Source organism: Peromyscus eremicus, chromosome X (genome assembly GCF_949786415.1).
Source record: "Peromyscus eremicus chromosome X, PerEre_H2_v1, whole genome shotgun sequence".
NCBI lineage: Eukaryota > Metazoa > Chordata > Mammalia > Rodentia > Cricetidae > Peromyscus > Peromyscus eremicus.
Window position 1 is genome coordinate 51,304,519 of NC_081439.1, and position 144,179 is coordinate 51,448,697.

General features: G+C 37.8%; 1 protein-coding gene across 1 annotated transcript; it reads left to right on the top strand.

Moving 5' to 3' along the window:
• The first annotated feature begins 4,607 nt into the window (after positions 1–4,607).
• Heph (hephaestin) lies at positions 4,608–82,224 on the top strand. The gene is made up of 22 exons (XM_059251121.1): positions 4,608–4,830; positions 7,671–7,871; positions 10,738–10,938; positions 12,929–13,173; positions 16,016–16,228; positions 16,827–17,009; positions 18,246–18,500; positions 20,592–20,760; positions 28,744–28,880; positions 30,292–30,423; positions 39,998–40,209; positions 41,164–41,314; positions 44,208–44,420; positions 56,620–56,833; positions 58,278–58,417; positions 59,176–59,307; positions 67,824–67,930; positions 68,848–69,073; positions 71,463–71,602; positions 72,482–72,644; positions 78,798–78,842; positions 81,302–82,224. Exons 3-22 carry the CDS (start codon positions 10,772–10,774, stop codon positions 81,532–81,534), a joined length of 3,477 nt encoding a protein of 1,158 aa, XP_059107104.1. The 5' UTR covers positions 4,608–4,830; positions 7,671–7,871; positions 10,738–10,771; the 3' UTR covers positions 81,535–82,224.
• Positions 82,225–144,179: the final 61,955 nt, after the last annotated feature.

The following is a 144,179-nucleotide window of genomic DNA, read 5'->3' on the forward strand; positions in this document are numbered from 1 at the left end:
CTGTCTGCCTCTGCCTCCAAAGTGCTGGGATTAAATGCATGCACCATCACCACCTGGCTTTGTTTTTGCTTGAAGAAAATATCCCTTACTTACCCCATCCTTATGTCCTTACTTTGCAACTTGGCTGATAACAGGCCATCTGGTTTTGGTATACTTTTCAAAAACAATTCTAACCTTGTCCCTTATTCCTAGGGCCTAAATCTACTTTGATGTAGCCCAGCTAATCATGGAAGTGTGTCCAGGTTTCAAGTAACTTAGTTTTAAAAACCTTTTTTTTCTTGCTAGAGTAATGTAAAATTAAAATGGGGAAGATATTTAATATTTAATGCTAAGCTTTAAAAAGAAACCTGTTATCATTGATGTGGACCTTGATACAAAGACTAGGATGATAATAAAAGAAAGTACAGACGATGCTTGGAGATATATATATATATATATATATATATATATATATATATATATCTCCTTGACATCAATTCAAAATGCACTAAAGACTTTAATGTAACACTTGAAACATTGAAACACCTAGAGGAAAACATGAGTTAAAAAAAGCTTATGCATACAAAATGAAATAATCACCAGAGTGAGGAGGCAGCCTACCAAACAGAAAAAAAGCCTTTGCTACCAATACATTAGAGAAAGGATTAGTACCTAGAATACATATAAAGAACTACTTAAATTTAAGATAAAAATACAATCAATAAATTTGGTAATGAGCCAAACAAACAGTTCTCAAAAGAAGTGTAAATGGCAAATAAATTTTTGAAAAAAGGTTTCAGCATCCTCAACTATTAGAAAACTGAGAATTAAAACTCTTTTGAGATTCCACCTGACCCCATCCAGATAGCTAACATCAAATTATTGGTTTTTCTCCACAAACTGATGGTAAGTCCCCCTAGCTGAAAACAACACCTATGCAATTCATTGAATATGGAGAAGTCAAGTTGATGCATAACTAGAACCTTCACCTCTGCTGACTTGTGCTCACAGCACTGGAAAGTAATGTGCATGCTACCAAAGGAGAGAGATAAAAACCAATCCAGCTAAAAACTCTTTGATCTACAAAGGTGACTTCCCCTGCAAAATGTGCTGGTGCAATAGTATCACAAAACTTGTGGGAATAATGAACCACTATCTGATTGGATTTAAGACCCATTCCATCAAATGACACTGCCTGTGTGGCCAAAAATCTTAGACTAGATATGTCAGGGACCTAGGAGAAAAAAAATCTCTCAACCTTTTCTTTCAGCAATACACTTGGGTTCAGAGAAGGAGTGAACCAATTCCATCTCCAAAGCCAGCTTGGTATATTTGGGAATTTGGGTGTAGCTTCTCATACAACTTCCTGCTGGATGAGGACACTGTATCTTATGGGGACTCAAAGAAAATTTTAGGATTATGGAGTAGTCTGTGAGGGTATATTGACTGAGCCAGTTGCCTTGAAACCATTCTGGATGTTGGATCATCTGGGCCATGGTGTCAATGGAGACCTTTCAGGGAGTCTTGGCTGGTCAAACCTGATGTATCTTAATCTGGAACAAATCCGTAGCCTCTTGCTTTCTGTGGAAACAAAAGCAGATCCTCCTTTTTAAAGCAACATATACTAGATCCAAATTTTGAGGTCAAGATACCTTTAAAATATACATATTGGTTTAACTCATCTGCCTTTACAATCAAATGTCTCTCTGCAGTTAAAAATATCAAAGACAACACAGTCCAGATTCTCTGTGTAATATCCATCTTTATGTAGCTTATTTTTTATACTACCTTTACTGTCTCTATAAAGACTTTATTCTAAAAACTATTTCTTTATATAACTGCGTATATTTCTTTTTTTCTCTTTCAAGCCTACGTACACTTTTTACACACATTGTAAACTATTCCATCTGAATCTGTCTTATTGTGAGCCTATTGTTTTAAACTGCAGCAGCTAGTACTGAAGAAGTCTTAGCTTTTCAACATGGTGGAGATAATTTACTGACAGTGCTGGGAGCCATGCTGTCCACTGACTCTGGGAGGCAGTGGGTCTATGCTTCTATTAAAGCAGTGTATAGCCCAGAAACCTCTTTTTTCTTTTTCTTCTTTCTTTCTTTCTTTTTCTTTTTTTTTTTAACTAGCAAAGGCTAAATCCACCATGCAGCATAATGCATGGCTTGGAATCTGTCACATTGCATGCAGGTCAAACCTGCACACCATGAACCTGCCATAGAGTACCTCAAGCCTGCATGTTGTGGCATCTGACTGCTGGCATGAGACACAACTAGGAAGCTGTTTTAGCTCCATTTTAGAATTTTTTTTTAAAAGATTTCTCAGGTTTTAGGTGGAAATTCTTGCCCAACATTCTAATGCCATTTGTAGTTGAAATTTTCCTGTGTCCACACAGCTCCTGCGTCCTTGTCTTTCCGCAGCCACTCAGACCCAAATAAACACACACAGGCTAAAATTATTTAAAACTGCTTGGCCATTAGCTGAGGCCTACCACTAATTAGCTCTTACACTTAAACTCAGCCCATTTCTGTTAATCTAGATGTTGCCACGTGTTTTGTGGCTTTACCTGTGTGCCTGTTACATGCTGCTCCCTGGATGGTGGGCTGGCATCTCTCTCCACCAGTCTTCCACTTCCCAGAATTCTCCTCTCTCCTTGTCCCATCTATACTTCCTGCCTGGCTACTGACCAATCAGCACTTTATTTATCAATCAGTCATCCACAGCATTTTACTATGTGCCAATCACCATGTTCACATATATAATTTTATTTCACTCCTTATAATAGTCCTACAAAACACTATTTCACAAAGGGTAAAACTTACATTTGGAAAGATTAAAATACTTTTCCAAGTTTGCATTATCTGGAAACGGCACAACTGTGATTTCAGTCAAGGACACTAGACACAAATTCCATACTCCTTGCAATGTAGTTCAAATGTTTGTGTTCATATATCAAAAAAAAGAAAGAAAAGAAAAGAAAAGAAAGAAGAAAATGATAAAGTTCTATAGCTCTTTTCTGTTGCTTTTGTTTTATAATTTTTTACCGTTAAAATGTAGATAGATCATATGAGATATATTTTGAAAAGTTGTAGCACATAGAAACTATCTACTCTAGAAAAATAAAATATATACTAAGTAACACTTTACTTTAAAGCTTGCCAACCTATGGTCTACAGGCAGCTGCTTAAAAATATGTTTCAAATGACTCCCAAGAGAAAGCACCAGAGACATGCAGAATTTGTGTGAGAGGTGTTCACCACTTAGACTCTCAGTGAAATCTGTGACTTAAGAATACAAGCCCGGAAATCTTGCCTCACTTGCTTGTAGTCTTTACTGTGTTGACTCAAGAGCATCTATAATGACCCGCTTCTTGTGTTTCATGAGTCAGAGCACAGCCCTTATCCCTCCCCCTCCCTTCCCTGTCATAAATGCCTTAGAGCCTGGACTTGGATCCCAGGTTAATGGGTTTGGTCCCCACCTTCCCCCTCTAGCTTCAAGGTCCACATGTATGTCAGGCAGGTAATCCTACGTGCTGCTTATAAACTAATCCAGCTGCTGTTGACCACTGCGTGTTTCTGAGGTAGCTGAGTCTGGTGGCTCCTCCCTTTTCTTTACTCAGAACTTCCACTTCCTTTGTCCTAGGCTGCAATTTGTAGGGCAGCTCCTCAGTAGCTGAGTAGCCTTAAAACCTCTAGGTGTTTATGATTCAGACTTTGCCCTACCAGCTCAGTGGGACTTTCAGTCTTATGACAGTCCTCTTTCGTGGCTCCTACTCCAAGTGCTTCTGGTTCGGGGAAAGGAAGCATATACAGTCCGAGTGAAGAAGACACTCTGCTCCCAGGGGAGATCTCCTCATCACAAAGTAAGGACACCAGGGTGTAGACTGCTGTCTTACCTATACCCTTCCTGGGTCTGGGGAGTCTGGTGGGTAGAAATAGCCCCTCCCAACAAGACATGGGGTATTCAGCTACATCTTCATGATTCCCTTTTCACTCATTCTTTCTTTACATTTCTTTCTCAACTACTCTAATTACTTAGAATGCACCTTCATAGAATGATCGATTTGTGATTTTATGGAGATAAATGGGTTCATATCTACTTAAAGGCTCTTATCATACAAACGGAAAGGGGCCCAGTGAAGCAAGGGCCTAGGTCAAATTCACTCAGCTAATTATTGCCAAAGCCAGAAGAGCTGGGACGTAGGTTCTATTTAGTCCAATGACTTTTCACTGCCTTTTCTTTGCAGAAGGGACAGAAACGATGTTTGGCTAAAAAATAAAAAATCCAGACTACAGTTTAATTTTTAAGAGATCATTGTGGTATTACTATTGTCACCATCTTTATCAGCCTTTCTACTGAGTTATACCCCTTGTCTTCCTATTTCTTAACCCAGGCAGTTGGAATCTGCCTGCGGGCTTTGGCTGGCCACACTGAAGATGCATTTTGATCCCAGCCCAGCAAAGCCAACTAGCAAGCTATATAACAGCCCACCTCCTTGTAATTCCTCCGGAGATCCTCACCAGGATTTGGAAAACACCCGGATGTTGTCAAAGAACCACCCCGGGTTTTGTACCAAACCGGCGGGAACAGGACATTCCAGTAGTTTAGTTTGTGGAAAAGAGGGCACCCAGCACTGTCCCCTCCCCCTATCACTCACCCCAGTAATCCTCGCCAGACAGGAGCCCTAGATTTAATTCATGGGAAGAGCTTTGTAACCGTGTTTACTAAGTAAACAGGGCTGGCAGGCTCAGGCTGGGGTCTGCAGTTCAGCACTGATGGGCCGCTGACATGAATTTGGAAGGAAGGGAGGAAGAAAGGAAGGAAGGGTTTTCCCTAACAAAGGTAAGCTTCTTTCTCTTTTGAAACAACCTCACTTGCCTTCCTAGGCAGAATGCTTATTCAGTTGGCTTTAGAAGAGTCCAGGGCCACTGGGAAAGAAAGTAGGTGGACTGCGAGTTGGAGGAAGTTTGGTTAGGTGCACAGAGAAGTAACAGGAGACAATAGACTGCTTTCCTTTTGTTCCAGAATCTCACTGCTTCCACTGTTTCTGGGACAATCTTGAAGTCATCGAGAATAATTCATTTTGCTGTCTAAACAGCCTGCTCATTTTCTGTCTTTCAGGTTGGGAAGTTTTATTGAGATCATGGAACTGTAAATTTCATGAATAGGAGGTCACAACCCTTAAAAACAACTATGCAGGCTTTCATATTTTTTCAGACAAGATAGGCACAGATAGAGTCAGTAAATGATACTTGAGACACACTAAAATGTGAATTATTTTAAGAATCATTTAAAGAGTGCTTAGTGTTTAATGACCAAAATTTATTAAGCATGGATTCGAATTCTGGCCTTGCTGGTAACTGGCTGCATGATTTTGAGCCAAGCATTTCACCACTGTGGTCCCAGTTTTCTAATTATCTCACAACCACACACATGTAAAAATGGTTTCTAAGGGTTTTGTAGACATGTAAGTATATAGTTTATTCAGCTTCTCATTACTGAGTATCCGCTATACTATTTGTATATAGTATACAAACAAACTACTTGTATATTGCCTCAGATATTCATCATTTATATCAGTCTCAAAACAGTCCTGTGAAAACAGCTGAAATAATCAGAATCCCCATTTGGAGGATGAGAAAGCAGAGGCTCACAGAAGTGAAAATAATTGACTGAATGATAACTCACACAGGCAGGAGATGGAATTTGAATGAGGGTCATTAACGTCACTATTTTTTCTATCAACAGAGTGACGAAACGTTAAGAAAGCAGGGAGCTAAAAGGCGAATCTTGACAAGCCAGTCTTAGGAAGGCTGCTGAGAGGCTGGAGGTCCAAATTCCTGTTCAGTTTAGTGATTTTTTTAAATCTAGGATGAGCTTTTTTAAACCTAGTCTAGTTAACTAAGACAAGACTAAAGGAAGAGAAAAAGGCATTATCACATTAAAGGAGCAGCTTGCAAATTCTAGGGAAAACCTTGATGCAAATTGCTGTGGTTGATAAGGTCTAGGCCTAGGGACCATAGTAACTGAAAGGAAGGAGAGGCTTGACTGTCTACGCAGGTTGAAACAAGATTTTGGTGTACATTAATTAAATTATACTGAATTCCAAGTAGCCCAGAAAGCACCCTTAGCTCTTCTTCACTCTGAATGGCTCTTACTTTTTTACTTCTTAAAGAGACTTCCTCTGTGCTTTTACCTAACACTTATGCTCACCTTACTGCTCTCATTTCTTGTTTTTCTTTTTCCACACTGGTTTGGCTTTTCTCTGCAGGCCCAACAGCAAGAAACATGTCATAGCCCTAAGGAAAAGTTTACATGGGGATTTCGTGTCTTTCATCTCTTTCAGTCTTCATAAGAAACCATTGAGGGGCCCAAGGTAAAGCTTTGCACTATTTAAGGAACAAGGAGCTTAGACTCAGTGTCATATAATGAATAAACAGTGAATATGGAAGTGGATTCTCGCTCTCTCTCGTTTTATTGCTGCTTGGATACTTTCCACATTTATCATGAAATGTCCAAGTGGTTCTAAAGGAAGTTTATGGGTTCTTCCTTTCCTCTGCTCTTAAAGTGTATGATAAAAACCAAAGTAAACAACATAAATGACAACAGCAATGACAAATTCAGTCTCAAGGCAGAAGGCTAGGAAGTCAGTAATTTAAAGGAAGAAAAACTAGTACTTACAAGATGCTTGATAAGTTCCAGATTCGGTATACGTTATCTTATTTCAACACAAAACAGATTGTACTCACAACTAAGTTTATCTGGTGCTAAGTTCTGGTTCCATATATATTGGGAGACACACATACACACAGGGACAGAGAGACAGAGACAGCAGGTTAACCTGGAACTTACCATATAGCCCAGATTGGCTTTTGAGCTCTTGATCTTCTTGCCTCACCCTTCACCTCCACGAGTACTAGAATTATAGGTGTGTATAACCATAACTGGCCCAAGGTCTAGTTCCCATTAAATCAAGTTTCTTCCAAGAAGAGAATGTCAGCTTGGAACGTGTACATTTTATGCCACTGTAAGAGTGCTTCTATACATTGAATGTGTTACTGATGTGTACAATGCATACATGTCTGTCATTATCCATAAAATTGTAAGCTTTGGGCTAGGAGTACTTTCCTTGCTTGTGCAGTGACTTGGATTTGATTCCCAGAACCAGAAAGAAAAAAAGAATCAAACAAAACCAAAACAGGTAAAGCTATGTGATAGTGGGTAGTTTTATGTTCAAATCTACTTCTTCAGTTTTAATAATAATATCCACTATTACTTTCTCATAACTAGCTTGTGTACATAAGCACTTATTTGTGCTTTATATAGGTATAGATTGTTGTTTATGTAATCTTCACAACGCTATGAGGCAGCGAATAGTATTAAAGATGTAGACTCTGGTGGATCCAGGCTTTGTCCAAAGCCTCTGTGCTGCTAACAAGGAAAGCAATCCATATCTTACAGAACTATGAGAAATAAGTTTGCAGATATGAAAAGTATATTGTAAAGTAAATATTGCTAGGTTCTATATTATCTATACTTTGGGATTTTAGTTACCATTTTCAAACTTTGAATGCGTATTCGTTCTATGCTAATGGTCTGTATTAAGTCTCCCCAGACATTTCCAAGATTATCCTGTGAGACTGCAGTCATGGAACTCTTACTTGGAACTGTTTTCTTTCTAGGTAAATAAGCTGAAGGAACAGCCTGCCTTGATGGTATCTCCTTGAGAAGGAAGTTTGAACGAGGTCCAGATTACATTCAGACATCCATTGAACAAAGGCTATTCCTTCCAGGTTGAGGGTCCTAAGGAATGGCTAACTGTGTTTCCATGCATAGTATTGTATGTAGGTACATGTGACAGTACCTGTGTTTCATCAGCAAATGTGAGTATTGGCATCATGTGAGAGAAATGAGTCTGAGAACTTTTTCAATCCCACATTTTTCATACTTATGCACATGTGTATTCTATTAGATTTAACGTTTCCTCAACTTCTACAGTGGTAAGTACTGTATGGTTCAGCTCTGTATGTTTCACTGTTTTATAGATGAGAAACTGGGGCTCATTAAGGTAAAGAGACTGAAGTCACTATTCAAACTAGTACTAGAAGCTAGACTGGAGCGAACAGGCGGGAGTACGCATGCCTATTCTCCTTCCACTTTAGCAGTAGCTGCTATGGCCTGCCTGCTAGGCCCTCTGACCACGTCTGACCGTAGATACACAGGCACCTGTATTGTTCGACATCCACTCTCACGGATTTTATAGTCCAGTGTGGTCTATAAACGAAGGCAATTTCTTAGGAAACAGCAAGGATACATTAGCAAGCTAGCTAGGAGAGTGAAGACAAAGCTTGCAGAAGGAACTGGCTTCTGTGTTGTAATCACTGATGTTACTAGGGTTCTTTTAGGTAAATTTTCTGATTTTATTCTTCCAAGGCTGATAATAAATCCACTTTACATATGAATAAGCAAGATCTTAGCTGTTAAATAATAATCAGGATATATAATCAATCAGTGGGACATCCAGGTTTCTGCAAGAAGTCCTCCCAGCCAAACAGGCCTGCTTTACATCTAGGGCTTTCTGCTAGACATAATTTGGAGATGGTGATTAATACTCACACAGTTGCTGTATGTTGAAAGGCCTGAGAGTTCATTTAAAAAAGTCTTTAAGTTTGATTTTAATCAGAGTACCTATCTGGGCCTACCTAGGGTGAATATGTGAGTGCTTCCTATCCACATGTGAATCTGTCCATCTCTTTTAGTTTTTTATGCTACTAGGCTTGAATTAATTAGGCGATTCATTAATTTTACAGTGTTCCTTCTCTGTATGTAGCCCAGGCTGGGCTTGAACATGTGATCCTCCTGCCTCAAACTCCTGAGTGCTGAAATTAGTCATGCATCACCACACCCAGTAGAGAGTGAGTTTCTAGTTTGGGGTAATAGTCACTATTACTTATGCTTTGAGTTGAATATTTGATGAAACTGTTTAAGGCACTGAACATGGTGTTTTGTGTTTAGTCATATCTCAGTGAAACATAGTTATTATCATTATTATGATTATCTCCTTGTATGATTATCTCTCCGTTTCTAAAGTAAACATAGCCACATGCAATTGCATATTTTAGAATGAATGCAGTTTTTCTAGACACAGCTGTGGCTGTGAGTATATGCATGTTTTCAGTGTGTATATGAGTGAGTGTGCAAGTATGTTTGTGCCAGCATCATAGGTGCTGGCGTCATATTTCCTGGAATTAAATCCTAACTCTAACATTTGTTAACTAAGATGGCCTTTAGCAAATTACCTTACATCTCGGTTCTTCAATTCCTCCACTATACCATGGGAAATAATGACATCTACTTCATAGGGTGGTTGTCAGGCTTAAAGTATTTATGTTAGATGGTTAGAATGAGCACACAATAGACACAATAGATACCTATTTATTACTATTGTTGTTATTGTGAAGGTGATGGTGTCTCTAGTTGACAATATGGCTGTATGTGGATGTAAATATGTGCATCTGTGCTTTTAAGTAAAATCATGTGTGCAAATGTTAATGTGTGTTTATGTTTCTGGTTTTGATCCACATATGGTATGACTAAGTGCCTCCCTCCCAGGTTCAAGAATTCTAAACTAGCTTAAAACACTGAAATAAGAGGCTAGAAGGCTGAGTATCGCAGTGAATCAGGCTGGAACCTGTGTAATGAATTTATGTACAGCATTGGGAACCAGCTGAGAAGCTAAGATGTTCAAACTACTTCCTTCACATACTTTCATTTATTTTTGTTCTGTCTTTTTACCATTTTAAAGCCAAAATGAAATATATGCAAAATGTCTATAAATCCTCTATTGCTCAGAATATTTTCAGAAGCCAACCACATCCATATAAATCGAATACAGATAAAGAAATAGAACATGACTCTTCCCTTCCCAGTCACCAATCTTAGCTTCAAGGGTGAACATTATCTTTATTTTTTATAGTGGTTGTGATGGCACTCAGGGACTAACGTACAGTGTGCAAATGTAAACAACTATCCTTACTTCCAGTCGCACAGATTCAGTTTCCATAATTTGCCCTTTACCTGGGAGAATCATACAGTATGTATGCTTTTGTGTTTTGTTTCTTTCCTTAGAGTTGCATCTGCCATAGTTTTGTGCATAGTCGTAGCTTGTTCATTATTACTGCCATTCTGAATTCCAATGTGTAAGTAAAATGCAATTTATTCAACCATCTTAATATTGATTGGCATTTTGGCAGTTCTCATTTTGGGTCTATGACTATTCCAGTAAATGTCTTTTGATGACTTTTCATGTGTTTCTAAATATAATTTATTGATTATGGGAAGTAGCAGCTATGAGTCATTTCTGCTTAAGGGAAAACAGGCAAAGGAAGAATTACTGACTTGATTAAGGTACCAAGTCAGCCAGTATAGCCTAATCATGATTCTGGTGACTGGTTCCTGATTTGAGGGTCAGAGTACATTCTTTCTTCCACACTGCTGAAAGAACAGAATTCAGGTTTCTCTTCTGAAGGAAGTGGTACAGGTGAATTTTTAACTTTGTTCTCTAACAACCTGTGTATAGAGGCCACTGAATATTTGTTGGACTGAAAGGAATCTAGTGAGATTAAAAAAAAACCTGGGTGAATTGGGTTTTGTTTTTTCAGCCATCTCATCTGTTTCTTGCTTCTACAGTTTTCCAGTTACATGCAAAATTTCTTTGTTTTCTTTTATATATTTTTTTCATGCCAACAGATTCCATTCCTGGGTTCTCAAAGTATTGTGGGCCATGAAGACAGGCCATTTCCTCTGGGCTTTACTGTTCATGCACTCCTTGTGGCTTCTGCCAACTGATGGAGCCATTCGAAACTACTACCTGGGCATCCAGGATGTGCAGTGGAACTATGCTCCAAAAGGAAGAAATGTCATCACAAACCAGTCTCTGAACAATGACATGTAGGTTTAATCTCATGTATTATTAGAGGTAGAGATAAAAGAGGTTATTCTCAGGTCAAGCAGTAGTCTTTTGAGGGTACTTTCTCAGAGTACCATAGCAGCCAGCTTCCAATCTCTTTCCAAACTCTTTCCAACAAGTTTCCTGGAAAGTAAGTTGTTTTAGAACCCAACATCCCATCCCAAGTTTGCTTTTCTGCAATGAAGCACTTCAGCATTTTTAGATTCCTAAAGATAAGTCCATATTCCTTTGCATCTAAGATGGGATTCATAATGCCCATCTAGCAACAGCTATTTGGTTTGTTTTTGTTAAATGTAATGGATGCAGCATTTGTAAGACATGTGTAGTGGAACTATGCTATTGTAGTTTGGTGGAAATACCTGAATTCCAGATTCGTGAAAAAGTCTTATAAGCAAGGACATGACAGTAACAGATACTCCTAGACAAGAGCTCTAAGGGAGATGCTATACTAGACATCTACAAATACACCATTCACTTCCCAAAAGATCCTTAGGAAGTATGAATATTATCAATACTGTGGTATGAGGATAGAACCTAGGATCTTGTACATGATAAACATGAACTCTACCACTGAGAAACATGTAACTATAGGTAGTCTTGATTTTATAGATGATAAAACAGGCTCATGAAAGTTAAGTGACTCATCCAAATCCTATTACCAATAAATGGAGGAGCTGGGATTTGAATCTCTGTCAAATAGATGTGTGTACTTGATTTTGTTTTTACCATTGTACCCCTCACATGATTAAACTTTCCTTTCTTTTTTCCTTATCTCTTCTTTTTTTACTCATCTGTATCCTCTGATTCTCTGTCCCCTCTCCTCTCCCTTTCCCCTTTCTCTTTCTCTTTTTTGTTTCCTAAGACAAGATCTTACTTGTACTCTGCCACAGGCTATTCTGGAACTCACTATGCAACTCTTGCTATGTTTGAACGCATGACAATGTTCATGCTGCAACCTCCCAAACAATGGGAAGGTTTAACTTTTCTTGATGTTAGATACTGGTTGGTGCTTCACCAAAAGTTAAAGAAAATGGATGATTGTATTGAAGCATCTTTTGCAATGGTGGTTCATTTTGTCTCTCCAAAGCTCAGAGTTTTCCATCTTGAAGTACTAACAACTCTGTTTTTCTCTTTCTGTTTTTGTAGTGCTGGCATCCATCCTAGGACCTCATATATTGTAGGCAAGTGTTCTACAACTGAGATGCATGGCCAGCGTAAGCTGTTTTTTGACACAAACCATTCATCCAACTTTGGAGTCAGAATTCTTATATTGAAATTGCTCTTGAAAGAGTAACAGTTAACCACTCACCTTAATAATTTGAAGTAATAGCATTGAGTTTTTGCAATTTTCCAGGTCCTAAAAATTCCTAAAATTTTCATTTACTTTTTGTTTCTTATATTTGCAAGAATCAAATCCAAGGCATTATGCATGCTAACCATGTGTTTTAAGACCCCAGACATATAATACATTTTTTGTCACCATAACAACTTTGAAAGTCAGATCCTGCAATAATCTTCATTTGGAAGATGGTGAAAGTATCTACATAGAAGTTAAAGCAGCTTGTTGAATGCTCCAAAGATTTCAAAATCAGCAGCTGCTAGTTAATCCAAGAGGTCTGGCTCCAAAGCCTGTGGTCAGAACCACTATGATCTTCTGCTCTCTCTGTATAGCAGCACGATGTTAAGGGTTACATGAATGAGGAGTTATCATTTAAAAAGAGTCACTATACAGCTGGTTATCTCCTTTACATTGTACATTTGTTTGCACCATGTAAAAGTGACTCTTTGTATGTTAAATGTTGGTCAAATTTCAGCAATTTGATATGACTCAGCTTTCTACTTCACATCGTATGTTCACAAGTGCAATACAATTCCTCTTTTCTTTTGTCAGCATTCTCTAGGAAAGAAACTTCCAGTTCCAGTTGTTTGAAGATGGTAGAAAAGTTGTAATTCTGTCTTGCATTTTCTCAGAGTGGCTTCCAGCTTCCTAAAGTCTGGCAAAAACAGGATAGGGAGTAGTTACAAGAAGACTGTCTATAAGGAATACAGTGATGGAACATACACTGACGAAGTAGTCAAGCCTGCCTGGCTGGGGTTCCTAGGACCACTGGTCCAGGCTGAGGTGGGGGATGTCATCCTTATCCACCTGAAGAATTTTGCAAGTCGGCCTTATACTATTCACCCTCATGGAGTTTTCTATGAGAAGGACTCAGAAGGTAAAGCAGCCTACCTTTCCTTTCTTCCATTTCTCCAAAGTATCACTTTTCCTTTATTGCCATCTGAGAAAGAGTTTGGATCAAGAGTTACCCCTCTCTCTGTTTTCTTGGCCTTTTGAACAGAATGTTGGTATGTGGCTGAGGATGGTTTAGAACTCATGAGTCTCGTTCCTAAGCCTCCTGAGTGCTTGGATGTTATCATGCCCAGTCCAAAATAGGTATTTTTCTTATTTACTGATTTGCCACAGCAAAACTTTACTTAGAGTAAACATGGTTGTGTACCAATACATACATTGTGTAACTTGGGCAAGACATTGCACTTCCCTGGGCTTCAGATTCTATATGAGGAATATGAACACACAGTCCCTTTTTTATGACAAGGAACTATTTGAATTCCATTTCTACTGAGTATGTGAATATGCTTTTGAGAGAGAAGTTCTGTAAAAGTCATGGAGTGCTGTTCTGATTCCAGATTCTTCCAGAACATCTCTCTCTTTTTAAAAGAATATATTCATTTTATTTTTTAGCATCTTCTAACATTCGAGGCACAATGGCCTAAAACAGATATTAAGTTAGTGAGGAAGTTGAAGTGGGAAGTCAGTAGCTCTAATTGGGAATGAGAATACAGAGAAAAGGAATTCTTTTATGCTGTTTATAGGGAGGTAAATTAATATAGCCATCAGGTACCAATGTTCCTAAAATTAGAACTATGTTACTGCCCAGAAATCCCATTACTAAGTATATATCCAAAGGAAATGATATCAGCATGTTGAAGAGACATATACTCCCATGATTACTGTAGAGCTATTCACAATAGCCAGATTATATAATCATCCTAAATGTCCATCTACAGATGAATGGACAAAGAAAATAGTATATAGGACTGAGGATATGGAGGCTAGATTTGCAAGGCCTTGGGTTGCATCCCCATATCTGAAAAAATTATATATGAATATTGTATATGAGTATATGAATATGACAATTACACATGCATGCACACACACATATTTGAATGTTATTCACCCTTAGAGAGGAAATACATATTTTGTTTTATTACAACATGGAGTAACCTGGAAGAACACTACGTTGAGTGAACTGAAAAGCTACAGAAAGATAAATACTGTATGATTTCATTATGTATGGAATCTAAAATAGTTATTATCATAGAAGTTGAGAATAAAATAGCAGTCACCAGAGGCTGGGGCAAAGAAAGGATAAGAGTGGGGACAGATTACTCAAAGTTCAATGTCACAAATAGGAGGAATAAGTTTTGGTGTTCTATGGCCTGGTAGGGTAGGATGCATGTAATAATAACACTTTGTAAATCATAAGGTAGTAAATAGTACTATGGTGATACATGCCTATGATTTCAGCAGGAGGAAAGTAAATTCCAAGCTACCTTGGGATGTCTGGTGAAACCCTGTGTCAAACAATCAAACAACCCCTTTCACCAAATCAATATTGTTAGAAGAGAGTTTTTTTAATGTACAGAAATAAAATGACTCAGTTTTATTTTCTGTGTTTTCTCTACAATGAGAAAGTAAGCCCACTGGTCATTAAATTGACTTTAAGCTAAAATGGGATTATTTGCTCTTTGCATTTCAAAGTAAGTGCTTGAAACCAAAGACTTCTCTTACCCTCAGGCTGACTCTCCTTATATAATCCAGGCTAGTATTTTAACTGGAGATCCTCCATCTCCTGAGTGTTAAGAGAACTGTACTGCAATGGGAGCTTGGAAGGAAGTTCTGCTTTTTTCCGTGCTTTCATACCATTTAAACTAAACATGACTTTTTCTGAATATAGCTCTTCCCAAGTGATTTCTATTTATCTCAGAACTCTTAATTATTTTTCCACTTAATTTTAATGCTTAAAAAAGTACATTATCAAGTTCACATCACCTCACCTAGCCCCTCTCCTACAATGTCTTCCCTATCCTTGTGCCACTATTCCTTCCTCCCAACTTCATGCACTCTTTTTCTTAAAGGACTCAGTACTCCACTTAGCCATGCCAGTTTGTGCTTGGGTGGAGGACCATTAACTGGAGCATGAGTAGCTGCTCTGGGGCCACATCCCAAAGAAAATGGACTCTCCTCTCCCGGCAGCCATCATTTGCCATTATCTCTTCAAATAAAAGGGAAACTTCATGATTCACTCCCCTACCTGCGCTGGGATTTTGCTTGATCTTTTGCAGGTCCTGTGCATTCAGTTCCTGCCACTATGAGTTTATGTGTGCAACTGCCCTCTTATACCCAGAAAACATCTCTCAAACCAAAAAAAGCTAAGAAGCTTTTTTTTTGTAGTAGATAGCTGTTAATACTGAGACCCACAACTGATCAGTATGCAGAGAATTAGGAACTGAAGAGTTCTCTGCCCTAATTGGGATATCAATATTGTGTCCTTTTTCCCAGGGCTCAGGAATGAGTAGGGAAGAGGGTGTAGAAAGATTTTAAGATCCAGAAGTAGTGTGTGACTTATAGTAGCTTCTCTCTCTTGCCTGTTGATGTGAAGACTGAGGTGAGGAACACTCTAGTACTGAATCTTGGACTTGAGTATCCCACATTTTTTATATTTTCCAACTTAATTTATTATGATTGTATATTTGTATATGATGTGTGTATTGGGGGAGTGTGTGGCTGTCACAGTACACATGCTGAGAACAACTTTGTGGAGTTTGTTTATTCCTCTTGGCTTTACATGGATTCCTGGGATTGAACTCAGGTCACCAGGCTTGCTCATTAACTACCTGCTGAGTGATCTCACTGACTAATGCCTTCTTTTTGATTTTATATCTGCTATAATCTTACGCACCCTGGTATCGGACTTGCACATTTTTATTTTGTAGGCTCACTATACCCAGATGGTTCTTCTGGGTACCTGAAAGCTGATGATTCTGTTCCCCCCGGAGGCAGCCATGTCTACAACTGGACTATTCCAGAAGGCCATGCACCCACTAGTGCAGACCCAGCATGCCTCACCTGGATTTACCATTCTCATGTAGATGCTCCACGAGATATTGCAACTGGTCTCATTGGCCCCCTTATCACCTGTAAAAGAGGTACTTACCCAGACAACCAGCCATAAGATGCAATTTGGAACATCTATGGGAAGCAGTGAGGTAGTTAAATCGAGATCGTATTGAGTAGAAACTGAATGGTACCCATTTATTCGCCTGCTAAACTCTTTCCATTGTTGTGTCTATTTCATTACCTTTAAAAAATACTCACCAAATAACCCCACTACTTTTCTGTTATTTCCCATTTCACTTTTAAAATGCCAATTAGTGGTGATGGCAGACAACTTACATTTGAAAAAGGTAATTGATAGTCAGATGGAAAATGCAGGCATCAGGATTCAACTGCTTGATTTGGAGTGGGTTATTCTCAAGGAGTAGTCAGGTCTGAAGACCAAGGGATTGTAGGAATTGGCTGAGGTCTAAGCACTAAGCATTAAGGACGATGGGAGGATTATTCTAGGGCCTGTGTTTTCCTCCTTTATGTCACAGGTTCATCTGGCAAGCTTGAAAATGAAAAGTAGCATCAGAAACATTGTCTGTTGTTGACAGCCTGATAAAATCCTCTCCCCTCTTTTCCTATTTTTTCTTATGAGAACCCCTTGTAGCTTATTATTAAGGATAATCTTTTATGCTTGCCCAGGGACCCTGGATGATAACTCTCCACCTCAGAGGAAGGATGTGGACCATAATTTCTTCCTCCTCTTCAGTGTGATAGATGAGAACCTTAGCTGGCACCTGGATGACAACATTGCTACTTACTGCTCAGACCCCGCCTCAGTGGACAAAGAAGATGAAGAATTTCAAGACAGCAACAGGATGCATGGTGAGCTAGGAGGGAGTGGCTGCATTGTGACAATGGAGACGCTTATGTAGACTTTCCACTAGGCCTAGTATTTATTGGGTTCATCCATATCTGTTGTCCTTTTAATACTCACAAAGACCAAGAGTAGGTGGAAAGACCATGGGTATGTGGATTTTCTTTTGTCTTTGAAAATATTAAGTATCATAACATTATGAATCAAAAAATGGTACAACTCAAATCTTACCTCTGATCTCTCTAGTTATGCAGGCTGTACCCTTGCCATTAAGACTATCTTTCTCATAGTGTAGAATAGACAGGATTATTGATTCTGAATCATATATGATATACTTAGTCACCTGAATGAGTTGCCCACTGAAATAAGTAATTAATATTGCCTTGGTTTTAAAAGTGTGCAAGATAGCATAATTATCTACTTTGTCGAGAAAAATGACTACTTTCAAGATACCTTCCTCATATTCTACTTTTTGCTTATATCTATTTTTTAATTAGGGGAGAACACGAATGTGGTTCCCCACAAATTATGCAGTTGAGTGTCTCATATTTAGGGAAATCATAGGGGTCAGCATGTCTGGAGTTCAATGGTTAATTGGTTAATGTCTATACAGGAAATGTTTATATTGATTAAATTAAAGATAAATAAAAGTACAGAGTCCCAAGTCATGAACAGAGAAATGATTTTAGGAATAGAATTATCCTGACTTTGTTTTTTTAGTGGAGTCAATTATTTGCTACTTTGGGTTATAGGGATATACTCAAAACCATAAAGGAGATGAAATCTTAGTGGAAAGATGTAAAGGATGGATTAGGTAGTTTAAATTTATCTTGAATTTTATAAGAATAGATTACAGTGGCCATGATAGTCAGGCAATGTAACAATCATACTGTGGAAATTTCAGAAGGAAACTGGCCAGAAAGGAAAGAATGACTTGGAAAAAACTCATAGAACTTCCTCAGATCACTGGATTTGGAATAGTGATTTTATTACTTAATAGATCTGTGGTCTTACATAGAAGTAACTTCACTTCTGTATGTCTTCGTTTTCTCAATTTTTTTGATTGAGACTAATGGTATTTGCCTATTTTAATTATTTGTAAAATTTAAATGAAATAAGGCATATGTTCAGTGTAGTGTGCTCTTTAAAACTTCATTTGAATGCTATCTGCTCTTTTTATCAGATGGTAAAAGGCTTTTCCCATTTATCTGTCTTTTCCTAATTTCTGAAATTTTCTTCTGCAGCAATCAATGGGTTTGTCTTTGGGAACTTACCTGAGCTGAGCATGTGTGCACAGAAGCATGTAGCCTGGCACTTGTTTGGCATGGGCAATGAAATAGACGTCCACACAGTTTTCTTCCATGGACAGATGTTGACAACCCGTGGACACCGCACTGATGTTGCTCACATTTTTCCAGCCACCTTTGTTACTGCTGAGATGGTACCTCAGAAATCTGGAACCTGGTTAATTAGCTGTGAAGTGAATAGCCACTTGAAAAGTAAGTTCTAATATTTTTCACTTTTGGAATATGTGAAGGAAAGTGTAGTTAATGGTCAGTAGGAAGTGAGGCTTCTAGCTTGGAGCCATCTCAAGGCTTCTTGATGTAAGTAACTAGAATGAAGTCAGATTCCTTGACTCTGCCATTAATGTGCTGGGTAAATTTAGAAGTAATATTTTGGCTTAATCTTCCTGTCTCAGTTAGGGTTTTATTGCCGTGAAGAAACATCATGACCACAGCAAATCTTATAAAGGAAAACATTTAACTGGGGCCTGGCTTACCGTGTAGAGGTTTAGTCCATAATTGTCATGGTGGGAAACATGGTGGCATGCAGGCAGACATGGTGCTGGAGAGGTAGCTGAGAATTCTGCATCTGTATCTGCAGGAAGCAACAGTCACACTAGACCTGGATTGAGTATTTGAGACCCCCCCAAAAACCCACCCCCTAGTGACACACTTCCTCCAACAAAGCCACACCTAGTCCAACAAGGCCACACCTCCTAATAGTGCCACTTCTTATGGACCTATGGGGTCCATTTGTATTGAAACTACCACATTCCACTCCCTGGCCCCCCATAGGCTTATAGCCATATCATAATGCAAAATGCATTTAGTATAACTTCAAAAGTCCCCGTAGTCTATTAACAGTTTTCACCCTGGGAAAGTCCAAAGTTCAAAGTCTCTTCTGAGCCTCATGGCAATCTCTTAATTGTAATCCCCTATAAAATCAAAATAAAAAGCAGATCATATACTTCTAACATATAGTGGCACAGGATATACATTGCCATTCTAAAAGGGAGGGAAGGGAGCATAGTGAGGAAATACTGGACCAAAGCAAGCCCAAAACCAGCTTGGCAAACTGCTGCGTTCTGGGACTGGAACAAGGACCCCTTGTTCAATTACATCTTTACCAGGTTTCTGTTTTGCCAAAATATCACAAGAGTGTTATCTCAACCACATACTAATATTCTTCTCCTCCAGTACCTCTTGAGCCAGGCCCCCACAGTTCAAATCACCCTCAGTACCACTGTCCACCATGTTCCTATTAGGACAGCCCATTAAGCCCCACTTAAAGAGTTCAACTGCTTTTCTAATTCAAATTCTGCATCTTCATGTCTGATGTAGAAGTGCTCTTCAGATCTCCAACTCCTTTCAGCTTTGTTGACTGCAACACACTTCTTTCTCTTGGGCTGGTTCCACTCCCTGTTGGCAGCTCGCTCCTTGGCAGGTATCCCTTGGCTCTGGCATCTCCAACATCTTGAGGTCTCCAAGGCAATCCAGGCTTCACCTTCACATCTTCACGCAATGGCCTCTCTAGGCCTCCATGCACATGTATCAGGACACACCTGATACGTGCCTGGCCTCAGTGGCTTTCCTTAGTCATGGAGGGAGAGTCCATAACCCCTTTCTTCTGTCCTTGACTCTAAAGCCAGAACCATGTGGCCAAATCTGCCATGTTCTTCTGCTTTCTGGGACTGGAACATGGACCCCTTGTTCAATTACATCTTCACCAGGTTTCTGTTTTGCCAAAAAATCACAAGAACAGTCTCTCAGCCTCATACTAATATTCTTCTCCTCCAATACCTCTTGAGCCAGGCCTCCACAGTTCATATCACCCTCTGAACCACTGTCCTCCGTGTTCCTCTTAGGATAGTCCATTTAGGCCCACTTAAAGAGTTCAACTCCTTTTCTAATCCAAAGTCCCAATGTCCACATTCCTCCAAACACCCTGAGGCATACTTCCTTATGCTCTTCATTTACAAAAGATGTGTGTTCAGACTGAGGCCTTCCTAAGGTCTTATAGTTAGTGATGCATAGTTGGCTTAAACTTGGGTCTCCTGACTTGAGTCTTTATGATGTTGCTGCAACATAGATCCTTTGCAGAGGCAAGGATGAAGATGTGGTAAATGCATCAGTGATTGCCTGGACTCACTCTTTCTCCTAGCCAGACTGTTGAGTCAGGAAAAGTGGCTTATTTGGAGATAGAGGTAAAGAAATTAGAAGAGGATGGGAGGAGACAAAATAAGGAAGAATATATCCTCTGAGTAGGAATCTTAGCAGTAGAAAGGGAAAGATGTGTATTTTTTCCAGGTGGCATGCAGGCCCTCTACAAGGTCGACTCTTGCTCCATGGACGCCCCTGTGGACCAACTCACAGGCAAAGTTCGTCAATACTTCATTGAGGCCCATGAGATTCAGTGGGACTATGGCCCATTAGGGCATGATGGGAGAACCGGGAAGAGTTTGAGACAGCCAGGAAGGTAAGAGACAGAGGGTTCCTGTATCTACTCCTACCCAAACACCTGTTATTCTCCTCCTTGAAATCTCTCTTTACTTGGAGGGTCACAATCTTGCCTAGACAGAATTGCTATTATTATCCAATTTCTGGTGGTTCTCTTGTTCGCAGTATGTAGCAAGCCTTTTGCAAGGTTACATCATATACTCAATGTTCCAAATAGAAATTGAGGTCGTTACTCCTGAATACGTGGCCATGTTTAGAAGGGAAAGCCCAGGTGGGACCAGTTCCTCATCAATCGAAATGACTTTTCTTTATTTTTATCAATTATTTGCCTCCTTGCTTTTTTTCTTTCTTATCCTATTCTGAAGAAAACACCTGAGAATGGGTATTTAACAAAAAGCACCCTGAGAAATAGATGGAAAAGAAGGGACTGCTTGTGGTGAGTCCACGTCCATCCTTTTGTAGGAACTTCTCCAGTTTCCTTTCCTTTTTATAGGAGCCACATTTACAAAAGTTAGAGCAGAAGGTTAGTTCCTTACTCAGTTGCTAGGCCTTAAGTTTCCAACCTATTGGGTCATTGACAATGTGAGTTTTTTCACAGAGGTGGCACTTGGTAGATGACTAGGGCAAACCCTGGGGAAGATACTTGCATACCAATCTTTCAGTAAGCAATGGAATGAATATAGAGAAACCTTAAAAGTTGACACTGGCCTTCTGGAGTGCCATCTAAAAGCCCTATCTAGGCTTACCTACTGAGTAGGTTTTTATGTTAGAGGGAAGGATTTTTTATTTTCTTTTAATAACAAGGGGTCTAACTATGTTTCTCTGGCTGGCTCAAGTGATCATCCTGCTTCAGGTTCTGGACTAGCTAGGACTACATGCATCTGAGGACTGAAAGCATACATTAATGTGCCCATCTAAAGATATTCTTGATAAATGAGAATAAAAGATGGGAATCACCTGAGGATAATTTAGATTAGAAATAAGGGGGTATTGAACAGATTGGGCTGGGTTGACTGGAGGGTGAAATACAGCAGCTGGCTTAGGATTCAGTCACTCTACCTGCATAGAAATCACTGACAGGCAAGAAGTTTTCAAATGCTGGTATCTAGCATCTTTTGGTGTTTTGATTTCAGTGTTTGACAGCAGCAAGTGATGGCAGCAGGCAGACAAAAGCAGCAGAAGCATCAACCTCTTATATTGCAATCCTTCTGCTGGCTTTAACAGTGGGGCACTTAGTTGCCCGAGAGTGTATGGATTCCTGGCTTTTGGCAATAGCTCATTTTATGATTCTTAGTCTGGAATCTTAAGCCCTTGACTCTGAAGATTTAGAAGCTCTTTGGAACTCTATTAGTAACCAGGGACTATGGGTTCTTTCTTCTGCCTTCTTTCAGCCTGCTCTCTAAGTCTTTCTACTTTCACTCCCTGTCTTCTTTCTGAACTGGCTCCTTTCAAACCATTTATTTACTTCTCCAGCTGTCATTGTTCTCTGCAAAAATTTGGGCTCTCAATCTCTATATGCTGGGGTGATAGTGCATCTGGAGTACCTGCTAGCTTGGGAGTCAGTGTTGTTCAGAAACTGGACATGGGGCATGATAGGGATCATTTAGGCATAGGGTATCTCCTCTTACTGAAAGCAGAATCCTTGCTGATGTATAGGATCCCATGTGGAATTATCCAATATTCTGCTGCTATTATGTTGGCACTGCTGGGTGGATTCAGGGCTTTGGGCACTGCCACTGTGCAGGTGTGAAGCCTCCACATATATCATTTCTTCAGCTATCAAATGGCATTTGCCAGTGCTCTATACCGGGAAGCCTGGCCCTGGGCTCCCAAACTAGGCACTGGTTACAAGCAGGTCTGTTTGGAGTTCCACCTAGAAATATGGCACTAACTTCTGAGACTGCCTTCAAGGCTGCCAGTTCTTCAGCTGTCAAGCTGCTACAATGAAAGCAGCAACAGTTTATATTTGGAAGCCTGGGGCTCAGAAATGCATGCTGGACTGGTCAGCAGGAACCCAGTATCAGGGATCACAAGCAACATTTGAAGTAAATGTGGTGCTGGGCAGTGCTGGGTTTGTACAGTGCCCATGAGTGGCACTGGATGGTGTTGTATTCAAGCAATACCTGTGTAGATTCTTCAGCTGTCAATCACCGATCTGATACTAAGTTATTGTCGAAGGCAGGAATTTGTTCAACTACCAAACAACCAGGCAGTGCATGGGTTAGCCTATGGTATCAGTGTTTATCTCAAGGAATAACAAACTTGTTAGTTTAGAATACTACCACTACCAGCTCTTTACATGACCACTTCAGACTATACAAAAAAAAGGTAAAAAGACCACGTGAGAGAAATGTTTCCTGGAGCCAATATTGCAGTATAGGAGAGGAAGCACAGTATAGTGTCTTCTAGCTAACTTTTGGAGTAAGCCTAGGCTGCCTGATTCTATAGTTTGGGAAGGGGTATGTGTGAACAAGTCATAGTAATTTGATTTGTCAATCATAACCATTCATTTTTCAACAACCCCAGTCAATTAGGCTGTGTTTTAGATCAGTCACAATACTGTGTACCCCCGTCCCCCAATGGAAAGGATTCCCTGCTTGAGTAAGGTAGAAATGGTTTATCAAGACTTCTGATTGCAAAAAGTCTGGCGTGAACTATTTCAGACAGTCTTGGCTAGAACTGTACCTCTAGGAGCCAAAACAATCAATCAGTTGTAATCTTTGTATCTCAAGGCATCCACAGTTGGTGCTGCTACAAGTATAGTCTGGCTGCCTGTTAGACTGATACTCCTTTTTCCCGCAGCAGCTCAGGCAGCAAGACATTTAATAGTTGCTAATTAGAAAGTCAGATTGGCTCATTCCTAATGTTTTTGCTTGTTTATTGGAAAATGAATATCAGAAGGGATCACAGTATAAATTTATAGAACTTATTGTCAGTAATAGCAGTGACCTTTATTTGATATTTTGCTTTTTAATTTTTCCTTTCAGGTATATATACTATATATTAGGTATGTCATTCCCACCTTGTTCTTCCCTAACCTCCCACTTCTCACTCCTTCCCTCTCCTATCAGTATCATTCATTTCTGTGAACAGAAATTCCCTTTTTTTTCTCATTCATCTTTTCTGTCATATATACATGCATGATTATAAGTGACTATAAAATCTAGGAAACACAGAGGATGGAAAACATACAATATTTGTCTTTCTGAAACTAGCTTAATTTGATTAATATGATTATTTCTAGTGGTATCCATTTTTCTGCAATTAAATGTAACTTCATTCTGTATTATGGCTGTAAAAATTCCATTGTGTGCACATACTATATTTTCCTTATCCATTTCTGTGTTGTTGGGCACATAAGTAGGTTTCATAGCTTAGCTGTTGTGCATAATGCTTCAGTAAACACTGATGAACAAGTATCTCTGTGATATGTTGATTTGTAGTCCTTTGTGTAAATACCTAGCCATGGTACACCTGCGTTACGTGATAGATCTATTTCAAGATGATGTTCTCTCTCTCTCTCTCTCTCTCTTTCTCTCTCTCTTTCTTTGAGAACCTTCCATACTGATTTCCATAGTGGCTTGACTGGTTTACATTCCAACCTACAGTGTATAAAAGTTTCCTTGTGTCTACACCTGAGTCAACATTTACTGTTGTTTCTTGTCTTGATGATTAATATTCTATCAGAGGTAAGGTGGAAACACAGTGTAGTTTTGAATTGTATTTCTGAGATGACTGGTGAGGAAGGACATATTTTTATATGTGTTTATTGGCTGTTTGTATTCATCTTTTGAGAACTGTCTGTTCAGGGGCTGGGTAGATGGCTCAGTTGGGAATAGCCTTTGCTTTGCAAGCATGAGGACTTGAGTTTGAATCTCTAGGACCTTCATGAAAAGTTGGACATAGCTACTCATGCTTATAAACGCCAACAATGGGGAGCAGAGAGAGGTGGATCCCAAAAGCCATCCAGCCTAATGAATGGGCAAGCGAGATCCTATCACAAGGCAGTAAGGTGAGAGAGCAAGAGAGGAAGACACTGGACTTTTCATGTACATACATGGGCATATGCACTTACATACATATATGCATGTATCATATGCACATACAACACAACACATACAAAAGAGTTTTTTTAAAGAACTTGTCTATTGATTGTATTTGCTCACTTATTTGATTGGTTGCTTGACTTTTTAACATTTTGTGGGTGTTTTGGATATATATATATATATATATATATATATATATATATATATATATATCCTCTGTCAAACATCATCTAACAAAGACTTTCTCCAATCATGCAGGGTTTATTTTCACTTGGTTATCTGTTTCTGTTGTTGTACAAATTTTTTCCTTTAATTTCATGTGTTTCCATTTCTCAGTGTCAGCCTTATATTCTAAATGACTGCAGTCCTCAGAAAGCCATTATCTGTGGCTATGCAGTTTTATTATTTTCCTTTCTTTACCCTCTAGCAGTTAAGATCTTTGATCCATTTGGAGTTGATTTTTGTGCAGGGTGAGAAATAGAAATCTAATTTCAATCTTCTACATGTGGACATCCAATTTTACTAGCACTATTTGTTGAAAAGTCTGTCTCTTCTCCAACATGTATTTTTGACATCTTTGTAAAAATTCAGGGCACTGTAACTGAGTGGGTGGGCTTATATGTGAATCTTTGACTCTGTTTCATTTATCTACATGTCAGTATTTGTTACAGTACCGTTCTGTTTCTGTTTTTGTTGTTGCTGTTGTTTTTTTCTTTTTACTTTTTGAGATTATAGTGTAATTACATTATTTCCCCTTCCATTTCCTTCCTCTAAATCCTCCCACAAACCTGTCCTTGCTCTTTCAAATTCATACTTTTTTTTAATTATTGTTAGTACTATAGGTTTGTAATGTAACTTGAATCAGTTATGATGAAAGCCTATAGTAGTATTTTTTGAGTGTTCAGCATTGCTTTGTTGATATGGGATCTTTCATGCTTCCAAATGAATTTTAAGTTTTTTTCCTGTTTCTGTGCAGGGTGACAAAATTTTGATGGACATTGCATTGAATCTATAGCTCGCCTTTGGTAGCATAACCACTTTCACAATATTAATTCTTTATGTTCATGAGCATATGATTTCTTTCCATCTTCTGGAGTCTGTTTAATTTCTTTCTTGAGTGTTTAAAAGTTTGCATTGTAGAGGTTATTTGCTTCCTTGGTTACATTTATTCCAAAGTAATTTTGGAGGCAATTTTGAATGGGATAGCTTTCTTGATTTCTTTCTCAGTATGTTTACTGTTGGTGCATAGGTAGACTACTGATTTTTATGTGTTCATTTGCATATGTTGAAGCATCCCTGGAATAAAGTCAAGTTGATCATGGTAATGACATATTTGATGTATTCTTGAATTTCATTTGTCAGTATTAAGAAATATGGCATCTATGCTTATCAATGAGATTGCTCTATACTATATATTTTTATTTTTGTGTGTTCGTGCCTTTATCTGGTTTTGGTATTAGAGAAATGCAGATTTTGCACACAGAATTTGATAGTGTTTCATTCTTTAGATAGCAGGGGTTTTTTAAAAAACAAACAAACAAACAAACAGATTTCAAGATTGCTGAACATCTGCCTAGGGAGAGTGTTCCATATGGAGAATGGTCCATTGTAGCTGTGCATTTGGTTTTGAATGAGTGGCTTTTGTTAAGCATACAACAACTAGGAATAAAAGAATAAAATGAACAAGCAGAAGAGAGATGTTGGAGCATAAGATCAGCCATGTATATCATCCAACAGAAACTGCCTGGGCAGACCCTGGGAACCAAAACAGTCAACTGGAGCCTCTGACCAGTAAAGAGGGTTCTAGGTAAAATGTCTTCTCCTTAGTGAGACTTCTAATTAGTTGTTCCTAGTTTTCATATCATGTTATATTTTTATATCATAGGCTAAGCAATTGCTTTTGCTTTGGGAAGGTACTTTTATTATTTGTCTTCTAGCTATGTTCAAGGACACAACGTTTTGACTCTAACAATTTACCCTTCTTCTATTCACAAGGGCATGGTATTTTTACTCTTGTCGTGTTTGGCTCTTCTCATTTAACTTTCTCACATGGCCTGTCCCTGAACAAGTGGTCTTGGAAGATACTTTAAGACAAACAGGCTTGTCTTAATGGGGAGGGGCAAACTCCACCTCCAGAGCCAGTTTCTCCGTGAGCTTGAAGAACATGTGGCAATTTACTAATAATATGTATATTATAGAGAGACAGTCCCTTCATTTGTCTAGAGAAACTTGGGGTATATGTGGGATAAAGATGATCTTGTGATGGCAGGATGTATGAGGCACAGAGAAGTTCTTGGGGGTGTCTGATGCTGAGGAGGCTAGATTCTGCTGCTCCTTCCACCCGTCTGCCTAGGACTTGTAGATTATGTTAGTGAAGGTTTATTTTGTTTTTGTTTTTGTTTGTTTGTTTTTAGCATCCAGGATCTAAAGACATTTTGACCACAAAGTTAGGTGTCCAGAGGCACACGTTTCAGTGATAATAGGGTGACATTTTCAGAGACTTTATTCATGACAAGATAAGGACACCAGGGGTTCTTTGCTAGCTGTTCAGGGAGAAGCAGATAAGAAACTTTTGGTCCTCTTAGGAAGAAAAGATCTAATGAGCTAGTGAATGATCACTTTTAAAATGCCAAGAAACACAGACACATGACTATGGAGCAAGTAGTCATGATCCCTAGAGAGACCAGTAAATGGACATTAATTGTTGTGGGTGGCTATTGCCTTGGGGAAGCACCAGAGAGAGTCTACCTGTGTGGAAGGAGAAAGGAACCAGTGTTCTAGTCAAGATGTTCATGCACTGCTGAAGCTCTGAAATAAAATCCACTCATCATGTAAAAATGGTGGTCTCAGAAGTTTCTAAAGGGATAGAAATTACCAGAACCCATCCAATGCCCAGTTTCTGGAGACTATCCAGAAAGGAGGTGTCAGCAGAACTCAGGAAACTTCTTCATAGTAGGCAATTGAAGTTGGACACAGAAGACTGTTGGTACAGGACTTTGGGAAGCCCAAGATAATCTTCAGAGCTTCCACTGGTGTGCCTCAGAAACTGGGTAGCAGCATATCATCTCATATAGCTCAGGCCTGAATATCAGCCATCCAGTGAAGCAAACAAAAAATGAGGGCATAATGAACTCTTTGAAACTAATCAGTGAGTCCGAGTTTACCATGAATATCCAATTTTGGCTAGCTGATTGTGGGAGGCGGGTGTGGAAATTTAACAACATCCATAGGAACAGCAACACCCAAATCTTCATTGTAGATTGCTGGCCATCCATGTTGCCTTCTACTTTGTTCCCATGACTGCCTTCTCAAAAAAAAAAAAAGGGGACTTTGAATGAAACCAACATATCCAATGTAGTCATCATGCAGCAATGCAGCAGTTAACATAATCTCTCTGCCCACTGTCTCCCCCCAAGCCCTGCTGTGTTCCTCACAGGCAGTAGCTATGCCTCATGAAGATCACAATCCTGTACCCTGTGTACAGCTAGTATTTAAATGTCCTATGCTCTCAGTAGCTCTGGGTTCTTAGACTTTGGACATTTACTTTCTCTTTTGTTGTATTTCTTGGGTTTATGTGATGATCAATGGACTCCAAAGGAAAAAAAATGAAAAGAAAAAAGATAAAGGAAAGTAAAAGAACAGATAAAGACTGTGTAACTCTGGAGGACTGAACCAGTCTCAGTATATAGAACTTAGAAGCAATAATAGTTCACCTTTCTATAAAGAATAACTCCAATTATTAAAATATGCTGTAGTACATTCTCTGAAAATAAGATCTTTATCTTTGGAAATGTTCGAGCAGAAGCTGTATACCACTTAGTAGTGCTGTCACCAGAGAAGGTGTCTTCATTGTTATGAATTAATCTAGGTGGTTCATAAAGATCTAGATGTTTGTGCACTTAGTACCTATTTGATACTACATGAATTCATATAACATTTACCCTCTTACATGTTAGTGGCCCAGATAAGTACTTCCAGAAGAGCTCTACCCGAATTGGAGGTACTTACTGGAAAGTTCGATATGAAGCTTTCCAAGATGAGACCTTCCAGGAAAGGGTACATCAAGAGGAAGAAACACATCTGGGAATACTGGGTGAGGAAACTTTAACTCTTAAAATTCATGAACTAGAGACAAATGAAGTGAGGAGGACTTATAACTTGAGCCTGGTACTGACACAAGTGAAGATTGTGTAAAAGCCTCTCCCAAGCTGAGTCCCAAGAAATGAGTGTTCGTAATTGGTGTCCCAGATCTGAGTGTGTTTAACAATCAATATGTTTTAAGCATAGTCAAATAGAGCCTTAGGTTATTTTTGTTTATGATAAATGTTCAAGATGGAAATGGAAATTATATACCATTTCTCAAACTTTCACTAATAAAATATTTTGGTAATACCCTCTATTACCACTATGGTACTGATTCCATTCTGTGAATTGCCTCTGTCAAGATGTTCTTGAGGAACTATTTAAAGACAGTAAGACCATCCAGAATTTTGATAGTGTAGAGCCAGAAGCATACTCCCACTATATATAGACATGTTCATTATTATTAAGGATAAAGAACTAGGCTTGCTATATGATCTTGGAGACTATACCTAAAAGGTCTTAAACACAATATAGGAAGGTTAGATACGGTTTAATCACTATGAAATAGATCAATTGGTAGAAAACTTTGGAAATAGTATAATACTCCAGGGATATTTGTGTGCAGTTGATTCTGGATTAAAAAGGAACAATATATTGGTTGGACAGGGAAATGTAAGGAGAAAGTATCATTCCTAGAAAAGAGAAGTATTAGTATATGTGATGGAGTTGTTGTTGGCCATTGTTCTGTATGTATACACAGTTGTTCAGTTATGAAGACCATGTGGAAATTGAGGTAGGAAACCAAGCTAGAAAGTCTAACCTTGGAGTAGAGTCAGTATAAACAGTCAGGCTATTGTCTTGGTAGCCTTGATAGTGACCCAAGTCAGGTTGAAAGGGACAATGAGTGGCAAAGCACACGCAAGTCCAAAAGTTTTGCCTAGACTACCTATTTCCAGGCCTCTATTCTCTTTGCTTATAATTTGATTAAAATTTTGGTGGGCTCAGATCTTAGATGGAACTTACTAGGAAATATGACTATGGCAGAACAGAGAATAAATTCAGGATTAATGGAATTGGATCTGAATGTAGTGTAGAAGACAGAGATGACCTTAGTTTCTGGCTCTGTAATTGCTATTTGAATTTTTATAGGTCAACGCTTCTTCCCTGAAGTTATTTCATCTGTAAAATGGAGGTAATAACCCCTCCTATTATACCTTAGATTAATATGTGAGAATCACAAGAGATAATGGATTTAATAGTGCTTTTTATTATTATAAATAGCATGATGCTTAAAACAGATTATTTTAAAGGGAAGCATTCTCTATCTTGTGTATATTCCACTACATTTTCTCTCCTTACCCTTTTGTTTCCATTCTCCATCTTTGTTTTCATTCTCATGGTCTCTGTTTTCCACTTTCCAGGACCAGTGATAAGGGCTGAAGTGGGTGACACCATCCAGGTGGTCTTCTACAACCGTGCCTCCAAGCCATTCAGCATGCAGCCCCATGGTGTCTTTTATGAGAAAGACTACGAGGGCACTGTGTACAATGATGGTGAGCTGGAAGGATTTCCGACAATGTAGGCTGCAGGTGTCTCTAGGAGAGAAATAAAAGAAGCATTGGGAAAAAGAGCCAAGTTTGTGGTCATATGAATGAATGAATGATAGGACAGTGAAGCAGAGCCCAACTCATTAATAATAGAAAACTTTTTTAAAAAGTATTTTTAGAAATGATCTCTGAAAATATAGTCCTGTAAAAAGTATTTTTAGAAGGCACAGGTATAGCTTAATGATAAAGTTTATATTCTGCATGGGCAAAGTCTAGAGTTCTATTTTCAGCAACAAAATAAAAATACACTTATGTATATTCTTAATATAAAGTGTACACATCATGAATGTTTGAAAAATGTAAATATATAAAATTGTAAAACAACCATCACTCATAGGCAAACTATCATGTGCATTTTCATATGCCATTTAATATTTTTCTGTAATTATAATATATATTTAAGAAATGAGATGATATAATTTGAACAGTTTTTCATTTTGCTAGTGTCTATATTACACTGTGTCTGTCTACAATCATAATGTAACATTTTAGTTACCATGTAACACTCTGACTTGGATTTTCCATAGTTTGTTTACTTTAGTTTCTATTGCTCAGGCATATAAATTTTTTAGTAGTTTTAAATATTGCTAGTATTTAAATAGTAACATATAAATGTGTATATCTTAGCTTCATTTTTTTGGGGGGATATATCACATAATAGAATCCTATAAGTGAGATTACTCTGTAATTTCTTATTTTCTCTGATGATATTTTCATATGCTCATTCTAAGATAAACATGTAGAAAGCACTGAATACATAAATGTCAAAGTTGTAAACAAATACAAAAGAACTTCCCATAAGGCATTCAGATCTTGTTCTTTTATGAATCAATATTGTGAATAAGGGGGCACAGTTATCAGGTAACAACCAAGTGCAACCTGCAAACTTCTCCTCGTCCATGATATAAAAATAGCTTGAAGAAATATTCCAAATTCAGATATGAGGGCACACATGTAATACCAGCACTTTGGAGGCTATCAGGATGTTTACAAGTTTGAAGTCATCCTGGTGCTATAAAACAAGACCCTCTCTCAAAAAAGCATGACAAGTTTGGTGTGATGGCTCTTGTCTATGATCATAGCCATTGGGAAATAGAAGAGGATTGCCAGGAAGGATGAAGCCACCCTGGGTTACTACTCAGTTTTAGCCCAGCATGTGCTGCCTAGTAAAATTCTGTCATAAGAAAATTAAAAAAAAAAAATGAAACAAAGCACAAACTTTGGAAATAACTTAAGAAGTTTTCACCTAGATTAGTAGTTGAATGATACTGGGAAATTTCTTAGCTGTGATAATACTGTTCTGATAACACAGAAAAAAATCTTTAAGATTTACTTTTTCTCATTTTTATTAGTTCTCTGAGAGTTTCATACAATGCATTTTGATCATATGCACCCCATCCACCCATTACTCCCAGATCCATCCCCACTTCCCTACCAACCCAACTTAGTATCTTAACAACAACAACAACAACAACAACAAACCAACTCCAATTTGTGCTGCTCATATACTCTTGCATGTGTGGCCTTCACTGGAATGTCTTCAATGAATTAAGGGCTGCAGACTTTAACAAAACAGACTCTCCCTTCCCAAGCAGCCAATAGATCCTTAGCTAGGTATAGGACTTTGTATTTAACTCCATTCTCCAAGATGGACTTTTGTCTGGCTTGAGACTGTGCAGGTCTTATACGCGCTCTCTCGGTTGCTGTGAGTTGGCTTGTACAGCTACGCTGCTGTGTTCAGAAAACAGTTTACTTCTAGCCATCCTCTACATCTGCCTCTTAGGCTATTTCTGCTCCCTTTCTGTGATTATTTCTGGGCCTCGGATATAAATGTTCTGTTTAGGGCTGAGGAATATCCACTCTCTTTTTCTCTATACCTTGGCCAGTTGCGAGTTCCAGTGTTAATCACTATCTACTGCAAAAGGAAATTTCTCTGATGAGGGTTGAGAGATGCACTAATCTCTTCACAGACAAATACCTCAGTCATTAGGAGTGAGTTTCATATTATGTCAATTTAGTAGAATAATAGTACTCCCTTAGGGCCTATCACTTGTCTATACACAGGATCTTGGCCCCAATAATACTTCTAGGTATGGCTTTCAACTTGTGGGGCAGGCATTAAATCCAATCACAAAGTGGTTGGCTACTCCCATAACACTAATGTGCAAGTGGTATGTCTTGCCAGGCTAGCCATTGTTGTAGCTCATAGGGTTCACAGCTAGGTAAGGTTGGTTCCTTTTCTCTTCTTCTGGCATTCTTATCACCATCTAACATTATGACAGCTAACCAGTACGTCTGAAGTTCCCAGGTGTATCAGCTTGATTTCTCCATGTTCTATGACTCAAGTGTGTGGTGCCTTCAGCAACAGAGCTTTGCTATCCAGTTGTGGAGGGTAACCAAAAGCATTGGCAAAAGCCTTTAATATATAGGCGTCAATGGGAATTGACTTATCAACTGCTCGAAAATAGCCCATTTCTGTCATTAGACTTATTTGTTGGCCTGAGGCATCTAGTAGGGACATGCTACACTGCTATGGAGTAACTCCATTTAAATTCTTGGTTGATGGTGCATGAGTGTATTTTAGGAAACCTTTATAGTACTAGGTTTGTCATATGACTTTTTCAAAATGTCTTAAGTGTTAGTTACATCTTTCTATTCTCTCCTCTGTGCTGCTGTGTCCTTTTCTTTCCCATTTAACCCTTTAATATTACTGTATTCTCTTTCCCCTCCCTTGAAACCTGCTCACTCCCAAGGTGCCTTGTTGAATTCCTGACCTCTATGGGAATTCCAAATGAAACATACATATCCAAAGAGTCAAAGCCAACATCCACAAATGGCAGAAAACATTGTTTTTCTCTGTGGGCCTGGGTTACCTCATTCGGAAGTGTTACTTATCACTTTGTCCATTTACATGAACATTTCGTTTCTTTTTTTTTCTAAACAGCTGTAATATTACATTGTGTGAATATAGCACTTTTTGTTATCCATTCATCAGTTGTTGGACATCTAGGATGTTGCCATCTTCTAGCTATTGTGGATAGAACAGCAATGAACATGGATGTGCAGGTATTTTTATGGTAGGATAGGAATCCTTTGGGGATATGCCCAAGTGTGGTATAACTGGATAATGTGGTAGATTTCTTTATTTTTGAAGAACATCTACACTGATTTCCATAGTGGCTGTACCAGTTTGCACTCCCACCAGCAATGAATAAGTGTTCCCCCTTCTCTTTTTCCTTACCAGCATGTGCTGCCATTTGTTTTATTGATCTTGGTTATTCTGGTTGGGATAAGAAGAAATCTCAAGTAGTTTTAATTTGCATTTCCCTGATGACTAAGGATATTGAACCTTTTAAAGTGCTTTTCTCAGCTATTTGGGTTTCATTGTTTGAGAACTGCTTAGTTCTGTACCCATTTTTAACTGGGCTATTTCTATTGATGATCAGATTTTTCTTTTTGTATGTATTCTCTGCATGAACCTTCTATCAGATAAATACTTGGTAAAGATCGTTTCCCATTCTGTAGGCTGAAAGTTTGCCAGAATGATGGCGTTATTTGCTGTACAGAGGCTTTTCAGTTTCATGAGGTCCTATTTATTAATTTTTGGTCTTAGTGCCTGTGCCATCGGTGTCCTGTTCACAAAGTTCTTTCTTTTGCCAATGAATTCAAGGCTATTTGCCACGTTCTCTTCCGTCAGATTCAGGTCATCTCTTCTTATGTTGGGGTCCTTGATCCATTTGGAGTAGAGTGTTGTACAGGGTGAGAAATAAGGATCTAGTTTCATTCTACATATAACTATCTGGTTTGACTATCACCACTTGCTAAAGATGCTGTCTTTTCTCCAATGTTTATTGATGACCACTTTGTCAAAAGTCAGATGAATGCCAGAGTGTGGGCTCATCTGTAGCTCCTCAATTCTATTCCGTTGAACAATGTGTCTCTTTTATTGTCAGGATTGTGATTTTTTATTACTATAGATCTCTAACACAATTTGGAGTCTGGGTTAGTGATATGTCATCTAACTGTTCTTTCATTGTTTTGGATTGTGTTTGTGTATCTGGATTGTGTATCATAGGCCATTTGTGTTTCTATATGAAATTTAAAATTGTTTTGCAATTTCTGTGAAGAATTGCATTGGAATTTTGATGGGAATTTCACTGAATCTGTAAATTGCATTTGGTAAAATAACCCTTTTCACAGTATTAATGCTGTCAGTCCATAAATGTGGGAGGTCTTTCCATCTTCTGGTATCTTATTCAGTGTCTTATTTCTGTGTCTTAAAATTTGCATTGCACAAGTCTTTCAAATCCTTTGTTAGATTTAGTGCAAGATATTTTACTTATTTTTTTTTTAGGCATTTGTGAAATAAATTATTTCCCTGATTTCTTTTTTGGTATGTTTTCCCTCTATACAAAGGCTACTGGTTTTTGTCTGCTCGTTTTCTAGTCTGCTACTTTGTTAAATGTGTTCAGGTATGGGAGATTTCTTGCAGAGTATTTAAATATTCCAGGCCATATGTATATATAAATTCAGGCATTTGTCAGATTTTTTCCAACTTGGTGGAATATAGATTTTTATAGCACATTCTCATGATTCTCTGAATTTCCTTGGGGTCTAATGTCTCTCTCTGCATTGGTATTTTTCTTAATTTGAACTCTTAGTTTCTTTTGGTTAACTTGACCAAAGGTTTATTAATGTTTTCAAATAACCAGTCCTTTTCTTCATTGATTCATTGTACTGAATTGTTCATTTCCATTTTGTTAATTCAGCCCTTACTTTGATAACTCTTCCCATCTAGTTTTTGGGAGGGTGGTGTTTGCTCTTCTTTTTCATGGCCTTTAGTTGCATCATTAGTGCATTTATTTGAAATCCCATACTTTTTTTATGTACTCATTTAGTGATAAACATTCCTCTTAGGACTCCCTTCTTTGTGTCCCATAGCTTTTTGAAATGTTGTCTTTTCATTTTCCTTCTATTTTTAATAAGTTTTTTAAAGTTTATTTTTAATTTTTATGTGTATGAGTGTTTTACCTGTATGTATGCATGTACACCATGTGCATGCCTGGTACACGTGGAAGCCAGAACTGGAGTAATGGGAACTGGGGCTATGGGCACTTGTGAGCTGCCATGTGGGTTCTAGGAAGCAAACCCAGGTCCTCTGAGGAGCAGCAAGTACACATAACCTCTGAGCCATTTCTTCAAACCTAGGAATTTTTAAAATTTCCTTAATGAATTAACTTTGTCCTTGACCCAATTATTATTCAGTTGTGTGTTGTTTAGTTTCCATGAGTTTTTATACTTTCTGTTATTTCTCTGGCTGTTGAAATCTAGTTCTACTTTATTGTAGTCAGGTAGAATGCAGGATGTGCATTTTAAAGATATTTGCCAAGTCTTGCTTTGAGTACTAGTATGCGGTCTATTCTGGGGAACATTCCATAGGCTGCCAAGAGGAGTATGTATTTACTGGTTGTAGTATTAAGGCAACTCCATGTAGTTAAAAGGGAGTTTTATTTTGTGGGTTAAGTTACAAGTGAAGGGATAAGTTATATGGTCCAGGAAAGGTGTAGCGCAGTTCAGTGGTGTTCTCTGGAGAACTCTGCTCGGTCTACCTCCAGCATCCAGGATCCAGGAACCAAGAGAGTCAGCACGTCCGGATCTCGGGTCTTAAGGGATCCTGTCTCACTCTGCCTTGTAGGTGTGACAGTTACCGAAGCCTCAATGGGGGTAGTACTTCCAGGTGAAAGCTGGAACAGCTACCCACTACATGTATTCTTTGATGTTTGAGTGGAACGTTCTGTGGATTTCTGTTAGGTCCATTTGACTTTTTTCTTTTTTATGTAATTTAGTTCCAGCATATCTCTGTTTAGTTACTTCTGGATGACATATCTATTGGTGAGAGTCAGATATTGATGTCAACCACTGCCACTATGTGTCACCATGTGGTAAACCCATGGTTTTAGTTTTAATAGTGATTCATTTATGAAATCAGGTACCCATGTGTTTGGTGTGTTTATGTTCATAATTGTAATTACCCATTGGTAGCGTTTTTCTTTAAGGAGCATGAAATATCCTCCATAAGTCTCTGACTAGTTTTGTCTGATATTAGAGTAACTACACCTGCTTGTTGTTCAGTTTCATTTGCTTGGAATGCCATTTTTAAACTCCCTTATCTTAAGGAGGTATCTGTCTTTCATGGTGAGGTGTATTTCTTGAAGGCAACAAAAGTATGAATCCTCTATTCTAATATAATCTGTTAGTCTGTGTCTTTTTATTAGAGAATCAAGATCAATAATTTTCAGTTATTATTGAGTGATGTGTCTTAATCCTTGTCATTTTGTTGATTTGTTATTTTCTTAGAGCTCTTTTCGTTACCTGCCCTGGCATTGCTTACTTGTTTCTTATGACCTCTTGGTTGTGTGTATTCTTCTCTTCAAGTTGAAATATTTCTTCTAGTATCCTCTGAAGATCTTGCTTTCTGGTCATAAATTCCTTTAGTCTATTTTTACCATGGAAATTTTTGTTTCTTCTTTAATTTTAATAGTTTTTATGAGTGTAATAGTCTGTGTTGACAATTGTGACCTCTCAGGACTTGGAGTCATCTTTCTAGGCCTTTCTGGCTTTAAAGGCTTTTGTTAAATACTAATAGCCCTGCCTTTAAATGTGACTTGACTTTTCTCTCTTGAATCTTTCAATACTGTTTCTTTATCCTCTATTTTTTTTAATGCTTTAACTATAATATGTCTATTCTTGTCTGCTTGTTGCTCTTTAGGCCTTTTGTGCCTGGATGGGCATCTCTTTCTCTTGGTTGGGAAGCTTTCTTCTATGATTTTACTAAAGATATTTTGTATGCCTTCACTGTGGTATTCTTCTCCTTCTTCTCTGCCTGTATTTGAAGGCTCTGTTTTTTTTCATGGTGTCTCAAAGCTCTTACATGTTCCATTCATCTGTATTAAATTTTTTCATTGACTTTTCCTAAATGATCCAATTCTTCTACTTTGTTTGCTATGTCCGAATCTCTGTTTTTGGCATGATGCATTTTGTTGGTGAGACTTTCCACTAACACTTCTAATTGGCCTTTTGAGATTTTCATTTCCAGCATCTTTTCAGTTTGGGGTTCCTTTAAAACTTTAAACTCAATTTTCATGTTTTGGATTGACTTACTTATTTCAGGCACCCCTTTGATTTTGTTTTCTTTGAGTTGTTTGCCATTGTGATAATCATTCTTTTGAATTCTTTGTCTGGAAGTACCTTCATTTATTTTCAACAGGAGATATTGCTATGGGATTTATGTTTGGAGATAGAATGTTATTTTGCTTTTTTGTGTCTTGTTATTATCTCTGCATTAGGATTTGCACATCTGGGGTTACTTTGTTGGTTGATTTTTTTCTTTAATTTTTTGTTCAACTCACTTTTCTTTTAGCAGAGGTTCTTACAATGTTCTAGACAGGGCTAATTCATTGGTATCTTGATTTCTTCTCTTTAACCGGTATTTGGGAATACAGCCTCTATCTAGGTTTGGTTAAGGAGTCTTGAGCAAGTTTCCCTTGGCAGTGTAGATTGGTCCTGGGTTTAAAGGCCTTAAAGGGCAACTAGAGGGTCCTAGTCAGGCAGCTGGCAGGGCTCTGGCACTCTGGGTCATATGTGATAACTTGAGGCTTTCTCCTGGGTATTGAGCTGGAATCTGGTGAATGCCAGGGGAAGGGATACATACAGGCTGAGGAGAGGTAGCTGGTCCTGGTCATCAGCCTTAAGTGGAGGGAGGCAGGAAGGGAGAGCAGTGGTAGCTACTTGGGTCCATAGTATATGAGGTGGCTACAGGGGCACTGATAGTAAGTTCACTTTTATTATTTTTAGTTATACATATATGTGTTTATGTATGTGCACATGAATTCAGATGCCCTCAGAGGCTAGAGGTGTCCAGTTTCCCTGGAGCTGGAGTGAGTTGTGAGCCACTTGAAGTGTGTGTTTGGAACTGAACTCAGGTTTCTTGCAAGAGCAATACATGCTCTTAACTGCTGAGCCATCTGTCCAGTCCTATCATAGGAGATTCTTACTGATCTGTTTTTAATAATGAGGTTATGGTGGTATAAATTTTATTTGTAAATGACTCAACAAAAGAAAACAAACAAGTAAAAACCTGTGTGATACATATAGATGTACAATATGCACAAATGGAGACTTATCCTCTTACGGTAGCTGAGGATAAAACTTAGGACTTCACAAGTGCTAAGCAAATGTTCTACCACTGAGCTATACCTCTCAATAGATGTAAACGCATTAAAGATGATAAAATTTTATAAATAGACATTGAGTCTAGATGATAGGATCATAATTGTGCAATTTTTAAAATTTATTTTGTTTTTTGTCGCAAAAGTGAGTTTTATAATGATATGTTCACATGTATGCAATATGTTTTTACCATATTCACCTTATGACACTTTTTCTGCCACAACTCCTCCCTCTCTCTTATCAACTAGCTCCCTCTTCTTATTTTACATAATTGTACCATTCTTTAATGTTTTCTAGCTATAAAAATTTAAGGAATTAGAAATGATGAGTGAATAAGAAATGATAAGTTCATAACATTCCAAATTTTATCCTTTTTGCTTCAAACCATGCTACCAATGTCCTTTTGTATGGTATTTATAGGATCTTAATGATTATTTCTTCATGATCTGTTTTTTTTTTTTATTTTTATGTTTTGGTTTTTCGAGACAGGGTTTCTCTGTGTAGTTTTGCACTTTTCCTGGAACTTGAATGTAAAATTAGTTTGTCATAGGATATGCACTTTGAACTCTTTATCACCTACTTCCATTTTGTTCTCTGGACAGATTTGTAGTCTGATTAACTTGTAGTTGCATCAACAGTACTTGAAGGTCTATTTCTTTACAACCTCACCTGCACTAAGACAATCTTTTTACTATTTTGTCAAAATGAAAGTCTATTAAGCAACATCAATGCAACTCACTGCTGTTTTGATTTGCATTTATTTGATTGCTTTATTTTAACATTATTTATACGTATTATACATCTTAATTTTTTTCTATGCAGGAAGGATTTTAAGACTTTTGCATTTTACCAATATTATTTTCAAAATGAGTTATTTCTGTCTACATTTAAACTCTCTTTATAGGTAAGGGAAAGAACCATTTTCACTGCACTGATTAAAATTGATAAAGTGTTTGCCAATTTGATAGATCCAAAATTATTTAGGTACTTTCATTTATACTTCTTTGATAACTAATATGCTGGAAATTAAAATAAAAATACAGTTCTGTTCATTGCTTGATCATGTTATTCACCCATAGAAACGATTGCAGTCTTAGTTCAGTGGTAGAACTCTTGGCTCGCAGGAAAAAGGCTGTGCATGTGCTCTCAAGCACTGCAATATCCATTACTGGGTGTTGCTGCCATCACTGTTGCCTTAACATGTCTTTGTAGTTTATCTTTTTTTATACTCTTTGGAGCTGATGATCCTTACTCTAGCCAATGTGAATAATGGCTTCATGTTTCCCTGCAGGTACATCTCACCCTGGCTTGGTAGCCAAGCCCTTTGAGAAAGTAACATACAACTGGATGGTTCCACCTCATGCTGGACCCACTGCTCAGGATCCTGCCTGTCTAACCTGGATGTACTTCTCTGCTGCAGATCCCATAAGAGATACAAATTCTGGCCTGGTGGGCCCTCTGCTGGTTTGCAAGGCTGGTGCCTTGGGTGCAGATGGCAAGCAGGTATTACTGGGGAGTCTGGGTAGCAAGACTGGTTGGAGAGAAATAATGCTGAATTTCTGGGTATGTGTCAAGAATGGGGCTGGATCCTGGAGGTAAGGGAATAGAAAAAAAGAAAAACCAAGCAATTTTATCAGACATTAGTAGTTATTGACCTCCTGTTCTTATGTATATTATTGTTTTATATGCAAACACACATCATTCTTAGCTTTTGATTCTTATTTTTTTCCATGTCCCCGAATCATTATTCCCCTTCCCACCTCAGTGGCCCATAAAATTGTTCATAATCCATAAACCTGCTTTAATACCTGTTTGCCATTTTTTTTCATGTAGCCCATCATTTTTGTGTGACTTTGGTCAAGTTACTTAAAATCTCTTTAACTTGACTTCTTCATCTGTAACGTAAGGGTTAACAAAGGAAGTTATCTTTGACTTCTTTGAAGAGTCATATGATTAATATGCATAAAGCGCTTACTACGGTGTCTGGTATTTAGTAAGCACCCAGTAAACATTCGCTTTAAAACCAATAAATCATGTTAATGCTTTTCTATTTTTCAAAATTTTCTAATTTTCCTCCGTAGACCTTCTCTGCTTTCTTAGCTACTTTCCCCTCAATCTTCTTCCCAGGTGACTTCAGGCTATCTCTGGTCACATACTGTGCAATGGTTCCTTAATCCACACCGTATGCTTCTTCCCTGTTTCCTTTCATACATTACTCGCCTCTAGTCTTGTTCCTTTACTCTGATTTTATCTCCTCGACAATTTTAAGTTTTCCTGAGGAAAACCTCCCTAGCAACAACTGCAGCTCTGAGCATGAAATATGGGCCTGGCTCTGAATCTGAGAATGGAAATGAGAAAGAATCAGGAATCCTTGGGTCGACAACTACACAATATTCAACTGCTGAAACCATTGCCATTCATTCCTCCTTCTGTTTTTTCCCCCCACTGGGACCACAGAAAGGAATGGATAAAGAATTTTTTCTCCTCTTCACTGTGTTTGATGAGAACAAGAGCTGGTACAGCAGTGCCAATCAAGCAGCTGGTATGTTGGATATCCGAATGCTCTCAGAGGATGTTGAGGCCTTCCAGGACTCCAATCAAATGCATGGTATGGAGAATAGTTTTGCCTTTGACTATAACTTTGGGGTCTCAAGGAAAATGTAACTCTAACCATACTCATAGCCAATTCCTAAAAATGGTCATCTCATTGATAATCTTTATACAAGGACAAGTTAGGTTGAGGAAAACAACATAAATAACAGTTTTTCTGTTTTAAAATGTATTATTATTATTATTATTATTATTATTACTATTATTATTATTATTACTATTATTATTATTACTAGTACTATTCTTCTTCATCCCTGTCTCCTTGTGTGTGAGTGTGTGTGTGTAGGTATACATAGAGACTAGAAGAGGCTGTCTGATCCCATTGAGCTGGAGGTGGTTGTAAGCCACTAGATGTGGGTGCTGGGAGCTGAACTCAGGTCCCCTGAAGAGCAGCAAGAGCTCATAGCCACTGAGCCATGTCACCACCCTACCACAACAGCTGTTCTTACACTGATGTCTTGTGCCATGACCTGTATTACACAGTATGGGAGGCATTGGAAGATGAAAACTGTGTACATGTGATGTTCTATAGGGTATAACAGATTAAGCTGAGGTGACGTTCTTTAATTCTTTTTCTTCGTAGTTCTGGTAATAGAATCCAGGTAACAGGCAAGTGCTCTGCCACTGGGTACATCTGCAGCTTCCATCCAGTCTTGTCTCCTACCCTCCCCATATCCCATATATTATCAAAGTGTGGCTATTTTTCTTTCCACAATCATCGCTTCTACTTATTTCATTTTTTCCATCGTCATGCTCTTTAGTTGAAATATACATTTTTACATATTTGCCTTCAGCCTTTGGAAATTCTGCCCAGTTTCTAAGATTCTGCTCAAAAGCTACCTCACCAATATTTGCACTTCTTATCACTCAAGTTCAGGCTAGTAATTCTCTTTTCTATGTATCATTGCACTTTAGTATTTTTTTATTTTAATTTTTTTATTCATTTTACATACCAACCACAGATTCCCTTCTCATCCCTCCTCCTGCTCCCCCTAGCCTCTTCTTCTGATCCATTCTCCATCCTCTCCTCCAAAGGGGTAAAGCCTCCCATGGGGGGACAGCAAAGCCTGGTACATTCAGTTGAGGCAGGACCAATCCCCTCGCCACTGCATCAAGGCTGAGCAAGCTGTCCAACCATAGGTAATGGGCTCCAGAAAGCCAGCTCACGCACCAGGGATAGATACTGATCACACTGCCAGGGCCTCCTCAAACAGACCAGGCTACAAAGTAGTTTAGTAATTTTAAAAGCATATGCTCCATATATTATTTAACATTGTAATTATTTGTTACATGGTTCTTCACTTCTTCTAGAGTATGATGGTTATCTCTGTATCTTCTACATTTTATTTAATTACTAGGCAATCATAAAGTAAGCGTTAATTGAATTACTGAACTACCAAATCAATGGTACGTGGATGAAAGAATGAGGGAAAACAGTCCCAGATTTCAATGAGGGTCCAGCAATTTTCAATGAGATGTGAATAACACCCATGAAAATAATTATAGAACAATCCAGGCAGACTACTAAATGTGTGGAGGAATCTTTTAATTTCAAATGAGAATTATATTAATAAAGAACAATAAATTTAGATGATTCATTGAAGAAGGGACTACTTGAGTGGGGGCTGAAGACTGAATAGAGTTACAATCAAGACATTATAGGCAGGGGAGGTAGAACTGGGGATTAGCAATGTTCTCATCAGAATCCCAGGGGATTGGTTAAATAAGTCCTGGAATTAGATTCCAGTGTAGATGGGAACACAGGAGGGTTTCTCTATATTTGGGGGCAAGTAGACAGCAAGAGGACATAAAAATGAATGTATTGTCTTTTGCATGCTTCTTGTTTTCCTTTCCAAGGTAGTCCATTATTATGGGAAAAGTAAGACCCTCTCATGAGTCATATCATTCCACTTTGAATTTATTGAAGTCTTAATAGGCAGTCATAAAGAAACAGAAAAAGGAGATGCTTAGTATAGAAAAATTTTGGACACTCTGGAATAAGTTATATTACAGAAATTTTCCTCAAGAGGGAGGGGGAGAGACAGGCAGACAGAAAGACAGAGGGAGAGGGATATATACATACTTCATAAAGGGCAATATTATTTAAGCTAGGACATGATGGATGAGTAGATTAGTAGATTACATAGAGACAAGAACTGAAGTCTATTCTAAGGCTGAGAGGAAAGCGTGTAAAAACTCAACATACACACTGTGAGGAGACTAGATTTAATACTTTGAAGATGTAGAGATGAATAGATATGCTAGGACAGTTGGGGATATGGGTGTGTAAATACTTCAGGGAGGAATATCTGGAAAGAGGTTTTTGCACAAGAGTTCTAGGTGAGCAAATATCCTTGGTATTACCAGTGAAGGTAAAGAAGAGGACTTAGCTTGACAACTTAAAACTTTGTAAAACACACTTATAGAGGGGGGGTGTAGAATTAGAATGGTGAGGAGAAAGAGCAATCCAAGATATTCCAAGAAAATTAGCAAGAGTAGAATGGAAGAAAATTGGAGACCAGGGGTAAACAGGAGACTTTAAGGTGTGTGTGTGTGTGTGTGTGTGTGTGTGTGTGTGTGTGTGTGTGTGTGTGTGTGTGTCTTTGGGTATATGCATGCAGGAGTTGAAGGTTGAAGTAGTAGAAAATAGTTCATTGTATCCAGAGTGTGGTGAAGGAGGAGAAAGAGGTGAGACCAAAAAAGCTAATTTGTGGTCTCATACAAAAGACTTCTCTGAGTAGAACCCGACTAGCATAACAGAAAGCAGGGAGTTTAGGATGATCTAGAATTTAAAGCTATGGGAAATCATAGTACAGGGCTGACTTGCTACTGACCATGACTTGAGTAGTCTGATCTCATCTCCCGATTTTGTTTGTGTTTTTGTTTTTCAGCTATTAATGGGTTTCTGTTCTCTAACCTGCCCAGGCTGGACATGTGCAAGGGTGATATGGTGGCCTGGCACCTGCTTGGCCTGGGCACAGAGACTGACGTACATGGGGTCACGTTCGAGGGCAACACTGTACAGCTTCAGGGCATGAGGAAAGGCGCGGCCATGCTCTTTCCTCACACCTTTATGATGGCTGTCATGCAGCCTGACAATCCTGGTAAGTACTTCAGCAGGCGGAGGACTCATAAGCTTTGTCAATTAGGGGGTCAAGAGTGAGAAGTGATAACATGGGAGGAGGGAGTGCTGGTGAAAAGAAGGAGGTGTGTTCAGGGGGCTTAGGGGATTTTCAAAAGACTTTTATCTCTTCAATGTATTGTCCACGTTCTGAATATTTGATATTGTCTTCATTTGCAGAGTGAGTAGAAGGCTGAGAAAGCTCTGTTCTGGAGCAAAAGGAGGGAAATTCAGGCACTGCTCAGCTTCTGGGCAGTGCTGATATGACAGAGAGGACACTTGGCCACATAGATCTTTGGCCAAAGAGAGACAGATTATAATACAATCCTTATATTCGGGAGGTCAATGGAATGCACCTGTGGTTTCAACTCTGCTATTCTGTGACACTTTCTGCATGCTCTCCTATTTGGGGTGTGTGTGTGTGTGTGTGTGTGTGTGTGTGTGTGTGTGTGTGTGTGTTTAATTAAATGTATTTGTAATGAAAACAAAAGACTAGAGAAAGCTATGTTTTGTTCAACTATGTGCCATAGTTATAACTGAGATTTGAGGAGCACTTGGGCTGTCACAAGGAGCAGAAGTGTAAACAGAGTGAAACAAAGTCATGTTCGGGTATGAGAAGGAGGGACCAGAAATGTGAAGATCTGGAATAGAGTCTCTGGTTTGCTGCTACCTACAAGCATGGCATGAACAATCTACTTCACTTGACTTCATTTGACATCAGAAATTAAACCTTTTACCAACTTGCTAAGCACTTTGTTCTAATCACTTCCCTTATCCATACAGAATCAGTTTTCCCTCCTTCCTTCCTTCCTTCCTTCCTTCCTTTCTTCCTTTCTTTCTCACTTCCTTCTTCCTCATTTCGTTTCTTCTCCACACTTCCTCTCTTCTCTCTCCCCTTTTCTCAACAGTAATTTCCCTCTCCTTCCTTAGTGAAGAACTTTTACTCAAATGTTTTTCCGGTTTTCTCAGACTCCATTCGTCTCAAGCTTTTTGTAATGCACCCACATTTTCTTCAGTCCCTAGGGTGTATTCTCCTTCTAGCCAGTAGGTGGCAAAAGCGTTGGTAAGAAAGTGTATGTATCATTGCAGTCTCTACTAAACTTTTATTTTTATTTTTTTAACTTTTATTTTAATTGTGTAAATTCTAGTTTTATTTGGAACATAATGCCTTAAAAAGAGCAATTCTTTGTAACAGTTTAAATAATTTCTTCATGGATGTGAACTTTACAAGCACAACACAACGCTATTTTCTTCAGATGTCATATTACTTCCCATCTATTATCCACATCCGTTAATAGAGTGGAGAGAAACAAGAGGAGCATGCACTTTCAGTGCATGGGGGTAGAAAAGCTCAGAATAAGAAGGATCATATTCTTGAGCTTTCATCCCAAAGCCAAACTCCAAATTTAATCTCCTTTCTGAAAAACCAGCTGGGATCCCCAGCACTATCTATACACTTTGCTAGGATTCACTCTAACTTTAAATGAATGGTTTTTGTTTGCTGTCATTATTGACCAAAAAGGGTAGCTGTAAAACATTCTGGCCAAACACAGTGATATGTCTTTATAGTCCTCATAACTTCAGTGGCTAAGACAGGAGGATCACTTAAGCTCAGGATTTGGGGACCAGCCTGGGCCACAGGATGAGATCCTATCTCAAAATATAATGTAAAAAACAAAACAAAACAAAAAAAGGTGGTGAGAAGTCTGGAGGGAAATATAATGGTAGGTTTTCAAATGTAAAAGCTTAAAATGTCACTATTGGTTAAGATTCATGAATTTTGTTACCAAAGAAAATAAAAGTCTTTTTTTTTTCCTCCTTTCTTTACATGGTCATATTTTTAAAATTTCTTTGTCAAAGAAGTGTCAAGTCATGTAATATTGGAATCGGTAAGGTTCTTTTTAAATCACTTATTTTGCTAATAGATGCAAAGAACACTTACCTGAAAGGGAAAAATGACTTTCTCAGATTAGAATTACCGACTGTAAGTTTTTAGATTTTTCTCTGGTTCATCCTCCATCAAATTCTACTAATTCTCACTCCTGGATGATATTTTGAACCTGAACTTTCCATTTGTCCCCTGGACACTTGCTCTTAAGAAGGAGAGAGACCATTGTGAATAGTTCTCCAAAATCAAAGTAATATAATGATGAATCTAGATCAGAATCTGGCTTTAGAATTCTGTGGAGACTAGTGTTGACGGGCAGTAATGAATATACAGTTGTGCTTGTTCAACTTTGTAGATGATTTATGCACCTCACTGGAGCCAGGCACAGTGGCACATGTCTTGTCTTCAGTGCAAGTACCTTAGAAGGCTAAGTTAGGAAAATCAATGACCTGAGCCAGAGAATTTGACAACACCCTGAGCAATATAACAAGACTCTCTCATAAAACTCCATGTTGGAGATTCAGCATCTTATGTCTTTAATACTTAGGTTTGAAAAAACAAACAAACAAAAACCAAGCAACAAAATCAGATATTAAAGAATAAGCAAAATGTTTAAAGAATCCATATGTGGGCCTATTGGTGATTGTTATCATCATCATTTTTTCTTTGCTCTAATATTTTTCATTTATGTATTCATTTTAATAGGCTTATATTACCTTTAATTGAAAATACCATTTTGTATTTAAAAATAGCACCCTGAATAGTGTGCCTCAGCTAGTCAAACTGAAATGCTGAGAGTAGATCTTTAATACCAGGGAAGGTGTCAGATAAAAGGTTAAAGCCTGAATATATTATGTTCCTTTAAACTCATGCTAGTTATTCAATAGCATAGATAATATTTTTTTACCACCCAGACTCTGATTAGGGTTTCTTTCCTATGTTTTTTTTTTCTTTGTCTGTGGAGCTCTTTCTTTGTTCATTATTTCCATCTTTCCTTCTTTTTCCTATTTCCTTTGTGTGGTCGGTTTGAAGACATTAATAGTAAACTCTGAGTCACCAATAATTTGTCGGTGTTGCATTAAGGGGAAAAAAATCAAAGCATTTCCTCTTGGCGTCATTTAAGAACAAGCCCAGATTAGATTTCTCACCCTCCCTGTGTCTTCTGTCCTCTGTCTTTCTGTTGTATGTGTGTGAATCCGTGCCTGCTTGAATGTTGTCCTGTGAATCTGCTCCTGCCTCTGTGTCTGTCTGTCCCTAACAAAGGGCTTTGTTCTGTGTTTATTGAACAGCACAGAAAGTATCACATGGGGAAGGAATGAGGATCCTTCCCAAAAATCTTTAATAGAATTTTACAAGGAATTAAGTCACTGACTCCAACTGACCCAGCCAATAAACAATAGTAAACAACTATTGTTTATCAAGCAATATCTGAATGCTGTGTTCAACATTTATTGTAGATATTCCTTTTATAAGAATGCGTTCAACCTCTATTTTTGCTCTATTCAGCCAATGATTATTAGGACACATGCATTACTGTATGTCAGGGACATGTAAGAGTATATAATTTAAGATGGATTAATTTAGGTTGTAAAAGCTGATTACATGGCAAATCCAAGTCGAGTAAGGTTGATTGTTACATTGTTCTCTTAAAGATAGGCTAAATAAATAGGATAAGTACACAGTAGGCTAGAAGTCTTAAGTCAAGTCACTTCAAGGCGTATTATTAACTCTGGCTATGCTGTCTAGCAAAAGTGCCAGGCTCTTAGAATCTAAGAGATATTTTTATCAGGTTGCATCACCACAGTTCCTCCATTTTTGTTTTATTAAAGAAGTAACACATCGGTGGAGGGTGTCACTAATGAAGAGCTGGTCCAGGTATGGTGTACTGTAGAGGCAGCCTAAATCAGCATCACTTTGTTCTGGGTGGTCCTTTTAAAAAGTAGAAAAGGCATGCTAGGACTTCAAAAACGAGGCAGACAAACAGAGTGGTTCTTCCTGTAAAAGACGACATCTTAAGATTTAATCCTAAAAAACAATTAGAGGGGTTGAGCGAGTTAGTATAAAACATCATTTCAAGATGTTTATTTTGAAGATAGGAATTTACAGTTGCTTTAGTTTGGATGGTCTGAGTTAATCATACTTGTAGCTCTAACTGTGGCAGCTCGGACAGCTGCAATAATCATTCCAATGAATCTTGTTCAAGGGAATAATTAAGTTGTTCTGAAGCAGATCCTCCATGTCATGGGCAAGCCAGATGAACTGGAATCCAGGCATGCATGGGCTTGCTTTAGAGCTAAAGCCAGGAGATAAAGTAGCATTGTAATGAGAGTGACTTTGGGAAAGGGTGAGAATTAGAAATGACATGCTACTTATATGTGGGTGAAAGTCAGGCAAGTGTCCTTCTTTTGTTACCAGGTTGTTGTCTCCTGATTCCAGTTCGTGGTGTGACTTTCACAGTCCTTTTGTAACCCAGAGAAGGCCTGTAGGAGAAAGCACAAGATGTGAACCCTCAGCCTCAAGTTATAAAGGGAATAGTACCCAAACAGGAGTTAGGTCCTAGAGAATTCATATAAAATCATGGGTTTGGATAAAACTCCTTGCTTTTTGTGACATTAATTTTTATAGGTGTCAGGGGAAAGACTGAGAAAAACAATTTTGAAAATTGAAAGTGTAAGTTCCTTTGACAAGTTGCTACTGTGCAGTCAGTTCCCTCCATTTTTTGTTTATGTATTTGTCTTTTGAGTAAGAAATACGCTTGTTCCATTATGGCTTGTCCTTGGGGTTATAGGGCATTCCTTATAACCATGAGAGACATGACCATTTCAAAGTTGACAATAAGATAAAATTTTAGATCATCAGAAGGACCATTGTCCATTTTGAACTCTTTTGAGATCCTTATAACAGAGAAACAGTCAGCAAATTTCTGCAGTTGATTAGTGTCTGAGCTGTAGCCAAAAAGAAATCTGTCTATGAAAATTTTACATTGTTTTTGTAAAGCTTTTGCAGCCAGTACTTACAACTTATGAAAATTCCATTGATCTAAGTAGAGGTTTAATATCAGTGAATAAACATAGAAGTTTTAATCTCATATGTACCATCTATAAGTTGTCTTTCACATACTTTAAATCATCTACTCAGACACTTGCAACTTGCTTAAACCATTCCTTTCCATATTGAAGCATCTAACCATTTTAGCCTTTTTTAAAACTAAAACTCCTTTGTCTTTACACCCATTTATCCTTTTAGTTTTTATGTACTGCCTTTCCTTTTTAATACTAAGAGATATGGGTGCTTGATTACTGAGAGTAGTCGTTGGAAAGGCCAATCTTTTCATTATTAGGCTGTGTAAAGTAGTAAAAGCAATCTTTAAGTCAGTAACAACAGCGTGGTAGTGTTGAGTATGCTTTCCCATTGAAACCTGTTTGTGAGTTTACTTCTCTCAGTAGGAAGCCCACTGGCTCTAGGAAAAGGCAAAGCCTGCTTTTCACATTTGAAACACTTAAAGAGGCCTAGTCAGAATTTGTATTTTCACAAGTCAATGAAAGAAATAAGCTGCCCGCAATCTCTTTATTATTTCCAGCAAAGTCCATAAAGTTCTCTGTGGGTTTTTTGTCTGGTAGCGGCACAAGACCCTGAGTGTGTCTTAAGGTCAGGGATTTGATTTGTTTATTTACTTACTTACTTCAGGCCCTTGCTGCAGAGTCTGTGAGCCTGTTGGGAGTCCCTACTGATTTCTTTATTAAGCAATTGAGGACCGGAGACTGTGCCTCAGTTTAGAAAGTTTTCTTATTTTAGAGACTTGGGTAATTAGACTTTCTTTTCAAGCTCTCAAATATGTATCATCGGCCAGAAACATGGCCATCCTTTGTCGGCAAAAACAGGACAAAGCCAGAGTGTTTTCAAGGTGAAAGCAGACGTTTTAGCTATGGATGAACTGGCCAGGCAGCCTCAGGGGAAGAACCGGCAGAGACTTGCTTGCTGCTCTAGCAGCAGGTGGCGGGGCTGCTAAATTGTCTGATTAGGATCGGGCCTGGGACAACGGCCCCAAAGGAATTGTACATGCATGATGTGCTCGGTGAAACTTTACCGGCTTGTTTTAATGATGTCTTAGAGCTGATTTTTTTTAAAGTAAATTTGTTAACTGTTGTGCATGGGTATGAGATAGAGAAATCAAGAAATTCTCCATAGTGAGAGCAGAAAGGCAAATTGGTGTGCTTAAGAGAAAGCCACCTTTTGTGGTGGAAGTTGAAATAGAATTAAACAGGACTTGACAAAGAACAAGAAGAAGGAAATAAAAGATGTAGTGCTGGAGCAGCACTTTCAGGTCACGGACCACTGACACCTAAGAGCTTCTTCTGACCTGAGAAGTCCAGATTTCCCTTTACTTTGGGACCCCTATTCCCCACAGCAAACACATGAAGTGGGAGCTTTTGGGAGACTCACAGACTGCTGTTACTTTTGGCAACTGAGACATCCAAAATTCAAACCCCAACATATTGTGCATCGCCAACAAGGGATCTTCCCCATACACTCGTAAATTCAGGCTATCCTGCTTTCACACTGGGTGCTCCAAAATGGTACACTAACTCATTAAGGGTATCTCACACAGAACACCAAAATGTGTGGATTAAACACATTAAAGATTCCTTATACAGAGCACCAAAATGCGGAGAGTTTGAAAGTATTAATAATAAACTGAGTCACGAATAATGCATCAGTATTACATTAGGAACATAAAAGCATATCCCGTTGGTATCATTTACACAAAAGCTGTTATCATGTAACCAAGAACAAGCACAGGTTTGATTTCTCTACTTCACTCTCGCTTTGTCTTGTGTCTTCTGCTCACGTGTTGTATTAGTCTGAATTTCTCATTTTCCTTTCATCTCTCATTCCTTTGTACTGTTTTGTTCTCTCTCTTTGATGTCCTGTTTTTCTTATTTGTCTCTTTTTCTTGTTTACATCTCATCTTGCACTTTGTTTTTCCTTATCTTTTTACCTTTATTTACATTTTATTTTATTCCTTATATTACCAATTTCCTTCCAATCTTGCCTCTTTTCTTCATAATTTTGCTCTAAGTTATCTTATTATTTTATTGAAAATAGATTGTTTTCTCATATAATATATTCTGATTACAGTGTTCCCTCCCTCTATTCCTCCCAGTTCAGCTATGTTGCAGTTCCCAGGACATTCTGTGGTAGGGTACCTGGGCTCTAGTGCAGCCATATTGTCCTGGCTGTTATTGATTATGTTTTTACGCTGGCTTCTAGGCATCTGGGTCTGGGATGATTCTAATTCTAGGTGCTGATATCTGGTCCTGTGTTTGTTGGGTGGGTGTTTTGTTTCTTGGTTTCTGTTGCCCTCTGTGGTTCTTAGGAGGATGTGGTGGCTGTGTATTGCCTGGTAGAAAATTCTTTTGGGATCCTGCTAGGTGTGGCTCCTGGGGGTTCTGGGGAAAATATTTCTAGTTATTGGGAGCTGACACTTAGGAATGGGTTAGAAGGATGGGGATCTGAAGGGGGTTTACAAGAGGAAGGAAAGCAAGGTTTTCCACAAGGATCTACTTAAATCTTCTGGGAATGACAGAGAGTGAGGCTACAACAGGTGCTCTGCTACAGAGCTGGACATGAGACCAGCATATTGGATTTGGAGGAGAGCAGGGAGCAGTACAGATCTCCAGTTACCCCACCTGCTTCCTGGCTGGAATTTTGCTCTAGTTTTTCTTTGCATTCTTCCTATCCATTTTCTTTGCTTCTTTCTATTTCCTGAGGTTTTCTTTTCTTCACTTCTTTTTTCTTTAGTGAGTTTTGAAATACTGTATCTATTCTGTCTGTCTCTCTGTCTTTCTCTGTCTCTGTATCTCTCTTTCTTTCTTTCTTTCTTTCTTTCTTTCTTTCTTTCTTTCTTTCCTTTCTCTCTCTCTCTCTCTCTCTCTCTCTCTCTCTCTCTCTCTCTCTCTCTCTCTCTCTCTCTCTCTCTCTGTACACTCATGTATGCCTGTGGAGGTTAGAAGACAATTTGTGGGAGTTGATTCTTCCCTTGAACCATGTGTATCTTGGCAATCCAGCTCAGATCATGGACTTGGCAAGTGAGCTCTATCACCAGCCTATCTTTACTTACTGTTTATCTTTATTTTTGTTCCATTTGCATTCTTCCTACTTTCCTTCCATTTGTCTTCTTCCATTCTATAGATTCTCTCCCCTTTGTCTTTTTCCTCTTTTTAACACCCCCATTCCTTATTTTGTATTTTCTATTAAGCTTTTTCAGTTAATATCTGTTTTCTTCCACTTCCTGCCTTATGTGCTGGGGATGTGAAGATGAATCAGGTAGTTTAAAGATAGTTGGGAAAGGGGTTAAGTATGTAGACATTACCAAGTTCATGACGACATAATCAGCCAAGAATTTTGGCACGGAGGGAACTGTGACAAAGTTTTTCTGACTTACATAGTGAAGGTTTCCTAGGAAAGCAGACATTCTGACTGAAGTTTTATACCTGTAGTCTCTGACTTGCCTGTTAAGGACGAGTAGCTATTGATGTACAATGAAATGAGACAGAGGTGAAAAGATCACTGTAGACATCAAGAAGCAAAACCTTGATTAGAGAATGTTGGCTCCAATGATTTGTTTCCTTACTTGACATGGTATGATAAAAGGTGTTTATAAATGTGGTGATATTTTAGTTGCAACAATAAGTTAAGATTGTGATACTCAATACTAAGAACCTGGAACAGAAGAGTGTTGGAAAAGAAGTGGCTTGAAAGGTAGGACTGATAAGAGTTGTGCAACATCTTATAACGCTTCCAGAATGCCTTCTACTTGTTTTCATAGTATCAAGTGGTTATCAGACTTTTTTTTTAAATGCTAGTTTCTGACCCATAGTGTAACAATTGTTTTTCAATTTTTTAATTGAATTAATTAATTTATGGGGATCTGCATGCCACAGAACTTGCATGGAGGTAAGATGACAACTTGTGGAGTTGGTTTTCTCCTTCTGTCATGTGAGGTCCGAAAGCAAACTCAGGTTGTCAGCCTTGACAGCAAGTGCCAAGACCTCCTAAGCCACCTTATTGGCCTGGCTTTTGGGCAGTGTGCATAAATCATTCCATTTGCTGATACATTTAGTCATTAAACCCCTATTAATTGAATACTTTTTACTGTTAATATTGTGATAGTGGAGTAATTAAGATGCATAACAATCTTTTTGTGTATGTGAACTTTTGTGTTTTGAGACATGATCTTGCTATACAGCTGTATTGAAATTTGCTATGTTTCCCAGACTGGTTTTGAACTTATGATTGATTATATACATAAATAAATTGAGATACTAATACAGGTTAGAAAACAAAAGGCAGTGATATGATAAAATCATGATGATGTTATTTTAATTAAAGAAATGTGTCCAAGAGAAATACTCTCTGAAAAAATATGACACATAAGCTGAACCCTAAATGGTATGAAAAGGAACAATGTAAGGATTTATGAGCAGAGAGTGCTAAGTGATTGTAAATACTCTAAAATGAGAACAATCATAGCTTGTTCAAGCATCAGTAAAAGTCAGTATGGCTAAGCATGGTGATGCATGCATGTATTCCCAGAACTGTGGAGATGGAGACAGAAAGATGACAAATTTGAGCCCAGCTTCTGTTACATAGTAAGTTCAAGGCCAGCCTTGGCTATATAAGGTGACTCTATCTAAAAAGATAGAGATAGAGAGAGAAAGCAAGCATTGAAGTGTGGTAAGCTAAGGGATGTTTTACATGATATAAAGTTATAGAGTCTCTCTTCTGTGTCATGTAATCTATACATGAGTCTTCTGAGGTTTCTGTGTGTCACTCTATGTTTTCCATTTCCAGTTATTATTTCTGTTTGGGTTTCCTTTAATTATTCCATTTTGTTAAGTTCCACTACCATTTCTTGTATTGCTTTCATTATTTCCTTCAACTCTTCCCCCCCGATAGGCTTCATTAAATGATTCACTCATATCCTCTTTAATGTCCTTGAACATATTCATAATTGCTATTTTGAAATCCTTGACTTGTGCTTCAGCTATATTCTATTCTGTGGTGCCTTCTGCAGTAAGGTAGCTGCATTCTTCTGGAGGCATATTTTCCTGGCTGTTCCCCTTGCAATTTTTTTTTCTGAGACACAGTTTTCCTGTGTAGCCCTGGCTGTCCTGGAACTCAATCTGTAGACCAGGCTGGCCTTGAACTCAGAGATCCGCCTACCTCTGCCTCCCAAGTGCTGGGATTAAAGGCATCTGCCTCCTGAGTGCTGGGATAGAGGCATGCCCCATCAGCGCCCAGCCTCATGTTGCAATTTTGCACTGGGATTGAGACATCTAGAATTATGATGTTTGAGATGATTCTTGGAGTGAATATCTGGTCTTCTCTCTGATAGGTGGGTGTTTTAGTCTGTGGTTGCTGTTGCCCTGTCTGTGTCCTAGACAAGTGGGCTGTGGGATCACTGGAAAAGAGGGCTTCTGTGGGTCAGTGGGTGATACAAATGAATAGAGATAGACTAGAAGGGAAGACTGAGAGGGCTGGTGTGAAAGGGCTAAGCTGAGTTTGCACCAAGAGGTCAAGCTCTGTAAGAATGGAGTGACAGAGTGATTTTTAAGGAAGAGGTGATAGGATTTACTGATGGAATAGATACAGAGAACGATGGAAATAGAAGTCTTCAGAAGTAGATATGGAAAGAAATGAGAAGACCTTTTCTTTCAAGTTGTCTATCAAATAATGTAAGGCACTAATTTTAAATACAGAACATTTAAGTCTTTTACCATGCCATTTAAGTACAGAACACACAATAATGGAAAGGCCAAGAGTATAGTGTCAATTAGGGCCCAAACCATCAGGGAGGGGTTTCTAAAGGAGATAAACTGAATTGAGTCTTGGAAAAGGAGTGGGCTCGCATAGAGTGTGAGACTCGGAAGAACAGAAATTTTAGAAAGGAATAACAGCATGAGTGAAAAAATGCAAGATAGGAATGAGATATGCAAGAAAGCAGTCAGAAACAGATTTAGTTGACAAAACAACTGAGTGTACAAAATTGGGCTGGATCAATAGTTTAGGGACAGTTCATAAGCGGCTTTGCAATTGATGAAATATTTGTAGTGGTAGGCCAGGCAGTAGGCAGCAAGGTAAGGGGACAATGAAAATAATAAATCTAAGATAGTTAGCTCCATTTGATTAGCATAATCTGAGCTAAAATCTGTGATACAGAAACCTGTGACTAGAGACAAGTCCATGTAGCTCTACATCACAGATATCCAAGATATATATCTGAACATTTCATGGTATGAAACCTAAGATGGCACCTTCAAAAGACCTATCATGTAAGCTGGGCATGGTGGCGCACACCTTTGATCCCAGCACTTGGGAGGCAGAGGCAGGTGGATCTCTGTGAGTTCGAGGCCAGCCTGGTTTACAAAGTGAGTTCCAGGAAGCCTGTCTCAAAAAAAAAAAAAAAAAAGGAAGAAAAAGAAAAAGATCTATCATGTAAGCATTTATATGGTCAGACAGTTTCTTTCAAATGTCTATTTGAATCCATATGGTTTGTTTGTTTGTTGTTGTTAGTAGGTTTTTAGGTTTGGGGAGTATTTCACAGGAAAAAAAAGAGGTCAATATTTCTATCAAATAATTACTGAGCTGTATTTCTTACTGTTTAATTATAATTTCACATACTGAACACTTATTAGACATAGTGATATATTGTATTTCTTCCTGGATTAATTACTATTGGCCATGTATTTGTATATGATATGTGCAGGTGAGTGTGGTTGTGTGTATGGTATGATACACATAGGAAAATCAGAGTACAACTTTTAGAAGTGGGTTTTCTACTTCCACTGTGGGTTCAAGGATTAAGCTCAGATTACCAGACTCCTGGGGCAAATATCTTGTCTTACCAGCCATATAATGTTTATTTGTAAAACAGCCAAATGAAGTAAGAAAAATGATTCTCAATTTACTGAAGGGATAACTGAAACATACAGAGAATTGGAAACCCATACAAGCTTAGATAGCTAATAAGTAACAAATAGGGTCACCCACTATCTAAGAACAGAGGAGTTCCTTATTCTTTTGGAAAACTTTAATTTTTAACCCAGTGGCTTTGGAACTGGATCTCTTCTGTGCTCATTAGTCTCAACAAACTTGTAATTCACTTTAATGTATAGAAGAGCTTTTCCTTAGACTGTCTTTCCTCTGAAGTCTAACTAGGAGAAGGGAAGAAATCCCCACATGCTTCTAATGGGTGTTCTCACTCTGATTTTGCTCTCTGATTATCTTTTAGGGACATTCGAAATCTATTGCCAAGCAGGCAGCCACAGAGAAGCAGGGATGAGGGCAATTTACAATGTCTCCCAGTGTTCTGGTCGTCAAGACAGCCCACGTCAACACTACCAAGCTTCTAGAGTCTATTACATCATGGCAGAGGAGTTGGAATGGGATTATTGCCCTGATAGAAGCTGGGAACTGGAATGGCATAACACATCTGAGAAGGACAGGTAAGGCTGCAGTAAAGGAGAGACCACAGCTTCAGCAAGTCATTTCACAGGTGAAGAGGCTGAAACTAAAAGTAGGAAGGCATGGTTATAGCCACCTAATATGATGCCAAAAGAAATGAGACTAGAGTGGAAGGATGCTGAAGTCCAACCCTTGTTTCTTCTATATTCATTAGCTACTGAGTGGAAGAAAAAGACCTTCTACATTCTTGCCCTCTTAGCCTTGCTTCCCTTCTAATTAGCTGAATCTTACCTACAGTGGGATTTAAAGTTCATAGGGGTTTACTCAAGCAATGAAATGCCTCAAGATCCTTTACTGAGGTACAGACCAAGCTTGGAAACAGAAAAAGTCCAAAAGAGAGTAGTTCAAATGGGCTACAATTTTATCTGTTATTTACATATGAACAGTCCAGGTCTGGCAGGTGAACTATGCTGCCCGAATCTCCTACTTTCATCTCTGGGACCAAGATGCTTATTTTAGTTGTGACTATCCCTAGCTTTCAAGTTAGGGTAAGCAACATTGCCTGTAAGGATAGACCTGTAAGTTGTATATATCATTTTTTTCTCCTGTTCTGTTTCCTAAGCTTATTCATATGGCTACAATGTAACGTCTGTGTGAACAGCCATGTGTCCCAATAAAACCTAGGTGGTTCCATTACTAAAAAGAGGGAGGAGAGAATACAAATTGAGCTACAAAGTATTTGTAGTTTTCTGTAGTTTGTGGTGCTTTCACTGTTCTTTGTCAGTTCTTGACCTTTATAAGTTTAGGTTGAAGTTTGTAAGTTTAGGGTGAAGTTTTCGTGTGGACTTTCTGTGGGAGTTAGGAAATGGGGCTTTTTTTCTGTCAGCCTTGATTTCATCTATCTTGCATAGCTGAAAAAACATTACTAGAGAAGAAGACAGGGTAGGAACAGTGGACTTAACTCTCAGTCCTGTCACCCCTTCTGGGTGACAGTGTCTCTGTACACAATCCTGTCAATTCTGGGCTAGTGATTGTACCTCTGAGACTCACCTATTTGGAATGTTCACTGTTAAAATGAGTGATAAACACTGTCAACTGTTAAGTGTCCTATAATGAGAAAGCTGCAAGATCCTGTATCTTCCCACTTTTGATCTCCAACAGCAACTATGGATGCTCAGCTGACACTTGGTGCCTTCTACTTTTGTTAAAATAATTCCAAATCTAAGACTCTATTAAGGCTGGAACCACAGGCTTTTGATTCTCAGCTCAGTTAATCATACTGCAAATATCTATCTGGATGATGGAAAATAACAAACGTTGCTTCAGAAACCTACTCTTTTCAATCATGATAATACAATTTGACATTATAATGGATAATCTACATTTTTTCATATTTGACATGAGAATAGTTCTAAATTAATTTCCCCATAACTGAGAATAAAGGTTGAAGGTCAGGTGCTAATAACAGTTTTTGAATTCTTCTAGTTATGGTCATGTTTTCCTGAGCAACAAGGATGGGCTCCTGGGTTCCAAATATAAGAAAGCTGTGTTCAGGGAATACACTGATGGTACTTTCACCACTCCTCAGCCAAGGTCTGGACCAGAGGAGCACTTGGGAATCCTGGGTAAGAGAATTCTACTTACATCCTGGCATCTAGAAGGATGGGTTGCTTCTAGGACAGCTACATCGTATCAGGGAGGCTTTCCCATCCCTCATTCTCAGCTTTTCTGTGTGGAATATTAAAAGTATGGCCCTATTTTATAATGTGGCTGTGAAAATAAGCACTGAAGGGAATGATATAAACATGAAATCTGCTGTAACATGAACCAAAATGTTCCGATTTTCTATACCTTTGAGACATGGGTCCTCTAAAGGTAGTAGATTTTAAAAGATTCCAGAGGCAGGAGAGTTTAGGAACTCCAGCAAGTAAAAACAAAAATGATACACAGAGCCACAATTCTCCCATACCTCAGTTTTATCAAGGCTATATGCTGGTTTTGTACGAAGGGTTTCTTTATTCTCATCCTAGACCAGACAGGACCCACTGGCCTCTGAAGAGAGTACAGCAATTCTCTGTGCTGTGTATGGCAAGATTTTAGTCCTTACTATCAAGGTTTCTGCAAAACACAGAATCTCTGGAGCTTTTGGTTATTTTGTAGAGAAAAACAGGATGAGGAAAGTGGGGATAATAGGAAGAATATTTCTGTTTTGGGGGTACCCTCATGCTGCAATGCCAATATTAGGACTTCTGAATCTGAAAATGATGCTAGTCTTGGGAAGGTTAATTCTCAGTTCCATGGATCTTGCAGTTATGCCTTGTTCTTTAATGTCTCCCACGTACTCCCCTACTAATGAAACTTGTACTTCTTTTGTATGTATCAGGTCCACTTATCAGAGGAGAGGTTGGTGATATCTTAACTGTGGTATTCAAGAACAATGCCAGTCGACCATATTCTGTACATGCCCACGGAGTTCTAGAATCTAGTACTGGCTGGCCACAGGCTGCTGAGCCTGGTGAGTTGGAACACTTAAGTGACGGGACAAAGGCTTTTCAGTCCTTCTACTTTAGTTTTCTGGTTTGTTGCTTTAAACACCTTACATTCTTAGTCTGGGAGTGTAGCTCAATGAAAGCTAGAGGGAATTAACTGGTCAATGGGAGTTCTAAGGCAGGTTTTTCCTTTGTATTTCAAGAAGTCCCTGTATTTCAGTTAAAAATACCTTGTGTACAACACGGTTTACTTTGTAACTTTCCAAGTTCCTTACAGTGTAAGTTAGGTTGTTTATGTGTACTAATATGTAACTTTTGATTACTATAAGGACATACCAGAGACAGTCTACTTCATAAATAAGAGGGGTTTATTTGGCTCACAATTCTACAAGTAGAGGGTCTGAGAACCTCATTCAGCAATGACCTTGAATTTTGAGACAGTGCAAACCATCACATGATGAGACAGAAAATGTACGTGTGTATGCCTGTCTAGTCTCCTCATAAAACCAGAAGATTCTTTTTCCAGTGTTCTACCCTAGTAACTTCCCCAGAGTAGCTGGATCAAATCTGTACCATTTTACTACTTTACAATATGAAGTCAGTTTCAACACATGAAGTGTTAGGTGATAGTCAAACCATACCTGAACCATCCCTTTATCTTTCTTCCAGCTTAATGTTGGTTCTATAGCTATAAATGTATATATAACATCTCATCAGTTTTGGTATTTTTTCATTCATTTTAGGGTATTCTCTAGTTGTCTTTATAAGTTTTTCCTTTTAAAATTTATTTTTCATTATTTTTTCAATTTCTTATTGTATGCATACATTACATATGGCACAGTATTTTGTAAAGACAATTTCGTGTAAGTATATAATGTACATTGAGCTCATTTTCCCCCATATTCCCTCCCTTACTCTCCTCGTTCTTATCCTTCCCTTTACTTACACTTTCAGGTCATACACATGATTTTTGTATCTCTATACAAATCTAAGAATGATATATGGATGAAAAATGATAAATATTTGCATTTCTGGCTTTATTTGATTAATATGATTCTCTCCAGTTTTATGCATTTTCCTGCAAATGGTATAACCTTGTTCTTCTTTATGGCAGACAAGGATTCTTTGTTTATGTAAACCACATTTTCCTTGTCCTACCCTCTGTTGGACACACAGGTCACTTCTATAACTTAGCTACTGAGAATAAATCTGTAATAAAATATTTATATGCAAGGATGTTTGTGATGTGTTTACTTGGAATTGTTTCCGTAAATACCCAGGAGAGTTTTTCTTGAAGACCCCCCATGCTGATTTCCATAATAACTAGAATAGTTTACTTTTTAACCAGAAGTGCGTAAGGGTTCTTTCTTTTTCTGTTTTCTTCTCTTTTCTTTTTCTTTCTTTTCTTTTCTTTTTTTTTTTTTTTAAGACAGGGTTTCTCTGTGTAACAGCCCTAGCTATCCTGGAACTGGCTCTGTAGACCAGTCTGGCCTCGAACTCACAGAGATCCTCCTGTCTCTGCATCACAGGTGCTGGGGTTAAAGGTGTGTGCCACCACTGCCTGATTCTTTGGTTCTTTTTATGTTTTCTTAATGACTGCTTTTGAGACTGGGATGAGACAGAATCTCACTGTAGTTTTAATTTGTAGTTCTTTGATGACTAGTGAGTTTGAACAGTTTCTATTTGTTTATTAGCTATTTATACTTCATTTGTTGAGAACTGTTCATTAATTCATTTATTAATTGAATTGTTTGATTTCTTGTGGTCTAGTTCTTTTTTAGTTCTTTTTGTATTCTAGACATTAGTCTTGTCAGATATCCAACTCATAGAGATTTTCTTTCATTCTATACCCTGTCATTTTACTCTTTTAACTGTTTCCTTTCCGTGCAATGCTTGGGAATTTCATGAGGTCTTATTTGCCAATTATTGGTATTATTTACTGAGCAAATGTAATCTAATTTTAGAAAGTCCTTTCATACACCTATGCCTTTAGATGTTTTTCATACTATTCCAATTAACAATTTCAGCAGTTGAGGCTTAGATTTTAGGTTAATTTGAGGTTGGTTTTTGTACTGAGTGAGACATGACAGGGCTATAATTTTGTTCTTCTACATGTGACTGTCCAGTTCTACTAGCAACATTTTTTGAAGAGCCTTTTCTAAAATGCATATTTTTGAAATTATTTTCAGGTATCTGATGGCTCTTGATACATTGGCTTATATCTGGGTTCTCTATTCTGCTGATTTGTGTTTCTGCTTAATGCCAGCTCTATGATATTTTCTAACTCTCCCTGGGCAGTTTAACACGGAACCAAGGATTATTCTTTTTGCTCAGGATTGCTTTGGCTATTCAAGGCATTTATTGTTGGTATTTTGTGTGTGTGCTTCCACATGAATTTTAAGATTATTTATTAGTTTTGTGAGGAACAGCATTGGAATTATATGGGGATTGCATTTTATCTCTAGATTGCCTTGAGTACTGTAACCATTTTCACAATATTTATTTTTCCAGTCCATAACTGTGGGAGGCATTTTCATTTCATAGTAACTTGCTTTAATTCTTCCTTTAGTGTTATAAAGTTTTTAATATAGAGGTTTTTTACTTCTTTGGTTAGATGCATCCCAAGGTATTATTTCTGATTTTTTTTTTTTTTTGAGAGAGTCTCACTATGTAACCGTGGCTGGCCTGGAACTTGCACGTAAACCAAGTTGGCTTCAAACTCTCTACTTCTGCTTCTCTAGTGCTGGGAGGCAGGCATCGTTCTGAGGAACCAGTAGCTGAGAGCTTACAACCTTATCTGCAAGTTGGAGATATATATATATTTCCAGAGAGAGAGAGAGAGAGAGAGAGAGAGAGAGAGAGAGAGAGAGAGAGAGAGAGAGAGAGAGAGAGCTAACTGGGTACAGCAAAGGCTTTTAAAACCTTAAAGCCAGTTCCCGGTGACTTGCCTCCTCCAACAAGGCCACACCTTCTAATCTTCCCAAACAGTTCCACCAACTGGGGACCAAGTATTCAAATATATGAGTCTATGGAGCCCATTCTCATTCGCATTCAAACCACCACATCAAACACCCAATTCCTGAGGTCTTAGAAACTGTTTCCTTTTGAGCTACCCTGTCTTTTTTTCCGGGCAAAATGTATTTTGGGAGGATTGTACTTCTTGCTCACCTCTCCAGCCTGTGGGCCATGGGTTAGACCAGCTCCACTCCAGAGCTGCTGCTGTCCTTGGTGGTCATCCCATAGCACTGTTATCTCCAAAATTTTGGAGTCTCCACTGCAACTGAGGATGAATCTTTACCAGTGGCCTCTCACGTCCTCTCTTCAGGGACTCCCATCCTTGCCACATATTGCCAGCCCTCAGTTGTTCTCCATTACCTTTTCAGGTCTTCAAAAACAGTATCACCTGACTCTTGCACATTACCAATTTTGGCTGCCGGCATGAGATACAGCCTTGGCCACCCTGGACCATAGATAGCTTCTGTGTTTTGATCCTGAGGAAATACTCCCAGATGATTTCTCCTAAATGACGCTAGTCTCATCGTAACCATAGCTTATTTCTCAGCCCCGGGGAATCAGCGTCATTTGTCTCAGGTTTTACTTTAGTAGTGCTAGTCTCTCGTTAACCACATAGGATTTTTCAACTCCAGCTGACCAGAATCAAGGATTCGTAATACAAAACATCACACAAAGAGCCCTGCTAGAGTCTTTGTTTCCTTCTGAAACTGCACAGGCCAGTCTTTCATCATCTGAGTCTCTTTCAGCATTTTTATCTTTCTAGCTCCCGAAAGCCCATTAGGCTTTAAGCACTTAATGGCTTTCCTAGATCGGGTTTGAAAGTCCTTCCACAATCCTCAGTATGATCAGGTCTGTCAGAGCAAATCCTCATGAAAAAACAGTATGATCAGGTCTGTCAGAGCAATACCTCATGAACCTGATACCAATTTCTGTTTTAGGTTTCTATGGCTTTAATAAAGACCACGACCAAATAAACTTGAGGAGTAAAGGGTTTGTTTCAGTTTACAGTTCCACATCACATTGTATCATCAAAGGAAGTCAGGGCAGGAACTCAAGGCAGGAACCTGGATGCAGGAACTGAAGTAGAGACCATGGAGGGGTGCTGCTTACTGTCAGAGCTTGCTCAGCCTATTTTCTTACAGAACCCAGGACCACCTGCCCAAGGGTGGTACAACCCACAGTGAGCTGGGCCCTCCCTCATTAATCATTAAGAAAATGCCATACACACTTGCCTATATCTGATGGAAGCAGTTTCTAAACTGATATTCTTCTTCCCAAATAACTCTAACTGGTATCAAGTTGACAAAAACAACCAACCAACCAGGGCACTCTACCTTCAGGTCATTTTCTTTTTATGTGTGGCTCTACACCTAAAGTTCTCCTTTTTATAAGGATACTGGGTAATATTGGAGGCCTGCCCTACTAACCTCATTTAAAACTGTTTTCCTCTTGTTTCTAATTTGACCATGTTTCTAAATGAGGTCAGAGTCTGAGCTAATAGGGGTTAAGACTTCAATATATAATATTTTGGAAGGGACACATTTGGACCAGCAAGAGATAGAGGGTTAAGTAGTGAAAATGAAATGAAGAAATTGAGATAGTAAATGTTGGCGGAACTGCAAAATACTTAACTGTAGAGGAAGCCAGATTAAGTTGAGAGAAACAGCAACTTGGGGGAAACGACAGAAGCAAGGAGAGAACCGAGCACAGTCTATATGGGAAGAGGGCTGAGCAGAGGAGAAGTTACAGAGCCAGGTGGGAGGATGAGCTAAATGTGGAAATCCACAAGAAGAAATGGCATTGAGAACTCCCGTCAAAGTAGTAATCTTAAGTCAGAAAAAGAGAACGTCCTCACCAGAGACTGGAGTGACTGCTGGATTTAATCCACATGTGGTACTAGAGTTGGCAGTGGCAGTATAAGAGATGAGAGCCTTCAGCGTGCTATGTGAAGGGTAATTTTGACTCTCACTTTAGTTGAACTGAAGCGTTGGTAGAGATTTGTGAAATACCCCTCTGAGGGTGTCTGTGATGGCGTTTCCAGAAAAATTAAGGCAGGAAGACCTATTCTGTATGTAGATAGCGACATCCTATATACTGCCCTTCTGAGTAAGGAGCCAAATGTATAGGCATTACCTCACTCTACTTCCTGAATACTAACTATATTGGGAGCTGCTTGCTCTACTGTTCCCTGCTAATCACGATGTACTGAAACCATGACTCAAGATAAATCTTTCTATCTTTCTTAAAGTTGTTTATATTAGATATTTTGTCACAAGGACAAGAAAAGTTACTAATCTAGATGGTAAGAGCAGAATTCTGGAGTCCTCTGTGTGGCATTTGGAAAGCTATTTTAACATCTATCTGTGACCTTCACTTCATATCTACAAAGGTTTCTTTTTGAAAATTCAGGATTTCAATGTGTAGTAAGTGCTATACAAGTATTTGGTAATGCCATTATTATTATGATTATGTAAAGTCCAAGTGAAAATGAGTCTTGGGGAGTGAGGTACAAAACAGGCGAGACTTGAAGAATGTGGTAAAAATTTGGAGTCACCAAGGAGAACAGGATAGGGGGCTACAAATTTAAACAGCACTTGGGACATAACTGAGAGTGTGAATACATTTTTAAAAACTACAATACTCAGGGTCAAGCAGCTTTCATCAGCTCAGTTTAGCATCTACTGGTCTAATACCAGAGGAGATGGGTTCCAAGATGATATATAGTTCAGTAGTTTACAGCTTTAGTGAACATGAGAATTACTTGAAGTTATTAAATCATATGTGACCAGTGATATAATATTGCACTTACTTAGTGATGGTGGAGTCAAACCCATGTCCTTGTGCATGTTAGGAAAAATTCTACCACTACGCTACAAAAAAGATCATTGTGATATCTGATTTTGGTTTTCATTTTCCTGATAGCTGATGATGATGAAAATCTTTTATGTTCTTATTTATATTTTTATATCATCTTTAGCAAATTGTCTGTTCAAAAGTTTGCTCATTTTAATTGGGCAGGTTTTTTGTTTCGTTAAATTCTAAGAGTTCTTTATTGTTTTATCAAAAAAAATCAGTGAGCAAATGATTAAATAAATATTTTCCCAAAAAGTATTTAAAAATACTAGTAAATGCCAGAGAAAATTCTCAACATCATTAGACATGAGAGAACAACATATCAGAATTTCATTAGAATACCCTATTTCCTTCACTAAAGCAAAATTAAGAAAAAAGATAACTAGTTCTTATGAGAATATTAAGAAAGTAGAATCTACATAGTGATGTTTGATGATTCCACTGGTTTGCAAATCAGCTTGCCAATTCTTCAATTGTTAAAAATTGGCATTACTCTACAATTCAATAATTTCATCCTAAGTTATACATCAAAGATTAATGAAAACATAACTTCATACAAAAACCTGTATGATAATTGATAGTGGCACTTTTATGGTTTTGTGAATTAAACCAAGGGTCTCACGCATGCTAGGAAAGTACTTTACCACTCAGCTACAACTGTAGTCCTTAATGTCAGTGTTATTCATATTACACTCAAAGTAGAAATACCCAAATATCTATTAACTGTCCATAAAATGCCATATACTTTGGCAATAAAAAAGCAACTGTATATATGGCAGCATGTGTAGACCATGAAAATATTATAACGATGAAATAGTCTAGTAAGAGAAGGACAATAAAACATATGATTCAATTTGTATGTTCAGGATGAGATAGAAAACAAATTTGTGGTTGCATTGGAGTGGTGAGTAGATTATAGGGTGACAAGAGTATAGTGATTTGTTGATATGAATTGTTATAAAATAGATCATTGTAGTAGCTATAAAACTATGTGAAAGTATATTTTTTGGGGGGTACAATATTTAATTTCTTGTTTATTTTAATTAATTGAATATATTTATGGGCTATATGTGATAATTCTATATATGCATATAAGTACACAATGATCAAACTGGGGTAGTTAGATATGAGTGAATTGTATGGTTTGTATATCATATCTCATTAAAGTTGCTATAAAAGGTCAATAAGAGAATAGTTGGAAGTTGGTTGGAAAAGGCAAGGTTAGAGGCCGAGGGACTTCTTAGGAGCTAGTTCACTTTTCCTGGAGAGATATGAACAGAGGTCTATTCACCAAAGATTGAGTAGTAACAATTGGTCAAGCGAACCACTCTACCCAAAGCTACCTTCACGAACTGGTGAGTTTATTGGGGTGCTTAAAGTAGCATTAATGGTTCAGTGATTACTTACAGGAACATGGATAATTTAAAAAAACATTGAAAACCTCACCCTATTATGGGTGATGACTCAACAAATTTGCATTCTTGGAGCTTCCTGCATAGTCTCCTCTTTTTTTAACAGTTGTTACTGTTAATATAATCTGTTTACTGATATATATATATATATATATATATATATATATATATATATTACTGTTATATATTCTGTTTATAATAATCTCTGTTTATATAATCTCTGATGGCAGCTACTTGAGAGTCTTGAAAGTATCTGGAGTAGGGATATGAATCCACGGTTAAGAGCAAATGTTGCTCTTCCAGAGGATGTGAAATCAGTTCCTAAAATGCACACCAGGCAGCTTACAGCCATCTATGGCTCCAGCTCCGAAGAATGTCATGGTGCCTTCTTGTCTAAATGGCCATCATCACATACTCCCCACATATGTGAATTTAAAATAAAATAAATCTTAAAGAACCTAAAATATATTATAGAGATAGAATCACAAGACTTGGTACTTCATTGGATATTGAATGGATGAATGTTAAAATGGCAAAGAAAACTAAAGTTTTGAGTCTTGTCAACTAGGAGAATAGGTATGCTGCTTCTAAACATTGGAGGCACAATTTGGAAAAAACGTATTTCTTTCAAATGAGAGAATTAAATTTATAGCAATTTTAGGTTGTGTTTGGTCCTGAAGGTTGAAGCTAGGCCTTCATAATATTAAGATGCTCTACCACTGAACTATATCCCCCAATAGAGAATTTCCATTTTTATCTGCTATTAGGACAGTATTAAATGATACCTAATATTTAATTACAATCTTGGATTCAGAGCTTAGTAACAAGGTAGGTCTTGCTTAAAGTATAAGATTTTTCAAGACATAGATCATGGTATGTGACTGAAATCTTCTGGAGAGTATTAAAAGAGAGGAGGGAGATGAGCACAGGGCTTATGGAAACAGTTTCACTTAGGAGGCAACAGCAGGAAATCAAGATGTACACGAAAAGCAAATGATACAACATCACAGCTACTGAAAACAGCAGCAGGACTACATCACCACAGGATTAGGCCTGAGCTTTGTGCATGGACAGGCTAGAAGTGAAATACTGAGTTTTTCCAAGGAGGGAGAAAAAGGTGTAACAAAAATAAAGTGGAGCCTGCTATGAGAATGATGGAGAAGGATCTTGGGGGAGCTGAGCCTCACCTACTGTAGCTTTTAGAAATTGAGAGAAATGCTGCACTTGTTCCAATGAGACATTTGCCTTGCTACCCTTCTCAGGTGAAGTACTTACTTACCAGTGGAATATCCCAGAAAGATCTGGTCCTGGGCCCAGTGACTCTGCTTGTGTTTCCTGGATTTATTATTCTGCAGTGGATCCCATCAAGGTAAAGAAAAAAATTGAATATTGAAAGAAGATTCCCAGAAATGAGCAAACTACCTGGTAAAATGATGACAAAATATGTAGTTAAAACAAACAAACAAACAAAAAAACAAAAACAACCAACAAACAGCTCTGTAATACCTGGGCTTTGAGGAAATTTCCTGAAATGCTTGCCTTATTTTAATAGTCAAGAAGAGGGATGAAGGTAGTATGTGACATCAGATACTTGTCATGAGGAGTTTCTTTTTTGTCTCATCTTTTTTGGATCTTGTAAAGCAGTATGTTTTCATATTTAAAAAAATGGGGGTAGTTGCCAGGAAATTAGGGGCCTAGTCACAAGTTTGGCTCCAGAGTGACTTTGGAATAGCTATACTAAAGTCATACTGCCTCTGTTTCCTAATCTGGAAAATGAATTTTGTCTATCTAGCCAGTTAATCACAACAAGTCATCAGCAATATATTGTGTCTGCTCTATTATGTGTGTTTTTCTTGGTGATGATACAAATATAAGGTATCTTCCCACTTTCAAAGTGTATGGTCCAATTGAGCAAAGGGGAAGTAGAGAAGGTATCAGAAAGGAAGCTACCTGTAATCTGGGCTTGGAAATCTAAAGGAGAGTGTGCCATAGAGTATGTTGGAAGGAAGGCACTGCAAGCATAGGAAACTGCCTAAAAAGGCATTAGGTTGGTATATTTAAAAATTAATGAATAATTCAATCTAGCTAAAGCATAAGTTATACATCACGTCTCAACTGTGTCTTAAATGATTGCTAGGATGAACTGAGATATCAGAATAGCATACTTATGAATATAAGGCATTTATGATGCAGTGCTAAGGGGCTTCAAGTATGCTTATTTGTGACTCAACTCTTTATAGAGTACCGTCATTCAGGATTAACCTCATGTCTTTCTCCCTTCATCAGGACATGTATAGTGGCCTGGTGGGACCCTTAGTTGTCTGTCGAAAGGGCATCTTGGGACCCCATGGAGGTCGGAATGATATGGACCGGGAATTTGCCTTGCTGTTTTTGATCTTTGATGAGAACCAATCTTGGTATCTGGAGGAGAATATCGCAATTTATGGGCCCAGAGAGACACACCATGTTAACCCACAGGATGCGACTTTCTTGGAGAGCAATAAAATGCATGGTCTGTAGAAAAGAAGCTACTCCTATTTCAAAGTAGTCTGCACTGTTTTCATGAGATGATTTGCTAGGTTCATCTCTGTCTATGGGTGCACAATTCTGGAATAGATGAGAAAGTTGGACAGTGGATTAGAAATGACTTAGAGAAAAGCCCTTCTTATTATTCTACACATATATTTGCAAAACAGTTACGTGGTACATATTAGATGAGGTGCCCAGAAAGAAGGAAGCTAATTCTTTAAAGTGATCATCACGACACAAGCAAATTTTCACATACTAGATAAGGGAAGATGGACATTTATGGCCCTCTACATACATAATTAGCCACCTGGTAAGTGCCCCTCTGTTTCAAAATTCCGAGTTTGTTTTCCTCTCAAAAAGCATGATATTTAATCACCACTTTAAATTCTGGATCTGTTTTGTCAATGTAGACAAATGAAGGAGAACTTGTCATTTTTATTACTTCTAAAGCAAAGTTGGAATTTACATGGGGTAGTTGGAGAAGATAGTCATAGAGAGTAGCACACGGAACTTATGTTACTTACATACAATGAAGAACTTTTTGCCTCTTGAATGGATCTAGGGTGGGAGAACTGTATCATCAAAGCCTTTTTTTGCTCTAGCTATCTGGTAGCTTTTCACAAAAAAAGAGAGTGTCACAAATAAGAGGGAGGGCTTAAGTGCAGAGGAATGTGTGAAGTGATCTCTCCCTAGCACTTCTCGCCCAAGATTTCTTTGATCTGAAAGTGAGGTGCAGCTTTGATAATGACTCTAATGGAACTCAAAAGTAGTATCCCATTGTCCTACAGATTTTATCTATTTCCCCTTGATGGAGAGATGAGTGATTCACACTAGAACAGATGATTCACAACTTTACAAAGTGAACTTTTTTAGTTTCTGTCAAATCCAGGAAATAAAATGGGCTAGAAAAAAGAGGAAATAAGGGCACAGTTAGGTCCTCCCAATTCAGGACTTGGCTAATGCCACTTTCACCTACTCAGGTGTCCATTTTTCCAAACTTCAGATATTACTCTACCTAGGTAGCTAGATAGCAGGTATCTTTGGACATATTCTGAGCACTAGTACTATAAATACAAATGAAAATAATGTTGTAGTCCAAGGGGACAAGAAAAATAATATTCTAACTCCTCCTCTACATTTCTGAACCAACTGAGAAAATTAAATGGTTAAGATAAAATATGAGCCTTATTACTGAGAATGCTAATTGGAAAACTGAATTTCATTTTATAACTAAATATGATTGCTGATACTTTCCTGGCAACAGATAGGTTTTCTAAATTGTCATTGACATCAATGGACAACAAAATTTCTCTGCATTAAGAGAGGCAGGATCTTACCAGAACCAATTAGTGAACCAATTTGCACCCTTTTCTATGATCAAAGAGATAATATATCTAGAAGTGGCTGAGCTGAGCAATTTTGGTTCTTTTTTACCAAATCCACAATTTGATGTTGGTAGACATAGAGCAATACTGTAGCTGTTCCTTCCATTATTTTCCCTCTTGAAGAGTAGAGTAGAAATTACCTCTCATGTGTGAGAAAATGAGATGTGGGAGGAAATTGGTTTGGGTAAAATCCTACCAATATGAGTTGATGTAACAATGCATATCAGTGTCTTTGTCGCATAGGATGTGACTTTGGAAGAGAATGTGGTCATCAAAACAATGTATATATTGTAGTCTGAGTTATCTGCTTGCAGTTTTGAAAATAAATAAATAAATTTATTTCCTACTTATTAGTAACCTAAGACAAGTTGGCAGCATAGGCTTTCACACCTTAAAAGATAAATAAACGTGGAAGACAGATTTTGGAGAGTTCTAATGAATCATGCTGAGGAGTATTGGGGGAGTTCAAAGGGGGAAGGTGGTATAAGAAATTGAGGTTACATAGAGCAGCTTAGGAAATCAGAAAAGTTTTCTTAAGGAGGTGAAATTTTAAAGAGAAATAATAAGGAAGTAGTATTTATGCGAGGGAAACTCAGAAACCTAAGGATCCAGATAACATGTATAGACCAAGTGAGTGACAGTGAAAGAAAAGAATCTCACTAATTGGAATCAAAGCTGTTGGTAGTAGGAGATGAATCTGGGAAGGTGGTGTGGAGGTATATTTTGAATGAACTTATTGGTTGAGCTATAGAACCATGGAGTTTTTGTTTGGAAGAGGGAGGAGCCCTTAATTGTTTTTTAACTTTAGAATAACATGGTCAGAATAATTGCTTACAGATAACTCTGAAATCATTATTGTGGAAAATACATTGAAGAGAGAGATGTAGAACATTAGTAGTCTATTACTATCATCAGAAATGATAGGAAATAGACATAGGGCAAAATGTAAATAAAAGAAAAGATATGAGACATTTTCTTCTTTTACAGCCATCAACGGGAAACTCTATGCTAATCTCAGGGGTCTTACTGTATACCAAGGAGAAAGAATAGCCTGGTACATGCTAGCCATGGGCCAAGATACTGACATTCATACTGTACACTTCCATGCAGAGAGTTTCCTCTACCAGGTGAGCTGAAATATGGTTGAGCCCCATAGGAGTGGTTAAAACGATGCCTTGAGAGTCATTTCAGAAGGCAATGGCAAGGAATAAGGTAATAGTTAAGGAATATGAAGGAAGGTCTACGATACGGAACATCTAGTAGGGGATTCTACTCAATTGTGTATCCCAACGGTAGTCACTTCCAGCCTTTCGCTTTTCCTTCTGATAAGTAAGAGACTGTCTCATTTAAAAAGTAAGTAGATGGAAGGTACCACTGTCACTGTATCTGAGTCAAAGACTTTAGACTCAATGAGCAATGATCTTAAGAGCAAAGAATTTCAAATATTCTTAAAATCCCTAAAAGTCTTTAATCCATAATAACAAGAGTTTAAGTTTAGGAGCTACATAGAGCAATTTGTGATTATGAAAATGTTTTAATCTTAGGAAAAGAGCACAGAATTGGAGGCATCATTGCAGACTTAGAGATCTAGAACTGTTTTGATCAGGGTCTTGGTAAAAAGGAGAAACTAAACTGAATTCACTTCTAAAGGAAACATGTGGATCCTTCTTAGAGATCAGAACTTAATCCAGACTCTCCAGATTTTAGCTTATGGAAAATTTCAGAGAAACTAGGTTTGGACCCTCTAAAAGAACTGGTAACATCTTTCATCTGTGGCACTTGATGGAAAAGGAGAAGGAGGAAAATGCTGTGTTGTTTTAGTTTACATGATTGGATTCTAGGAGAGAGAAATAAAATGGACCTTTGAAGTTTCTCATTGGTACAGACATTTTTGAGTCTTAAGAACTTTATCTTTTTAATCCTTAGCGTCATAGACTTTTAGTTCCTGTAAGCTGTAAATTGGTTGCTATAATTTTCAGTTCTTCTCCCCATCATTTTTCTTGCAGAATGGACACAGTTACCGGGCAGATGTTGTGGATCTCTTCCCAGGGACATTTGAGGTTGTAGAGATGGTAGCCACCAACCCCGGGACATGGCTAATGCACTGCCATGTGACTGACCATGTTCATGCTGGCATGGAGACCATCTTTACTGTCTTGTCTCACAAAGGTAGGACCCAAGCCACTCAAGTATATTATTTTCTAATCTTTTGTATAGCCTGTAGAAACCAGGTGATAGTAAAGAACCACTTGAACTTCCCCCTACTGGCCCAGAAGAAACAGGATTTATCATAGAACAGGGCCCGTTTAGGCATTTCCCCAAGCTGCATTTCTCATTCTCCCTTGCAAATGTAATAAGCTCACATGTGTTGGCCTAGCCTGAAACTGGGAGGGCTCTTTGCTAGTATAGGTTTACCACTCTTTGACAAAAAAATTAGTTTCTTTATTTACAAATTCATCATTTAATGTCTAATAGAAGTACTATGTCAAGGAAATTCTTAGTGAATCAATGTGGTCATTGTCAATAAAGACAAGTGTGTGGGGCTGGGAAGATGGCTGAGTAGGCAACAGTGTTTGCAAGCAAACATGAGAACCTAAGTTTACAGTCATTTAAAAGAAGCTGGGTGTGACCAAAATACCTGTAACCCAAGTGCTGCAGGATGAAGACAGGAAAATGCTGGGAGCTTACTAGCTAAGCCAAACAGCAAGTTCTGGGTTCAGTGGGTGACTCTGTCAATGAAGCAAAGGTTTTGAGTGCATGGGCATGAGCACACATACCTGCACAAACACATATGAGTATATATAAAACACAACACATCACACACAGACACAGACATGCTCACTGATTTACACCCCCAGATCATAGTGAGTCCTTTGCTAAAGAGAAGAAAATAATTCTGGTGAAGACTCTAATCAAGGCTTTGTGAAGGTTGTGAATGACAGTTCTTCAGAATTATCTCTGTCTAAGTGCAATGTTAAGTGTCTCTCTTCTTTTACATGAACTATGTCCAGCCACCAGCACTAACTATCTCCCTTCCAAGAAGCCTTTTGGATCAATGCATATTTTTTTACTTCGTTTTTATTTTTGGTATTATAATATAATTATAGCATTTCTCCCTTCCCTTTCCTCCCTCCAAACCCTTGCATATAGCCCCCCTTGCTCTTTTTCAAAGTCACGATCCTCTTTTCCATTAATTATTATTGATTGCATGTATGTATATCTATATATACGTATATTTTCCTAATTATAACCAGCTCAGTCCATATAACGTTACTTGTATGGATTTTTTTTAAGTTTTTTTTTTCATATATCACACTGCTTTGGAAAATAATGGTATTAGAGTAAGTATTCTGAGATTGGCAGCCCCTGACTCTATCAAAAGACATGGAGACGGAAGTTACCTTTGACTATTCAAACAGACTTAGCAAACTATAGTACAGAATACGACTCTGTTCTTAACTTAATGGAAGAAGACAAAATGATAGCACATATGAGTTTGCCTATCATTAAAGAGTTTTTCTTTGACAAATCGTAATGCTAGAATATTGCTTCTGTTGCTTTTACTTATTACTGTGGTACAATTCCCAAGAACCCAGACTTCATTTTTTCTATCAGCCCACAGACCAGAAGACACACCATCAAGGTGGTATAGATTCAAGAAAATAGGCTCTCTTCTTACATTGTAAGTTATCCTCATATATGAGCCATTCAAAATATGAGAACGTCTCAATATGTATCATCAGAGTACCTCAAATTACCCTTTGAGAAGATCCAACCCATACCTCTTAACCTGTTTACAGTTTTATTTCTTTATTCAATATGAATGATCCCATTTTGCTCTGACTCTACATATGCTAACAGCGCAATCAGAAGATAGAGTTAAAGAAAGATAGAGAAAGCCTAACTCTTTTTTTCTTTTAAGGTTATATTTTAATAATTTAAAACAAATTTTTAGATTTAAGTATATTCTGACCATATTCTTCCCCTTCCCCAAAGTCCTTCCAGATTTTCTCCCTCTCCCTACCCACCCAAATTTCAGTTATTTTTCAAAAAAAGCAAATAAAAACCCCATACAAGAACATCCTCCCCAAAACAAAAAAGCAAAATGAAAGAAAAACCAAATAGAAAAATAAGCAACAAAACTCCACCAAACTCTATCCAAATAAAAGCACCCATGAGCAAACACACACACACACACACACACACACACACACACACAGTGAAGTACATTATACATTGGTCAACTACTCCTGACCATGAGGCCTGCCCTGGACTGGTTGATATACCCAGTATCACTCCATTGGAGAAAATTGATTTTCCCTCTCCCAGCAGATATAAATGAGTGTTCAGTTGTTAACCTTTACCCTAGTGGCTAGGTTTCCAATTCATTCCTTCATTCATTTTTTAAAAGATATAACAAAATAAAATATAATAAGATAAAACAAAAATTGTCACCTCAAAATTTTACAAGACAAACCAATAGAAGGAAAAGAACCCAAAAGGCACAAGAATCAGAGACCAACTCATTTGTACCTTCAGGAATTCTATAAAAACACTAAACTAAAAGCCGTAACATATACGCAGAGGATCTGGTGCAGACCCATGTAGGCCCTGTATATGCTGCCTTAGTCTTTGTGAGTTCATGTAAGCTTTGCTCATGTTAATTTAGATGGTCTTGTTTTCTTCGTGGCCTCCATCCTCACTGGCTCTTACACTCTTTCTGCTGCCTCTTCCTTGGGGTTCCCTGAACTCTTGAGCTAGGAGGGATTTGATGGAGATTTCCCATTTAGAGCTGATTGTTCCAAGATCTCTCATACTCTACATAATGTCTAGCTGTGCTTCTCTATATTTGTTCCCAAATGCTGTAGGAGAAAACTTCTCGGATGATAGCTGAGCAAGGCATTGATCTATGACTATAGCAGAATGTCATTAGGAGTCATTTAATCACTATGCTTTCTGTTGTTGTTGTTTTCCTCTTGTAGACCAGTATTAGTTTTCCGCTAGGTCACTGGGCCATATAGTCTTTGGTTCTTGGCCACCTAGGTAGTACTGGGTATGGGTTCCATGTCATGGAATGGACCTTAAGTTAAATCAGTTATGGTTGGTTACTCCCACAAGTTTTGTGCCACCATTGTGCTAGCGCATCTTGCAGGCAAGACACCATTGTAGATCAAAGGGTTTGTGATTGACTTGGTGTTTGTGTTTCTCTTTTGAGAGCATGCAGAGTACATTTCTGTACCAAAGAAACTAGAACTTAGAGGTGGAGGCTTGTATGTGGGCACCAGCATAACTTCTCCATGTCCAATGAGTTGTGCAGGTGTTGTCTTCAGCAATGGGGGCTTGCTCTCAGTTTGTGGCAAGCAATCTACAGTCTTGTCAATAGCCTGAGTTGTTTGGGCCTTCCCATTGGGCCCTTTTTGCCAACAACTTAATCAGATGTACCCCAATCCTGGTACAGGAAGCTTTGTTTGGTGACAAGAGATGGCCAGTTGGGACTGTGCCTCCCTTGTTATTTGGCTGTTTCATTTAGATCACCTTCATATATGTATTTTAAGAAGTTTCTACTGATTTAGGCTTTTATACTACCTCTCAAATGTCACTTAATTTTAGCTGTTTCTCCTGATATTCCCTCCCACAACCCCCTCTCCACTTGATCCTTCTGTTCCTGCCCCCACATCTGTGTTGATCAATAATTATCTGTTCTACTTCCCTTTCCTAATGAGATCTAATTGCTTATACCTACCCTGTTTGGGTCTGCAGATTGTAGTTTAGTTATCATCAACTTTACAGTCAATATCCACGTATAAATGGATATTACCATGTTTGTCATTCAGGGTCTGGGTTACCTTACTTAGGATGATTTTTTTCCCTAGTTCCATTCATTTGCTTTCAAATTTCCTGATGTACTTTTTAAAAAAAAAAAAAACAGATGAGTAATACTTCATTGTGTAAATGTACCACATTTTCTTTACCCATTTTTGTATTGAGGGACCTCTAGGTTGTTTCCAATTTCTAAAAAGCTTATTTCTTGGATAAAGTTCATGATGAAACTATGAGGCATATGAGCTACATCTAAGATGAAGGATGAATACAATACTGGAGGAAGAGGATCTTTCTATTGTGATAAGAGAGAAGACAGAACAAAGAGTATCAGTGTGTAGGTTTAGAAGGAGATCTTGGCAAACAGGTTTTCTGCCTTATGCTCTCTTGATTCCTCTGTGATGTAGCTTATAGAGTCATCTGCTGAGGGGGAACTATTTGAGGAAATTGGGAGAAGGGTTAGCATAGCTACTTTGGAGTGAGAAATAAAGTCATTATTGCCTTATAGCATTGTGGGCTTAGTTAAAATTAGACACAGAGAATCCAAATTTTTACATGTGTATTTTTTCTGGTGTTATTCAGCATATTGGGTAAAATACAAGGCAAGTATAGTTACTGTGATTCCATATATGAGTGTTTGAAGTTATGGACTGTGGATTCTAATCTGGTCATTAGTGGAAGAGAAGATATGGATGAAATGGGTAGGTCAGGGAAGTCAAATGGTTTAGGAATAAAATGTTTAATGAGGAGGAGAATAACAGGATTTTTGCTAGCAAAAGAATAAGCATTAAAAAGAGATATTTCTATTAGATTTGGGATTTCTGTGGTGGTGCAGGTCTGGATGAGCAATCAATGAGTATGACCATGATTGACCATGAGTGGTAAAACTGGAGTGAATATACAAGTCACTAGAATGAAAGTGTCTACTCTTGGGATGGGAATTGAGAAAGACTATACCAATAACCAAAGACTTCCATGGATGAAAAGAACTACTAGATAAGAGTAACAAGAAAGGTTTTTGTTTTTCTAGCTAGTTAATGTGGTCCCCAAAAGAAATCCCTCTTTACTAAAGTGAGAGAAACAATATTTAAATAGCACACACCTCAGAAAATAGCTCAGCTTCACTGAAGGAAGAAAGGAAGAATTATTTTGAGACAGGATTGAATGTGTAGAGCAGCACATTTGACAGAGAGCAGGGGCTTTCTGAAGGGATAGTGGGAAATGGTGGAGGAAAAATCATACAGTATTCAATGAGGATAGAGAAAAGGACAAGAAACACAGAAATAAAGGCAGACGAGTAAGTTATTTTTTTGTTTGTTTGTTTGGTTGGTTGGTTGGGTTTTTTTTGGGGGGGGGTTTCGAGACAGGGTTTCTCTGTGTAGCTTTGCGCCTTTCCTGGAACTCGCTTTGGAGACCAGGCTGGCCTCGAACTCACAGAGATCCGCCTGCCTCTGCCTCCCGAGTGCTGGGATTAAAGGCATGCGCCACCACCGCCCGGCAGATGAGTAAGTTATATTTTGGCTTCTGAGGTCTATGCACTTGCCCTTGTTTCTTGTGACCACCCAAAATCAAATTAACATTTTAATATTGGTTTTTACTGATGAAATTTCTTACCTGACAGTTTCATGCATGTCTGTTAATGTATTCTGCTTACTCTCTCTCCCTTTAACTACCTCAACCAGTCCCTTTCTCAGATTCATAACTTTTAGGTTGGTTTTGTGACATTCAGTTTAATCAGAGAGTCATCTGCATGACCATTGGATTGGAACTATTTGTTGGAGCCTGGTGAGATCATCAGTGGGTACTTAACTGAAGGCAATGGTCCTCACTCTCCCTAAATCTATCTGTAGCAAAGTCTAGCCATGAGCAATAGAGACCTCTGAGCTACTTCTCCATCTATGCTTAACTGTTGACAATGCCATTCTTGTATAGATCCACGACAGGCATCCACACCTGCTTTGAGTTTGGTATTACAGGGGCTTTGTCTTGATCAGGAGATGACATTTTGTAGCCCTTCTCCATATCTTCCATCTCTTCCATTCTTTGTGACACTTCTTCCACCATGTTCCTAAAGCCTTACAGTGGATAGTGTAAATGTGTTGTTTAGATCTGAGCACCTGTGCAGTGATAGGCCTCTGCGTTTGTCATTATTCACAGGAAAGAGTCTTTTTCATTAAAGCTGAGAGTATCATATGTCTAAAAGGATAAATGTAACTATTTAGGAGGTGGCTTAATGCTATGTTAATTTGATAAGCAACAGTATTCTATACCCCCCACCACACAAGACCTATGATCTGCCCTACTGTGGTTTTTTGACTTGGTTGAAAGTACCAGGCATGGATCCCCTTGTTTTCTTAGAGCAAGTATCAAATCCAATCAGAGAGACCTTAATAAAGTAGTAAATTCCAAAGAGAAATTGCTTCAAGTAATGTAAATATCCTATAGAAATCTTATAGGTTAGTACAAAGAATAATAGGATCAACCTCTTGTCTTTTCCCACAGAACATTTAAGTACTATGACTACCATTACCAAAGAAATTGGAAAAGGTATGTTGGATGATATATATACACTGGGAAGTTACATGTGGAGTGTGTGTGTGTGTGTGTGTGTGTGTGTGTGTAATATATGATACTTCTAGCGTGTGTGTGTGTGTGTGTGTGTGTGTGTTTGTGTGTGTGTGTAATATATGATACTTCTAGCATTTCCTGCATGACTAAACTTGGGCACCATAATATAACACCTTAAGATTTCTGTAAGATGTTAAAAGCCAATGAACTAGGATTTAGTTACCTTCAACATGTTTATTCACCTTGTATCACCCATAACCTTTTGATCTTGGGAAAACAGCCACATAGAAAGCTGTATTCTTAGCTCACAAACTATTTTATGAGGGAGAAGAAAATTCCAAATCCGGCTAGGTCAGACCTGAAAGAGTTATAGCAAAAAACAAAGATTGCTACATGAATAATGTGAGACTAGAACAAATACCAGATGTCCTTTAACAACTACTTTTACTCTTTTCTCTTTCTCTATAGAATACCAAGGAATTGTAGCTTGGGGACCATTTGTTTGTTTCTCTTTAAGAAAATATACTTTTCCTTGGATGCGTAGGTCAAAATTATTGTTTAATTCTTTACTCCATTTGTGTCTTTTACCAGAAAGATTCAGAAAGTTGTGTGAGGTACAAGGACTATTAGACCCATGTGTGCTATCATCCCTGATATCCCCATACTTGAGAAGTAGAGCAGGAGAATCATAGGTTAAAGACAAGCCTAGACTTAAAGTGAGACCATGTCCCCAAAGATTAAAAATCCCATATAAAAGGGATACTGAAGAATATCAGTTTACTCTGGAGATTTTCAGCTCTACTGAAAACCAGCTTCTCATTAGTAAAGTCCCTATGATCTACTTATGTGTCTCATGAATTGTTAACTATGGACTGGGATGTATCCTGGAGAGGTTGGAGAAAGGTAATGTAAGGTTGAAAGGGCAGTGCTCAGATCACATTTCCTTCAACTGAAGTAACCTAATGTCATATAACTATATGTGTGTATGTATACATTTATCATTTGTTACATATGTGTATATATAAACATATATTTGTGCATGTGCATATGTGTATATAATGTGTGCACATTTGTATACATACATAAATAAAATGTGTGCATTTTTCATAAACTCTCACTTGAGGAAAAAACTGTCAAAATATTTGGTCTAATAAAGCTCACTAATTTTCTAAATTGGGAGTTTGTTCAGGGTCACAAGAAGAATAAATGCCAGAATGTAAACTTAGAACCAGAATGCTTTCCAGTTTCTATTTGAACTCATTACTTTGCATCTTCTTTCAGTTCTGTGAGAACATTCATTCATCCAATTATGCGTTCATCAAACAAGTGTCAATTACCAGGGGCACAAAAACAAATAAGATATAATTGCTACTTTCCAGTGCCTAAAAATGGAATGAGACACAGAAACAATAATTGTAATGCTAGATGCTGGGCACAGAACGTGTAAACAGTAATACTATCTTATAATTATTGTATATTTGCTATTTACCAGGTGCCATGCTAAATATTCCATGCATATTATTAACTCATTTAAATCTGATAATAATCTCCTTTGTTAGGCATGGTTATCATTATCTACATTTTATAAAAAGAATAAACAAAGATTCATTAGGGATTCAGTCACTTAGCCCTAGGTCACAGACTAGATAAACCATAGGTTTAGAAAGAACACAGGCAATTTGGAGCCCTAGAGGAAGGCACCATTACATTGCAGCCATGTAACATGGAGCTACAAAGGAGAGGGAAGTATTCAGGCAAAGTAAGAAGTTGGAACAAAGATAGAACCCATAGAGGTGCCACATTTTATGGGAATTGAAGACTGAGTTTCTGTGGTTGAATAATAGCAGATTAAGACTAGAAAAATAGTTTAGACCCTGACTGAGATGGTTGAAATGTGTAACTTAAAATTCTGGGCTTTGCCTTATAGTTTAATTGAAGACAGTGGAATGTTTATATGACAGAAACTATTTGACAGTCATCAAAAAAGATCTACCTGATATTACTATTAACATGATTCACAAAGATTGGAGTCCAGACAGCATGGTGGCAAACTGTCACAGTCTAATGGTTAAAATGAACATGGATTCAAGCTGGCTTGACTTAACATTCTTCATTAAGTTTCACTAGTTTCCTAGTTCTACCCTCTGAGTCCATGCAGACCAAGTCTAATTATTTATTTTTTCTATAGCATTTTAAGTATTCTCCAGTGACTCTTAGCTCTTCCCATGGGCAAACAGAATAGGTACATCACTGATTTTCAAGGAGAGCTTCCAGCTGTGATATTATAATTATCTGATTATAAATTTGAAATCTGTCTTCATCAGCTGATTTGAAGAATGGGGACAGATATTCTGTCCTATATTCACGGACTTGTTTTTCTTGGAGATGTCTGTAGAAGGTAACCTCATGTATGGGTATCCCTTTCCTCTTCATTTCAGCCGTGATCCTAAGAGACATCGGAGGGGGCAATGTGAAGATGCTGGGCATGAAGATAGCCATAAAGGATGCTGAGATTCTGTCTTCTGTTTTGATTGCCATGTGTGTAATTCTGCTTCTTGTTGCTCTGGCTCTTGGTGGTGTAGTCTGGCACCAGCATCGACAAAGAAAGCTTCGGCGCAACAGGAGGTCCATTCTTGATGATAGCTTCAAGCTTCTGTCTCTCAAGCAGTAATAGAAAATACATCTGGAATGTAGCCCATGCTCCCAGGAAGCCGTGTGCTAGCAGCAAACTGTTGTTAAGGGGTAGGAGTAGTGGAGAGGCAGAGAATGGAATCAAAATTATCTGGCTATTTTTTTATTTATTTACATGGAAATCATATGCTCTCACTTTTTCTTTATTTTCCTTGCAACCTGAGGCAGTTAGGATTAGGTAAGTTCCTTTGTATACAAACTTCAGGAGCTAGGGTGTGTCACCCTTCAGTACTGGAAGGTACAGAAATTCCTAGAACATAATTGTTCTCACTGAATTGATACCAAGAAAAAGGTACTTAATTAGGTTTCTATTTCCGGGACCTAACAAGACAAGTACACTTTTAATTGTGGCCAAATGATCAGCCACAAAGTTAACCCACAACTAAATAAAGGACCAAGAACATAGGCATGCTGGAAAATGAAAGGTAGGGTAGGGAGTGGGAATCCAAATTACACTTTAATTATCTTTAGCAATGGACTATTTAGGAGAAGTAAATGAAAGGGTTGTAGTTGTCATGAGTACCTACAACCTCTTGAACCAGAAACACCTGTAAAACAGTCCTTCAGGTTTCTACACAGTGGTACTGTAGGGAATTTTGAATGTTTGCTCAATGTTTGAGGTAGCAAATCTTGTCCACTGAAGTACTTATTAAAAGACTGGAACACTGAATTTGATGATTTTGGTGATTCCCATGGCAACTGGGAGGTGGAATTACATTTTAAACAAAAGAATTTCAGTGATCTGGGGAGGCACATTATAGATATATACACTTTGTCAAAGTAAGCCTCCATGTCAGGCAGAGTGGTAACATCCTAGAGGAGAAGTTTTATGGGTGCTAAACATTTTTGGAATGTCAAGAAAAATGGCCAGAGAAGGTACAGAGACAAGACTGATACCTGTCCACTGGGCAAAAAGAGGTAGGTGCGTGCATGGTGATTTGGCAGGTGGGGGTGGGTATGGGGCTATGAGAGGCATGTTTGCAATTTATGAACCTCTTTATAGAACAGAATCATTCCTTCCTTACCTTCAATCCTCTCTGAAACTTTGATCAGAAAACACAAACAAGAAAATAGGAATGGGGTAAGACAGTCCATTCCCACTCTAGTTTCCACATGGCAAATGGAGAACAGAAGGGCATCATGGAGAGTCATGATAATAGCAATGGTATGGGAATATAGCTTAGTGGTAAAGTGACTGCCTAATAAAAGAGTCCCTGGGTTGAAAAAAAGAGCACAAAGGAAACAGAACAGAAAACAAGGTAATAACAAAGGTGCACAGTGATCTTCTTATACATAGCAAATAATTCTAATTCCTGATTGGATTGGACTTGCCTTGGTTCATTAAAATGGGAATTAAATGATTTTACTGCAAATTGAGTGGAGACTCAAATTTTCATCTCTTTGATTCCAAAAAGATTCTATTCTCCCTTTGTCATGCAAACTTCTACTGTTCTTTGTCGTTCTTACCCACTTGATTTCAAATTGTGAGGTTGCCTGGCAACTTGTTTACTTAGTTAGCAACCCACAGAGTTGGTTTCCAGTTGCCATAGGATGTTGCAGGTTGGAGGCCAGAGATAAAAATAAAGACCAGAATAAGGCATTTTGTTCGTCCATGATCAGTGGCTTTCTGGAAAATTTCTGGAAATCTGGGTAAAATAGATGTGGAGGAACCTATTAATTACCCATTATTCTGTTATAGAAATAATATGCCTTCTCAGTGAGAAATCACTCTACACACTTAGAGATAGAGTAAAGGCTCTTAAACAAAGTGCACATGGCTGACTGTGGCTAATGCCCAAATAAGAGTCAGAAATGAATGGAAGATTTTTACTAACTTATATACACCTTAGTCTTATGCATCCCACAAACACTGTCATCCTAAAATCTTTTTCTCTACTGGCCCAAGTTTACACTTTGAACAATTTAAACAGTCAGGAGACTTCAAGTCTGGCCACTTAGGCAGACAGGAGATTTATATAGCACAGATATCACCATAATTATTTTTAGGTATACCAGTGTTATTCCTTTTTGAGTAGTTGTTACCTGGGGTCATCCTTTCTACATAGCAGACTTGTGGCAGAGCAAGATGGTACAGGGGTTCCTCCATCTTATATTCTTGTGGAAGCTGTTTTAGGTTTGACTAGAATTTGATCTCCTTGATGGAAAGCTCTGTGGAAAATTACCGAACTCTAGCAACCTGAATTCAAGATGCTCCAGCTAATTTATCTTGGCTTCTGTTAAACTGCCTGCTTGTGCAAACCTCCCCCTCCATCTAATTGCTTATCTTAGCTTCTGTTAAACTGCTTGCTTGTGTAAACCTCCCTCTGCAGCTGCTAAGTGAGATAGCAGGGTATAGTTTTGCCTTAAAAAAACCCTTACTCTAAATTTTCAGTGCTATTCTTAGGTCCTGAATACCTGAATTTAGTCCCAGCTGGCTGGAATAAAGACTTTCAACTGGACATAAACTGTGTCTGAGTAGTCTTCTCTAGTAGGCTCCCTATAACAGAATTTGTTTTTCCTGATAGGAACATAGGAGACTTAATGGCAGACCAGAAATTAATGATGGCTATTATTCTATTCTGCTCCAACTCTAGCTATCCCTTAGAGGTATATCTTTGGTACAGGAATCAGGGCCAGTCCTGGTGAATAAACATTCACATTCTAGCACCATAAATTTTACTTATCTGTAATAGGCCTGGTGAGCATGCTGCTTATCTTTGAGGTGTTTTGTAGCTAGTGATACTTAGGCAAAGTTTCACTTGTGTGACTTAATCTCTCCTAAGTAAATCTATTAGTAAGTTCTTTATAATAACAATTTTTATCACTTTGAGTTTCTTTTATAACAATTTACCACAATTCAAGTGGTAGTATTTAAGCCTTTGCAAATTGATAGATTAAGCAATAAAAGACAACCCCCATTTGGGCTGTTGTTTATGTGGAGAGTAATGAAAACTAACTCTATTTCAGGGAACCCAGTCAATTAATATTGATAACTTACATATAACTGGGAGGTCCTTAGTTTGTAGATGTAAGACTGAAAGATATAGGTATGGCATGGTGCATTTTAAAAGACTTTAAAATTATTTTTTAATTATGTGTATGTGGGAGGGGGCATAGAGCAAGACCAGAGGCATCAGATGCCCTGGAGCTGGAATTACAGATGGTTGCAAGACACTGAATGTAGGTTTGGGAACCAAACTGAGGTCCTCTGCATGAGCAGTATTTGCTCTTAACCAATGAGCCATCCCTATAGCCAAACTTAATGCGTTTTTTTCTTTGAGTAATTCTCCCTCCAATCAAAAAATGGAATCTTAGAGCCTTTGTATTTAGAAAAGATGTATTTTTACTGAAGTTGTTCTAAATATGGATATAAGGAGGTACTATTTAAAAAACATTTAAATAGTGCTCTTATCCTGTTCATTGCTCAAGCCCGAAGTTCCCAACATCAGCACAATAGTGTGTCTTGTTTGCTTTCTCTTGTTTTTAAATATTTTGTTTTATTTATTACTGTTGTGGAGTGCATACCAGATAAACATGTGGAGGTCAGAAAACAACTTTCAGAAATGGATTTTCTCGCCTGACTGTGGGGTCTGGAGATTGAACTCACATTATCAGGCTTGTATGACAAGCATCTTTACCCAGGGAGTCACTTTGCTGGACCCCAAATATCTTTATTTGTTTATATATTTTTTGGTTCTCATTTCAGTTAAAAGCTTAACCATTTGTTAGCTTAGCATGGTGGCTTATGCACATAATCCCAGCACTGAGACATAAAGGCCACAAGTTCAAGGTCAGCCTAGAGTGCATAGTGAGTTCCAGACCAGCCTGTGCTACTGAATGAAACTGTTTCTCACAGTTTCTCAAAACAAAGAGGGTGAAAACTCACAACTATTTGTTTGCTGGACTATTGTATTCTTTTCCTGCTGTTTTTCTCAGATTCTCTCTAGACTTACAATTGATTTTCCAGACAGAAAAGTGAGGTTTCAAAAATATAATTAAGCCTCTAGTTTGAACAACATATTGTACATTTAGATCTCCCTGGAGATAATTAAAGCAGCAACAACAGAAGAAGAAAGAGAAAATCAGTAAATAGGGACATCAGGGCTGAAAACGTGTTAGCTTTGCATCATATGACTCTCTACCCAGAACAGCCAAGTCACAGCATACTTACACTCAAATAAACAAGGTAGAATATTGTGATGGTTTGAATGAATATGGCCCCCATAGACTTATGTTTTTGAATGCCCAAAGGGAATGGCAATATTAGGAGTTGTGGCTTTGTTGGATTAGGTATGGCCTTGGTAGAGGAAATGTGTCAATATAGATGTGTGCTTTAAGGTCTTATATGCTCAAACTATATCTAGTGTGACACTCAGTTGCTTTTGCTGCCTGCAGATCAAGATGTAGAACTCTAAGCTCTTTTTCTAGTACCACCTATACCTGCACACTGCCATAGGATACTGCTATGATGATACTGGACTAAACCTCCAAAACTGTAAGCCAGCCTAATTAAATGTTTTTCTTTATAAGAGTTAGTTAGCATGGTCATGGTGTCTCTTCATAGCAATAGAAACCCTAACTAAGACAATCATATGCATAGAAATAGCCAAAGAGTTAGAGCAAATTAAGTGACAGTAGGTACCTTTTAGAAACCCTGGAAGCTGGAAGGAAGTAGCATAGTATTTTTCTAATGAAGAAAGAAAAAGATAACCAAAGCCAAGAATAGTGATACACACACCCATAATTTTAATGCTTGGAATGCAGAGTAGGGAAGACTGGAGTCCATGGTCAGCTTAGATTTCATTGAAAGTTTGAAGCTAGCCTGAGCTACATACTGAGAAGCTGACATCATTCAAAATTCTGTATCTAGTGAAGAGTCTGCATTTTCTAGAATTGTGTATAAATACAATTCATGTAGTATGTACTATGTGGTCTAACTTCTTTGCTGTATGTACTAACATCTTTTAAAATAATTTCTGAGTTGTATTCTATTGTATGGAAATAATGTGATTTTTTTTTCAGTTTACTTATTTTGGGCATTTGAGTTGTACTTATCACAAAAAGTTGGATTGAACATTCATGTACAAAAAAATTAGATGATATTCTGGAGCATACAATAAACATCATTAAATATAGACAAATTGAAATCATACAGTTTGTTTTTTTTTAACCACAGTAGATCCAAACTAGAAATCAGTAACTGAAAAAAATTAGGAAAATCACATTTAACACTTAAGAACTTAAAAATATAATTTAAAATACTTCATGGATAAAGGAAAAGTTCTCACTGAAGTATGATTTTAAATTATGACCTTAAGTTGAGGTCTCTGGGCACAAGAGACTTAATGGCAGACCAGGATTTAACAATAGTGTGACCCTATGCTGCTCCCATGAGCTGCCCATTAGAGGTATGTCCTTGGGGATAGGAATCAGGGCCTAATGACTGTGGTAATGTTGCTGCTCTATTTGGTGGCCTGAACCTGGGAGAACAGGGCCTAAAAGTGAGGCAGACTAAAGTCTCTTGCAATAAACCAGCTTTATTAAGAGCATCAGACAGCTTATACTCTGCGGGTTAAAAAGAATTACCCGAGTAAACTATACAACCACAAGGATAAGCTACGTGTGTCAAAAAACATGTTTTTCCACAGAGGCCTATGAATAACAACAGCTGAAGTAAACTCACTCCTATCCACTACCAAATTTCTAAATGGTCTTATTAAATAAAAAAACACAGAGCCAAATCGAGAGCTCAGGGAAATAGGAAAAACCACCAGCCAACCTTACCTCACCAACTCTGCAGCTTCCAAATGCGATCTACTTCCTATCTACCACACCTTTATACGTCTTACTTTTCTGCCCTCTGATTGGCTCTTAGCCCAGTTACCTCACTTCCTTGTCACTGTCTATACAGACTTCCAGGTCTCTATGGTTGGTACTGGGATTAAAGGAGTGTGTCACCACACTTGGCTCTGTTCCCTAGTGTGGCCTTGACCACACAGATACCCTGCCTACTAAGTGATTGGATTAAGGGCGTGTGCTGCCTGACTCTGTTTACTTAATATGGCTGGCCTTTCCTCCCCTGATCTCAAGGCAAGCTTTATTTATTTATTTATTTATTTATTTATTTATTTATTTATCAAAGCACAAATAAAATATCACCACATTTCAGCACAAATAAAATATCACCACACACTACACCTGGGAGGAGCACAGAAACACTTTCCAAGAACAATTCTGTGTTTTGAAGAAACTGAGGTCACAAGACTCTTGTTATGTTTTCTTGGAATTTCCTCACAAACACTCAGAATTCTCACACAACTCTAATCTTGGACTATATTCTGTCATGGTAACAGCATATACTCTTTTTAATGACCAAATCCAAAGCACCAAGATCACCAAGGGCTGTAAGGAAGTGCAGCAGTAGAAATACTCACTGCAAAATGGAGTAGCCACTTGACACTTTCATAGTTTCTTAAAGAAATATGCATACACCCCCTATAAGATCCACCAACTGTGTTTCTTGGTATTTACCTAAATGAGAAGATAGTTTGTTTATATCTGCATCAAAACATACACATATACTTACAACATCTTTATTCATAATTGGTAAAGCTTTGGAGTAAAAAATACTTTTTCAGTAGGTGAATGTGTACTTGAAATGATGTTCAGAAATGGAATATTATTCAACACTAAGTAGAAATAATTTTAGCCATAAAAACATGTAAAAGAGTCTTAAATGCACATTAACAAGTGAAAGAAACCTATCTGAAAATACTATATATTGTGTACTATTGCACCTGTGTTGAAACTATAGAAATTGTGAAAAGATAGGTTCTTACCAAGGATTGTTGGGGAAGAAAAGAAATAGGAAGAGTACAGGGACTGTTAAGTCATTAAAACTATTCTGTAAAATACTATAACTGTAGATATATGCCAAATGTGAAGACTTACAGTTGGAATACCTTCAAGAATGTGCCCTAATAAAGTTACAGACTTTATTAGGTAAAGATGATTATTGATGTAAGATTATCAATTAACAAATATACCATTACTACCGTAGAATATTGATAATAGAGGAAACTTTGCATGTGTGAGAATGGGAGAACGTGAAGACTATCTGCACTTTGTTCTGAACTTTGTTGTGAAGCTAACATTTCTCTAAAAGATCAATTCTACAGAAAAAAATGGCATTCTTAGGTGACTTCAGGCAGAGATACCTGCTTGTGATTTTAAGAGGTAAGTAAACAAAGAGAAACTCACATTCTCACTTTCTTTCCCTTTGTTCTGGATGATGTAAAAGTGTTTTTGGTTGTACTGTAAGCCTGAAGCAGTCATTCTGTCATAGCTCCTGTTGAGGTCCTCAGGAAATACAAGACCATCACATATCCATAGAGGAGTTGGATGAATGCACGAAAGGTTTAGAGACGATCAGGGAACATTGAATGGAAGTCATTGTAAGCAGAAAGGAAACAGAACTACCCTCGTAATTTCAGAGCATTTGTACCAGGAACTTTATCCAAACGGGGGTCATATATTTGTGTCCTGAGCATGTGTGCTTGTGGCTTAGCTGATTAAATGTGTTCAGCTGATGAAATTTGTACACTATGATCTCACTGGAACATAGCAAATACTTTGACTGAAAGCATACAGCTATTAAAAATATCCTATCAATTAAACAACATCAGATATACAAGTATCTCAATGTAAAACATAAAAAACAAGGCAATATGACCCTTGTGGAGAATATCCATTTCAAAGTAATGGATTCCAATCAGAATTAATTCAATGACATTCCAAAGAATTCAAATGATAAGAATATTGAATGAAGTGAAAGGGACTGCAAGTAAACTTCAAAGCAAATCCAAAGAGCACACAAATAAACAGCTGAATGAAATTTCACCACAAGATATGAAATTAGAATCCAGTAAAGAGAGAAATACTGAAAAACTATAATTTTAGAAATGAAAAGTTCAGAAGTCAAACAAAAAAATATCACTAAAAAGTATCACCAATGGAATTGATCATCAAGTGAAAAAAAAAAAAACAGGGATGGAATACAAGGTAGATGAATCAGAAGTTTGGGACATGGAAAAAGAGAAAAATAATGATAAAATATGAACACAATTTTCAAGATCTACAAGACATCATGAAAAGACAAAATTTACAAGCAGTGGTGATAGAAGAAGAATTTTAGACTAAAAGCATACATAACATACTCAATAAAATAGTAGCATGAAATTACTCAAAATTACTATAAGGAAAAAGATGATCATCCATTTTCATGAAGTATTTACAGCTTTAATCCTAGTACTTGGGAGGCAGAAACAGACCAATATCTGTGAGTTCAAGGCCAGTGTAGTCTACATAATAAGTTCCAGGATAGCCAAGCTATGTAGTGAGATTTTGTCTCAATAAATGAATAAATGAATAAATCAATAAATAACAAAAAGCAAAAAAAGAAGTATTTATACCACCAAACAGACAAGACCATAAAAGAATCTCCACATGCCATATTATAGTTAAACTACTAAACGTAAAGTAATATGTTGAAAACTGCAAAAGACAAATACCAAGTCACATTTATAGGCAAACCCATCAAAATTATTACTGATTTCTCAACAGAAAAATCTAACAGCCAGGAAAGCTTGGGATGATGTTCACCAAACCCACTGAATGACAACCGTTGCTAACCCAGAAGACTGTATTCAGGAAAAATTACCTGTTCTAACTGAGGAAGAAAGTAAAATTCTCCATGATACTAACAGGCTAAAGGAATTCATGATATTCATGATCACTAAGACAGCACTGCAGAAGCCACTTGAAAGAATCCTAAACACAAAAGAGAAAGATGAACACAGCCATATGGATACAGGAAAGAACAAACCATGTTAGAACAGTAGTTAAGCAAATAAAGAATAGTAAAACACCAAACACTACAAAATCAACAAAACAATGAAAATTATTACATACCACTCAATAGCAACTTTGAACATTGGTGGACTGAACTCCCAATGAAATAACACGGATGTGGCTGGGGAGATAGCTCATCTGTTATAATACTTCCTGCATAAACAACCATGAATTCAGATCCTTAGGACCCACATAAATGCTAAATTGGCATGACAGCCCATCTGTTTTGTCAATTTCAGAAGTTAGAAACAGAGGAATCCTAGAACAGGCTAACTAGTAAGACTTGCCATATCAGCAAGATCTGAGATTTTGAGAGACCTCGCTACAAAATAAATAGGGTATAATATTCCCTACATCAACCTTGTGCTCATGTGCACGTGCACACATGCATGCACATGCACACATACACATACCACAAACACATGACAATAAGACAAAAATGACGTGGATTGGATTTTTAAGGAGGATGAATCCATTTCTTGCCTTCAAGAAACATTCCTCACCATTAAGTATAAATGTAATTTGGTGAAAGGATTGGAAAAGTTATTCCAAACAAAGCTAGTATTTCCTAATACTAGTTATTTATTAAGTTATTCCTAAAGCTAGTAAGGGTCATATTCTAATATGTAAAAAAAAATTGACCTCAGACAAAAATTAATTGTGTGATAAAGAAGATTATTTGACATTGTTAGGTTGTTCTGCTTGACAGAGCTTTTGAGTTCAGCCATCCTTCAAAATTGCCAGGCTCTGGAGTAAATGTTTAAATTGGAGAGTTTCAGACCTGAGGTAGAAGAAGAACTATGTACCTGTAAAGTTTCTTGGAGAAAGAGATATTTCACTACAAGGAAACAGACTTAGTTAATATGTGATCTCTACTAGGTGACCAAGGTAGGGAATGAGGGCACATGTGTCTTATGCTATGTGACAGAGAAGTGAAACCTTGTTAATGTGAAACCTATAGGATATGACAGTAGTCATGATGCCTATGATCTTGGGTAACAGCTTAGTGTAGTGTGCTGCCACACTGTTCACAGGGTCAGTGGCCTGAGTATGTCCATGCCTGACCTAAGCCTCCACTGCTGAAGACCTGTGTCCTAGTTAGGGTTACTATTGCTGTGATGAAACAACATGACCAAAGCTTTAACTTGGGGAGGAAAAGATTGGTTTGGCTTATACTGTTCATCACTGAAGGAAGTCATGACAGGAACTCACACAGGACAAGAAGCTAGAGGCAGGAGCTGATGCAGAGGCCATGGAGGAGTGCTGCTTACTGGCTTGCTCCCATGGCTTGCTAAGTACCCTTTTTTTTTTGGTTTTTTGAGACAGGGTTTCTCTGTGTAGCTTTGCGCCTTTCCTGGAACTCACTTGGTAGCCCAGGCTGGTCTCGAACTCACAGAGATCCGCCTGGCTCTGCCTCCCGAGTGCTGGGATTAAAGGCGTGCGCCACCACCGCCCGGCTAAGTATGCTTTTTTATAGAATTCTAAACCACCAGCTGAGGGGTGGCCCCACCCCCAATGGCCTGGGCCCTCCCCCATCAATCACAAATTATGGAAATGCCTTACAGCAGTAGTTCTCAAGTAGTGGATCACAAACCCTCTGGGTGTAGCATAACAGATATTTACATTATAATACATAAGAGTAGCAAAATAACAGTTACAAAGTAGCAATGAAATAATTTTCTGGTTGGGGGTCACCACAGTATGAGCAACTGTATTAAAAGATCGCAGCATTAGGAAGATTGAGAAGCACTGCCCTACAGGCTTGCCTACAACCTGATCTTATGGAGGTATTTTCTTAACTGAGGTTCCTGTCTCTCAAATAACTTTATCTTGTGTTAAGTTGACATTAAACTATCCAGCATAACCTTGATTCTCTAAGAATACTTAAATACTTGATTCTCTAAGAAATACTAATTAAGGAAACAATCCATCAAGAGGAAAATACAATTCTAAAATATACTCCAAACCATGGTGTATCCAATTTCATAAAACTAACATTACTGGTGGATAAGTGCACAGATAACCCCAAACAAGAATAGTGGGTGATTTCAATACCCTTCTCTCACCAATAGACATAGTATCCTGAACAAATACAACCAAAATGCCTTAGTTAAATGACCTCATATTACAAGTGGACCTAAGAGATAGCTATAGAACACTCCATTGAAACACTGCAGAATCACATTCTTCTCAGCAGTCTATAGAAATTTTTGACAAATACAGGAAAACTGAGAAACAAAGAAATTCTTAACAAATACAGGAAAATTTAAATAATTTCTTATACTGATATGACCATGTCAGAATAAAACTAGGGAGAGAAATTATAAAGTATGTACAAGCTTATGAGATTTGTTAATTGACAAATGGATTATCAAAGCATTTTAATTTTTTAAAAGGGTTAGAATATAATGAAAAGGAAAGATTCCAAAACATTTCAGACATAAGGAAAAAGAAAAAGGTGTCCATGTTCTCTACTCTTACTCAACATAATATTAAAATTCTTAGCTAGGAAAATAGGACAAGAGAGGAAATAAAGGGGATACAAATAGGAAAAGATATTTAAGTGTGCTTATTAGCAGATGATATTTCTATACATAAGAAACAATGAAGACTCCACTATAAAACTTTTAGATTCGTTGAGTACTTTTCCAGCAAAGTAGTAGGTTACAAAATTTATGTGTATGATCAACCAACAAACATGCAGAAGAAAAAATAAGGAGAAACAATTGACACATAATTTTCTTTCTTTCTTTCTTTCTTTCTTTTTTCTTTTTTGGTTTTTCGAGACAGGGTTTCTCTGTGTAGCTTTGCACCTCTCCTGGAACTCACTTGGTAGCCCAGGCTGACCTCGAACTCACAGAGATCCGCCTGGCTCTGCCTCTCGAGTGCTGGGATTAAAGGCGTGCGCCACCACCGCCCGGCTGACACATAATTTTCTACAAAAATACCCCATAATAAACTTAATCAAAGAAATAAAAGATTTTCCAGATGAAAATTTTTAAACAGTGAAGAAATAGAGGAAGCTATTAGAAGACGGAAACCCTCCATGTTTTTAGATTGTAAGAAATAATATTATGAAAATGGATATAGTACAAGCATAATCTATAGATTCAATGCAATCCCTATCACAATTCTAATGACATATTGACAGAAATAAATCGATCACAAAATTCATGCAGAAACCCCAGACGACTTTGTGTAATAAATCCTTCTAATTCTTAATATAAAGAATAATTCCGGAAGTATCATCATAACTAATTTAAATTATACTGCAGAGCCAGAGCCATAGTTACCAAAACAATGTGGTACTGCCACAACAACAGACATGTAGGCCAATGGAAGAAAGTACAGCACCTAGATATAAGCCCGCAGAGCTACAGTCACGTAAGACCAAAAATACATTGGAGAAAAGATAGTCTTAAACAAGTGGTGCAGATATCTCATGGACACATACAAGAATATTCAAACTAAGATATATGTCTCACCTTGAACAAATTTTACTCCAAATTGATCAAAGACCTTACTGTAAGGCTTGAGGCTCTGAAACTGTTAGAGGAAAAAGTAGGGATACACTAGAAAATATAGGCACAGGTAAATTCTTTTTTAATAGAATTATAGTTGCTCAAAAAATAATACTAAAAATTGTTGTATGAGATCTTGTGAAATTAAAAGGAAATAATCATGTTAAGATAAAATTTATAGATTATTACATATTTGATATTTGTACAATTGACAGAAGATTAACATTTAGAATATTAAATATAACACAAAAAAACTAAACAAGAAACAAAACTACCCAATCAATAAATAGGCTATGAAATGCATAGTTTTCAAAAAGTAAAGTACAATTAAGTGCATTTTGACAGTAGACACATGAAAGCCTGTTCAACCTGACTATCAATCAAAGAAGTGCAAATTCTCAGTATATTGAAACTCTGTATCACTCTATTCAGAATGGCTGTCATGAAGAAAACAAATAGCAACAAATACTGGTGAGAATGTAGACAGAAATAACCCTTATGCACTTCTGATGGCTTGTAACCTAGTCCAGCCATTATGAAAATCAATATGGGATTCCTGAGGGGGAAAAAAAATTAAAAATATATCTATCATATGACCCAACTATTTCACTCCTGGGTATTTGCCCAGAGGATCCCTAGGCAACATATCACAGAAATAATTGCACATCGATATTTTTTGCAGCACTATTAATAGTAGCCAAGTCATGTGACCAACCTAGTTGTCTCTCAGTAGTGGAATGGATATAGAAAATGTGGTATATATAAACAATGGAATTGTCAGCCATAAAAAGAAATGAGGTTTACCACTTACAAGAAAATTATGTAACCGGAGATAATCATGTAAAGTGTATTAAGTTAGACTCAAAGACAATTATCAAGTTTTCTCTCATTGGTGGTTATTAGATCTTACATAAGTAGGTACATAACCATATATGCACACGGCATAAAAGTAGAAGTGAAACTGTCTGGGGAAGCAAAGAAGATGAATGGGGGGGTGATAAAATGTAGGGTATGGGAGATAAGAAAGGATGCCAAAAGTGCAGCATATACTTTTATGAAAATATTCCTATGAACCGAGTACCATATACAATGAATATACTCCATTGTGTGGGGGCAGAGAGCAAAGAGCAAAGAGTTTATTCATCAGATTCTATCTTCTTTGTTAGTGTTTGTGACTATAAACAACTGAAACTTTCTTTAACATGATAAAAATGATAATTTATTGACCAGGCATGCAATATCTCAAGGAATTTTCATAAGGATCGCTTTAGGATACCCTGAGGTGCTGAATGTTATTATTTTATCACTGGTGAAATGAATTCTGACTTCTTCCCTACTTTGCTATCATCCCATTTTTAAAATTGTGGGTAAGACATGTAACTAGCCAAGCCCTTTTACTTTCTGAGACTTGGACCATGATTAAAATTTCTTAAACATGGAAAAAATGTTTCAAAACTGAATTGCTCTTTTAAAATGCAAAATAAAAATAAATATCTACAGACTTCCTGATGACCTCCCTTCCCCCCTCCCTTCTATCCCTCCCTTTCTCTTTCCCTTCTCTTAGTCTCTTCTTCCTGTCTCTCAGGATTTCATTCTTCCTTTTTTCAGATGACGCACTTTTAGAGTGATGTCCTGCGTTTCAAATGTATTTTTCCTTTTTCTTATTAGAATTCATATTCCTTCAGGACATGGATTTCTGCTTTTCAATTACTAATTCACAGTTTAGAATTAATGACTTTTTGCAGCTGAAGTCATGATCTGACTCAGAAATAATTCTCATTTTGAAAAATGAAGCTTGGCGTGATGATGTTACAACCTAAAGGAATGGAACCCTGAAAATGAGAGAGGCAAATGGTGTCCAAAAATGCTTAGTTCTTTCCCCCTCTTCTCCTTCTTTTCTCTCCGTTGTTCCCCATATTGATTTTCATAATGGCGGAACTGGGTTACATTCCATCAGAAGTGCTTACAGGATCCTTTTGTCTGCATTCTCACCGGCGATTGTTGCTGTTTGTTTTCTTCCTGTCTGTCAGTCTGAAGAGAGTAATGTGGAGTCTCAATCTACTGGGAATTCCCACTCCTTTGATTGCTAGTAAGTCTTAGAGTAGGATTCATGTACCTGCAGTATGGGTCTAGCAGCTAAGATTGGGCCAGGATGGATGTAATTTTGAGGATTATTGTGTGGCGCTCAGTCAGAAAAGAAAATAAAGTAAGGACAGGTTGGATGATTTGACTGGGATGCACGTTGAGTCAGGCAGGGACTTTTAAAAATTTTAGCCCCAGAATGACTCTGAAGATTTTTAGAGAGACTCTGTACTAGTGGTATCCATAACTCTCCATGATTTGTTCTGGGGATTAGCTCTCTGAATGAAAGATTTTGGTTCCTACTAGGAGATTTCACCAAGGCACCCACTTCTTTCTATCTCCATTATTGTTGCTGGTACCTACATCTCTAGAGTTATCTTCTATAGGGAGCATTCCAGGCTCTTATTTCACCAAGAGATATTTCAGATGTTGGATTTCAGGAAGCTAAAGTGAAAACAGTTTTTTTTTTAATTAAGAAATTTTTTATTCATTTTACATACCAATCACAGATCTCCCTCTTCCCTCCTCCTGCCCCTCCAGCCTCCACCCTCCACACCCCCATTCCCTCCTACAAGAAGGTAAGGCCTCCCATGGGGAGTCAGCAGAGCCTGGTACATTCAGTTGAGGCAGGTCAAAGCCCCTCCCTCTGCCTCAAGGCTGGGCGAGGTGTCCCACTGTAGGTAGTGGACTCAAAAAAGCCAGCTCATGCACCAGGGATATATCCTGATCCTTCTGTCGAGGGCCCATTAAGCAGATCAAGCCACAAAACTATCTCGCTTATGCAGAGGGCCTAGTACAGTCCCGTGGAGGCTCCACAGCTGTTGGTCTAAAGTTCATGAGTTCCCACTAGTTCACTTTGCTTGTCTCTGTCGGTTTCCCCATCATGATCTTGATGCCCCTTGCTCATATAATTCCTCTTCTCCTTCTTTGACTGGACTCCTGGAGCTTGGCCTGGTGTTTGGCAGTGGGTCTCTGCATCTGCTTCCATCAGTTACTGGAGAAAGGCTCTATGATGACAGTTATGGTATTCACTGATCTGATTACTGGGGTAAGCCAGTTCAGGCATCCTCTCCACTACTGCTAGTTGTCTTAGCTGGGGTCATCCTTGTGGATTCCTGGGAACTTCCCTAGCACCAGGTTTCTCCCTATCCCCATGAAGTCTCCCTCTATCATGGTATCTCTTTCTTTGCTCTCCCACTCTATCCCTGTTCCAGCTTGACCATCCTGTTCCCTTGTGTTCTCATCCCCCATCCTCTACCCTCCATTGCCCCCCTCACCCCCAGTTTACTCATGGAGACCTCATCTATTTCCCCTTCCCAGGGCGATCCATGTGTCACTCTTAGGGTCCTCCTTATTAGCTAGCTTCTCTGGAGCTGTGGATTGTAGTCTGGTTATCCTCTGTTTTACATCTAGTATCCACTTATGAGTGAGTACATACCATGTTTGCCCTTTTGAATCTGGGTTACCACACTCAGGATGATATTTTCTAGTTACATCTATTGCCTACAAATTTCATGATGTCATTTTTTTTTTTTTTTTTTTTTTTTTTTTTTTTTTTTTTTTTTTTTTTTTTACTGCTGAGTAGTACTCCATTGTGTATATGTACCACATTTTCTTAATCCATTCTTTGGTTGAGGGGCATCTAGGTTGTTTCCAGGTTCTGGCTATTACGAATAATGCTGCTGTGAACATAGTTGAGTATGTGTCCTTGTAGTATAATTGAGCATGAAAACAGTTTTTAAAAAGTGAGTAGAACATCGGAGGGAATTTTGACAAAAGGCAGATCATTGAAACAAAGGCAATACCACCCCTTTCTCCCTCAATCTTCTTCCATATGTCTTCCTGTCATCAGTTTGCCTATACAACACAACCACGTTCTTCCTGTGGTTTATCTATAATTTGAGCTTTCATATTTATATACCACAAAATGCCTGCACTACAGAATTTTGTTTTCGTTCTAGGGTAGTATATTATTTTTATGAATTTTGTCTAGTATGACAAGTAATATAGAATGCTAGTCAAGAATATGAAACCTATATTCAGGTAGATCTGTATTGAATTCTTTCCCTACACTAAGAGAATCTCTTATAATTGCATTTGGCTATAAGTAAGATCCACTGAATAGTGACATAAACAAATAGATGTTTTTCACCTATTCAAAAATGGTTAGGAGTTAGTGAATAACTCAAGAATTTCAGAATCAAAATCATTAATGTGCTCTTGGTATCTTCCTTGCAAACACAAAATTGTAACTGTTGCTTTGACCATCATAGCTTTATCTAATGAAGAAGGGAGGAAGAGGTAGTGCTCATTGATCTATTTTGCTTTATTCATTTTTGTTTTGTTTGTTTGTTTTGAGACAGGGTCTCATTATGTAGCCCTAGCTGGCACAGAACTTGCTATGTAAGTCATTTATTTATCTTTTTAAAATTATTTATTCATCATGTCCATTTTTAATAAGCATGTATTTTAGATTTCCCAGAATCTCCAGCACCTTTTTCCTTGGTTCTCATTGACGAGAACTGTGCCATATAGTACCATTAACTACACGAAGCCTTAGAAAACAAATATCTAATGTTCTAGCCTCTGTACAGAAAGAAATGAGTGTATTTTTTTTCTTCACAATAGTTGATCATTCTCTCTCCCAACTTCTGCCTATGTTTATCCATATCTTCCTATTGCAGAGGTACATACACTATGAGCTGGGATTACCTTTCCAAAGCAAGGATTCCATAGTAGGCATCTCACAATTTTTTCCTCTCATCTTACTTGTGATAAATGGTCTGAGGCTCTGCTTATTTACATATACATTAGAAATTATAAGCTAGAGTTCATAATGCATTGTTATTATTGTCTATCCTCCAACTAACAATGAAATAAAGGCCTTCATGTTGTTAAGTACATGAAATCTCAAGGTTATATATCTTCTCCCCTTTTTTGAGACAGGTTCTCTCCACATAGCTTTGTCTATCCTGAAATTCACTCTGTAGTCCAGGATGGCCTCAAACTCAGAGATTACCAGCCTCTGCCTCCCAAGTACTGAGATTAAAGGCATGTGCCATTATACTCTTCTCAGTGTTCCATCTTTAGGAACTTAATTTTAGTTCCAGCAAACATGGAAAACAAGTCTTTTTTGCTTCAGTCATTTCTTACAATGGTGGGGGGGCAATTTTCTTTTAGCTTCAATTGAGGCTAAAATCAATGTTGACTGGACAGTAGGGTTTTACTTTGAAACTGTGGGTGGTATGGGTAGTACTGTGAACAGGGATAAAGAGGACAGGAAATAGATAGTATCTTTCCATGGAACTCTAAGATTTGCATATGTAATTTTCTACTTGATAATTTTGATTAGAGTTTTAATATACATTTCAAACTCAATGAAACAAAAATATGGTACCTCCATCAATCTTATTAATCTCAGTTGAAGTTGTCATCATTTTTTCAGTTTCTTAAATTATAAAGCTAGATTATATCTAGGTATTTAATAAGCCACCTTTATTTAAAACTGGGCATTTCATAAACAACTCAGTCACTTCTTTTAATCTCTGCTATTGCTGCTATTAATCATCACTTGAACTATTGAAATAATCCCTTACCTAGTCTTTTCTTTCTGTTTTAAGTCACTTTCTTACAGAAACCAAAGCCATTTTATTAAATTTTGGATGAGATCATATTAGCTTTCTGCTTTAAAAATGTTCAATTACTTTCTTTTTGTATGTTTTCTGAGACAGTGTTTCACTGTGTAACTTTGTCTGGCCTGGATAGACCAGGCTATGCTCAGACTCTCAGATATCTTCCTGCCTCTGACTCCCGAGTGCTAGGATTAACCAAACCTAGCTCCAACTGCTTCCTATTAAATTTATTCTACAGCTTACAAGACCATGCATGATCTTACCTGTGCCTGTCTCTCCAACTTCTTGTTCTACCTATTCCCTGACTTGCTTTTTCATCACATTAACCTTTTTCTTTGTGTAATACACCAAGTCCATTACTAATCTTCAGCTCTATATTATCCTGAAATGTTCCTTACCACAATATACATATAGCTCTTCCTCCGAACCTTTTGGCTCTAGCTCAAATATTACTTTTACAAATATGTCTTCTTTGAATGTTTTATCTGTATTAATCTGCTTAATCTGCAATAAGAAAATAGCAACTTTATTAATCAGCATTTTCTAGAGGAACAGAAGTGAAGTGAAAGAATGAATGTATGAGCTTCATTAGAGTGACTTACTGGTTGTGTTCCAACTAGCACAACAATAGTTGATGACCAGTGGGAGGTCCAAGAACCCAGGAGTCACTCAGTCCACAAGGCTGAATGTCTCAGCTGGTATTCAGTGTATGCTGGAATCCCAAAGAAGTAAGCTATGGTGCCAGTGAAGGAATGAACATGCCACTGAGAGTGAGGGCAAGGCCTTCCTCCCTCTTCTTTGATATAGGCTGCCATCAGAAGGTGTGGCAGAATTTAAAGTGCATCTTCCCACCTCCAAAGGTCTGGATTTAGGGCACGTCTTCCCACTTCAAATGGTTTAATTAAGAAAAAAATCCCTTACAGGTGAACTGAGCCACTTGGGTTATAGTTAAATTCCAGGTGTAGTCAAGTTGACAACTAAGAATAGCCATCATATAATCTTTATTCTAGTTCTAGAGCTGAGAAGTAAAGGTCAGAGTAACTGCTTGTTTAATTAAGGATGAGATCTCCAAAGACTTGTAGATGGCCACGATTTCACTCTTCTTTGTCTAGGAGAAATAACAAAAGTAAGCTATTTTAATGCTCTTTTTACTAAGGACACTAATTCCATCATACCAGAGTTCTTTTCTTACGACTCCATCTAACCCTAGTTACTGCCCGCATACCTCATTTCCAAACACAATGAAATTAGAACTTTTGGATTCAACAAATGAATTTTGAAGAGAACACAAACATTCAGTCTAAGTAGCTCCTCAACCACAAACTGTTTTTATCACACTACCAAATTTCATATTGTTTGTAACAGTCTGAGTCACTTCTGTCATGATTGCTACATTTGTTTGCTTATTATCTGTTTATCTACTCTAAAATGTGAATACTATTAGAGTAGGCACCAAGTTTCTTTTTTTCTGATCCCTAATATATGCTCAATGATGAAAACAGTACTAGGAAGGTGGCAATGGCTTAATACTTGTTTAATCAATTAGTTTATTAGTTGGTTCTGAGTTTCTTCTTATTGTATATGACTTTGGATTGATTATAATAACTTCAGTAAAGAGAACTGAGTACTTTGTAAGGTGGTAATTTGGAATGTTGGGACCCATTTCATGGATCTCCTTGGAAGCTCTAGAGAGCTTTACAACTTTTGCCAGGATATTCTCTAACTTATATTGTAATAGGTCTATACTACTTGCCACACAGGAAGAGAACAAGAATTGAGTCTTTAAAACGTAATCTTTATAGAGACCATGCAATATGAGAAATAAGTGAATTAGTGTCCTAAACATCTATCTGTCTTCCATGTCATCTTTAGCCAGTAGATTATATAAAGGGAGAAAGCAAAGGCAGGCAATCATTTGAAAATTTACTATTAATTCTCTGGTCAGGTGTTCAGTCTTGTTTCTGACATTCTTAGTGTTTTTGTTTTTCTACCTATTGTCTCCCCCTTCTTTCTCTGAGCAAGGCAAGATATCCCCATTCTCTCTCTGCAGTGGGAGAAGAGGGTTCATATATTACAAGGCCACAGGCTTTCCATTGCTCCTGAGCCTCTTCTCCTTCTGCAGATAGAGAATGTGGGTATCTTGACTTGCTCCAGAGAAAGAGTAGGGAGAGACAATAAGTAGAAGGTTAACTCAGAACAAATCATTAGCAGTGTGTCCACATAGATTCCTTCCTATAACATGAAAGACAAATGTACTCTACATTATCATATAGATTATGAAGTGACTGTCATTATTACCATTAATTTTTGGAACTCATTCTACTATAGTCATTGCCCAGGGTGGATGAAGACTTATACCAGCCTTTTTATTAACTTCAAAGTATAGTCTATAGTTGGTATAGGCTACTGTCTTCATCTTTTTCTATTTTTTGGGCTGCACTATGTCAGCCAATTCAGGATTCTGTATAATTCCCCCAGGAAAGAAATCTCAAGTGCTTAATACAGACAATAAAACTGGACATGGCCAGAGGTGAGAAAGACTGTGGATGGATAGAAAAAGTTGCTAGAATGGCAAACGTTTCAGTTCATCCTCAAAGAATAGACAAAATTTAGGTACACTGGGAGGAGATAGAAGGAACCTTCATAATCGGATGTGGAAAAATATACAGTATAAGAAAACGCCATGAAAGTGGCTAGAAAAATGGCTCAGTTTGCCACACAAACAAGAGAACATGAGTTCTATTGACTTTGACTTTTGACCTCCACATGTGTGTGTGCTCCCACACATGAGTACATAAACATAGCACATACAAACATCCATGCTTTGTCTTAGTCAGTATTCTATTACTGTGAAGAGACACCATGACCAAGACAACTCTTATAAAAGAAAGCATTTAATTAGGGCTTGCTTATAGTTTCAGAGTTTTAGTTCTTTATTTTTATGGCAGGGAGCATGGTGGCACACAGGCAGGTATGATGCTGGAGAAGTAGCTCAGAGTTCTACATCTAGATCAGCAGGCAGCAGGAAGAGAATGCCATTTGGCCTGGTTTGGGATTCTGAAACCTCAAAGCCCACCTCCCCTGACACACTTCCTCCAACAAAGTCATACCTACTCTAACAAGGCCATACCACCTAATCTTAAGTAGTGCCACTCCCTGATGACTAAGCATTCAAATATATGATATTGTGGAAGCCATTCTTATTCAAACCATGGCATACTTAAAAAATAAATAAAAGGCTTGGATTGGTATATGTAATGCATTTATATTTTCTGGGGACATTGTATAGCATATCGGAAATTCAGAGATCTATTGGAATCTACAGCCAGGATGTTGGTTCGAGGCTACTACACTGTGTATATCCTACTGTAGAGAAAGAAAAGGAAAGTTTGTTTCATGTGGGTATCTGAGATTGTTATTTGTCATTAGCATAAGGGTTGTAACTTTGAGGTTTCACACATGAAAGAACATTCTGAATCATATGGCTATCTCAGCTTTGGAGCTCAGTTCAAGATTAGCAACTTTTGAAAGCATGATGACTCACAAATATAATTTTCTGTTGTTCTCATTCTCTAAAAGCCACATACAAACGGAACCAGTTTTACATACCCCCTCTTTCACTACCAATCTCTTAATTTTATAGTCTGTAACCCCCACAGCATCTTTCCTTAGCAAACACCAGCATTTCACAGTAGTACTCTGAGTAAAAGGGAATGGAGGTATCTTTTTATCTAATGTTTTTATCTGCCTTCTGTGAGGCCTTAGACACTAAAGCTTGAACTAATTTTTGTCAATAATTCGAGTTTATTTATATGACATGCTTGCTGTTAAATATATTCATTTCCTATCTATATACAATTACCCATTTTATAAAACACTAAGCCAATTATTTTTGTTAAAAACTTCCTAGTTCCTGGCTGCTAAATTCAACATGTGTATGTGTGCACACACAATCTCTCATTTTTTTTTAAACAATGAATTGGCAACTAGTTTTTTACCAAACACTTTAAATTATGACCATGATTCAAATACATTCTGCTACAATGGTAGCCTTTGCATTTCTATCACTCCTGCATGCATAGGTACTATCTCCCTTCCAGGGAGAACTCAGGCTCATCTGCTTGCAATGTCTTTGGATCTGAGGACACCAGAACAGTTGAACAACTGTGAACATTATATGCAGAACAAAAATGAGAAGTGGTCAAGAATTAGGCGAAGAGCCTGATGATTAAGAATGTCATTGTTTTACCTTCAAGGACAGGTGAAATTCACGGGACTTCTGTGAAGATCTAGAGAAATACCACAACCACAGAGCTATATGAAATCAATGGCTGTTGAGGGAGGCACAATTACTTTCCCCCAGGGAGGGATAAGCCCCCTAACTAGTTACTCAGTACAAAGTACTAAGCCCTAAAACACACACACACACACACACACACACACACACACACACACACACACACACCACACACACACGTTTTTGCATATATATACATATATATATATATGTATATATATAAAGTCCAATTAAGTGGACTCAGTGGTTTGCATTTCTATACTTATATGTGTAAACATGTAAATATTATATACCTATATGTAACAATAATAATAAAGAAAAAATCATGAATTCAAAAGTAGGAGTGGAAAGGGGAAAGGGAAAGACTAGAGGGGGAGGGAAGGAAATATATTTTAATTTTAACTAAAGGATACAAATAATTTCCATGATAAAATCAGAATAAAATAATTTATTTCCACCAAATGAGCCCAATAGAGAATACTAAAAGCAATATTTTAAAAATAAAATCTAATAAGCTAAGACACAAATTAATACATTGGAGTTGGGCAAAACAAAACAAAAAACAGAAGAAAAAGAGCACAAGAGAAGGCACAGAAAAAAGAGACTCACTTGTTCACATACTGAGGAAACCCAGAAAACAGTAATCTGGAGCCCATAATAAATATGCAGAAGACAAGGTGAAGACCCATTCAGGCCCTTTGCATACTGTCTCAGTCTCTATGAATTCATATCAGCTTTGGTCATGTTGATTTAGAGAGTCTTGTTTTCTTGGTGTCCTCCATGACCTCTGGTTCTTATACTTTTCCTGCCTTCAATTCCACTGGATTCCTTGAGCTCTGAGTTTAAGGGTTTGATTAAGTCCATTTAGGACTGAGTGTTCCAAGGTCTCTCACTCCCTGCATGATGTCTGGCTGTGGGTCTCTGTATTTGTTCCTATCTGTTGTAGGAGTAAGCCTCCCTCTCTGATGATAGCTGAGCAAGGCACTGACCTATGAGTACAGCAGAATGTCATTTAGGAATTATTTAATTGACATTTTTTGGGGGGGTTGGTTTTAACAGCAGCATTAGGTTTTACCCTAGGTCATTGGTCTATCTAGTCTCAGGTTCTTGGTTATCCAAGCAGTGTTGGATATGGGTTCTATCACATGGAGTATGCCTTAAGTCGAATCAGGTATTAGTTGGTTACTCCCACAAACTTTGTGCTACCATCGCATTAGCATATCTTGCAGACAGGACATCATTGTAGATCATAGGATTTGTGGATGGGTTTGTGTTTACAGTTCTCTTTTGGTAGCTTGCAGAGTACCTTCCTATACCAAAGATACTAGAAAATAGGGATGAAGGTTCTTATAAGCACTAACTCAACTTCTCCATGTTTAATGAGTTGTGTTGGTGTTTTCAGCAAGGGGGCTTTGCTGTCAATTTGTGGGGAAAAAAATCTATAATCTTAGCAACAGCCTTTGTTCTTTGGGGCTTTTCATGTGTCCCTTTGAACAACAACTCAATTAAATATAACCCAACCCCAATACTAGAAACTTCATTTAATGGCAAAAGATGTTCAGTTGGGTCTCTGTCCCCTCCATTATTTGGTGATTTCATTTAAATCGCCTTCATGTGTGTATATATTTTAGGAAACTTCTACTGTATTAGTTTTCTATACTACCCCAATGACCCTTAGTGTCAGCTGTTTCTCCTCATATTCCCTCTTTTGTCTCCCTCTCCCATCTTCTTCCCCACGTGACCTTCTCATTCCACCCTGCATATCCATAAGTATCGATTCTATTTCCCTTTCCTTGGGAGATCTATCTGTGCCTTCTAGTCCCTTACTCTATACCTACTTTCTGTGGTTCTATAGGTTGCAGTGGAAGCAATATTTCAACCTGAATAGAGGAATAAGCATAGTCAAGAAATAATAGAAAGCAAACAAATGAATCTATACTTTCTGAAATCTAAAGTATGACTAGGAACTAAAAACACCAAATAACCCCACAAAAAGAAAGAAAGAAAGGAAGAAAGAAAGAAAGAAAGAAAGAAAGAAAGAAAGAAAGAAAGAAACAAAACCCCAATGGTAACCACCAAAACACACCTTTCAATAATAACTTTAAATATTAATGGTCCCAAGTTTCTAATCAAAAGAGAAAAGTTATGATGAGTGGATTAAGAAAAAATATTCACCTTTTTGTTATATAGAGAAGCAATCATCTTGCCTTCAAGAGTGGATAAGCATCTTAGAGTGAAAGGATGGGAAAAGGAACTGCGCCAAGCAAACCAGACCAGGAAACAAGCATGTGTAATTATCTACTTCAAACTAAAGTTATTGAGAAGAGATAAAGAATGACACTTCATTCTGAGCAAAGGAACAATTAATCAGCAAGGTATTACAATCTTAAGCATATACACACCAGACTCAGATGCACTCAATTCCATAAAATGTGTGCCTTTGAAATAAAGACAGAGATTAACACCAACCACAAAATAGTTGGTGATTTTGATGTCCTGTGCTCTCCTATAGAGAGGCAATTTGGACAAGAATCAACAGAGAAACACCAGTGTTAAGTAACTCTATACATCATATGGACCTCACAAATATTCCACCCAAACATAAAAAAAAATTCATCCTACTTAGCAGCCCATGGAAGTATCTCTAAAATAAATCACATACGGGACATAAAACAAATCTTAATAAATTCATAAATACTGAAAAACATCTCTACTCATTCTGTCTGATTACAATCCTATAAAGCTTCAAGCCAACAGCAAAGGAATCCATGGTAAGCTCAAGAGGTTAAACAACACATTAATGAATGAGATATGAGCTAAAGAAGAAATCAAGAAAAAAATAAAAATTTCTGTAATTAAATGAAAGTGAAAACACTATACTACCATATCTCTGGAATACATTATAAGTACTGGCAAGAGGAAAATTTGCAGGTCTAAGGTAAATAATCAGGAAAAACACACATAAATGACTCAGTGCTACTACATAAGAAATTTGAAAGATAAGAACAAGTCAAACTCTAATCCAGTAGATGGCAAGAAATAAAATCAGGGCAGAAATTAATGAAGTAGAAACAAAGAAGACAATACAAAGAAGCAAATAATGTAAGAACTGATTCTTTGAGAAGATAACTAAGAGCAACAGACCTTTGGTCTAGATAATCAGGAGAAAGAGAGATATGACCCAAATTAATAAGACCAGAAATGAAAAGGGAAATGCAACAGACATAGAGAAATTCAGAATACTGCAAGGAAATACTTTAAAAACCTGTACTCCATTAAGTTGGAAAAAAAATCTAAAACAAATGGACAAGTGTCTAGATTTATCAAAACCACCACAGTTAAACCAAGATGAGATCAGTAACCTAAAGAGACTCATAACAAATGAGATGAAAAGGGTGCAATCGTGGCATGCATACCTTGCAGTAACCAACAGCTCTCTAGTTGGATTCAAGACCTACTCAACAAGAGGAAAAACATGCCTGGTATTAGAAATCTAGCTAACTACTCAGTGCTAGTGAAGTTGTGATTATTGGAGGATAATCTACAACCACTAATTTACTAAACCAGCATAATCCTTAACAATCTACAAACATTTGTTCTTATGCCTATAGATTAGTATAGTCTTTACCCCTCATGAAGGCAGCATCTATGTACAGTAGAAGGAGAACCACAGGAAACCACAACCAATTGAAATACAGAGTTGTGGAGCACAGTTCAAATGGATACATCTTCAAACACACCTACACCTAAGGCACGGGGAACATTGTAGAAGAGGGGGCAGAAAAATTGTAAGAATCATATCAGGGAGTTTACTGTGAGATTGTGTCTCCTAGCAATGCCAGAAGCTATATCTGTGAAGTCTCACCAACATGACTTCTCAAATGTGAACTGGATAAGGACAACACCAATGGACATGTCGAAGTGGATTGGGGGAAAAAACCTCATGCAACCACGACTCTACACAAAGCACTGTAGGCAATTAAGGGATGCTGGAGTGTGAGAAATAGTCTTCCCCAGGGAAGAGCGCACCAATTGGTTATTCAGTACCAAATGGTCAGCCCTGAAAACGTGTATACAAGTAGCACTATGTGGACATAATAAGTTATATTTAAGAATGTATATACATATACAATGTGCATATATTTATGAAATAAAAATTAAAAAAAGGAGGCAGGAATTCAAAGGAGAGCCAGGAAGGGCATATGGGAGGATTTGGAGGGAAGAAAGGGGAAGAGAGAAATGTGGTAATTATATTATAATCTCAAGAAATATTTTAAAAAATTTGAATGAACAAAGTCCATGCTGAGAATTCAGAATAGAACTCTGCCAGACTTTAAAAGAGCTACAGCCAATCCTCCTTAAATTATTAAAACAACATAGAAACAAAAGTAGCTTCCCCAAATTCCTTCTACAAATCTAGCTTTATTCTAATATCCAAACCAGGTAAAATCATAACAGGAAAAACAACAAAAGGAAACAACCAACAAATATCCCTAATGAATATGGATGCAAAAATATCCAATAAAGTACTTGCAAGCTGAATATAGACATATATATAAAAGACCATACATCACAGTAAAATTGCCCTATCCCAGAGAGGCACGAATGGTCAAAAATGCAGTAAATTGTATGAATAGACTTAAAGACAAACATTACATGGTTGTCTCAGTAGATGTAGAAAAGCCTTTGACAAAATCAGACATAATTCATGATAAAAGTTCTAGAAAGAGTAGGAACAGAGAAAACATACTCCACCGTAATAAAAACTATATATGAAAAAAAAACACAGCATTATCCTAAATGGAGAAGTACTTGAAGCAACCCCATTAAAATCAGTAATGTGTCAGGGTTTCCCACTGTACTCATGCCTTTTCAATATAATTCTGGAAACACTACCTGGAGCAATAAAGAATAAAATAAAATTAAAGGGAAACAAAGCGGAAAAGAAATTATCAAATTCTATCTATTTTCAGATAAGATAATGCACATGAGAGCCAAAATTTCCACACGAAAACTTCTGGAAATGATCAATGGCTTCACCAATGTGGTAGAATATAAAATCAAAGTACAAAATCCAGTGCCTTCCCATATACCAATAACAAGCAGGTTGAGAGAGAGTTCAAGGAAACAGTCTCATTCAGAATAGCCTCAAAATGAAATCTAGAAATAAAAGTAATCAAAGAGGAGAAAGATCTCTACAATGAAAACTTTATTTATTTATTATTAATTAATTAATTAATTAATTAATTATTTTTCATTTTACATGCTAACCACTGTTCCCCCTCCCTCCCTTTTTCCTGTTCCCCTCATCTCCCTCCATCCCACCCCCCATTCACTCCTCACAGGGGGTGAGGCCTCCCTTGAGTAGTCAACACAGGCTGGCATAACAAGTTGGGGCAGGACTGAGTCCCTCCCCCATGCATCAAGGTTGAGTAAGGCATCCCACCACAGGGAATGGGTTCTAAAAAGGCAGTTCATGTACCCAGCATAAGTCCTGGTCCCATTGCCACGGGTCCCACAAACAGATCAATCCACATAACTGTCACCCACATTTGGAGGGCCTATCTGGTCAATGAAAACTTTAAATCTCTCAATAAACAGATTGATGAAGACATTGGAGGACAGAAAGGTGCCCATAATTATGGATTCATAGAATTGATAATGTGAAACTGTCCATCCTACCACAATCAATGAGCAGATTCAATAAACTAGACACTATGCAGAGATTAACAGACTGTAAGGAACCCAGACTTAGTGGTTATATCCACAACACAACTCCTGTACCTAAGGTTCAGGTATTGTCAATGAAGATGAGATAGATAGATGTCAAGAGCCAGAAGACCAGAAAATCTACTGTGAGATGTGTCTCCCAGAAATAATAGGGAAACTTCATCATATTACCTCAATAGTGTGGCTTTCTCAACAAGACCTGACAAAAATTAACTGACATGCTAACATAGAAGAGGGAATTCTTATGGGGTACCACCCCTAAACAAAAACTAGAGGCAAATTATGGCTTATGAGTGAGGGAGAACTAGCTTCTCCCAGCAATGAGTCTCCTAATTGGTCACCCAAAATAAAATGATCATCCCTGAAATATTCACACAAGCAACAGAAACAGACTCAGAAGGTTGTATTTATGCATTTGGATATGCAACAACAATAATAAAATAAAACAGGCTATTAATTTAAGAGGGAATACTGGTGAGGAACATAGGAGAAATTGGCGGAAGAAAAGTGAACGGGAAACATGATGTAATTATATTTTAATTTAAAATAAATAACAAAGAAAGAAAATGGCAGAAAGGCTTGTGAGATGGATGTTCTACATTTTATTAAATTAAAAAATGAGCCATAGTTTAAGAATTATTGCACCAATTTAAAAACCAATATTGAGCTGGGCGGTGGTGGCGCACGCCTTTAATCCCAGCACTCGGGAGGCAGAGCCAGGTGGATCTCTGTGAGTTCAAGGCCAGCCTGGGCTACCAAGTGAGTTCCAGGAAAGGCGCAAAGCTACACAGAGAAACCCTGTCTCGAAAAACCAAAAACAAAAACCAAAAACCAATATTGAAATAGTATAGATTTTTATTTTTATGTGTCCAAATGCTGTTTTAGTTTCCAAAGTATGTGTACATCAATATATATATATATATATATATATATAATTTATTGAAATAAAATTGTTAATAATAAGTTTTTAGAAAGTGCTGGTGAGCATATGGGGAAAAAGAACCCTTATTCACTGCTGGTGGGAGTATAAACTGGTGTAGCCTCTCTGGAAATCAATGTAGAGATTCTTCAAGAAACTAAGAATATTACTATCATATGACAGAGATGAATGAAATGCCATAATGAAATGTGGTCTGGTACTTTGTATGTCAACCTTAAAAAATTATCAGTTCCTCCCAATGCCTGCCTTGTACCCAAGTCAGTTTTAGTCTCATTTTTCTTTTGGTCTTTCATACCATATCCTTGGAAGCAAGGGTTCAGCTGATAGGTCAATATAGCCTAACGATAAACTTTCCTTTCCTACTCTGTACCTTTTCTCATACCATACCCCTATTCTGACCTCGTTCCCCTTCCACTTCCAGAAATCTGACCTTCACTTGAAAAGCCAGTTTAAGGCATGAAAAATTCTCCAACATTCTTCTAGCAGTCAATTACCCAGATCTTTTCTATGCCTTTCTTGTAGAATGAAAACAGTCACTTCAGTAATCAATTACCTAATAAATGTCTATCTACTTTGTTAAACTGTAAGTTTCTAAAGTGAGTTGCTTTGGTTCTTTAAGAATTTTGCATATTGTATTTTCATCATATTCACCTTCCTTCCCTGAATTCTCCCGAATCCACCCCCATTCTAGTCAGCTTCCGTTTCTTTGTCCCTCCAGTTTTATTTGGCTATCTGAGTGGCTGCTATTGAAAAAGATTTTGCTGAATTAAAAGGGAATGAGACATTTTTTTCTGCATTCATATGTCTCCATAGTTAATGTTCTTCACAATAAGCTCAGTCTCTACAAGATCTCAAAATGCCTTCTGACTAACCAAAGCAAAATTCAATTAGCTACCATGTTGTTGAAGGTTTTTGTATATGCCAATGTGTCTCATTTTCTAAGATGTGGTCACTTGGTACTGTTACACATAGCAACTCCATTTGACAAGCTATTAAGTTGGCTCCCCAGGTCTCATCCCAATCTTCTGTCGTCAGGGCTCAGTGACCCTCCCACACATTACTTTTCAGTTGTTAATAGATGGTATTTTTTTTCTGTTGAGCATATATTCAATACTCTCTGCCTCAGCACAAAGTTCACAGCATGAGTACTCCATGTACTCCACATATAATAAGGCTCCTTAGAAACTTATTGTGAGACATAGCTCACCATCACAGCTTCATTACACCTATCAATACATAAGCTAATGCTAGATTTCGTAGAAAAAAAAACAAGTAAGGGACAAGATCCTTAACTTGGACAACTTATGGTTATAGACAAGGTTTACATTTCTAAGTAGATTTACTGATATTGCTCATTACTGCTTTCTTAAGTTCCCTATTGATAATAAGCTACACCTTCCCTTCTAAAGATAGAGATTATTATTTGTTAGGGAATTACTATGTTTCATTCCCATGACCAAAATGAAAAAAATAAAGACAGACAAAACAAATACACAAACAAAAATGCATGTATAATCTAGCACCTCTGGTACTGTGATAATATTGTTAACTTGATAAGATCAGGAAGCACCTGACAGGCAAGCCTCTGGAAATGCCTGTAAGCCTCTGAGTATGCTTGTGGAAGATTATCCAGGTTATGTTAATTAGGCTGGAAAGACCCCTGTTCACTGGGAAGCACCATGCTGGAGTTCTGAACTGAACAAAAGGAAGAAGGCAAGGTGAGCACAAGTAGCCATTCATCTCTCCTTCCTGACTGACTGTGCATTTAAGGTGACAGGTTGCTTCAAACACTTGTTGCTACCATTTCCTCACCATTATTGATTGTACCTTACAACTGTGAGCTAAATAAACCCTTTCTGACCGAAGTTATTTCTTCAGGTATTTTGTCCGAGCAAAGAGACAAACAACTAATTAAAAAATTCAGTGCCAAGCAGTGGGGCTGTTGCTGTGATTAACCTGAGCACATGCAGCTAAACCTTTGGAAATGGTTTGTGGGATGTGGAATGTCTTAGATTTCATGCTAGAAAAGTGCTGGAGTACTGTAAACAGCTTAATGAGATATTCTTGTAGGAGTTAAAAAGATCAGAAAACTAAGAGAAATGTACACAGTATGTGTTTTGCTCATGAGATTTCAGAGGGGAACAGGGATTCTGTTAGGAACTTGACTAGAGAACATTCTGACTATATTCTGGCAAAGGATCTGGCTAAATTCTCCCTATATCTGATGTATTAGTCACAGTTCTCTAAAGGAATAGAACTCATTGATTGAATATATATTAAAGGGGGATGGATATATTAGAGTGACTTACAAACTGTGGTCTTGCTAGTCCACCAATGGCTGTCTCCTACTGGAAATGCCAAGAATCTAGTAGTTGTTCAGTCCACAAAGCTGGATGTCTCTACTAGTCTTCAATCTCTGCTGGATTCTAAAGAAGTAGATTCTAATCCCAGAGAAGGAATGTGTCTTAGTTAGGGTTTTTGTTGCTCTAAAGAGACACCATGACCATGGCAACTCTTAATAAGGAAAGTATTTAATTGGAGGCTGGCTTACGTACAGAAGTTTAGTCTGTTATCATCATGGTGGGAAGCATGGTGGCATGCAGACAGATATAGAGCTCTACATTTGGATCTGCCACTGAGAGTTCTACATATGGATCCTCAGGCAGAAGGAAGAGAACGCCACACTGACTGTGGATTGAGCATCTAAGACATCAATGCCTGCCCTCAGTGGCACACTTCCTCTAACAAAGCCACACTTACTCCATCAAGGCCACAACTCCCTGTGAGCCTGTGGGCCATTTTCTTTCAAACCACCACAGAATGTCTCAGCAGCAAGGTAGATGAACTTGCTGATGAGAGTAAAGGCTGGTAGACAAAAAGCAAAATCTTCCTTCTTCCTTGTCCTTTTATATGGGCTGCCACCAGAAAGTGTGGCCCAGATTGAGGGTGAGTCTTCCCATCTCAAATGATCTAACCAAGAAAATCCTTAAAATCCATATCCATGTGCTTGCATTTTAGCTGATACTAGATATAGTCAATTTGATAACCAAGATAAGTCATCATATCTGGAGAACTTTAGTGAGGCTGAATTGAAAACAAGTGGACTAATATTTTGAAGAGGAGATTTCAAGGCAGGATAGCATTCAGATTGTGGCGTGGTTATTGCTCACTTCTCTCATACATGTCTAAGTAAAAAAGAATAACATGGGGACAGAATCAAACAAAAAATGTGCAAGTTGCTTTTTTTGTGAAAGGAACCCAAGCAAGTTTAAAATTGTAGCCAAGGCATGCAATGAAATGGCTATAATTATTAAAGAGAAATCTCTTGCTTTGTACAGGAAAAATAGGAAAGGGTGCCTGAGTATAAGACATACCTACCAACTTGTGAAAAGGCTAATTACTTTGAGAGACTCTAAACCAAGAATGATCATAAGATAAAGGAGTTCTTCATCCAAGATAAATTGCCTAAATGTCTTAGTTAGGATTAATATCACTATGATGAATTCCATGGCCAAATGCTAGTTGGGGAGGAAAGGTTTGTTTGGTTTACATTTCCATATCTGTTCAGCATTGAAGGAAGTCAGGACAGGAACTCAAACAGGGCAGGAAACTGGAGGCAGGAACTGTTGCAGAGGCCATGGAGGGGTGCTGCTTACTGGTTTGCTCATCATGTCTTGCTCAGCCTGTTTTGTGATAGAACCCAGGACCACCAGCCCAGGGGTGGCCCCACCCACAATGAGCTGGGCCCTTCACCATCAATCACTAATTAATAAAATGCCTTATAGGCTTGCCTAAAACCCAGTCTTGCAGGTGTTTTCTTAATTGAGGTTCCTTCCTCTCAGATGACTTAAGCTTATGTCAAGTTGACATAAAAGTAGCTAGCACACTACTTTAAGTGCTTCTCCAGTGTCAGCAAACAAATGTTTGTAACATGAGTCTTAAAAGGTCTTATAGCAAAAAATATCCTGGAGCCAGATATTGGGGTGAATGCTTAAAGATCAGAGAAGCAGAACAAGCCACAGCCAACCTCACCTAGACAACTCCTTAGCCAGTCCTTTTTCCATGAATCCTCAGACTGAAAGCCTCTCTTTCAAGAGAGCGAGTGTTCCTGTTTCCTCTGACTGAAAGCTTCTGAGTCCTCACCCCTTAGGGTCTCAGTTGAACTGCTTAAAAGCCTCTATCTAGTTCCTGGTCCTCATGCCTTTACACACCTTTATGCTGCCTGTTATCACTTCCTGGGATTAAAGGCATGTGTCCTTCCCAAGCAAAGACATGAGATCTCAAGTGCATGGATTAAAGGTGTGTGCCACCATGCCTGGCTCTGTTCCCAGTGTGGCCTTGAACTCACAGAGATCCAGATGGATCTCTGCCTCCCAAGTGATAGGATTAAAGGAGTATGTGCCACCACTGTCTGGCCTCTATGTCTAATCTAGTGGCTGTTCTGTTCTCTGATCCTCAGATAAGTTTTAATGGGGTACACAATATATCAACCACAAATGTTTTTGCAATTATTGTCTAAGGGGGCCAGGCTTCATCTTAATCTAGCACAATGACATGGAACATTGTTCATGTGGTACTGGATTTTCAGGCATTAAAGATAAATGATTGAAAAAGTCAAGAGGAATCTTGCACAACTGTCTCAGAGGTGCACTAGGCCAGGCAATGTGTAGCAAGTTTGGATCTCTATAAAGAGATCCTAAGAGAGCACTGCATTAAGCTGTAAATGTGAAGTCTAAACTTCAATGAAGACTCCAGGGTACTCTAAATGCCAGAACAATATGATGTCCATAGAGAAAAAAATACAAGTACACAGTGGAGGTGACCCAAGAAAGAGACTACAGGCACAAGAGTAGGAGTAGAATCTACATGAACCCTTTGGAGTCCAGAAAATTCCATCATGAAGCTCAGGGGCTAAACACTGAGATATAGGATTTGGTGCTTGCTGTGTTAAACTTTTGTCTTTCTCTAGTCTGATCATTCCTTTCTGTGCTTCCAATCTTCTTTTTGAAATAGTAATACTTATATTGCGTTACAGTATACTAGAAGTATATAGATTTTATTAATAGTGTCTTGAATCTCAGATGAGACTTAGACTCTAGATTTTTAAGCAGTGTCAGAACTGTTGAAGACAGTGTGGACTTAAAGTTGGAATGAATGCATTTTGTATTATGGGATAGCCATGAGCCTATAAGAATGAGGGAAGGAAGGCTATGATTTAAAATTGTTACATTTGGGTTTCACATTGATCAGGAGTATCTTAGTTATTGTTTCTACTGCTGTGAAGAGACACCATGACCACAGCAACTCTTATAAAGGAATACATTTAATTGAGGTGGCTTGCTTACAGTTCAGAGGTTCAGCCCATTATTATCATGGTGAAACATGGTGGCGTGCAGGGAGACATGGTGCTGGAGAAGTAGCTGAGAGTCCTACATCTTGCAGGCAACAGGAAATCGTTTGTCTCACTGAGTGGTATCTTTAGCATATATTAGACCTCAAAGCCTGCCTCCATAGTGATACTTCCTCCAACAAGGCCATACCTACTCCAACAAAGTCACATCTCCTAACAGTGCCACTCTTTTTGGGGGTCATTTTCTTTCAAGCCACCACAGGGGTGAATTGTGATGGTTAATATTTTCACCTTTTTTTTTCTTTTTGGGTTTTCGAGACAGGGTTTCTCTGTGTAGCTTTGGAGCCTGTCCTGGAACTCACTCTGTAGCCCAGGCTGGCCTCGAACTCACAGAGATCCACCTGCCTCTGTCTCCCGAGTGCTGGGATTAAAGGTGTGCACCACCACCGCCCAGCAATATTTTCAACTTGACATGATCTTAAATCATCTCTGAGGCAAGCTTCTGGGCATGTCTGTGAGGGATTATATAGCTTTAGGTTGGCCTCTAGGAATGTCTATTAGGGATTATTGACTCCTTGGGGTAGGAAGAACAACCTCAGCAACAGACAACACCATTTTATTGATTAAAATATTGGATCACATACAAAGGACAAAGCCATATTGTAGCTAGAGTTTTCCTGCCTGGCCCACAGTCAGGACAAATCTCTGTCACCCGCCAGTCCCACAGCCGCTCAGACCCGACCAAGTAAACACAGAGACTTATATTGGTTACAAACTGTATGGCCGTGGCGAGCTTCTTGCTAACTGTTCTTACAGCTTAAGTTAATCCATTTCTATAAATCTATACCTTGTCACATGGCTCGTGGCTTACCGGCATCTTCACATGCGGCTTGTCATCATGGCGGCTGGCAGTGTCTCTCTGACTCAGCCTTCCACTTCCCAGCTTTATTCTCCTCCTTGTCCCGCCTACACTTCCTGCCTAGCCAATGGCCAATCAGTGTTTTATTTATTGACTAATTAGCAACACATTTGCCATACAGAACATCCCACAGCACCATATGAGCACTAGTATTCATCACTCACTGTTTTATGTCTGTGCATGCAATATGAGTAGCTGCCTCAAAATCTTACCACCATGACTTCCCCTCCGTGATGTACTATACCCTTGAGCTACAAACTAAATTGAGCCATTTATTTTTCTTTAAGTTACATTTGATATCATAGGAATGAGACAAGCAACTAATGCAAGGACTTATACCCAACTCTATTTTACCACCTTGTCTTCTTTGTATTACATCATTACTCCTCTAAGTAGCCTCTTCATGTCTATCTTTGATAAAGTATTCTCACATACACAGAGGCTTTTCTAACAAGCCGATTAACTACAATCACTCTCTAGCTCAATACACTCTCAGAAAAAAAAAACGGTAAGTATTACAATGGCTTCTGAGGCACTACATCATTGAATCCTTTATCTCCTTATCTTCTTCTACTCACTCTCTTGCCTACATGACTTGACAAAAAGGGGCACCACCAGTGTCTTTGTATTTCTTTTAGTTAGTGACTGGAATGTTCTTTCCACCACTGTGTTTCATCTTTAAGTTATTTGTTTTTCCTTTCCTTTTCACTCCCTCCCTCCTTTCCTTTCCTTTCCTTTCCTTTCCTTTCCTTTCCTTTCCTTTCCTTTCCTTTCCTTTCCTTTCCTTTCCTTTCCTTATCTCTTTCCTTCTTTCTTTCTTTTTTGAGGAGTGTGGGGTTAACAAACAGACCAAGGACCTTGGACATGCTCTGCTAGTACTCTACCAGGAAGCCTGCAGTTTCCTGGCTTTATCCTAGTATTTCCTTGTTTCAGTGTTCTACTTCATGAACTTTTTTTCAGGTATCATTGCCTCCAGGAGGTCTATCCTGGAAACTCTACTACTAATAGCCATCTTTTAGTTACTATCTGTCTCCTTTGCCTCAATATTTTCTTTATAACTTTTGCCAGCATATATTATTAATTCATATTTTATTTCATAAGTTATTTCATTTCACAAGCACTATTCTATATTTATAGTGTATAATGTATGTTTTGATTTGTGAATTTGTTGTAGAAAGATTCAATAAATTCAGTATCAATCATCTCACAAACATTTTTGTGGGCAGAATATTAAATTATAGTCTTTTATCAATTTTGATCATGTTATTAAATGTCATTATCCTGTAATGCGTTAAGTTACAAATCCTTATTCATTTAGTCTAACTAAATTTTTCATGATAGGAATAGTACCTAGGCCTTGCATGTTATAGACACATGCTCTATCATTGAACTCCATTCTAGCCCCTGTATTTTCTCTTTTAAAAAGTTTAATTTTATTTATTTATATATACATCTTATGTGCCTCTGTGTGGGTATGTACATATGAATGTATGTGCCTGGAGGCCAGAAACATCAGATGTCCTGGAGCTGGAGTTACAAGAAGTTGTGAGCCATCCAACACAGGGTTCTGGGAACTGAATCAGGGTCTTCTGCAGGAGCAGTTCTTGCTCTTAACTGTTGATCCATGTCTCCAGCGTCCACTTTCACACATTGTGGTCTACCTCCCCTTACTAGAAGGGAAGCTTTAAGAAGACGGGGACCTTGTCTTCTTTCACCACTCAACTTCGTACATAGTTAACCTTTATTAAATGACACAGTAGATTAATGGATTCAGAGTAAGTAGTTATATTAACACATAAGCTTAATTAATTTGGGCTAGATTAGATAAAGAACCCTACCCTTAACCAGTCTTTAAGTGAGGATGTAGTGAAAAGGACAAGAGTTAGTAGGTGCAATAATCACTGTTCCTAATAGTGAGGCACTTATAAGTCATATTTAGAGAACAACTTATTTGTATATTGTAGCATATAGTAATTCAAGAGAAATCACAGCAAAATTGGGAAACCTCTTAGTGAGATTAGAGATAGAAGGATAGAGGAAAAAAGAACATCAAGGGGAGATGGAGGAGTGTTTGTAGTAAGTAAAGGATATAGTTAGGAAAAAAATCCAACTTCTTGTCAGTTTGAACTGAGTAGTCAGGCCTTGAATGTTTTCCATGTGCCTTGCTAAGATTTGACTTAGCTAGTGATTCTGTGGCAGAAGACAATGTAACCATGAACAAAAGCTCTGAGATCAAAAAGGCAAAAAAAAGAATAAAAGCAAAATCCACGGAAAAAGTCAAAGTATATGAGTTATGATGATTGGAATGCTAATCCTAAAAAATCCAAATATATCCATATCAAAATGCATAACAAAGGAAAAATGAAAACAGCAAGCTCTAACATTAATTAAATGTGATTAACAAGCTTACTTGTGAAATATTAAGTTACATAGGAATAAAAAAACAAAATAGAACACTCAGGTTCTGATCTAAGACAATAGAGCTAAAACTCTGCTGCTGACTTCCGGTTTTGTAAACCATCTTTCCCCTTCCTCTTTTCTGAAGAAGGTATACATCTGCTCTTGGCTGCTTAGACAGCAAGTTCTGTTTGCTAAAGATAAAACTATTCTAACTAGAAACCTGCAAACCTCAGCTTCTGTAAATCTTTGATGTGGGGATGAAAAGACCACTCTAGGATGGTCATAGAGACAAGATTATGACAGTGGATATCTTTATATAAGCTATAGAATATTTCTGATCAGGGTTGAACATCCTTAAGCAGTAGCTTGAGCTACAGCTATGTGCTAGCTAAAGAGTTTTTTTTTCTTTTTATCTCTAAGTATGAACATTTCTTATTAGGCCAATGTAAACCCAATTGACACCATTAGGCTTCACTATGAGGCTGAAAAGTCCCTCAAAGAGCGTTATTCCATCAACACCAGAAACAACCATTGCTTACACATTTTTTTCAGGTCTGGGAGTTCCTTGTATCTCCCATTAACCAAAGGCAACTCTGACTGTTGGAAAATTCTTCCTTGAGTTAAACATTTGTAATCATCATGTCTTCTACATTTGGGTCTTAGCTTTGAGATAGTTTGTGAATTCTGTACTTTTTTGCTCTGTAATAGTCCACAGGTGTCTAAATCCATTGGTCATGTACTCCTTAATCATTTAAAAGCAAAACAGATACAACTTAATCAACTATTCCTTCTAGAACCTAAATGATTGCTCTGTAATCACCTTGCTTTTTGCTTGACAGTGTGGGGATATGTGTGACTCATATTTAATGTGTAGAATTGAGAGCCAAAAATATTAAGATGAATCACATACAATTTCCCATCAGGTAGAAAATCATTTCTCATTTCTGTACTCTGGAATAGGTACATGTGAAACTACCAGTTCTAAATGTGGTATACTCCCTGAAGTAGAAGACAGAGTTTCAGAAAAATAATCCTCTGACATTGAAACAATACATCTATGTGAAAACCTCCTTCCCATCACATTTCACCACAGTGTAGCTTATAAATCATGAACAAATGGAGCCCCAACAAGGTCATAGTGATATAGAAGAAACTCAAAGCAATAAAATTGACGTTATACAGGATTTACTAATAGATCTGCTTAGGAGACACTAAGTTACACAAGTGGAATTTAGCTGAAGGAGTGCTGCCTCTAAAACACCCCAAAGAAAAGTAGTCTGCTAAGGCGGCCTGATAGAAAGAAGGGAAACTGAGGCTAGGGTGGAAATGTATATTCACCAGGATTGATCAGCCATTAGGCTCCATTCCCCTGACAAAGGAGACAGCCCTGACTCCCAACCCCAAGGACATACAGGCATATGGGCAGCTCAGGGTGGCAGCATAGGGTCACAATCATCATTTAAGTTCTGATCTGCCCTTTAAGTCCCTTATGCTCTTATCAGAAAAAAAAAAACTCAATTCTGCCATGTAGGCAGGATGAACCTGGGTAACAACTATTTGAAAAAGAACAATACCAGTGTGCTTAAAAATAATCCTGGCAATGTACTTAAAAATGATTCTGGCAACATATAATTTCTTTGATGTGTAAATCTATCTGCCTAAGTGGCCAAGCTTGCAGCCTCCTGTCTCTGCTTAAATTGTTTGAAGTGTAACCTGTGTTAGGACCCAAAAGAGATTTAAGGATGACAGAGTTTGTAGAATATAAGTTTAAAGTGTATACAAGTTAGTAAAAATGTGTTCAAGGCCAACAGTGTTCAGGCCTTAGCTCTAGCCAGCCAGGTGCTTTCATTAGTCCCTAAATGTGCAGAGTGATTTCTCACTGGAAGGCATATTATTTTTCACATTCATTTTATTACAATTGAGCAACTCCAGACATACACTAGTGCAATCTTTCTCATTTATGAGTATGCTGTAGCGTTTTGCTCAGGACCAATATCTAAAAAGCCTGCCTAGATTTCTTCTGGTATTTTTTGGTTTGGTTTGTTTTTGACATCAGCTTAAAGAAAAAATGAGAGGATTGTATTTCCAATCAGTAATACTAATTTATTTCTTTTCATCTCCAATGCATCTCTTATGCCTCGTTATTGTGCTTCCACTCATCATCACATCTCAATCTTCTGTCCTACAAATTGTTTTGTGTAAGTGATCTTTTACTCAGGGAAAGGTTTTTCAAACTCGTTGACATTGTCACATGTATCAGCTACTTTAGTTGCAAACACTTTCCAATCATCAAACATACTAATTCTATTTGTTCCTCAGGGCTTTTACACTTGCTGTTCGGTCTTTGAACACTCTTCTCCTCTTGATTGTCAATGGTTAATTCCTGGTCAGTGAATTCTCATATTAAATGTTTTTTTGTTTTGTTATTCTGTGTCTATCCAACTTAGTTTCCTCATTCTATACATTATCTACCCTAATTTCTCATAATATTCCCCATCATAACACTGACAGCAATACACATATACTGTTCACATACATTTTTCTTAATTTAATATGTACTCCTTAATAAAATGCCACAAAGTCAGATATATTTATTTTGCTTATTAATTTGTTTCATTTGCAGCAACTACAACATATCTATTGTATAAAGTGAGGACATGACCACTCAAAGGTATGGTTGAGGGGAAGGATTTTGTTACAGATATGAGAAAGAATACAGTTAGAGGCATCTGCAAGAGTCCAGACCAGGGAGAGAAAGTATTAGACTAGGACAGAACCAGTAGACTGAACTGGGTCATGTCATAGTAGGGGAGAGCAAGAGAAGAGGTCCAAGAGAGAGGGGACCAAGGCTACCAAGAAGAGAGCCAAGAGCCAAGAAAGAAAAGAGCATGTGGCTGAAATGGCAGGGTTATATAGGATTGAGAAGCTCAGGGAAGGGAAACTCATGAGCTGGAGAAGTTTAGGGGAGGGAGTGGAGTGAGAAGAGCTGAAGATGCATGCCAGCATGTGCTCTGTAACAGGTATTTGTGATGCTAAGTGAGGCTGGAGTTCAGCATTCACTGTGATACACTACAGATAGCCATTTGTCCTAAGTCTCTTTTGGACCTGACACCTATCACTTACTATACACTTAGTAAATGATTTTTTCATTTTTATAATGTTTTGTCAATGAGGTTTTTTTTTTTTTTTTGAGACAGACTTTCTCTATGTACCTTGTGCCTTTCCTGGAGCTCGCTTTGTAGACCAGGCTAGCCTTGAACTCACAGAGATCCGCCTGCCTCTGCCTCCCGAGTTCTGGGATTAAAGGTGTGTGCTACCACCGCCCAGCTATCAATGCGTTTTTTTATTAACATAATTTTTATCGATTCTTTGATAATTTCATATCATGCACACCAATCCTACTCATTTCCCAGTCTCTCTGTACCCACCCTTTACCCTTGTAGTGCCCCCCAAAGGAAAACTAAAAAAAGAATTAATAAAAATAAGATTAAAAATAAAAAATAAAAATAAAAATGCAAATGAGAATAGTAATTAAAACAAAACAAGCAAAAAAAAAAAAACCCAAAACAAAACACAAAGCAAACAAAAAAAACCCACTTCAATCCATTTATAGTTAAAATGAAAATTTTTGATCTGGGTGCTCCCTCAAAGAGTCAACGACCATCTTTAAAAAAAACTCAACCCCAGGCACAAGAAGCTCCTTTTGAGTTGTTGGCCAGGGTTGTTCAACAGACTCCCAAAACATTACAGGCTACTGCTACTGCCCTTGGTTGCTCCCCAGAGGTATAAAGGTAAGTCCCCAGTGCTGAAGACAGCATGCACTTCAGAAACAGGGCCCAGAAGCTCCTGAGCTGGAACTGACCCAAAAGCCTACTCCCTGGGTACTAGCATTCATGTTACCAAAAGGCAAATGGAAGCTTCCAGAGGAGGGAACCAGCCAACAGTCCTACCCAACTATGACATCTGTGAATCACAGCAATGACAAGCATGGGAAGATAACCCTGAGGGTACAATAATGGCATACATGCATTGGCAGTAATGGGCAGCTCTCTAATTGGACTTAAGATCCACTCAACCAGAAGTAAACTATGCCTGCTAACAGAAACCTAGGCAAATACCAAAAACTTGTCAGTTTGTGGATCTTAGAGGAGAACTTGTAACTGTCACTTTCCTAAACCAAGATAATCCCTAATAATATTACAAATATTTGTCATTACTCCCACAGATAAATGTAGTCCTCACCTCACCAAGGTAAATTCTCTGTGCAACAGATGGAGGCCATTACAGAAAACCACAACTAGTCAAAATGCAAAGCTGTGGAGCCCAGTCACAGAGGATATGTCTACAGTACCAAATACAAAACACCAAAACAGGAGAATATAAGTAAACAACCTCTGGCTCTAAGTTGAGAGACTACTCAATGCACTTCTTGACTTAGACAGGAAACAATATTCATCAAAACTGGGAAGCACAATTCATCCTGGCTTTGAAAATAGTCCCCCAAAGGTTTTCTAACTACCTTTCCCTCCATGCTTTACTTTTCTAGACATATTCCTAGCAGGAGTTTGCTATTCTGGGCAGAGTCATTCTCAGGAAAGAGGACCCTAGATAAATGAAATGGCCCAGCCAGCCGTATATCCCAGTACCCATTCATAAGTTGTCTGTGTTCTCTGCACTCAGTGCTTGAGAATTTGTTGACATAAATCAGTGCCTCTGAGCTTGTTCAACTTTGAGTGAACTGTTAAAATTGATTTGGGGAGTGTTATAAGGAAAACCTCATCCCTTGCTGTCCTATGTATCTATGCCTGAAGCAGCTTACATGCCTATCTCTGACATCTCTTCTTTTCTGCGGATATTATGCTTCTATTAGCATAATATAAGATCATCTTAGCTTTTGATAGTGCTTTCTCACTGATGACTCACCCAGTGCTTGACGACAATTCTAATCTCCTAACTCATTTCTCACTGAAACCCTTGTCAAGTAACATGTCATCTAGAATGGTGATAAGGCTCACATTGGACAGCATATATATGTGTTAGGAGGTTTGGGAGCTGAAAAGGAAAATAACTTGAAAATGCCATTCCAATTTAGGACTTCTAAACTAGCCAAGGGAGTAAAAACTGAGCTTTGTTGGTTTTGCAAAAGTTTATTGCATAGTGAGTTTTAGAGAACCATGATGAAAGACATTTTTGCCTGAACCTTCATAAACTCCAACACCTTTGGACACCATAATGATTATATTTTCATTTTATAAATGAAAATACTGATGTCATCAAAGTGATGCTATTTGTGTACTGAACCTACAGAACAAAGGCTTTGTTACTGACTGAGATTCTGTTTTCAGTCTTCTGGAACTCTGGTTCTCGTAAGTAAAAGTGAGGCTTTAGTAATAGGATTTCTAGAAGACTCCAACCTTGATTTTGCTATACTTGACTTATTTATTTTCAGATAAGTACTGTCTTAGTTTCGTTTCTTTTTCAGTGGCAAAACACTATGACAAAGAAAACTTATAAAGAAAATGTTTAATTTGAGGTAAGGTTTTTTTCCGTGGGTTAGAGGCCATGACAGCAGAGCAAATGCATGGTGACAGGAGTAGCTGAGAGCTTACATCTTCATCCAGAAGTAGGAGGCAGAAAGAAACACTAGATATGGCATGAGTCTTTTGAAACCTCAAAACCAGCCACTGGTGACACACTTCCTCTAACAAGTTCATATCTCCAAATCTGTCCAAAACCATTCCATCAACAGTGACCAGGTATTCAACCATATAATCCTATAGGTGTTACTCTTTTTTTGTTTTTTGTTTTTGGTTTTTCGAGACAGGGTTTTTCTGTGTAGCTTTGCGCCTTTCCTGGGACTCACTTGGTAGCCCAAGCTGGCCTCGAACTCACAGAGATCCACCTGGCTCTGCCTCCCAAGTGCTGGGATTAAAGGCGTGCGCCACCACCGCCCGGCTAGGTGTTACTCTTATCTAAACCATCACAACTGGTATCTGACATTGATGCTCCTGTGCTGTTTTCTAAAAATAAAACAAAATCCACACTCACCAGCTGATAACATAGTGTGGGTGTGAAAAGAACAACATACAAATCAGTTTTATTCCTTATTTTCTGGTGCAGCAATGATAGCTGATCCCTGTCACTAATTCAACTATGCAGTATAGTGGTTCATATCGTTCACATGAACACCAGAGTGACATGGGTTTCAATTATAGGTGTGCTATTTGTTTGCTGTGGAATGACAACAGGTTCCTTAACATTTTAAGGTTTTTATTATTTGCTAAATCGTTAGTGTTACTTTGCTTATTAAGATATGAAAATTTACTAAGACACTGTTGATCAAGTATCTAGAATAGATTTTGTCCTTAGTAATTGAAACTGCTATCAGAGTTATTATTATTCAGTTTGGTAAACGTTTACTAAATACTTTAAGATAAAAACAGATGAAAGAATATTTTAATCTATCAAATATGAAAAATTATTCAGTATTTAGAAAAACCCTAATATATAATTGAAGAAAAGGAAACATTTTTTTCAGTGAATTAAAAATATCCTATACTTGGAATGACAACTCATAAAGGGATTTTCTGTATCTGTTTTATCATGACAATGTTCCCCACAAGATCCTTAGACTAACAAAACCCCCAGTATTGGCCATGAGAAAACTTTTGAAACCTTTTGGTCAGCATATTCAAAGTGATTCCTAAAACAATATAGATTATTGATGTGGCCCTTTGTTGCCTCTCAGGGATTGAGGGTGGGCCCATATTGCTGTATATACCATACACTTAGGACACAAGACTCAGATGATACGATCTGTATCTAACCTGAAAGCCTCTTTCCTGTGGTCTAGTTTCCATGGTTTCAGCAAATACTATTCAGGCTGTCAAGGAAGAGCAGGAATTAAACATCCCTACCCAACTGCTACACCTATGAACCATGACAACGATTACCATGGTAAGATGTGGTTATATATTGTGTACCCCAATATATAGTGTACCCTAATAAACTTATCTGGGGATCAGAGGACAGAGCCAGCCACTAGATTAGACATAGAGGCCCGACAGTGGTGGCACATACCCTTCGTCCTATCACTTGGGAGGTGGAGATCCGTCTGGATCTCTGTGAGTTCAAGGCCACACTGGGAACAGAGTCAGGCAGTGGTGGCACACACCTTTAATCCTAGCACTTGAGATCTCATGCCTTTGCTTAGAAAACACACACATCTTTAATCCCAGGAAGTGACATGGCTGAGTGGAGAATGGTACATAAGGCGTGAAGAAACAGAAACTAAGCAACAGTTCAACTGAGACCCTCAGGGGTGAGAATTCAGAGACTTTCAGTCTGAGGATTGGCTGAGGAGTTGGCGAGGTGAGATTGGCTGTGGCTTGCTCTCTTTCTCTTTGATCTTTCAGCTTTCACCCCAACATCTCGCTCCAGGTTTTTTTTTTTATTGATAAGACCTTTTAAAATTCGTGTTACAGTAAGATGTGCATAAAGGTAAATAAATGGCACACCTATGTTGGTGGCAATCAACAGATGTCTAATTGGACTTAAGGTCCATTTAACAGGAAGGATACCATGTTTGGAACTGAAAATCTAGTCAGCTTCCTTAGACTAGTAAGCACATGAACTTTAACAAATAATTTGTTATGTCACTTTTCTAGACCAACATGATGCTTTCTACATTCTAAACTTTATCCTTATACCCACAGATAAGTGTAGCTATCATCCTTAATCAAAGAAGCTTCTCTTTACAGGAACTGGAGACTATAGCAGAAAATGAAAACTGGACACAATGCACAGAACAGTGGATCATGGTGAGTCCAGCCCCAACAGATGCCTCTACCCTGAGTCTGTGGCTCAGGGAACATCTCAGAAGAGGGGGCAGAAAGATTGTAAGAGTCAGAGTAACAGGAAGTCTGCTGTGAAACAGGCTGCCCTCGAAATGGCTGCACAAACAAGACTGTGACATGGGTAATAAGAATGGACATGTTAATGTATAAGGGGGAAATTTTTGCAGGGTCACACACCTAGACAAAGATCTATGGGCAACTAATGACTCCTGGGAAAGGGAGAACTAGTCTCTCTCAGGGATAAGCCCCTTTTTGTTTTTCAAATGCAGAATGGTCAGCCCTTAAACCATATATGTACCACTAGTATACAGCAGGTTATATTTATATATTTTATGTACACACACAGACATAGACACACACACACACACACACACACACACACACACACTTTAATCTTTCAACTTGCGAGTGTGGGAAGAGACATGTGTGGTGGTGGTTGAAGGAGGGTAGTGAGGAGGGGTTGGAAGGAGTGAAGAGAGAGGAGAAAGTGATATAGCTGTATTTTAATTAAAAACATTAAAAGGTGAAAAATAGTCTGCTTGACTTCAATTCCAGCACTCAAGAGGCAGAGACAGGTGATCTCTGTGAGTTCCAGGCCCGCCTAGACAATATAGTGAATTCCTGGCCAGCTACACAGTGAGACCCTGACTCAGAACAATCACAGAGTCAAATAAAGTAGTCTATTTTAAGCACAATTTTTGCATATTCATTGTACATGATACTGTGTTGCTTGAAGGATGTTTTATAAAATTATGTATTGTAAATTGACTATACCTCACCACTAAAAATTATTTTTAAAAAAGAAAGAAATCATTTATGTAATGTGTTTTTTTTTTAAAGAACCAAAATTGTGGGACATTAGGGCAGGGTGGTCTTCAAATTGTAATGTGTGATTTTGAATCTTTCTATCTGAAATGAACTAGCTTACAGTTAGCACCTGAGTTTGAGCCCTCAAACCTATGTAAAAGTAGAGAGGGGACAAATGCCACAGTATTGTCCCCTGACTTTCACATATGTGTTGTGACTCTCTCTGTGTCCCTGTCTGTCTCTGTCTCTGTCTCTCTGTCTGTGTCTGTCTCCTATCAATTCCCCAGAGCCTTCTGGGATGCCAGGAATGGCATATTCAGATGAAGCTTGGACATGGGAACTGTAACAGTTCGCCCCTTACCCTCCATGACCCTGAGATAATTTTCCACAGAGCTACCTGGTGTAGAGGCGTGTGAGAATGCTGACTCCACTGTCTACAGTGCCCCGTTCTCATCATATTCTGACCCAACCAGAAACCTACACGTTCTTGTTTGTCCTACAGGGCTAAGCCTCAAAAAGAACAGGGGGTTTGATGTACTAGTGGATCCAGAGGTCAAGGAGTGAGATGGAGGAGAGGAAAGAGTAAATTCAGAAGATTTGGGCACTCAACCTAATGTTTTTAACGGTCCTAAGAAAGTGTTTGATTACCAGGAATGCCTAGTAGCAAATCTTCTTGATTTGATGGAGATGAGAATGAATGATATTGATACCTACTCCTTACACCAGAGCACCTCACGCTTATCTTTTCCTTTGGACTAACCTTCTCAGGATGCATCCTTGAGTTTAGAATAAGCTTCATGCTGAGAATCTAAAAACAAAAAAGCTAATACTTCACTGTAAGAACCCCAGACCTCAACACAAGCACAGTGTAGAATGAATTTAGTTAGACTATAGAAGCTTAAACTGCAAAATCATCTTGCAACTCAACCTATTTCAAAAAATTGAGTTAAATGATCGGTTATGCCTTACATTAAGGCTTTCATAACTATCTACCAAGACTAGGATCTATACAAAAAGAAAGGTAACACCTCTGATATCATAGGTGATGTTTCTTTATGTCTAAAGCCCCTTCCAAGGAGAAAACAAAAGGCAATAGAACTCACTAAGCATCTTCTTCCCCTCTTGGAAACCACACCATCTTTGTATTTTCCTATCTATACCAAATTATACAAAAGGAGAAGTATTATTATTTTACACAATGCTGAGTCAAAAATCTTGACAAAAGCAGCTTAAGAAATGTATGGTTTATTTTATAGTTGAAAGGTATAGTCTATTAGACTGGGGAGATCATGGTGGCTGGAGCTTGAGGTTGCTGAGCACACTGATTTTGCAGTTAGAAAACAGAGAGATGACCACACCTGCTTAGCTCACTTTCTGCTTTTCGTTCAGCTCAGTACCCCAGTCCATGGAAATGGTGCCACCCACTTTTGGGAGGGGGGTCTTTCCACTTCAATTAACGTAATCTAAGCAATCCTTCACAGAAGTACCCAGTGATTTGTTTGCATGGTGATTCTAATCCTGTTATACTGAAAGTAGAGACTTTAACCTTCTCAGGAGAAGACCAAGTCCTGTGACAACATAAGAAATAGAGCATCGAGTTATCTGACTACCTTTGTACCTACAACATTCCCTAAGGTGCTTGGGGACAATTAGAGTTCATGTCCCCTTTTCAATTACTGACCTCCAGCAACACAAGGATTTGCTAAGACGATGCTCTGAGGAAGCATTCTAATTTACCAGTAATTTTCAGTCCTTACCTTTAATATATGATCTTACACAAATGTATGTATATTATTGTAGTGGGTAGCCATTCCAGCTTTGTTCTGGAAGTTCCAACCCCTATTGAGACTTCGGCAACTGTCACGCCTACAAGGTGGGGCCAAGGGAGGTGCCTGGAGACCTGAGATCTGGATGGGTAGCTCTCTCTGTTCCGGGACCCTGGAAGGTGGAGGTGGGCCAAGCAGAGCTCCAGAGAACACTGCTGGACTGCGATACACCTTCCCTAGACCCTGCGACCTACCTATCCCTTAATTTGTAAGTTACGCCATCAAATAAATCTCCTTTTAACTACGTGGAATGGACTTAGAGAGAGCTGCCCATCCAGATCTCGGGTCTCCAGGGGCCTCCCTTGGCCCCGCCTTGTAGGCGTGACAGTTGCCGAAGTCTGAATGGGGGTTGGAACTTCCAGAACAAAGCTGGAATGGCTACCCACTACATATTATATCCTAATAACTTAATGTAATCCTGAGGGAAAATGGAAGTTTTTGGATAGAGTTAGAAAGCATGCAGATTTGTTCAAAATTCTACTGAGTGCCTGTATCTCAGTACCTTCCAGATCAGGACTCTACTGCTTTGGACTGTAATATCCTAACAGGAACGCACAGAAAAGGATGATTATAATGACTGTCATAAAAAAATGGCACACTGCATGACAGCATCAGAAAGGAAGGAGAAAATGCCCTACATTATTTATCAATAGATTACTTAAGGATTTCATGAAACTCATCAACTATGATGCCCCACCCTCAAAAGGTCAAGCTGTTCTGGAACATTTAATTATCCAGCCAGTTTCCAATTTCTGCAGAAAGCTTCAGAAACTACAGATGGAAACTGACCCCACAGACCTAGCTGTTAAGACACGGACTTCTCAGTGTTCAACAATTGAGATAAGGGAAGACAAAAGGATAAAAAAGGTGAGAACAGGGTCTAATGTGATTTTTTTTCTTATCTTGCCCTTTTCCTCTTTCCTTTCACTACCATCCAAACTCTAAGACAACTCATTTATTTTTGATCTGTATAATACTGGAGATTTATCAGTGGGTTCTTCATCAATTTATTTATAGTGCTAAGTGTGGATATAACAATTTAAGCATTCACAAACAGATATGTAAATTGTTTCATGAACATTTCTACACAATTTTTTGTTGGAAAGTAAATTTTCATCCAGGCAGGATAAATGTGAGCAAAGTTTTTGTTAATATAGTAGTTACGTACTCCATCTGAAACATTCTCTGTGTTAACTGTGATGGTGGAGACAAAAACCACATTGTGATAAATTATAAATTATGTAGAATTTATCACATCCACAAATACAAAGAACAAGTACTGCTGAGTTAACTTGATTAAGATTGGTGGACTGTATTTGTCCTTAATTTCTATATTACATATACTATACTTTTTCCTACGGAATTAGTTAAATTTGTGAATTGTATTATTTTGTGTCCTATTGTGGTGATAAAACACCATGATAAATATCAACGTGAGAATGAAAAGTTTTATTTGACTTATATATCCCAAGTCACAGTTACTGAAGGAAGAGGGGAGGACCATGTAGGCAGGTGCAAAAGCATAGACTGTGGAGGAATGGGACTTGCTCTCCATTGCTTGTTCCACCTGTTTTCTTATATAACCCAGGACTACTAGCCAAGGGGTTTCATCACCAGAGTGGGATAGGCCCACCACCACCAATTATTTAATCAAGAAAATTTCCTAGAAGCATTCCTGAAGGCAAATCTGGTGGAGGCAATTCCTCAATTGAGGTTTACTCTTTCTAGATGACTTTCATTTGTGGAAGGCGGACAGAAACTCCCCTGTCCATCAAGAGATTAATGGATAAATAATAAATAATATTGTATATATAGAAAACAGAGTTTTGTTAATACACAAAGAAAAAATTACATCATTTGCATGGAAGTAGATTGAATTGGAAAACTGTAAATCAAAATAAGCCAGATACACAAAGATAAACTTTCATGTAATAGAAACATTATTTTTTCATTATCTTCATTTGGATGTCTTTGATATCAATTTACATGCAATTCAGGCATCTGCAACTTAAATAGTCTCAACTGAAATCCTCATTTATTCATTTTCTTTGCCCCGGTCAATACTAATCAGTCCTCCTACAGTCTTTCTCGTAGCTAAATGATGCAGTCACTTCTTAACTCGTGTAGAGCTATTGTCCTGATCCAAGCCACTAGCATATTTCTTCTGAGTTCTTAGAATAAATTTGCTCTCCATGATTCTCAACACAAAAATCAGAGTGATCTGCAGGTCATGTACAGTCATCTGTTTGCTTCCATGACTGGCAGATCACTCCGATTTTTGTGTTGAAAGCCCTCTAAATGTATCTCATGTCTAAGTTAAAAAACAAAAAAACTGTCTTTCTTATAATCTGCAAGTCTCCTTATTATTGCCCACCCAGTATCTGGCTGTCTGCATCTATTCTCCTATTTGATCAATGTTCTCTATTCACACTGACTTCTATGCAGTTCCGTTAATATTCCAGGTACCTTCTTTTTTCTTTAGGTACTCAGTATTTTATTCCTTTCCAATAGACTATTCTTTTTCCTGATACATGAATGGTATCACATCTTTGCTTTTTCCAAGTCTACTCAAATATTGACAACCCAAAGAGGCCCTAAACTTTTATATTTCTACTTTCTTGATATTTTATTTTCAACTTCTGAGTTTTATTATTTTCATTAACATTTACAAAAAAATTTCCACTAAGAATGTTGATACAACTTTCAGTTTGTGATTTGTATATGTACCAACAGAGAAATTCTTGGTACTAATCTTTAGATTTATTCTACATTATTTTACTTGGACAAGATATGATCTCATTTACATCAAGGAAGGGAAAAAAGTTAGATGGTTTCCTGGACATTTCTGAGTTCTTTCCACTGGTTTCCTGAGCAAAAAAGAAAAGATAGCAGTTGGAATTATGTCTTTCTATAGATAATATGGCAACACACATTTTAAGTGTAGTATCAAAGAATTGTCTCTTGAGGATTCAGACATAGCTGATTCAGACCCTAAAGACAGTTACAAGACGGTATTTCTGTGCAGTTTTATGAAAACACTGTCTTCTTAATCCTTTTGAAAAGAGGAAGAGAATTGTCATGACTTTAGACAAGAGAGATTGTATCTGAAGACATATTTTTTTCACTTAATTTTGGACTGGTGTAGCTTGGTTTACTGGGTAGAGAAGGTGCTGGGTAAGGTGCTTAATCTGAGAATTCAGGGGTTTGGGGTACTTAGAATCTTATCTTACACACTCTGTAATCTTCAGATAAGGTCCATTATATGCAGAGAGGCAAGAAGCTTCAGAAACTCCCAGTTTCCTCCATTGCTTCTTTGGGTTTAGAAGCATCACCTAGTACCATCCTCTATTCTTGGCCATACCACCAAAAGCCTGAAGTACTTCTCCATATGCTTCATGCTTTGAAGTTGTTCAGTATGCTGGATACCTCTTATAATGGAATATTTTGACACATTATGAGTCCTAGCTTCCAAAGCTGTAAGTAATAAACTTGCATTTTCCCTCCAGATAATGGTGGCTGAAATTGTGGCATCTATTATGTGACCTGTGACTCCTATTCCGAGATATGTGCTTTTTGAACAGTTTTGTGTTGGGTCTGAGACTTATTTTTATTTTTAGCAATGGACCATTAAAATCTGAGTATGCATGTTCCTGTCCACATAAATAAAAAAAGCTCATAAACTGCATAAGTTTTCTAAAAAGATTTTAAAATCTAATTTGCAAATAAGAAACAACAGTTTTGCTTTCCAAGCATTTTATTATCTTTCACTCACAACCATCAAGTTATGGAAGCTCTGCATTTAGGGAGAAATGTAAAAAGATTATTTTGGTATAGAATTTGTTACTTTTCAGCTATGACTTATAATGATTACATTCTCCATCAATATTTGGGATCTTATAATCTTATATAAATGTTTGTGAATAATCACAATAAATATGAATCATAGAAAAATATAAAAAAATCAGTAGTTGCTATTATCATGAATAATTTACATTTATTTGAAGATAAAAGTAATAGTCCTAGTTAGAAGCTTGGTGTCTAGGTCCATACTATCTAGGTAAAATATTATCTGAAGAACTTCTTAGCTGTATGATCTCAGAAAAGTGAATAAATTATTTTAGGCCTTGGTTTTTCTGTGTGTGAAATGGAAATGTTAGTTAGTATATTATAGAACTATGAGGATTAAATAAAGAAATATTTAAAAATATATATTCATCCAAACACAACAGTGGAAAAGCACATATGCACTCACAGCAATTGTGATAGCCTACACACAAGATATGCTTAAACTCAAACCAGACAAAATCCCATCAGGAGAAGGTGGACACAACATCCCATCCCTAGCTGAGGAGCTATTGGCATTTGATTGTTGCTGGGAGCAGGCGATTCCGCTCTTTTTTTTTTTTTAAACGGTGTGATACCTGGTGTATCAACCATACTCCAAGGCAGGCTTCATGCCTAGGATTAGTTGGTTATCACAAACTGGACTCTGTAATTGAAAAGTGTAGTTACTCCAGAAAACAAACCTCTCTATATAATTTAAAATGTGTGAGAATCTACACTTCTTTCATGAAATTTGTTCTGAATTTTTGTTTTCTTTTCTTTGCAACCAAAAAATTTGAACTAATATATATATATATATAGTTTTAAATAAAACCTATAAATGAAAAAAAGAAAGTGTGTGTGTGTGTGTGTGTGTGTGTGTGTGTGTGTGAGAGAGAGAGAGAGAGAGAGAGAGAGAGAGAGAGAGAGAGAGAGAGAGACAGAGAGAGAGAGAGAGAGAGAGAGAGAGAGAGAGAGAGAGAGAGAGAGAGAGTTGGTTAATAGTATGCTACCAACTGTATTGTGTACCAGGAAAACAGTATAGCCCTGAAGTCTCTGCTGCCATAGCCCTGTGACCAGTGCATCCTTATTGCTTTCTTTCTCCAGATGCAGAAGATAAGAAGAAGGCAGGTCTATAACCTCAATTTACAAGAAGTCTGGAGGGATCTTAGGGAAGGCCTCCTGTGGAGGCAAATTAGGAGTGTGGACCCATTGATTGTTAGTCACAGAATAACCAAATGACAGTCTTTTAAATGATAGTCTTTTACATCTACTGGCTATTCTTATAAGAGTGATCCTCAATAATTCAAGAAACTTTGAGTTTAATCACAAACACCACCATAAATAAACATAAGAAATGCGAATTCATCATATCCATAAAAGCCTTTTATTATTTCCTTCCATAGTGCATGACACATAGGTTTAGTACAGCATTTATTTACCATATAATGTACTGTAACTACTGGGTTGTGTGTCTCATTGTTTGACATTAAAATTATTCAGTGGGTATGAGTTATCAGAATAATTATATATATATATATATACATATATATATATATATATTATTGAGAACTCACAAGTTTTAGAAATTGTTCTAAATTAATCTCTAATATAAATTAAAAATTACAACCATATTAGGTAAGATATTCATGAAGCATTACTTTTTTTCCAGTTTTGAAATGAGGGACATGATGGCAAAAGAGGTTAGATATATTGCTTAAATCTCTATATTTTTCAAAATTATTGGGGAAATTACCTGTGTTTTGTTTGATTGTTTAAGATTCTGTATAGAGAAAGGTCTGTTGCACACTAATGATTTCAAAATTACCAACAAGCTTTTAAAGGCAACACATCTGGGCAAGGGAAATCATGGTATTTTTAAATGATTCTAGACACTGGAGCATTGGGTTCTGTAGTCTTGGGAGTAGTGTTATGTTATCAAAATTTTAGTTCTCATGGTTTTACTTTTCCCGTTTCTCAAATTTGCCATCCTCCAAACGTTTGTTCAAGACTTTAGGCTTTAGTTTAGTGTGGACCCAACTTACCAGCTAGAAAAGGCCAAGATTCATACATTGTTGAGAATCTACAGTAGTATGCATTGCTTGATTCTAGAATCATTTTGTTTGCCAAGATTCAAAGAGAAAAAGCTTGCTTGAAGTTGAGGTAGTGTGATCCCCCCAGATCTGCAGATGCCTTAGTTGGCAACACTAAGGTTTTCGACTTGAAAGGGCCAGAAAACATAACTCACCCCACCTGACATCTCCCTACCATGTAGAAATGAAAAGACATTATTGTGTGTAACAGATGGTACATTAAGAACAAGAGAAAGTGGCTTGAGGTATGTAGGCACGAAATAGTAAAGCAAGGAAACAGAAAGGAAAAAGGAATTACATGTGAAATAACCCATGAGAGAAAGTTATGAATCACCACAGTTTCTTAATCCAATTAAGAGTATATAGTGAATCCTCTAACCCACTGACCAAGAGCAAGCTCTTATTGGGAAAAACTCTTGGGGCCAAGGGAAAGCAGGGTAGGGTTTTCAAAGTCAAAAGGCGGCAATCACACCACACCAAGTGCAGGCTGAGAGTTTTTTTTTTCTTTTTTTTACAATGTAACCTTTGATCTTGAAAAAAATCACACAAACTATTCCTCCAGAAAACCAAACTATTTGTACACATCAGGACTCTCTCTCAGCAGGGAATGAGGACCCTTTTGGTTGTGTAACAGTTTATCAAAAAGAGTGAGAAGCCATTTGTTTACAGGCAACTGTGGCTTCCAAGTGGAGGGGGTGCTATGTGAGGGCAACTTGACCTTTTCTAAGTCATTTCCGTGGTGTAAAAGAGCTCAAAAAGAGAAGAGTTCACATACCTTACCATGGGCACAAAAGATGTCACCTGGATATCACTTTGATCTCCTCTAGATTCCTAGGTCTGCTGGAACAGGATACAAGCTACCTGTGTTCAAACTCTTTCTTTTATTTTTAGATTATATTTTCAAATGAACTTACTGAATAGTGGGTTTCCATAGAGTTTTTTCATAACTTTGTCTTTCTTGTCTTCTAACTACTGATTTTTTGCATGTTAATTTTGTATCCTGCTGCTGTGCTGAACGTGTTTATCAGTTCTAAGTGTTTATTGGTAGAGTTTCTGAGGTTTCTTATGTGTATAATCATATCAATTACAATAAAGGTATACTCAGTTCTTTCCTTCCTGTTTGTATCAGTTTTGTTTGTTTTCTCATATTATTGCTATAGCCAAGACTTCCGACACCATATTGATTAAGAAATGGAAAACCTGGGTGTTTTTTGTCTTGTTCCTGTTTTAACTGGAAATGTTTTCAGCTTTTCCCACTTAATATAATGTTTACTTAGTTTTATCATATATAGCTTTTATTTTTGTAACGTGTTCCTCTCTAGTTTCTTAAAGACTTTTATTACAAAGGAATGTTGGATTTTGTCAAAAAGCCTTGTTTCTATCAAGATGATCATGTACTATTTGTGCTTGAGTCCATTTACATGATGTATTGCAATTATAGATTTGCTTATGTTGAAGGATAGCCTGTCTGGAATTAACTCAATTTGGTCATGGTAAATGATTTTTTGATATGTTCTTAAATTCAGTTTGCAAGTATTTTATTTAGAAGTTTTACATCCGAATTCATCTGGGAGATTGTTCTGTAATTTTCTTTTAAAATTGTTTTATATATTTACACAATCCCTTTTATTTCTCTCCAATGTCCCCATTCCCCTCTCTTATCTCCAATTCCAATTTAAATCCTTCCCACCAAGTCCAGTTCCTATATTCATGTCTTTGTTTTTCATGTGTTTAATTGGAGTATCTTACCTGAATGTTGGTGGGGGTTATTTACAGAAGCAAGGGCAATTTATCAGTGGCCACACTATTACTGAATGTAACTCCCTTCCCCTAACAACTGTTAACTGCTAATAGTCTCTCAGGAAGGAGTATGGATTCATGGATCTCTCCATAATCCACGGTGCAATGTTGATGGGCCCAATCATGTGTAGGTCTCGTGCAGATAACCACAGCTATAGGGAGTTCATAAGTGTAATTTATATTTTATGTCAAGAAGATGTATTTTTCCCAGTCCAGTGACTCTTACATTATTTCTCCTCCTCTTCTATGAGTTATAGAGTAGCTGATACAGCTGTCCTGTATTGGCATGTTGGCCAGTTATGGGTTTCTGTACTACTACTCTTTACTGTAAGAAGCTTCTCTGTGGAAAACTTAGTATGGCACTAATGTATGAATATAACTATACTTAGAGGGCAGTTTGAAACCTGACCATTAATCAAAACGATAGCAGTTGGTTCCATCCTAGATTCCATGGCTTCCAAAATCACAGACTCTTGACCAAATTTACAGAACTAAGAATGAGTTTTTATTGCTCAGGCTTCATATTCAATCTAAAAGTGATCAGCTAACCCCATGCAAGTAATGTAACGACTCTACTAGAGTGGGCACATCTTACCTGGTAGTTTGCCGAATTCATAACAGACTCAAGGCTAGCCAGCAGAGGGGAAAATTTCAACTCTTTTCCAGCTTGATATCCTGTGGCCAAAGTGTGCAATGTCTTCAGCAATAGGACCTTAGAATAAGGTTTGGAGGGACTCCATGAACAGTAGCCTGTACTGCTTGGAGTCCTCTGGGAATTTTCTGATTAAAAAAAAAATAGGGCGGTATCCCCTACAGCTAGCACTGGGTTTCAATTTAATAATCCATGATTTCTGAGAGGAGAATTATCCATTTATGGAGAGTATCTCCACTCAAACTTCATTTTATGTTATAGATTTTGAAGATTTACTTATTCTTACTTTATATGTATGTGTGTGAGTGTTTTGCTTGCATGTATATCTGTGTACCATGTATATGCCTGGTGGCTGTAGAGGTTACAGATGGTTTTGATTTGCCATGTGGATGCTGGGAATTTAATCTGGGTGAGGGGGTGGTGGCAGGGGGAAACAACCAGTGCTGAGTCATCTCTCCAGCCTCCAAATTATATTTTTTATTAAGTTTATAAAATAATAGATTTTCATATGGCTTTTTCATAATCCTTAGTTTTTGTTACTCTGCTCTCCAACTTCCTCTTGCCTAGTCTGTCATCCATCTCCCAACTTAGACCCCCAGTATTCCCTTCTCCACTTTTATGTATGATGTGTTCTACTATCCCCTTTCTCTTAAAGCTCCTTCTACCCTAACCCCTCTTCCTATTCATATCTGGCACCCAAACACAATGCTCTCGAAGTTCATAATGAGTACCTGCATGTAAGAGAGAGCATGAGGTGTTTGTCTTTTGGACCTGGGTTAGTTCACTCAGCATACTTTCTAGATCCATTATTTTTCCTGAAGGATTCCTTTTTCTTTACAGCTGAATAAAAATTCATTTTGCATATGTGACACATTTTCACTATTTATTTATTTACTGATACACACTGAAGCTGCTTCTATTTCCTAGTTATTGTTAATAGAGTCACAAATAATCTGAAAGTACAGATATCACTGTAGTGGGAAGTTGACACTTTTGAGATGCCCTGGAGAATTTTATCTTTTTTTTTTTTTTTAACTGTGTGTCAGGGTTTGTTAGTGTTCCTTCTCCTATTTTATGGAATAGTTTGAGAAGCATTGATGTTATTTCTTGTTTATTTCTCTGGTAGAATCCAGCAGTGAATCCATGTGGACTTACAATAAATTTTACTGAGGATATTTTGTAAGTTATTGGTTAAATCTGTTAAAATATAAGCTCTTTTTGGTTTGAGTCTAGAAATTCATCTATTTTTTTTTAAAAATGTGACCTTATACTCTTCCCTACATGCCTTTCTCACCATGATGTATCATTAAACCAAAAGCTAAACTAAATTCTTAAGTTCCTTTTTGCCAAGTATTTGGTCAAAACAATGACAAAGATCATATATATATATATATATATATATATATATATATATATATATATGTAATTTTCATCATCTGTACTGTTTATGTCTTTTCTATACTTGCTGATGCTCTGTCTAATTATTCCATTAAGTAGTTGGAGTAGAATAATAATTTCCTAAATATAACCATGGATTCTTCTAACTCTCTCTGTTTCACTTTAGGAATTTTATGAAGATTCTGTTTTTCAGTACATATTAGTGTGAAATTGTTGATTTTATTGAATGTTGAAGTCTTTAATATAATAAAACACTCATTTGATAGTAGAATTCTAGGAATTTCTGAAATATACTTTATTAATATCTGTATAGTATAGTCAATACTATTTTTGCTTTTATGATTTTTGGCATGGCACATCTCCTATTTATTTTTATTAAAAATTTTATTATATAATTTTTTTATCATGTTTTTCCCTCCTTCAACACCTTCCACATCGTTCCCACTTTTCCTACCCACCCAAGTTCATGTTCTTTCTCTCTTTCTCTCAAAACAAAACAGAAACAAAATGAAAGTCAAAGCAAACAAACAGTATAACAAAACTTAACCAAAACAATTCAAAGTGAAACCAATTCTCACCCTCTACAAAAATTTGTAGTCTGATTTGTGTTGGCTAACTATCCTTGGGCATGGGCTCTGAGCTAGAGTGTGGTTGATATACCCACTAATTCTCCATTGGAAAAAACTAATTTTCCCTTTCTTATCAAGTATCAGTTGCAGATAAGTTCTTGGTTAAGGGTGGGATTTTGTGTCCGCTTGCTTTTTTCAGTCCTGGGATTCTGTCTGGTTTGAACCTGTACAGGTCTTATGTAAGTTGCCACAGTCTCTGTGTATCAGTCTTGTTTAGTCTGGAAGATGCTGTTTCCTTGGAGTCATTCACCACCTCTGGCTCTTACAATCTTTCATCTCTTCTTCATATATCCCTAAGCCTTGAGAGAAAGGATTTGATGAACTTGTTTCACTTAAGACTGAATTTTCAAAGTCCCCTATTCTCTCTACACATTGTCCAGTTTGAGTTTCTGTGTTAATTTCCATCTACTACAACTAAACTGCTAAGTTCAAAGCCTCTTTCTTTACTAGTTATTATTACATGCATATATATGTATACATTCCTTAACATAACCTGTTCAGTCCATATAATATTACTTGTAAGTGTATTTTCAGGGCTCACCATTTGGGTAAAGAACCTGAGACTAGATAGGTTATAGGCTTAGGGAAAAACCTACCACTATTATTCTGATAAAGGAACATAGCAATAAGATGACTCCTAATAATGTATTGCTATACTCATAGATGAGTGCATTGCTCAACCATCCTCAGAGAAGTTTCTATTACTTTCTATCTACTAATATTATGATAGTAGGACTGAATTTCTTACAGACAAAACGTTGTCATATCATGATCTTAAAAATTATTCTTCCAATCAGGGAGTTTGTTGTGAGATTGTGTCTCTTAGTAACATCAGAAGCTATGCCCATATAGTCTCACCAACATGACCTACCAAACAAGAACTGAACAAGGATGACAATAATGGACATGCCAAAGTGGATAGGGAAAAACCTATTAGGTCTCAGCTCTGTACAAAGAACTATAGGAAGCTGGAGAAAGCTGGGAGCAGGAGAGGTGGTCTTCTCTGTCCATTGCCAACTGGTGGAGTTAATGGAACAGAATGTATGCTTTCTTTATAGTAATCAGACAGTGTATACAGACGGCAGAGTACATCCCAGACATAGGAAAAGATTGATGCTTTTCTTAAACGCACCATTTAATGATCACTGTGGATATAGCCAAGTGGAGAGATCAGTTAAAGAAAGGACATTGTAAAAGAATAAATGCAGGTATCTTGTATGGTGGCTCACATCCACAGTCTTAGTATCTTGGAGGAAGAGACAGGACAATCCAAAGTTCAAGAACTTTTCAGCAATATAGTGAATTCAAAACTAACCTGGGCTACATGAGACACTGTCACACAAAGAAAAGACAAATAATAGAGGCCGGGCGGTGGTGGCGCACGCCTTTAATCCCAGCACTCGGGAGGCAGAGCCAGGTGGATCTCCGTGAGTTCGAGGCCAGCCTGGGCTACCAAGTGAGTTCCAGGAAAGGCGCAAAGCTACACAGAGAAACCCTGTCTCGAAAAACCAAAAAAAAAAAAAAAAAAAAAAAAAAAAAGAAAGGAACGAAGAAAGAAATGTGACTGTAAATTTTATGGCATATTGAAATTCAGTCCTCTGAGCAACTACTGTGTTCCAAGCCCTCTACGTGGTGCTAGATACACACAAAACTAAGATTATACATGTCCTGAAGAAAATCTGAATCTTGTAAAAGAGATCTACATATAAACAAATAAGATATAATAGTGGATGAGGTTCTAATGGTTTTCAGACTGGGAATAAAAAAGTGGCTAAAATTAAAATATCCAGTAGTAGTATGCTAATAATGCTCAAAATTTCATTCCCAATAAGACAAAATAAGCAACTAATTAATTTGCTTATTCATCTATCCATTTAAAAAATATGGGACTTTTTATATGCAGTTGACAATGAAACTACATAAGTAAACAAAACAAAGTTCTCATGGTCCATATATCACAATAGGAGAAAACAGTAAAGATTCATATGAAATTGTGAAAGACCCTAAGTAGCCAAACTAATGTTGAACAAAAAGAACAAAGCTACAGGTGTTAAATTATCTTGTTTCACAATACGACAAAAAAATGATAGAAATGACAGTATGATGATAGTATAAAATATGAATTATAGGCTAAAGGAAGAGAAAAGTCAGCGCAGAAACAAATTCAAATGTTTTCATGGACTTTGATAAAAGTGCTAGTGAAAGTGGATATCCTTGTGTGGATAATTAAAACTGGAGGCAACGGGGTGAGGTGGGGGAGAGAATGTCAAGAGTTTAGTGGATATTGCTTCAAACAGAGCAAGTATAAATGTTAAAATGATCGTAGTGATTTTCTGCCAAAGAAGGGTGAAAAGGAAGGTCAACATTCTTGGTGTACTGCGAGTAAGAAGAGTGATAGTAAATGAAGCTGAAGAAGAAACCAAGTTCCACATGCTGGAAGACTTTGCATTTTGTTCCTAATATGAGAAACCATTAGATAGTTTTGAATAGGGACGTTAACTTGTCTCATTTTCAATTTTAAGAGTTCACTTTGGCTTCTTTGTAGAGAATGGGTGATAGAAAGGTAGGAATAGAAGTCAAGGTCCAGTAAATTCGGTATTGCAGCTGTTCATACAAAAGATAACAAATTCCTTAGAAACGGTATTGTTGAAGAGAAGAGTGAATGGACTCAGGACGGGTTTCAGAGATAGGGAAGAAAAAGATTTAGAAGTGTAGGGGCAAGGAGAGGTGGTATCTACGTCTTTAGCTTGAACAATGAAAGAACATTTTGTTCTAGATTTTAACCTGAGTTAAACAGAGAAACTGTCTCCAGTTATGCGTAAGTGGCAGAAAACAAGGGGGAAATCTGACAGACTTAGTCCACAAAATCTAGAGGTTGTAGTGGTAAAGGTAGTATTGTTAAGGAAGTTTTTGTGTACATGTATTCATGTTTGTGTGTGCACAAACACACGTAACAGCACATTCACATATATGTGTGTTTGTGTACCTGTGTGTATATGTGTGTGTGCAGGTCAGAGATCAAACCTGAGTATCATTTTTCAGTCAGTATTTACCTTATTTTCTTGAGGCAGGTTCCCTTTCTTTCTCTCTCTCTTTTTTTAACCTGGAGATCAAGAAGTAGTCTAGGTTGGCCAACCAGCAAGCACAGGGATCTGCCCATTCCCATGCCTGCCTGCTGGGATTGTAAGCACACACTACAATGTCTGACATATTTGGTTGTGTGAGTTTTGGTGAAGTCCCTATGTTTGTGAGACTGAGTTCTCTTACGAACTGACAGAGCTGTCTCCATAACACACAAGGAAGCTCTTTTGGCTTTATAAGCCTGATGTTAATATCATGCTTTTTTTTCCAGCTTCCAAAATTTAAGGCTATATTATTTACCCTCTTCTGTATCTCTGTCCTCCTAAGATAAATGACGAGATAAGTATTTCTCAAATTTCTATCTTTTTGCTGTCTTTATCGCCTGTATGCACCTAAGAAAGTGTCAAGTCCTGAGTGATGGGCCTTTGGGAGTGAGTATAAACAAACTAGGGCTATAACATGATAATTATAGGTATGCCATATCTTCTTCAATTCTGTACCCCAGAAACTTGCTTGAACAGGTACTCATCAATTGTCCATATGACTCTGTAACAAACATTATATTTAACAAAATTCAAGTTACACCAGTAATGAATGCTTCTCGGTAGCATAAGGAGTGATTTTCATATGTACTTTCCTTGGCAATGTTGTATAACAGACACAGATGGAGGCCCTATGAGTCAGACAAAACAAAACCATCCTCAAGGGTTGCATTAATTTCCTTTCATTTAAAGGCAAAGCAGCATCTGTATGCTCCAGTCAACTGTTGTGAGAACAAGCAGGGGCCTCATGACTTCTTTGCAGCAGACATTTTCATTGAACTAGAGGTGGAAAGATATCAAGCCATGTGTTACCTAAAAAATCTACGGAACTTCAAAGG

Coding starts and splice junctions, on each gene's coding strand:
- Heph (XM_059251121.1), top strand. CDS start 10,772: ATGAAGACAGGCCATTTCCTCTGGGCTTTACTGTTCATGCACTCCTTG. Junction 56,834..58,277: donor AACACATCTGAGAAGGACAG/GTAAGGCTGCAG, acceptor GAATTCTTCTAG/TTATGGTCATGTTTTCCTGA. Junction 58,418..59,175: donor GGAGCACTTGGGAATCCTGG/GTAAGAGAATTC, acceptor TGTATGTATCAG/GTCCACTTATCAGAGGAGAG.